Consider the following 144,179-nt stretch of genomic DNA (forward strand, 5'->3'; position numbering starts at 1 on the left):
GGACGACCTCAACCAAATGCCAGCCGCAGGAAATTCGCACGCCACTCTGAAAACATGCTAAAGTTAGCTACAGTATACCATGGACAACCCAGCTGACATCACACAAAATACCTAGATGACGACCAAATGACGACCCGGGAAGGGGCGGTGACTCGTGACACCATAGCCAGCCCGTTTATATATGCTGCTACAGCCCACTAATAGAACGAAACTCAACGAGTGGACTAACCAACCACATGCAGGCAGGAAGAATTTCATTGGACCTGCCACACTAGGATCCTGATGAGAGTGCGCAAATACGACCATATCACCCCATCCTCAAATCACTCCACTGGCTCCCTGTCTCACTCACACACAGTGTATTTATGGTCTTAAACTCACCTTTTTAGAGTTTTTGGATGATTTTTTATTTTGGTTGTTTCTTAATTGTAGCACTTTGGGTTTTTGCTTAAATATAAAGTGTGTTACAAATAAAATGTATTATTATTAATAATAATACATTATTATGTCTTGACTTTAGTTTATCATCACTGTAACAGCAGGACAAGATTGCAGAACTTCCAGTGAAATCCTGATCGTAACCCAACAACAATAAACAAGAGAGAACTGAAAAGAACAGGGAAATACAGCCTGACCTTTACATGAATTTGCCTTTCAAATGAGCTCAAAAGTAAGACTGTACAATAAGAGACTGTATTCTCTGATCACGGAAGGAGAGTATTGAGAATTTGAGTATTGAGAAGCACCCTGAATTTTATCTAAATTAAACTCAAATCACTGATGTGCTGTTTTGTTGTTGTTGTTGGTTTGACCAGAAACCACATTTCTGCTTTTACACTTAGCATAAAAGCATTAGCCAAATGATTACACACTGTAAAAACGAACTTTTTGGTATAGTAATATATATTAAATTAACCATCATAATTTTTACTTTATAAAATTAAAATTCAATGAGAACTAGAATTTTCTAAGTAAAATTTTAAATATCTACACATTTAATTCATGTAATAAATTAACTGGTTGGAAAGAGTAAATCTTATTATATATTTGCTTGTAATATTTAAACATTTTATAGTCACTTCACATAAACATAGTAATTTTAAGTAAATTTTAATCGAAAAGTATAGCGCGTTTGAATCCGCACATGCGTGTTTGGACAAGACAGTCTAACTGCCACTTTGGGTCAGACGGATTGGTGAGCTGCTGCGTGGCTGCTTTTTGTCGTGTTTGAGGTAAGTTTGTCTTTCTGTTTTACATTTAATAAAACATGGGTCTGTATGGATTTTGATTGATGATTCTTGTTTACGTGACTCAATAAACATTAATGCTCATCTTATAACATGACCTCATATTAGTGTAACGCGTCTGGGTTATCCACAGTACATTAACGTTATAACCCTTACATTTCACTTCCTAAGTTACATTAGTTAACGTATATTTAATCGGAAAAGTTTTCAATAGTTTTATAGATAAAACACTGTTTTTCGTGTAAAAATTTCAAACTGATTGGATACCGTTGTAACTGCTAGTAGCTTGCTAACATGATTAACGTTAGGCCTTAAAATTTTAACCGCTTTCCTGCTTTAGTAGGCCTAACGTTACGTTAAGTTAACGTTATAAGTTACCGTTGACTGTTGTATGGAAAAGTTAGAATTTTCTTACTGAATACGGTGAAGTGGGAGAAAAAAAGAGAGTAAACTTTATAGTTACCTACACAATGTGTGTGGTAACTATACTTAGGTGTATTTAAATGCCTGAAATGCACTATATAATCACACCGGTTTAATCGTACGCATCAAAGGGTTAACATACTAAAAAAGACCATATGGTTTCGATTATGTATGTGTTCATTCTGTTATGATAATGAAGTCACTTTATATTTTTGTTTCTCAAAATAATTATATTTTTTCTTTTTCTAAACTGTATGCAGGAGGACAGCTGCAGTGACATCACTCAGCACATCATTAAAATACTGGTTGTCCATGGTGCTGATGGAGAAGATCCAATCGATGTATCCAGCCTTCTTAAAGGACAAGTTCGGTATTTTACACTTAAAGGGTTAGTTCACCCAAAAATGAAAATTCTGTCAGTAATTTCTCTGTTCCAACCCCATAAGACCTTCGCTCATCTTCGGAACACAAATTAAGATATTTTTGATTAAATCTGAGTGCTGGATCACTCCTCCATAGGCTTCTAAGACACTATAACTTGCTGGCCCAGAAAATGTATTAAAGACATCGTTAATATAGTCCAAGTGACTACAGTGGCTCAATCTTAAGTTTATAAAGCGTCAAGAATACTTTTTTCGTCACCACGTATCACACACATGACCAGCGTCGCCCAATAGTGAGCCTACGTGTGACGTACAACACAGACGCACTGCGCTTAAACACTACGTGAAAAGACCCGAGGCCCAGAGAGAAGGAAATGAAAAGTGGAATAAAGTCGTTATTTTTGTTTGTTTTTGCGCACAAAAAGTATTCTCGTCGCTTTATAAACTTAAGATTGAGCCACTGTAGTCACTTGGACTATATTAATGATGTCTTTAATACATTTTCTGGGCCAGCAAGTTATAGTGTCTTAGAAGCCTATGGAGGAGTGATCCAGCTCTCAGATTTAATCAAAAATATCTTAATTTGTGTTCCGAAGATGAATGCATAGGTGCACTGGAACAATCCTTCCTAAAACGCATTAAACTTTTGTTTACAAAGACGTGAAACTCACCGAGTGGTCAGGGGTGTTCACTGATGTGCTCACACAAAAATTGCTGTAAAATATGCTTTCCAACAGGTTTTATCATAGTTTTTGTCTAACTCCATTGACTTGTATTGGATGTGCTGTGAGGTACGGTATTACTCCGCCAACGGAAATGTTTTTTTTTTTTTTTTTGCTACCACAGAAACCGAAAATTCTCGGGCCAGAAGCATGTGTCCAAATTTCAATCTTAACCGTTCTATTTAATCAGAAACGATCTGAAAACAGGGCTTTATGTGTAAAATACCAAACTCGTCCTTTAAACTCTCCCCAAAAGTTCAAAGATTGAAGATGAAGTTGTATTAAATGCTATGGTATGATAGAACTGTTTAAACTTTCATTTGTTGATGATTTAATACATTAAAGTTGTAATGGTATTCTTTAAAGTTCACTATTTCAGAGTGCTGTTTTGAATGTTGAATGTTTTGCATGAATTTTTAAAAAATACATTTTTATGTTTAAAACAAGGGTTACAGTATAATTCTGAAGTTTTACTGAATGCACCTGTGTCAAGAGATGACTGTGAATGTCCATTTTTGTATGAAGAATTTTTTGATGACTGAAAAATAAATAAACTGTTTAATTGTATTTTGTGTGATTTGTGAAAAATATAGAGAAAATGTTAGCAATTAGAAATTAATTGCTGTTATTTGTAAAAAAATTAATTGTAAAATGTTAGAAATTAGCAATGTTTACATAATTGTAGGGAGTATTATAATTTCATAAAACTAAGTAAATGAAAACAAAAAAACTTAAATAAAATCTACTTATTTACTTCATTAAATGGTAAGATTTACTTCATAATTTCATAAAAGCAAGCTTCCTAATTATAAAACAATAAATAAACTTTACTTAATTACTTTAAATAAATATAGCTTCTAAATGAAATGTAAATAGGTAATTTTTACTTAATTTCTTCATGAGCGTTACGTTCAATACTAAGTAGATTTTACTTGATAATGACACGTAAGTTGTACTTGATATTATGGCAGTAAAATTTACTTAAAATATACTTGTGCAAATTGTTAAGAGGATTTTATTAAGTAAATCTTACAAGTAGTTTTTTTCAGTGCATGTAAATGAAAAACATTTGGTTTTCGTAAAAAGTATAAGATTAGAAATATCCAAACAAATGACAGATGCATTATTTCATCAAAACAATTTATTGGGTCTTGATCATAATAAGATCATGCAAATACAATGAATCTATGCTCCTTGTTTCCTCTGTTTATACCTGAGAATATGTTAAACACTTCACAGTTCCTGCAAATAAAGCAATGTTTTCAAGATTAATGTTTACATAATTTAAGGCAGCAACATATTGACAGACTCACTTTGTCTTTTAACCAAAAATGTACCTTTTCAAGATCTCATTCTGTTAATAAGAATGCAGTGCATAAGGCAGGAATATAACTGTGTCTTTTACATCAGAAAACTGTAGAAACTAAATGTAACTTACAAAGTGGAAAGTTATGGCAAAGTTATGTATAGCATACTTTATACAATGGCAAGTAAAAACACTTTACTTAAAACTGATAATCATTAAGGGTACAAAATATAAATATAGTCATTAAGGCGAGAATATGTAACGTTTGGTCCTTTAGCAGTTGCAGAATAAAATACTTGTGGAGGAACATTAAGTTCTGGTAAATACAAGAGTTGCGAGTCGCTTCGCTTTTCTGCACAGATTAATCTGATGGTTTGAGGTGCAGCGCTTTTGATCAAATTTGTCCATTTTTACTTTTAATACATGTGATAATCTAAATTTTTAAGTCATAATTTCATAGTCATAATTAACATTTTATGAATTTCAACTTTTTTATCTTATATTTATGATCTACCAAAACATGATTGTTTTTTTTTTCTTATGAGCAGGAAATGTTCCTACATTGTGATCCCAAGGTTACAGGCGACATTAAACTCTCACACTCCTAAAAATAAATTAATAAATAAATAATGAAAGACAGATATTTAAGAAAAAATATCTAATGAGCAGGTACCTTATATTCTGCTGTTGTTTTGACTTGTCATGTACCAAATGCTTTATCATTATTATCAGCTATTACTGATTCATGTGTTCAACCTCATGAGTGTCTGAACTCATGTCGTGTCTGTCTGCCCTACGACTGCTTGAGTTCTTTCTTATCTGCCAAGCTACAATGAAACCTATCACTATAACTACAGATGCAATGCCAACCCAGAGCCAAGGCGATGATGTTTCCACACTGTCTGGTTCTGTTTCTCCTTGGTTTTCTCGTTCAGTCGATATGGATCTTATTGCTGTTGATTCTGCAACAAAAAGTATAACAGGAAACTTTACCTCACAGTGATAAAGATAACAGATCCAACTATAATTTATATACAGAAACATTCAGACTGAAACATCACTAATGAACATCAAAAAAGGGATCAACTTCTTGCATTAGATTTTAAAGCAAACAACTTTTATTATATTAAAAATGTTATGCACAATTCCAGTAGTTTCACACACCGTTGATGATCAGCTGTACAGTATGATGTTCAGATGAGTGTGTGATGAAGCAGGTGTATTTTCCTGCATCAGTGTGAGTGAGATCTGTGAGTTTGATGGAGAAGTTTCCTCTCTCATACTCCTCAGGAAAAGTTTTGGCTCTGTTCTTGTACTGATGATCTTGTTCTGATACTGTATCTTCACCCTTGACTATATCATACACAAACTTGCCATTGTGTCTCCAGTGTACATTAATGTCTTGAAGTTTAAGATCATGTTCAGTGGAAGAACACGGCAGGAGAACAGAACCACCAATAACAGCCTCTACTGTTTCCTGCAGAGACACTGAAACAACACAAACTGTTATTGACCATATTCACAGTTATTTCCTGGTTTTCAATAAGCCAGCTTTGGTTATTCCAGTGAACTGTTAGTTATCATTCTGTTCTTCAACACAAAACCATCAATGGTTGACTTTTTAATGTTGTTTTATATTTTTAATACAGTTATCACACTTTTGCAAACAGTTGTGTTGATTGCAATAAAGACTTGAATCTAATGGGAACATTGGAACAAGAAACACAGTGTGTGTAATTGGACACACACACGCAACATTTTTCCAGTAGTTCAAATGTTTCATTTGAAACGTTTGTTCATCCTTCTGAGATTGTCCCCATTTGTAAAACCAAATGTTGTAAGATAGAAAACACTTTTATTTAATAATAAAAAGACATTAATAACCACTATAACAGGAGATGAGGGCAGAGGAGCGTTTATTTGGTCAAATTAACCATTTCCTGTAATATTTTTTCAAGTTTCACTTTTGAATTAATATTAAACACGATAAAAATCACTAGGTTTAAAAATAAACTGTAATGGTGAAGTATGACGTACTCAGGACAAAGTCTCATAAAAACTGATGGTTGAATTGAATTCTGCTGAGGAGGAACACGTCTTTTTATGTTGTCTTGCGTTTGAATAACTAAATTAATGCTAGGCCTGACTAATTAAGTGACTATAATCTGATTATAAACTAAGTATTACACTATTGATGCTGTTAAAACTACATCAGGACATTGAAGATACCGACACACCAGCAAAAGACATTTCACAGGAAGTTTTCCAGCTGGATTATAATATTGCAGAAGTTCTTATAACATTCTGTGCAGATCGTCAATTGTAACTGTAACTTTAACAGTCAGTAGCATTAATTTATCTTTCAAATGTAGTTTGTTTAAGTGCTTACCTTTGTTTATCAGCACCGCAAACACACAGATGAAGCCACAACTGCAGAAACAGAAAACACAAGTTAATTTAACTTCCTTTGGTTCAACTTGAATAGTACGGTACAAACACTAAAGTCATGAGTTTGATTCCCACATAACACACATAATAAAGGTAAGATGGTAAGATAGGATAGGGTGTCCCTACCATACTGAGTTTCATTACTGATCACTGATGTCATCTCTAAATATGTTACAAACTGTCAGTAAATGTTTTTAAATGGGCAACTTTACTCTTCTGACCCTATTGGTAAAACCTTGAATTCACTACAAATCAAACCACTATCAACTAAAACTCCCAGCACACCAGTTCAAACAGCTAATGCTAACTGCTAACCACTGTGGTAGATTTTTCTCTATTTCTCACAAGCATTTCTCAAAGAATCTCTCCCAAGAAGAAGCAAGGCCGGAGGATCTCAAACAAATTCCATTGAGAATCCCACCCACATAGAATAATACATCAGGTTTTATAGGATAGGAGAATGGGCGAAAATGACATGAAACATTATATCATTTGATTGGTTCTTCATAGACAAACCCTTCTGTACTAGGTAAGAGCAAATTCTGTTGTTTCAAACCTAGTCATCTGTAAAGTTTCATTTCCTCTATTTGTTATTTATACACACACACACTTAAAGTGAACCAAGAGATTGGTTTGAGTACATTTTGTTCAAATGTTAGATGTTAGAGTTATGATTAGTTTGATATAGTTTATTATTTTATTAATAAAGAAAATCCATCACACCACTTAATGCACACCATGCATATAATCTTTATATTCATTGATTAACCAATTCAATGTTTTAACAACACTTAAACGATTTCCTATTTAATTTGAGTTCAAATAAAGCATTTAACAACCAAAACACAGCAGGATCAACAAGCTAACGTTACATCAGGCCTCACTGCTGAGAAGTGCATGTGTGTGCAAATATCGTTTCATTCTGCATTCAGCAAACATACCTGATCATCATGGTGGGCCAATATTATCAATATATATTAAATTTGAGTATAATGCATGAAAATACTTTTGAAATTAGGGGGAAATAGTAATGTTTACAACAGAAAGTATCGTAGCTCTTCAGCTTCCGCACTCCATGCGTTCTACGTCATGACATCAGACGTAAGTGACGTCAACAGAAATCACGTGAACTGACCAGACACACGCAGATATTCGTTGAGTTTGAGTTTCATAAAAGTAGCAATACAACATTATTACAACTTCTTTGTCAAGAATAACACAATAAAGTTGCATTAACTTATTTCCATTGTGGTCCTTGATTTTTTATTATTATTATTTTATTTTTTACGAGACATTTTCATGACAAACCATGCACACACAAAAAAACAAAAACACAAAATACACATATATCCAAATTTATAAAGCCATCCTATCTAAAAACAATCTCTTCACTCTTAAAACCAACATTATCCATTAAAACCTTAGACTACTGTCCAATGTTCACTTATTCCACTCCTGCGCACGTCAATTCAAATGTCAATACAAAGTCTTACACTTACATAGATTCAGATCCATTATACTTTGTCTAGTAAAATGTCCATGTCTTACATTAACCCGAGAGAAATAGGAGTTAAAATACACTGGGGCCCAATTATTAATTATTTTGTTGTATCATTTTTAGTTGCAGGAATGCTAACCGTCTTTCATTAGGTAACCATCCAATCTGCTGAAAGTGTCCATTATCCACATGAGTAAAATAATGATTTCCTAAAACTACTTTTGGGTACTTTAGACCCAAAGAGAATAGATTCTGTTTTACCCAGATGTAATAAAAGCTTATTTTCAGAGAGCCAGTCCTTCACCTTAACAAGCTCTTCATCTATAAATTCTCATGTATTCTATTTGTCTCCTTATCTGCAACTAAAGCATCATCATCTGCGTATAAAAACATATTACACTCACACACCTCTTGGATATCATTTACATATAACAAAAATAAAAGAGGGCCAAGTACATCTCTAATCATCTGTCTTTCTGCACTTTAATTCATCAATAAATAACATGACAAAAAGCTAGACAAAAGTTAGACAAAATATTGTGCTAGTTTCACTGAAAAATCATCAAGTTTGACGTATAATACTAAAAATAAGCTGGTCTTTTCAGCAGGATGCTGTACTCGTCCTTCTGTCTGATGTGACGTTTGATCCAGTATTAGTGAAATGAACAGCAGTAAATGAGTAAATGTTCTCAGACTTACATGAGTATCTGAGTGAAGCTTCTTTCTTAAACTCCTCTGAGAAAACACTGTGTTCTGGATCCTGATCCTCAACTGAAACATTTCTCTGAATGATGTCTCATATATTCCTGCTGTCACTGAGTCTTTAATACACACTCGTGCCTTGACTTAAGTTTATTATCTCTGTAAGAGCAGGACAAGAACGCTGAATTTCCAGCAACATCCTCATTTTGACCTACAGAGAAAAATGAAAGAGAGAATTTTAACAACAGTGTTAAATTTTGTGATAAAATTAATATTTTTAAAACAAATTAACTAATTAATCTTCTACAACAATAAATTACCTGTTTTCTTTTTCATATTTGGTCTCAGTCCAGAAAGATCTTCCTCACAGTTCTTCTCTCTTGTTTTCATCCTGACAGACTGAACAAGCTCTGAGAGACTGAGGCTGATATTCTCTGACGTCTGATGGGAGGAGAAACTCAGGACTAGATAAGCATGTGATTGGGCAAGTATGTTTTGTGGTTTTGTTTATTTTACATCCTCATTCTGGAGAGAGAGAGAGAGAGAGAGAGAGAGAGAGAGAGAGAGAGAGAGAGAGAGAGAGAGATGGAGAGAGAGAGAGAGAAAAACTTCACAGTCTAATGAATTTGCTTTTCAAACCTTGTGGTTTAACACAGCATTTGCAGGTTTGGATGCGTGTTGCTTGTTTTAATTCAGTTGAACTTTGTGAATTCATTGCGACACGTACATTTGGTTTGCTGTAGACGTATATTCTTTTACATTATTATAATGTTAATAGATTCAAGATTCAAGTGGTTTTATTTGCCTGGTAAAAAGCTTTACATTGGCAAAGCATTGCTAACATTAAATTACAGACATACATATTCACACACAATAAAAAAAAGAAAAAGATGTTCAAATTATAAGACAGAAAAGGTTTGTTTTGTTTTGTAAATGTTATTCGGTGTTGATGGTATTGTCCTCTTTTGTCATGGTCACCTGGGGCCTCTACCATGTAGCCGGTTTAGGTGGCTAGCCAGTTATGTTTCAGATTAGCTTGCGCCAACCCTGGGTTTTAGGCACCATGAAAGTGGTTTGGCTTTTAGCAGTGTTCATCGCCATAGTGACTCACGCATGGCTAACCTGTTCCGGGGCAGGTTATGTTGTGACACTGCCACAGTAAAGCCCAACACGATGCTCACTTAAGTTAAAAAAAACACACACACAAAAAAACATATTGTATACTAATATATATATATATATATATATATGTGTGTGTGTGTGTGTGTGTGTGTGTGTGTGTGTGTGTGTGTGCCATGCCAAAATGTTTATCGTTTGTTTTTTTATCTGTATGTATGTTGATTTTGAGCATTTGCCTGTGCTTTTTTTGTTGGGCTCTAAGGACTCTTATTAGGGTGAGCCGAGGGATAAAGGAAAAGGGGGGCGGCCATGTTTTTTTTTGTTTTTTTTGGCTAACCTAGCTCAGAGTAAATTGCCCAAAATGATCTCTGGGAAGAGAGTGTATTAGACGTTGGAGCCATTTCATATGTGCACGCTCTGTGGTGGACTATACTCTGGGGACTTTTTCCCAGCTGGAGGATAACCTGTGTTTTGTGGGGCCTTGAACCAGTGGATTTATACTTTTTTCTCTTTTGGGGGACATTGTTTTTTCATCAGGACTTTAATTGCCTACATACCTCAAAGCAGAAAAGGACAGAGACAAGACTGTTGAGTATTATCTTTGTTATTTATATTTTGCTTGCATGGACTCTTGAACTTTCTCTATATGGACTATTTTGTTTGAGTGTTATACAAAGAGTCAACAGATTTATGTTATGTTTGCGTGTGCTTTACAATTGTCTAAGTTGCCTTTTTATTTTCAATACAATGTTGTTTGGGGTCTTTGATGTCTTTGCAATCATGCTGTTTTTGTGTAGTACGTTTGACAAAGAGTAAAAGGGAACAATAGGCAACTCCCCTTGTGATAATGATTCAACCTTTTATGAAGAGTTGAAGTTGTTATAATGTTCCAGGTAAGAGGTTGCAAACCGAACTTGGACCAATCAGCTGTGAGCAAAGTGACACATGTCTGATGCGAAAAAGTCACTCCACCTGTTTCTACTCCAAATTAAAGGTCACTACATAGCAAATGATTTTTAAAGACAAAATCGCCTGGCTTTTAGTAATGCTTATTTAGATTAATAAATTTGTATGATTTAGATATTATTTATGTAATTATTATACCCTTAATCGATCACACATGTACAATTTAGTTCATCAATTATTATTACGCAGTTTAAATGAATAAATATATAAAGGTAATACAATGCAGTATGTAATATGTTTCCTCTGCTGCCCTCAAGAGGCTGCAATTGTTATTTTCCCACCATATAAACCCAGGGGGCCAATGTTTCGGAAAACATTGAAGCTTCCCCGTGCACTGCCATTGATTAGCAGACCATCACCTGCTGTTAGCATTCCATTGACTCACATTCATTTTGGCGTCACTCTGACAGCGAATAACTTTACATCTGAGGCGTTTAAAGACTCCATTTGTCCATTATTTATTTCTAAAGAAACACGTAAATGTATAAAAGGCTCCATTACCTTGTATCTTACGTTATGGCCCCGTAGATGCAGTTTTTGTAAAAATAGGCTAACGATTGCATTAGACGTGCCGGTATTCGGTAATGCGATAAATCGCAGTAATGAATATGCACGATATTGTTATCGCGGGCACTTCAAAATACCGTGAAAAATAATAGATCTGAATTTATATTTTTAGAACGCGCATTAGCGTATTTTCCATCAACTGCTTAAACACTGCGTATATGCTGCGCAGAACACGCGTGCGCACTCTGATGTAAACAATCCCCACATGTAGAAGCACTGTGTGCACGCAGTGTGCGCCGCCGCCGCGCTCTAATCCTCACACGAAGAAGAAGCATGGTGGAAGGAGGAACGCTGCCGACAATTTAATGCAGAGGGATTGCTGATCGAAGACGGTTTCCCTTTGTGTCAGACATGTGGACGGAAAGTGGCTGCGAAACACGGGAACACGTCTAACATGTTCGCTCATATTCGCGACAACCATCCACTGCAATAGGGCTTGGGCGTTGTGACGTCATACTTGGCGTGGCGGCCATGTTGATGGCCTCGCGAATGTAAGCATACAGCAAGTCGAACGAGGAGAAGCAGAGTTGGGAGAAAGAAAAGAAATAAAAAAGATGTTAAAATCCCGAAAAGGATGTGGAATTTACCGGGATACGTTAAATAGGGAAACCAGGGACCAGTATGTGGACAAATTTTCCTGTAAAATATCCCGTATTTTAATAACTTACTCTCATAACATTAATGTTAGCCCTTCCATCGGACCTGTCAGTCTCTGTACTGTTGTCCTGTTGCTACCCCCTTGCCCTTCCAGCGAAACAGATGTTTTCAAAGCATCGTTTTGCTTACTTGAAGGCAACCTTAGCGTGATATTGGCCTTTTTAAGATAACAGCATGGTTGTTGTGAAAGGCAAGCACGCGCAACGCGCCTACATTTGAAATAACGAAATTTTGGTCGGCAGGAAAAATGGTCCAACGAACCGTTCGGTTTGAAAATGCGTACCGAACACCGAACCGAAAGCCTCGTACCGAACGGTTCAATAGCCTACGAATACGCGTATCGTTACACCCCTAAATAATATTTTTATTTTATTTACAAATATCAACATTGTTATTATCAACATGATTAATACATATGAATACAGATTATTTATAATTATTTAAGATCATTTTCCAAAAACTCCATTTGATCGTCTCAGCATCTCTCTTGTTTTTATCCTGACAGACTGAACAAGTGCAAGTATGTTTTGTGGTTTTGTTTATTGTACATGAGAGAGAGAGAGAGAGAGAGAGAGAGAGTCTATGAATTTGCTTTTCAAACCTTGTGTATTAACATACAGTATTTGCATGTAGGTTTGGATGTGTTGCTTGTTTTAATTCAGTTGAACTTTGTGAATTCATTGCTACATTTGTTTTGCTGTAGACGTCTATTCTTTTACATTATTATAATGTTAATAGATTCAAGATTCAAGTAGCTTTATTTGCCTGGTAAAAAGCTTTACATTGCCAAAGCATTGCTAACATTAAATTACAGACATACATATTCACACACACAAAAAAAAAAAAAAAATTGTGTGTTTTTTTTACTTAAGTGAGCATGGTGCTCACTTGCCAATGTGTTATGTGCCATGCCAAAATGTTTATCGTTTATTTTTCTATCTGCATGTATGTTGATTTTGAGCATTTGCCTGTGCTTTTTTTGTTGGGCTCTAAGGACTCTTATTAGGATGAGCCGAGGGATAAAGGAAAAGGGGGGCGGCCATGTTTTTTTTTGTTTTTTTTTGGCTAACCTAGCTCAGAGTAAATTGCCCAAAATGATCTCTGGGAAGAGAGACATGGTGTATTAGACGTTAGAGCCATTTCATATGTGCACGCTCTGTGGTGGACTATACTCTGGGGACTTTTTCCCAGCTGGAGGATAACCTGTGTTTTGTGGGGCCTTGAACCAGTGGATTTATACGTTTTTCTCTTTTTGGGGACATTGTTTTTTCATCAGGACTTTAAATTGCCTACATACCTCAAAACCTCAAATGTCAGAGTCACCCCACTAGAACATGGGAACATTTAAAAGTGAAGTACAAAAATATTCTACATAATGGTAATTTTTAGTTATATTATACAGTCTCCTTTATAAAAGGCACTTTTAAATAAATGGTTGTCTGTTTATAAAAGCAACCAAGAAAAAGGCTGAAAAAAAAGAAAAGATCTTAGTAGCCTACACTGTAAAATAATTTTTGCTGCATTAAATTAAGGCTGTATAGTCATTTCAACTGTTAAGTCTTGGGTAATGATGAATTGCTTTGACTTGTGAAAGTGAAAACTGATAAACTTATGTTAATGTAAAAATATTTTGCCATGAGTTACTGATCACATTTTTCCCCAGTGTAGTTCATTGTAATGACATTGTGTTTTCCTCTTTTGTGCACTTTTACATAATACACCAACACTTGTATCTGTTCCCAAGAAAGTGGCTGAAATATGTGCAGTAAGTGGACATTTTCTGACTTTCCAAAGGAAAGAAAGTATAAGACTTTGTAATGTCCATTTGTTTCCATTGCACTGTACAGTGAATAAACCCTCTCAGATAACTGTCATATGGAGGAACTAGCCTACCTGCAAGTGCATAAATAACTTTACTTAATTTATACTTGTATGCTTTATGGCTGCAATATAAGTTGCAGGATTCCACATCTACAGAAAGGCCTACAGAAGAGTCTGCACAGACAGAGGAGACATAGGCCTACAGGTGGGCAGTGTATAGCCAACTTTTCCTTTTTATTTGTTGCATGAGGCATGTGTCTAATATCTCTTGTTGAAGGCACTAGACCACTGGCTTTTCTTTACAAAGAACAATTGAAATAAAACTCAAGGAACTAAGCATGTTTGTCTTTTATTAAACATTTAATGGAAAGGGTTTTTTTTTTTTTTTTTTTGGCAATGTTGTGTAATATGGCACATGCAACAATGTCACAGGCCCTGTCAGGTGTGCAACCCTCAGACTTATCAGACACTGAAATCTTCCCTTTAGTTAGCCAAAGTTAATTTCATTGTGTGCCCTTGTCCTGGCTAGAGCTGCATTGTAACTGGTTTGGGTCAGGGAATGGGGTCAAAAAACACCTGTCTGCAGGCAGGAACATGTCATAATCACCTATGAAAAAATGCAGTTCTGTTAGGATCAGCATAAGTGTATGTAATACAGTGAGCTTGATATTTAATTGTGGAACTTTTCTTACCACTTTCAAATAATGTGCATAAATGTGAATCTCTGAAAATTCTTAAGTCATGCACAGATCCTGGCCATTTTGCTTTCACATTTGTGATATGAAAGATTTGTCAACTGCCTTTTTTTATTTGATATAATATTATTAATCTGGAATATTAAGAATCCCAATAGTAACTGGGATGCACATTTACATTGTGAATGTGAACCCACTTTCTGTTCACATAATCCCCTTAATTGAGGCCTTGATGGCAGTCTATGGTCTAACCTATAGTCTATGGTACCAATCACGTTAGTGAAGCCTGAGTGACACATACTGTAATCGGCATGGTCATGATTGCATGATCTTGATAAAAAATTATGATAGCCTAAAAAAAAAAAAACTGCTTTACAACATTGGGTCTTCAGTGGCTTGGAAATGCCACAAAAAACTTAAACTGTTTTTTAAACCTAAAAGCGCCAGGTAAACTCCGAATGACACGACAGACAGCACTTTCCATCAAGTTCTCCGCATCTCCAATAGTGTAAAGGAAAAAGCCACTCGCAAATAATCTTAGGGCAATGCAAACAGTTTGTGCTGTAGTTAAAGCCCGACTCCGACAAGTCGAAAATAAATGTGCGTTTCCAACAATTTAATAATGTAAACGACAATCTCACGAGTCACAAGAAAAAATATACATCCCAGAAAGTGCACTATCGCGCTGCGCTGGACTTCCCGTATCAGCTCCACTTATAAAGCCACAGTCTAATCCTGTTAACATGAAATAAGCCTGCTCCCGAGCAGGTTTAAGATTGCGCACCTGTTGCTATGACAGCAAGTCCAGGATGAGCTTCGAAGAACCAAACAATCCAAGATCATGCCAAATCGTCAACAATCAAATCCAGCTAACTGAGTTAGCAACGTACGAAGAACGGGCCCCAGTGCTTATACATATTATTTACTTATGATTACCATCATAAATAATAAAGTCATTGAATTGAATTCAAATTCAAATTAATTCTATTGAATTAAAAAATAGAAAAATGGTTCCAAAAGATTTTGCTGTGGTATCAAAATTGGTACAGAGAACCGTACAATTTTAATGGTATCGGTACCGACTACTGGAATTTTGGTATCGAGACATCCCTACCTTTTCTCGTAGCATCGGCTATCTGCTGTAGCTTCTGAGATGAAGCCGGCAAGTGCTCCTCAACTCCAGCTATGTAGGCCTCGATGCAGTACTGCATCCCAGCAGATTTCCAACATGAGCTCCTCTCACCAAATTAGCATTCATCAGATACATTTTTTTTTTTTTTTCACACTTAATTTTGTTCTCAGTAGGCTCATACACTCCAGCTTGCCACCAGGACTGTGCAGTATGACGTTTGTTTTGCTCAGTGGTATTTTGTTCTTTAGACTTTCGTAGCTTTTCTCAGACATTACAGTGGCGTCTGCAATTTTGAAATTCATTATTTGTCCATCCATGAAAATGTCGACAGTCCATGGTGGAATAGGTGCATCCTCCCTTTGAACTGCGCCTAGGAACATAGCTGACACCCTACATCCTTAAGATGTCACTTCTTGCACTGTCTTAGTGTGGCAGACCACAGCAAAATGGCCAATCTTTCTGCACTTACGACATTCTGATTATGGGTTTTGTTACATCTTGTGCATTTCTTCCTGTCACTCTGTTCATTTCTATAGCCTTGTCCTTTTCTGTTTTTTGTTTTTTTCTTCCTCTGCCACGATTTTGTTGGTAGAATTTAAACTCCTCCAAATTACTTTCACTTTGCTCAGCATTTTGGTTTTTAATGAGCTTGTGGCTATGTGCCATTTCAATTGCTCTAGTGAGCGTCGGTGTTCCTTGAAGTTGCAGCTTTTCTGACAGAGATTTGTCTCTCAAACCGATCACAATCCTGTCACAGATATATTCGTCTTTTAGTTCGCCAAAATCACAATGTTCTGAGAGCTCATACAGTCCTCTTACGAACGCCTCCACTGGCTCTTCATCGCGCTGACGAAAGCGCACATATTCGTATATCACATTTCTTCGGGAAATGAAGTGCTCGTCAAACTTCTGAATCACCACTTCGTAGTTATCTCTGTCATCATCGTCGTCGAACGTGAATGATTTGAATATATTCTCTGCATCCTTCCCCATGGAGTAAATGAGAGCACTGACCTGCACATCGCCGTCCTCTAAAGATAGTTTGCTGGCTGATCTGTAGCGCATGAATCTTTGTTTCCACTCCGGCCATTCGCTCGGCCTATCAAAAGGGAAACTTTCTGACGCTGAAAATTTTAGCATGGTCCTCAACGGCAGGGGTTCTCAACCTTCTGCAACTCATGGCCCACCAATGACTGTTTAAAAACAAATGAGGACCACCTTTCCAAATATGATAGTATGAAAACAGAATAACAGAGAATTCAAAAAGTACAATGATATTCTCTGCTGTTAATCTGAAAACTGAAAATGAAAACTGTCCTTGTATAAAAAAGACTTAGCAGGTTTACTCAGTAACAATAACAGGCTAACATACCTGTAACAACAGATCAGACACACAAGAGGGGAATATTCTCTCTATTCATTAGCAGAAATGTTCAACAAAGTTCATTCACCCCGATTTACATAGCCTACTGCAAGTATAATTTATCAAATACAATTAGCGATATTAACATGACTGTTTAAAACAATATTCTTTTGGCTTCCCAACACAGCCTGGGTGTTTTGAGTTCAAATGTCTCTGCAACTTTGATGGTTTTAGCGCCTGACAAAATTTCTCTACATTCAACGAACTGCGCCTTCGGCTTAAGGGGATTGCACACCGGACAAGAAGCGCTAGTTGCTGTCTAGTCGTTAGTCTTGTGTATTTAAGCCGTCATGTTTGCCCTGTGTCTTTGTCTAGTACTGAATGTTTCTAGTTGTGAATGTTTCTTGTCCAGGTTTTTTGTTCTTGTTTTGAGTTTCCAGTTTTCAGCCTTTGTTTTATGTTTGATAATTAAAGTTGCACTTGGGTTCGCTACATCTTGCCTCCAGTGGAATCATTCGTAACAGAATACTAGACCAAACATGGACCCAGCAATTCACCTGTTCCGTCTCAGACAAGATGGCCGCCGCCAAGCCAGTGTCTCCGGAAAAGATGGCCGCCGCCACGTCGCCTGAGCTCTCAGCAGAGATGGCCGCCACGCTGTCTGTTCCTGAGTCGGTGTCTGTTCCTGTTCCTGAGCCAGTGTCTGTTCCTGTTCCTGAGCCGGTGTCTGTTCCTGAGCATAACCCCATAGCTGCCCTCAAGAAAATTTTGGGGGGAGGCAGTGGGACCCTTGATAGGACCATGGAGGCCGCGCCACCATGGTTCCCTGAACTGCCTGGTCCACCCTGGCCGCCTGCACAGCCTGCTCCGCCCTGGACATATATTGGGGAGCGCGGGGCACAACCTAACGCGGGGTTAGTTGTAACACGCTTGTTTTAAATACTTCCGCACATGCTTGGATGACGAAACTTTGTGTATTTACTAGTTGCCATATCAACACTATATAGAAAAAAAAATTCCGCCAAAATTTTTTTTTTTTTTGGAAGATATCCATAGACATTTATTAAACCATAGCAAAGTAAATTTCTTACTTGTTAATTTTTCATCTCTATTTTTTGTGTTTATTTAAAATGAGACAAATCTGACATTATTTTAATCTCCAAGATGTTATTTAACAGTTGAGATAGTTATATAATGCTTCGCTAACTAGCAGAAGACACTAGCAGGGTTTAAATCCCAGTTGTGCAGGCGGGGGCATGTTGTAACACTGCGTTACAATGTGCCCCTATTAGAAATATGCTATTATATTCTATACTTTTATTAATTTTATTGAGAAAACGTGAGAAAAAGGTGAATAAAGACTGAGAGTCAATGTTCAGAAATTACTAATTATTTATTTGTTTTGAACTATGTTGTATAGCTGTGTTTTCATGTGTTCGTAGTCAAAACTCAAAAATTAGTTTATATTTAATTATTAATAATTGCCATTATTTTATATGAAACAGTTTTTTAATTGTATTTTATTTAGAAAATATTTTAGTTTGTTTTGTATATTTTTTTTATTAGATCAGATAACATTTTAAGCTGCCATATGTTATGTTACAATGTGCCCCACACATGTTACAATGTACCCCACCGGGGCATGTTGTCACATTTCACTTCCATTCTTTCGGGGTATATCAAGAAAAAAGTATATACTGTATTAATAAAACAAAACCACATAATTGTACAAGACATGTGGGAAATTAATGTGGGAAAAAATAAATACTCTGAACCATAAGTAGATTTACACAAACTGAGAAAGTCAAAAAGCGTTACTTTGTGCCCCGCTCTCCCCTACACATACATACATATACATATATACACATATATATATACATTCACACACTTCAAAGCTTTTGCTTGCACTCCTACATCTGCTTTTCTTTTCAGAAAACGATCCATATTACAGTAACGTAATGTTACTGCATCTGATTGAACAAACGGTCAATCTGACGTTGTGACGTGATTGGTATTGTGATATTTAAACATAAATTAGCTTTTAGATAATGCATATTTACTTAAATTGAGTTTTTGATCATAGAAATACATAAGAACAATCAGATAATTAGAAAATAACAAGATTTGTCAATTAAAAAATAAATAAAAATGAATTTGGGGGTAGTCTACCACTGCCTACAAGGCCCACCAGATGGCGCTCCGAGGCCCACTAGACGTTGAGAATCACTGCGTATAGAGCTGGTAAGTCCCGCCCATCCGTAAAACCCCACTGGACCTCTAGGTTGAAAAATCGTCAATGCAAGTGAATGGGAGAAAATAATTATTTTCTGGTCCCGTTTGAATTGTGCCATGAATGTGAACATATGTTGTCTGTGAATTTTTTATATAATTTTTCATGTTACGAGTTTGACAGTATATGGTATGATTCTTCAGCTAGCAGTTGTGGAAAAGACATAACGAGAAAGACTACATGTCGCCTATGTGACGTCACCCCATAAAGTTGACTTACCCGTGGTTTTCGCCAACCTCAACGATTTTGTCCTCTCCCTGAAAGAAGGCGGTGGGACACAGCCAAGTTTAGCGGGATCCGTGAGCTAGTGTCCGTGTGCGAGTGGTGTTGACGTTTCAAACGCGTCGAAAGCAGCGAAGATTTGTAGTCCACAAAGTGCTCTCACACAAAGTCTAACAGTATCAAACTTCTACCCGCTAAATTGTAGCATTCTTTACACGAAAAATTATATAAAAAATTCACAGACAACATATGTTCACATTCATGGCACAATTCAAACGGGACCAGAAAATAATTATTTTCTCCCATTCACTTGCATTGACAATTTTTCAACCTAGAGGTCCAGTCAGTGGGGTTAGCGGAAGGGGCGGGACTTACCAGCTCTATAGCTCTTCACTTAAAGAGAAAGACAATCTTTTCAGCTTGCCACTATAAATCGCAATTTTTCTCCACTAAACTAGTGAATTTTGTCAAGATATATTCAGAGATGATAGACAAGATCTTATAGAATAATAATTTAATGAAAACCCAATTTTGACAAAAAACTGACATTCAATCTATTTTTAGACCTTACTGAAAACGTACCAGCGAGACATCTGACGTACTGACATCTTACTGTCATTTTTAACTTGATAAAGTATTGATGATTTGGGTTGGTAGGTGCTGAAAAAAAGTGTACAATGTGGTCAGAGCAAACTTGAATTCCTCTGCTGTCTGGTTCAGAGCTGCAGTAGAACTAACTTCATCAACCAGGTTTCATCAGATTCAACAGTTTCAAGCAGAAACATGAAGATCCTTCAGCTTCATTTCTGTGAGTTTATTACATATTATGAATATATTAACATGAGCTTAACCATAAATGGCTTTATGTTAAAGGTTCACTGTGATTTTAATCAGGTAATAGAAATGATGTGTAACAGGTCAAAGAATGACAAATATTTTCTATTGTTTGTGAGTTTATTTCACCAAAATACTGTATTGTTCAGTTATGTCATGGTAGCTTATAGGTATTGGGAGAGTTATTTTTTTTTTGTGTATGTGCGCCCTCTATTGGATGTGAGGTCATATACTGAATCTTCTTTGAATCGCGTTCTTTTCCAGCACACATAGGAATAAGGGGAAATGAAGAAGTGGATATATTAGCAAAACAAGCTTTACAGAAAGATATAATAGAGTTACAAGTTCCATTAAGTAAATCAGAGATGAAGGTGTTAATCTGGAGTAAACTGATAGAAGAATGGCAAGTAGAGTGGAACAATGGGACAAAGGGTAGATTCCTTTTCAGCTTATTAAACAAGGTAAATCAAAATATAAAGAGTATAGGTAAGTCAAGGAAAGAAGAGATTATTTTCAGCAGAATATTATTAGGGCACTCAAATTTAAATAGCACACTTAAAATAATAGGGAAACACCCAAACGGGTTATGTGAAATCTGTAAGGTTGAAGAAACAGTAACTCATGTATTTCTTGATTGTAGAAGATATGAGCAAGAAAGAGGAAAAATGATAGAAGAATTAAGAAAGAAGGTAAAGCAGGAAATAAATTTTAAGGTTTTAATAAAATGGGCAAGTGAAATAAATAGTAAAGTTTTCTTCGATTTTATTAGAGAAACGGGTTTGGTGAATAGATTGTAAAACTCTGTTCCACACTCCGGAGCAGAAGGTGGCGGTAATGCACCTATTTAAGTTGGTTGCAAGCCGCCGTTAAAAATCAAAAAGAAGAAGAAGAAGAATCGCGTTCTTTTCTCAGTCTGCATTCTACGTGATTGAGAGAGGTATGTGTTTGTGTCAGCGCAATGTAAAAATTGAGATATACCTGTTAAAACTTTAGTTTCAGTGCACATGGTAACTTGTATGTGTAATTTTGCTGTTTTGAGAGTTTGAGAAATTGCTAACATAGCTCCCTCGTGTTTTGTTTAGCTGTATGTTAGCGATCGTCATTCTATCCTCTTGTGTCACAGCCCACGTTTCAGTTGTCCTTTTTCTTATGTTAGGCTGATTCTGATTCGAGGATCGAATTCTGCATTTTTGCTCTCTTTGAAACTTAACAGGTATGTACTCCCAATACCAGGTTATGAATATAATGTGTTCATTTAAAAAGTTTTCTTGTATTGATTAATGTTCAATGGCACTGAAAAGCCCAGATGTAAAGCATGTACGTGTTGCTTCGCGCATATTACTGTATGTATGTATGTATTAACTATTGAAAAGATAGTTTATTTCATGTTGCATAATATTAATGTAAGAGCTAAAAGCCCAGAGTGGTGAACAGATCTAACATGCAATATGACACATACACATTATATATATGAGCCTAATGTGATGTTTAATTATTCTTTTGTATTTTATTTTCTGATTTTTGAATGTGATTAAATGTTGAGTCTGCATTCTACGTGATTGAGAGAGGCTGATTCTGATTCGAGGATCGAATTCTGCATTTTTGCTCTCTTTGAAACTTAACAGTTGAGTCGAATAAAGTGCCTTGAGGAAAGTCAGTGTCCTGTCATCAGTGCACCAGAACACAACGCAGTAGTCGGCGAAGTGCAGACCGCGCCGGCTACAGATGCATGTTTTTATCTTATAGATGTATTAATCTGTTGTCGAGCTGCAGTGTCAGATCAACTCACTGATTTGGGATCAAATGTGACCATAAACTGTGATCTTGATGAAAATGAGGTTTATTGGATTTTACTGAAAACACCAGATCCTCCAACAGTGATTCTACGGTCATTCCCAACACCAATATCACCTTTTTACTCAAATAATGCATTCAGAAAGAAATATTCTGTGATATTTAAACATTGTCTGGTTATTAATAATGTGACTGCTGATGAATTAGGAGTGTATTACTGTATGAACACACACACCTCCAAAACTCAGCAACAGCACCAGACTGCACTTCACCGGTGAGTTCATTTACTCCTCTATTGATGTACAGTGTGAATGTTTTGTTATTCATTACTTGTTAGTTACTACATCAGTTTTTTTAAATGTGTATGAAAATCATAATTATCACTCATTTGTTCATCCACACATAGATTAATATGTTACAGATATTAAAGGTTTATAAAAATTGCATTGTGTTCCAGCTGGAGACTGACATTAACAAACTCTGAACACTTTCATTACAGAATCAACTCAACTAACTGAGTGTCACAATCATACAGCGCTGGAGTTTATTAATCAGAAACAGAAACAATGGCAGATTATTATCATCATATCTGCTCTGATGAACGGGCTTCTGCTCATTGTGCTGATCGGTGAGATATTACTCTTATTGTTTTAAAAATGATCAAATTAAATACACAATAGTGCAACAAAAAAAAGCAATATAATGCTGTTCCCCATGTAGACATAAGTTTTTAATTATTTTGTTTAGCCTACATTTGACTATTTTGGATCTTTGGTGTGTGTGTGTGTGTCCATTTATTTTTTTACAATTTAAGAAATAATAATATAAACGTTAGTAAATATTGTATCTGAATTTACTGTTTCATTCTTAGTTTTTGCTGCTGGAAAAACAGAAAAGTTGGACAAACACATTCACACTGATCTGCAGACACAAGTTATATATCAGCTTCAAGACCCAAACCAGCTGTAACGTAAGTTAACTAATATATATTTATTGCTAAATGTCTTTACTCTAAGTTTTAAATACTGATTTTAATTTAAATTAATTATAATAAAAAAAAACATTTTTTGTTATCCCAACAAAATATTGTTCCTCTTTGTTTTTATTCATTTATATCAATTGCAGCTGAATGCGATCTTTTTTTTTTTCCTTGTTGCGCTTCCAGTTCACCGAAGTGGAAAATATTCAGCAAGCAAACAGCAGTTATAGTCTTTGACTATATAACATGTTCTTAAAATATCATGTGCTAAAGTCAAGAATATAATATTTGATGGAGTAATAAATGGGCACATAAATCTTGGCTACAAAAACTGTTGAAAATGTAATTCGTAAACAGTCCATTTTCTATCAAGCTTCAGTTAATATAGTCATATCGATGTGAAATTCTTCAGGATTTGCATGTTTGCGCACCTACCAATAAATTGACTGAAAACAAGTCTAGTATTTTTTTTTAAATGGCCTGGCACGAGTCACACCTCCATTATATATATTTATATCAACATGTATACTTGTATGTATATGTATACTGTATATATTTGTAAAATAATTTATATTCAGCACAAGTCCACCCAGTGTAACTACACAGGCTACACAGTGCGGTTAAACCCAACTGAAGTGTTAAAGCAAAACCAGAAATATGTTCCACGGTCACTTGAAAACCAATGACAAACAGAGTCTCTCACCTTTGTCTAGAGTGGAGGTTTAACCTTAAACCGAGTGCCAGTACCTTCATACATTTATGTGTCTCAGTTCTCACAGTCGTCTTAAACTCTTATGGAAACAGCAGAATTGCAGTATCTCTGCTTTGTCTACTGTATATCTACGCATTTATTGTCAGAGAACTTGACAAGTGTTTGAATGCATGAAAGTTTCACACAAACCAAAGTTTATATTGGTTTGAATGTCCAGAAGATAAACTGCAGCTGTCAAACCTGTTGTTAAATATTCACCTCTGATCTTCATTGAGTGTTTGTATAAAGATCAGATTTAAGTCTGCCTTGAGGTCTACAACCATAGATTTAGAAAGTATTGTCAGTGACATACATTTTGTGTTTTGCAAAGTTTGCTGCTTCAGTATTTGTAGATAATTTTTTTCATGTTTCGATGGTATATTGAAACACAACGATAAGGATTTCATAAGTTTTAAAAGCTATTTACAGTGTTGACCCTTCTTCTTCATAACCTTTGTAATTCACTCTGGCATGTATATATATATATATATATATATATATATATATATATATATTTCTTCTAAAATGAGTATTTTTATCAAGCTCGTATATTTATGTTCAGTAATTTCACTTTAATGACAATTAATAGGTAATTTGCATTGCCATTAAAGTGAAATAACTGAACATAAACATACAAGCTTGATAAAAATGATCATTCTAGAAGAAAATTTCAGATGGCATTTAGAGGCTTTTGCATCTGAAGTCTTCATACATATATATATATGTGTGTATATATATATATATATATATATATGTCTACATGAAGAAACAACAACAATTATTCTATCAAACTGTTAAACCCCACTCACTGACTGCACTGCACTTTTTCCGTTTGAGGTTAAAAAATGCCGATATGTCTAAAGCAAATGTGAACTCTGCTCAAGGGTAAACCACCTGTCAAGAACAACATGACACTATGAGTCATTTACTGTCAAGTGACCAACTCAGAGGAACTGATGATGAGATTAACACTTTATTTGAGCTAAACCACACTGCTTACACTTCTGCTAAGAAGAGCAAAAGATTTAATGCACAGATTTAATGTCTATTATCTTTTTGGAGATGCAATAAACTTCAACTTGAACAACGGTACCAACTTCAGCTACAGGCAAAACAACTCTGAAATGTCCAACATAATTATGCACAACATACACTTTAAAGATATTACATTTTTAAGCATTTGAAATGCTTAATGACTTAAAGAATTTCAAAACCCTTTTGTTGCTGTCCTTCACACAACAAACCCACACTACTTACAGGAAGTCAGACTGAACTCTGACTCTGTGAATTTTGGCCATTTTGAATGATAAGACTCAAGTAAAAAATGCTACCACCGTATTGGTTACATATATTTAAACATTATATTTCATATATAACATATATTTCAAAGTTTAAAGGGTTAGTTCACCCAAAATACAAATTCTATCATCATTTACTCACACTAATGTCATTCCAAACCAGTAAGACTTTTGTTCATCTTCAAAACAAAAATGGAGATCAGGACCAGCCGACAGCTGTGAGTGTGTGTTATTATTCAGGAATGGTGAGAGAATATTGGGTTTGGTGCGTTTTTCATCTTCAAATGAATCTTGAGTCTTCAGCCGACAAAATTTAAATCCGGTCTGGCTAGAGAGCTTCCCATAATGTTTACACTTTAGGTCAGTATGCGGACAGTAGACGGTCTTTTGTGTCTGTTCGAACGCATTCGACCACATGAGTGTTTACACTATGAAAGCAATCCGCTTGGATGTGTTTTCGACTACCTCTGGAAGTGGTTGAAACTGGACAAGCTCAAAACGTTTTAGACCCTGTTTACACCTGTATTTATTGTCACTTGTGATCTGATCGACCAAAACACATCTTAATACCAGGTGTAAACAGGGCCTAAAAACATTCACAGAAGCAAATGCCATTCTGGATCCTTTAATTGTGTTTAATAATGTTTTTCTAATTTAATAACTAATTTATCCTCATCCTCACAGAGTCAATAAAATCTGGACATCTTTCCGGGGCTTCGCCTCCACTTTCACCTTCATCAGTAGCTCTATAAATCCTGTACTTTACACTTTTGCTGGAAAGTCCTACATTAAACGTGAGGGCCTGGCCTTCATGGCACGGCTGTTTGAGAGCTCAGGGATCGAGTCCACACGAAAGATCCGGCAGAGTCAGAGCAATCGAGAACGAGAGAAGAAAGAAGAGGTCGACTATCCCAACAATAAAATCTGATTCCACCACTAGCACTAATGCTAGCTTGTACATTAAAGTAGAGAAATGGAAAGTGACCACAGCATAAACTTGGCAGGAAAGTTCTGTCTTGTTTGGGTTATTTTTGAATCTTTGTATTTACAGTGTGCTTTATGCATTTGTATAAGTTAGACTGAATGATGCTGTGCACTTGAACAAGTGCAATTAAGTAAATCTACAGTAACACAGTGTACTTGTGCTATATGTCGTTAAAATAAATGTCATCTGGTTTCATATTTTGTTATATGACATTTTAAAGCATGGCTTAAGTATCCAAATACAGCATTACTGTATAGCCTACAGCATTTCAAAGATTTAGTTCAGGTGTTTATCCAGTAGAGGGCGCCACACAACAGTGAGAAAAACACTAAACTACTCCTTCCTCTTCACTGTATTTCTATATATTTAGTTCTGAGCATAACCTGCACTGTATTCTGTTATATTTATGCTTAAAACAAAGAATGACGTCATTGAAGTAATATATTCTCAGAAAAGTCATAACAGCTTAAACAGTTTGGATTCTTAGTTGAAGTCACCATGAAATTATCTTTATCTTTTATCTTCTTGAAAACGGTACATTTGATATTCAAGGTGGCAAGGAGCACATCTGCATCTTTCCCAGAAGAATATGTACATAGAGGTGAACGTGATTTCACCAAGGAGGAAGTTTCCTGAATCAACATCCTTGTTGGTCCTGGAAAAACATCCTTATCAACCAATCACATTTTAGGGTTAGGTTTAGGGCTACTGTTAGGTTTAGGCTTTGGTTAACGTTAGAGGCTTGAACACCATCTTTATCAACCAATAATTGTCCACTGATTTGAGGGCTAATTTATGGTTTGTGTACGGTGTGGGCTTCTGGTTTGACTGGAATGTTGTTTCAGGACCAACAAAGATCTGAGCCGTGTGGAATCCACGTGTACCAGATGTGGGCCGGATCTGGGCCGACATTATGTTGCTGTCGGGAGGAACTAAACAAACAAAACAAAAAAACATTCCAGGCATTCCAGGTGTGCAGAATGCATCATACATTTGTTCCTACTGGAACTTTCTGTGGGATTTTACAATTTGTGAATAATAAAAAAAGGTCTGACTGTTGTGCAGTTGAAGACACCATTTACTCATTTTGTGGAGTGTGTCTATAGCAACTTGTATAGCAGATCTCAACTTTGAGCACCATGTTTCATCTTTATATAAGAACAAAAATTGAGTGATGTGTAATGAGTCCGACTTGGTAAATGAAATGCAGTTCTAATTCAAACATAATTATGAAATGACACATAGAGAAAACAAAATAGATTTAACACTAGTAAACACATCATGAAGAAAGAACACTTGTGGTACAGAATTGTCAAGACAGCAACACACGACCGACTCATCTGTCCTTTAGCAAACAATGTTCCTTTTTTAGTGTCTCATTCTGTTATACATTTGAAATGCGTGTTCTGTTTTATTATCATGGTGTTTTGGTTTCCTTGTTTGCCTGACTGTGATCCCTAGTTAGTTTCCCTGGTTATTAAGTAGTTCCCACACTTGTTCGATTGACATTTATTACACTCCTCGTGTATTTAAGCCCTGTGTTTCTCTAGTTCTTTGGTCTGGTATCGTCAGTGTTAAACGTGGTTGTGTTTATGGTTTCCTCCTGCGATCTCATGAGTTTTCTGTGTGGATTTAATAAAGGCTGTTTTTGTTCTCTACCCCTTTCTACCGCTTAATGCAACAACAAACCATGACAATAATAAAATGCAGTGCAAATGGCAAGAATATAACAGCACTAAATCAGATCGATATTTCAATGAGCTTCGGCAAACTTGCGGTATGTTTGATGCATGGAAATATATGAAACCAAACTTCAAGTCATTTTTCTGCAGCTCATCAGATCTATTCAAGGATTGACTTCATCTTTAAAGACAAGAGAATGTTACCATTACTCAGATTATGTGAATACACAGGTATAGTCATTTCTGACCATGTAGTGATCACTCTCTGCTTTCAAAACAACATACCATCACGGTGTGTGTGGAGATTCAACTCTAGATTACTGGCAAATTAGAAGTGTGTTGAATTCTATCTAATCAGATATATTACTTTCTTGAAACAAACCGTGCCGGGTATGACTGACTGTAACTTCTGGGAGATGTTGAAGACAAAATAATTTTATATAATGCGGGCATGACGGAAAAAAGAATGGAGTGAAGAATGGAGGAAAATCAGATTATCTCAAGGATAAACGATATAGATCAAGAGCATTCTAGATCTCCACCGCTGCCCTATATAAGGAGAGAGGAGTATTACAGTCAGAGATACCTTAACCATGGAGGCAGAGGAGAGGTCATATCTGAGATCTAAACAGCAAGAATTCAAGTATGGCGAAAAAGGCTAGCAAGTTGCTTTCACACCAACTGAGACAGAAAAATGAAACTAGTTATATAACAGAAATGTAGACGTCACATGGAATAACCACAGACCAGTTAAGCATTAAAAAGCAGTTTAGTTTTTGTTTCATGAGGAGCTGTACACACCAGAGCCATGAGACAGTGAGAACACAGCACACTGTTTTGCCACTTTATCAGTGAACAGGATAAAGTCAGTCTTCAACAATCCATATCAACAGTGGAGATCGAACAAGCTGTTTGTTACATATTCCCTGTGTGTGTTCCTGGACTTTTATATTGAAGTATATTTGAGTCAGTGTACAGAGTCAGCATTTAGGAAAATTCACTTTAACAAACATCTGTCAGTGTCAGGCATGGATTTCTGCAATTTAAGATAATCCAGGCTACACTTTTCTAGGAGTAAACTGGCAAGAATATTTCCAGAAATATGACATGTTCTAGATGTCACAGAGAAGAGGCTACTTTGGGTCATATGTTCTGGACATGTCCACAGCCGGTGTTGATGGAGGGAGGAGCCATGGAGGAATGATGAAGAGGGCCGCCATGGGGATGACAGGAGGCAATGACGGCGTGGATGGAGCCAACCACACAGTCTTGTTTATAGTCATAAAAGCATGTAGGTTTGGTTGTGTGTCTGTGTGTGTGTGTGTGCGTGTGTGTGTGCGTGTGTGTGTGTGTGTTTGCTTGTTTTACTTAAGTTGAAGTTTTTGAATTTATTGATATTTGTTTGGCTTATACATCTTTATATATTTTAATGTATTGTTATAACATTAATATTTCTCCTGATTTTGACATACTGTATATTCTTTTGTATTGCATGATTGTATTGTGTTACTATATGGACAAAATGCTTTTGATTCGTATTGTCATCATACTGTTTCTGGTTTGACCTGATGCCAGTATATGATGCGTTTCATTGACTAGTAAGGAGTGATGTTGATGTGGAAACTCTCAGCGAGTTTATACACACACAGAATTTGTCATATACACACACGAAGAGAACCATGTTGTTCTGATGCTGAGATCCGGCTGGGGCTCTTAGAGGCCATTAAAGCCTCATGGACCCTCAAAGAGCCCCAGTGCACTGCCTCAAAACACACCAACAGATTTGGCTTTAATGTCTTTACAAAGTTTTACTGAAATTTTTAATTCTTGCATGTTTGGTTTATCTTGACCATTGAAACTTGTTAATTTTCCATATATAATTAAAAAATACTACAAATAAAGGTTAAGGTCGATGTCTTCATGGCCAAACTAAAACAAGACATCATATTCTGTAAAGAATATCCAGTTTCCTCTTCTGCCTCCAATAGGCTGATAGTGATACTTCTCCACAATCTAAACCAGTTTAACAACTCTGATACTTTTCATAGTAAACCTTCAAATATACTGTATATTCAGTGTCTACAAAGTGTAGGTTGGTTATGATGAGAAGACATTTATTTGGAATTCAAACATTATTTTCAGAGAATCCTTGTGGTGTGTGTTTTTCCTAGAAACCATGTAAGGTAAGTGTATACCTTATTTTTATTTTGGTTATGAAAAAAATAGTTTTATTAAAATATCCAATATAAACACCCAAATAAATATCCAAAAACTTCTACAGATGAAAAAGAGATTGTCTGCGTACAATGAAACACAAAGCTCTGAATCTGAAAATACTGAAGATTTAAACTGTCTGTAACTTTACAACACAACTTTGTTTGAATTAAAAACTTAACACACAAATTACCCAATTTCACACATCACTGATGATCAGCTGTACAGTCTGAAGTTCAGATGAGTTCGTGTGTATGTTCCTACATCAGCGTATTGAAGATTGGTGAGTTTCCACTCAGAAAATCACCAGGGAAACTTTCAGTTCTGTTCTCATAGTCTGAATCCTGTTTCTGACTTTCTGCTGGGAATTATATCACACACAATATTCACTGACTCTGTGTCTCCAGCTCACATCAATGTCTAGTTAAAATCCCCTTATAAAGTCATTTCAATTTGGGTATTTTTTGTAATTACTAAAAAAAGCCTTGCTATAAAATCTTTTTATTTACAGTTTTTTTCGATTGCTAAAGTAACAGTGAGCACAACTGGAGCTACATGTGCAAAACTCTAACTACAGTCTGCACTACCAACAGTCAACTGAGCTAAACACGAACTAGAGTTTGGTCCACATGAACTGCTGCTGTGCAGACTGTAGTTAGAGTTTTGCACATGTGACTCCAGTTGTGCCCACTGTCGTTTAGCAATCGAAAAAAACTGTAAAACAGTAAACACACAGATGTGATATTAAAACATGCTCATAAATGGATGTATTACAGTATGTTACAAGTGAAGCGTCCACACCACCTCCTTCACACCACCAGAGGGAGAGTTCACCCGAATACTGACTCGTTCTCATCTGGACTTCATCTCTCATAGGCCCTCATTCCTGGGACTGATTACACACACACCTTCAGTTCATTATACACACACTACTTAAGCACACCACTCACACAGTATCAGTGTGAAGTCTTGTTTTGCCCCAGTGAACATTTCTGAGCGTTTATTCCTGTTTATAGTATTTTTTCCCGTATTTGACTTGGACTGTTTTTCGTACCTTGATTCTCTGCTGCCTGCCTTGAGCTTTGCCTGCTTTTTGGTCTCTGTTTGTTTGCCCTGCCCTGACCTCGGCCTGTTCCTGTTTATTCTGTCGCAATTGTACCTTTTACTGCTTGTGAATCTGATCAATAAACTGCAGATGGATTCTCACTCCGATGACGCTTCATTACACAATAAACAAATAGAAAAAAATTTAAGATACACTTAAAGCACTTTCAAGATATTATTTAAAATTTTAATAATTTACAGGGGTTTTTTCGATTGCTAAACGACAGTGGGCACAACTGGAGTCACATGTGCAAAACTCTAACTACAGTCTGCACAGCAGCAGTTCATGTGGACCAAACTCTAGTTCATTTTTCATTGCTTGAACACAGTTTTCAAAACTCTACACACTTATCCCATGACTTTAACCACAACCTGCACAACACTGTGGATTTACAGCACTTTGTTCAAATGCTAACACACTGCTGTCAAAACTGTGAACCACACATTCAAAACAGAATAGATGTCAACATGTGTGTGTGTGTGTGTGTGTGTGTGTGTGTGTGTGTGTGTGTGTGTGTGTGTGTGCAAAAGAAGAGTATTTGTATGTATTACCGCATTGTTGTATTGTGTTTTTGTGTTATATGAACACAATGCTAATTGAAGCCTGTTCTGGTCAGTCTGGTTCTTACATAGATACGTTCAGTTTGTCTTTGTCTCTTTTAGTTTGCAGAAGTGGATCACCTGATGCCATTGTTTGATGATTTATCAGAATAGTGTTGCTGTGGCTCCAGGATACTGTAGTTATAAACATTGCCACAAGTAAGAAGAGTCCAGTCCTATTTCTCCACAGATTTCTATACTGAAATACATCAAGAGCCTCATTGGGCCCTCAAAGAGCCCCAGTTACTGTAAAGAGCCCAACACCATGTCTCTGGACATTATGATCATTTGCTCGGTTCACTCTGTTCCTCTTCTGATTAAGCAGTTATCATTGTGCTTAAGAAATTACGTGTCGAAATTTTGCAATATTCAGCACACAAGAAAGCTTGGGATCAGTGACGTACAGTAAGACATGAAAAAAGTTATAATGGGATTTGGAACAAAAAAATAATTAATTTGATGTGCTGACAGGAATTACTCATTTTTTCTAAACGATGTGCAGTTTTAATCTTGAGAAATATAAAATGATAAATATAAAATGATCTTCCAGTATTAGTGTTAGAGCTGTGTATCAGTTTTTATCTTTTTTATCTTTTGCACACTGTCATACAAATTCATTGGGCCCTATTTTAACGATCTGAAACACAAGTATCAAGCACAAAATGCAAGTAACTTTGTGGGCGGGGCTTTAGACGCAAATCTAAAATGGGTTGGTCTGAAGTAGCTTCATTATTCATAGGTGTGGTTTGGGCGTAACGTGAAATAAACCAATCAGAGCGTCATCTCACATTCCCTTTAAGAGCAGACGCGCTTTTTCCATAGCGGATTGCTATTGTAACGGCGGATTTGCCAGGCGCGATCTATCTATCTATCTATCTATCTATCTATCTATCTATCTATCTATCTATCTATCTATCTATCTATCTATCTATCTATCTATCTATCGTAATAATGTATGATTTGCAAAAATGAATACCGCTGCTTCTGTGTAGATGAGAGAATCAAAGTGTATGCGCGTTGTGCACACGCTACATTGATTATGGCCAAGCATGCGCCCTTAAAATAGCATAAGAATAACATGCGCAACGCGCCACTGACTTTAAACTATTTTTTCCTGGTTAGTGGCGCAATTGTTTTCTAAACCTGCAAAATAGCATGAAGGAACGTTTGCGCCGGAACACGCCTCCTTTTTTGCGCTGAACCGCCCAGGGAGCGCAAGTGTATTTCCTAACTTACCGACGTGCATCTGTGGAGGGAAAAGTCCGCTTTGCGCGGGTGCAAAATAATGACACATGCATCGGTGTACAAAGTCAATTGCGCTGGGTGCAAAATAGGGTGAAAAGACATTCTGGACGTCATAAACAGTAGCAGTCTTTACTTCACCTGTTTCACTTCAACATTTCTCTGAATGATGTCTTATATTCCTGCTGCCATTGAGTCTTAATAAAGAACAGCCCTGCTGGATCCTGATGAGAGTGTGCAAATACGACCATATTACCCTCATCCTCAAATCACTCCACTGGCTCCCTGTCTCACTCACACAGTGTCTTTATAGTCTTAAACTCACCTTTTTAGAAGAGTTTTTGGATGATTTTTTATTTTGGTTGTTTCTAAATTGTAGCACTTTGGGTTTTTGCTTAAATATAAAGTGCGTTACAAATAAAATGTATTATTATTATTATTATTTATACATTATTATGTCTTGACTTTAGTTTATCATCACTGTAACAGCAGGACAAGATTGCAGAACTTCCAGTGACATCCTGATCGTAACCCACAGAGAACAAAGAGAGAGAATTGTAAAGAACAGGGAAATACAGCCTGACCTTTTCATGAATTTGCCTTTCAAATGAGCTCAGAAGTAAGACTGTACAATAAGAGACTGTATTCTCTGATTGGAGGAGAGATTCAGAGATTCAGGATTGTTGTCAGACTAGATGTGTGAGTGAGTGCGCAGGTACAGTGTGTCCCATATACATGTCATGTCTTGGTTTTGTTTATTATTATTCTACAGAAACTGACAGACATATTTATGCAAATATAAAAAATAAAAATAAAAGTTTGATAAAATATTGAGACAGAACAGGCAAAAAAGGTGCACAATAATTTGCTTTATTGTATAAATGTTATTCAGGGTTGATATTACTGTCATATTTCACTGTTTACTTTTATCATGACAAGAACTCACAAACCTGACTGACAGTTTTGTATTTCTCTTCTTTTTCACTTTTGTATTGTATGTATTATTGCATTTTGTAGTATATGGTTAAAATACTTTGATGCCTAATCATCATACTGTTTCTGAATAGGCATTCAGTTTGATTGTTCATCAATAGTTTGCAGAGGTTTGACCTGATGCCAGTATCTGATGCGTTACATTTACTCATAAGGAGGGTGTTGATGTGGAAACACTGGCGTTCAGTGTCATGATTCTGCCTTGTCTCTGTATTTTCTCTAGTTTTGAGGCAGGATCATGACAGACCCATGTTTTATGTCCAAGCACATGGCCTTGTGTTTGGACCATGTGCTTGTGTTGTCTTGTTACCTAGCCCCGCCCCCCTTGTTATCCTCATTTAGTCATTCAATCTGTGTCACCTGTTGTGTTATCATTAGTCTCCCTATTTAATCCCCTGGTGTTTGCTGTTCTGTGCTTGTTCATTGTGATACCTGCTGTGATATCGACCTGTGAGTACCGTGTCCAGAGAATAGTCTTGTCTAAGTTTGTATTAGCTGTTTGTGTGTAGTCTAGTCATTGTCAAAGTGTTAGTTTAGTCTTCCCTTGTTTGTCTTGCCTTTGTTTTGCCCCCTCGTGGGTTTTGTTTTCTGTTTTATAGTCATTAAGGCGAGAATATGTAACGTTTGGTCCTTTAGCAGTTGCAGAATAAAATACTAGTGGAGGAACATTAAGTTCTGGTGAATACAAGAGTTGTGAGTCGCTTCGCTTTTCTGCACAGATTAATCTGATGGTTTGAGGTGCAGCGCTTTTGATCAAATTTGTCAATTTTTACTTTTAATACATGTGATAATCTAAATTTTTAAGTCATAATTTCATAGTCATAATTGACATTTATGTCAGAATTTCAACTTTTTTATCTTATATTTATGATCTACCAAAACATGATTGTTTTTTTTTCTTATGAGCAGGAAATGTTCCTACATTGTGATCCCATGGTTACAGGTGACATTAAACTCTCACACTCCTAAAAATAAATAAATAATGAAAGACAGATATTTAAGAAAATATATCTAATGAGCAGGTACCTTATATTCTGCTGTTGTTTTGACTTGTCATGTACCAAATGCTTTATCATTATTATTATCAGCTATTACTGATTCATGTGTTCAACCTCATGAGTGTCTGAACTCATGTCGTGTCTGTCTGCCCTACGACTGCTTGAGTTCTTTCTTTTCCACCAAGCTACAATGAAACCTATCACTATAACTATAACTACAGATGCAATGCCAACCCAGAGCCAAGGCGATGATGTTTCCACACTGTCTGGTTCTGTTTCTCCTTGGTTTTCTTGTTCAGTCGATATGGATCTTATTGCTGTTGATTCTGCAACAAAAAGTATAACAGGAAACTTTACTTCACTGTGATAAAGATAACAGATCCATCTATAATTTATATACAGAAGCATTCAGACTGAAACATCACTAATGAACATCAAATAAGGGATCAACTTCTGGCAGTATTTAGATTTTAAAGCAAACAACTTTTATTAAATTAAAAACGTTATGCACAATTCCACTAGTTTCACACACCGATGATCAGCTGTACAGTCTGATGTTCAGATGAGTGTGTGATGAAGCATGTGTATTCTCCAGCATCAGCAGAAATAAGTTTGATGGAGAAGTTTCCTCTCTCATACTCCTCTGGAAAAGTTTCAGTTCTGTTTTTATACTCTGGATCCTGTATCGCTAGTGAATGACTGCCTTCAATTATATTACACACACTCTTGCTGCTGCCGTTGTGTCTCCAAAACACATTAATATCTTGAAGTTTAAGATCATGTTCAGTGGAAGAACACGGCAGGAGAACAGAACCACCAATACAGACCTGTCTAATTTATATACAGCAGCATTCAGACTGAAACATCCTTAGTGAACATTAAATATGGATCATTTCCTTGCAGCATTTAGATTTTAAAGCAAACAACTTTGTTTAAATTAAAAACTTAATGCACAAATCCACTGTTTTCACACACCTTTGATGATCAGCACTACATTCTTCTGTTCATCTGAGGGTGTGATGAGGCAGTTGAACTCTCCTGCATCAGTGTGAGTGAGATCTGTGAGTTTGATGGAGAAGTTTCCTCTCTCATACTCCAATGGGAAAGTTTCAACTCTAGTCTTGTAACGAGGGTCCTGTCCTGCCACAGAATCTTTACCCTTGACTATATCATACACAATCTTGCTGCCATTGTGTCTCCAGTGTACATCAGTGTCTTGAAGTTTCAGATCATGTTCAGTGGAAGAACACGGCAGGAGAACAGAACCACCAATAACAGCCTCTACTGTTTCCTGCAGAGACACTGAAACAACACAAACTGTTATTGACCATATTCACAGTTATTTCCTGGTTTTCAATAAGCCTTGTGTATTTCCAGTGAACTGTTAGTTGTCATTCTGTTCTTCAACACAAAACCATCAATGGTTGACTTTTTAATGTTGTATTTCTATTTTAATGCAGTTATCACACTTTTGCCAACACCAGTTTTGTTGGTTGCAATTAAGACTTGAAGCTAATGGGCACGTTGGAATAAGAAACAGTGTGTGTAATTGGACACACACACGCAACATTTTTCCAGTACTTCAAATGTTATTTTGAATGTGATAACCAAAAACATTATTTGTTCATCCTTCTGAGAATGTCCCCATTTGTAAAACCAAATGTTGTAAGATGTAGGAAATTTTTATTTAATAATAAAAAAGAAATTAATTACCACCATAACCTGAGATGAGGGCAGAGGAGCGTTTATTGGGTCCAGTTAACTATTTCCTGTAATATTTTTTCAAGTTTCACTTTTGAATTAATATTAAACATGATAAAATCACTAGGTTTAAAAATAATAATAATAATTATAAAAATAATAATTTTCTTGCGAATAAATGACACAAAGTGAGCACTGCACTCTCCCTTTATAATAACAGAAGCGGTCAGTCAGTTTAACGCAAGCTCACTGATTTCAGTGCACTTGTGAAAACTCCCATTTTGTTCAATGAATCTAAAGTTTACAATAAATCTTTAATTTACAGTGTATAGATGATTATTTTCACATGAAAGTGTGATGGTTGTGTAAACTGTAAAGTGTAAACTGATGGTTGAATTGAATTCTGCTGAGGAGGAACACGTCTTTTTATGTTGTCTTGTGTTTGAATAACTAAATTAATGCTAGGCCTGACTAATTAAGTGACTATAATCTGATTATGAACTAAGTATTACACTATTGATGCTGTTAAAACTACATCAGGATATTGAAGATACCGACACACCAGCAAAAGACATTTCACAGGAAGTTTTCCAGCTGGATTATAATATTGCAGAAGTTCTTATAACATTCTGTGCAGATCGTCAATTTTAACTAACTTTAACAGTCAGTGGCAGTAATTCATCTTTCAAATGTAATTTGTTTAAGTGCTTACCTTTGTTTATCAGCACCGCAAACACACAGATGAAGCCACAACTGCAGAAAAAGAAAAAAAACAAGTTTATTTAACTTACTTTGCTTAAACTTGAATAGTACGGTACAAACACTAAAGTCATGAGTTTGATTCTCACATAACACACATAATAAAGGTAAGATGGTAAGATAGGATATAGTGTGTCTCTCCCATACGTTTTATTACTGATCACTGATGTCACTAAATTTCTCTCTAAATGTTACAAACTGGCAGTAAATGTTCTTAAATTGGCAACTTTACCCTTCTTATCCTAAACCCTTGAATTTACTACAAATCAAACTACTATCAATTAAAACTCCCTGCACACCAGTTCAAACAGCTAATGCTAACTGCTAACCACTTAATCCAGATAATAGTTACATCAGATAAGCCATGCATATAAGCTTTATATTCATTAATTAACCAATTAAATGTTTTAACAACACTTAAATGATTTCCTTTTTTAATTTGAGTTAAAATAAAGCATTTGACAACCAAAACACAGCAGGATAAACACAAACACAAGCAACAAGCTAAACCAGGCCTTCACTGTTGAGAGGTACATGTGTGTGCACGGCAAATAGCGTTTCATTCTGCATTCAGCAAACATACCTGATTATCATGGTGGACCAATATTATCAATATATATTTAATTTGACTATATTGCTTAAAAATACTTTTGAAATTAGGGTGAAATACTACTGTTTACAACAGAAAGTATCGTAACTCTTCAGCTTCCGTACACTCAATGCGTTCTACGTCATCATGACATCACATGTAAGTGACGTCAACTGATCAGCCATAACATAAGCAGATATTCGTTGAGTTTGGGTTTCATAAAAGTAGCAATACAACATTATTACAACTTGTTTGTCAAGGATAACAGAATAAAGTTAATTAACTTATTTCCATTGTGGTCCTTGATTCTAAAACCAACATTATCCATTAAAACCTTAATGTCCAATGGCAACTTATTCCACTGCGCACCTGTATATTCAAACGTCCTATTACCATACAAAGTCTTACACTTACATAGGTCAATAGGTCAATAGGTCACCATCCAATCTGCTGAAAGTGTCCATTATCCACATGAGTAAAATAATGATTTCCTAAAACTATTCTCAATAATTTATTTTGTAACTTTGTAACTTTGTCATCCACATACTGGATAAATCAGTCATCCATTAACAACTCGCATACTCAAGTTGACTTTGTAGACCTGTAGCAAGAACCTTTAAACTTTATTATTTAAAAAAAAACTAGCATATCTATACATTTAATTCGAGCATTAACTTTTCCTAAAACTTTCCAGGCCATACTTACACCACTTAAATTATTATCCAGAACACAACCAAGATAATTGACCGATGTTCTGTTTACAAGTACACAACCATCAACTTTAATTACTAAATCATCTGCCTTCCAAATGAACAGCAGTAAATGAGTAAATGTTCTCAGACTTACATGAGTATCTGAGTGAAGCTTCTTTCTTAAAGTCCTCTGAGAAAACACTGTGTTCTGGATCCTGATCCTCAACTGACACATTTCTCTGAATGATGTCTCATATATTCCTGCTGTCACTGAGTCTTTAATACACACTCGTGCCTTGACTTTAGTTTATTATCTCTGTAAGAGCAGGACAAGAACGCTGAATTTCCAGCAACATCCTCATTCTGACCTACAGAGAAAATGAAAGAGAGAGAATTTTAACAACAGTGCATACATTTAGCAACAGTGCAGGGAATTTAGTGATAAATATCAAATTTGTAAACATTTTGATGAAAAAATTGTTTTTATTTTTATGAAATGTCTTTTTCATATCTGATCTCAGTCCAGAAAGATCTTCCTCACAGTTCCTCTCTCCTGTTTTCATCCTGACAGACTGAACAAGCTCTGAGAGACTGAGGCTGATATTCTCTGACGTCTGATGGGAGGAGAAACTCAGGATTGTTGTCAGACTAGAGGAACAGGTGATTGGGCAAGTATGTTTTGTGGTTTTGTTTATTGTACATCCTCATTCTGGAGAGAGAGAGAGTGAAACTTCACAGTCAAATAAATTTGCCTTTCAAACTTTTATTACAGTATCAGCATGTAGGTTTGGTTGCGTGTTGCTTGTTTTAATTCAGTTGAACTTTGTGAATTCATTTGTAACTTGTACATTTGTTTTGTATACGTCTATTCTTTTACATTATTATAATGTTAATAGATTCAAGATTCAAGTGGCTTCATTGGCCTGGTAAAAAGCTTTACAAATTGCCAAAGCATTGCTAACATTAAATTACAGACATACATATTTACACACAAATAATAAATAAATTATAAATAACAATGAGATAGGAAAGCCAAAAAAGTACACAATGATGTTTTGTTATTAAAGTATTATTCAGTGTTAATGTGTAAGGACCCTGTGCTTTGTCATGTCTTTTATTTAGAAAATTGTCATTTGAGTTCATGTTCCTTTTGTTGTGTTCATGGTCTTTGTAGTTCTTTTGTTCTTGCTAATTATGCTCAGGTGTCTCTTGTTATCTGATTAGTTCTGTTATTTAACCATGGGGTTTATTCTTACCTGGGCGGATTATTATTTGAATGTTAGTTTGTTCTAATGTTTGTGTTGTAACCACCTCCACGCTATACTCAGGTAAAGGGCAACACAGAATAAAGGGGTTCTACCTATGGAAAATGTCTGTTAAAATCACACCAGAATCTTCAGAATGAATGAACCATCTGACTTACTTTATATTGCTTAATAGCACAGTGAAAATGAAAACTCCCAATAGACATATGAATTAACAAAACATTTAAAACAAAACCCCAAAAGAAAACAGAATACACTGTACTTTGACAATCATAAGCCGCTTGTTTCAATCTCAGATGGACACAATAGTAGTATTCAAGTATTTCCCATTTGTTTAAAGGTATAGCGGAGGATTTTTTACTTCCGGGTGGATCACCTATATTATTGGTCCTCCTAATTGTCAATAATTCTGGTGAATCAATCAAACTTTTCAAAAAGTGGAGAGGGCGGGTCTTATCTAAAATTCGGAAAGATCCTCCGCTATACCTTTAAATACCACTCAGTTCCCTGGATACCATCACTTAGACAATCACATTAAAGCACAACTTATCTGATACGAGTCCAAAGGGGCCTGAAAGATGTGGGCCAAGTCTCTAAAAGAAATCGTGATAGAAGTCGGAGTCCAAGCAACAAAATCCAATCCACAATGATGCAAGGAAAAATCAGTATCTCCTTTCGCCCACAGTCCTTTCAGTCATTTATGTATCCACATTACTCATTCCCGCAGGCGTTTTCTACAGACTCCAAACAAAGAGCATATGTGGCCCTGGACTTTCTGGCCCACAGCAGCCCACCACATCCCACATCATAACACATTGGCTCATTAATGTGCAGAATAATATTGAATACCACTTATAGCATAAAAATATAACACAATACAAAATAAATGAACATTTATTTTAAGTAACACAACATATATTAGGTCATATTTGTAAAACAAAGGGAAACAAACAGAAAAACATTAAGACAACATTATTAATATAAAACTATCAAGACAGCAAATCAGCTAGTCAGGGGGTATCATCTTAGTGCAGTGTAAGATACACTACTCAGCAGAGTAGGCTGCACCACTCAGCTGAAACTCCTGAATCCAGATTGAAACTATTTTGCATTAACACGAATTCTCATGGCATACTATTAGGCTATCATGTGACATTAAACTGATGCTTTTTTTTAAAAAAAAGCAACTTTTCAGCTCCACCTTTTCTTTTCTTCCACCTTTTCATCCATGGACAATTATTTGTAATTATCTGCTCAGAGAAATTCGCTGTAACGGATCAATCTCTCTCTCTCTCTCTCTCTCTCCCTCTCTCTCTCTCTCTCTCTCAATGAGACGTGAAAGGGGGCGTATTTAAAGATATGCAATGGAGTTGACCAAACTAATTAACAGGGAGGGAGGACGATACACTCACATGCACACAAAACACACTCCTTGTCGCGACCCAATAAATTATTTTGATGAAATAATGCATCTCTCAAAGTTGTTTGGAAATTTATAATCTTATACTTTTTACTAAAACCTAATGTTTTGCATTTACATTTATTCATTTGGCTGATGCTTTTATCCAAAGTGTGAAAGCAGAAATGTGGTTTCTGGTTTAACAAAAAAAAAAAACATCAGTGGTAAATAAGTTTAATTTAGCTAACACATTTAGATCAAAGTCAAGGGCTGCGTCCGAAACCGCATACTTCCCTACTATATAGTAGGGAAAAAGCAGTAGGCGAGCGAATAAGTATGTCCGAATCCTTAGTATCCATAAAAGAGTAGGCGAGAATTACCAGAGTGACGTACCAATTATCGCGAGATTCGGGCGTACGTATACTTATAGTGCGTCCGAATATGCCTACTTTCCTACTATATAGTAGGGGAAAACAGTATTTGAAAGGAGTAGTATGTCCGAAACCTCAGTACTCATAAAAGAGTAGGCGAGAAGTTCCCGGATGGCTTACTGTTTCAGCCCAGATTTTCGAGTTCTCGACCGATGGCTACTCTTCTATCCCAGGAGGCCACGCGAGAGGATACGTCATTATCAAACATCGCAGAGATCAGCGACGCGGGTGCTTTCAAATGTGAGTAAACACGGTTCCTTTTGTTAAAATTGCATGTGTTGAACTACTGTAGAGTAAACTGTTGAATTGTTGAAGGTGTAAAGACGTTACACAGTATAGTATAGTTGTGATTTTGCTGTAAAAACACGTTTTATTATGTATAACGTTAGCTAACAGGGGAGCTCCAGTAAGGACACGTAAGTTATGTCTCTAAAGTGGATTTATATAAACCATATACATCTTAAAGACGCTTATTTTAAATGTCTATTTACATCTGACAGGAAAATCTTCAATAAGTATTGCAGAAGAGCACATCACAACATGAAATAGACATCTGTGATCAATGTGCGCTATTATGTAGAATAAATCTTTAAAGTAATAAACATAAGTTATCTATTTTATTTGTCCATTACTGTTGATAAATTGAGGAACATTTATGTTGGATAAAAAGTTAAAACAACCTCAAAATGTAAATGTAGTGTTGAGCTCATATATCACAGAGGTAATGTGAATCTTGTCTGGATGTTACAGGGTCAGATGAACAGATGTGTGTGTTTATCCGGTGGAGAGAGGCTCGTGAAGCTGAATGCTGCCATCAAAGGATTTGAGTGAGTATACTACAGAAATGAATAACAACAACTATTTAAATCTTAAGTTGTAGTTTATTTAATTATTGTAATTTCAAACAGAGCTATTACAGCACTTTTCTGATTCTTGATTTCTGTGCATTTGCTGCAGATCTTTTGTGGTGGAGCAGAACCTGCAAGGAAAGATGATGGCGGCATTTGTGAAAAAAAAAACGTTTTTGTCTTCTAAATAATACTGAAATCAAATGACATTGTGCGGTTAAAATGACTGCTTTTGTGTTACGTTTGTGCATTTTTGTGTGAGCACTGAGGATGAGGAGCCCAAAGCTGAATCCTGGAGATGGTGCCATGGACGAGAGCCTCCATCACTCCACCTGCCCTTATGAGACCCCCAATCACTCCACCTGCCCTTATGAGACCCTCCATCACTCCACCTGCCCTTATGAGACCCCCAATCACTCCACCTGCCCTTATGAGACGCTCCATCACTCCACCTGCCCTTATGAGACCCCCAATCACTCCACCTGCCCTTATGAGACGCTCCATCACTCCACCTGCCCTTATTGCCTCAGATTGTGAAGCACAACACATCACGCAACAACCTCAGGCACGAAGGAATGGCTCACCTCTGGTGGTCAGCTGATTCATCAGAATAAAGCTTTGTTTCATGTGTTGACTTGTATTATGCATTTGTTTATTGTGTGATGGTGACTATCATTCATTCTTTTATTAATATTTCTCATTGTTGTCAGTAAATAAAATATAATTATTTAATTAATGCTTTATTTAATTGTTTGAATGAAAATGTAGATATGTTCACTATATACACATCTAGAGAGTATTCATGCAAAGCTGTGTCATATGACATACATTACATTTTGTTTTATTCAATTATATCATTTTCAGTAAAAAGTAATATAATTAAGTATTGGTCAGCATTTATCGTTGTTGTTATTGTATGTTTTGGGGTGGGATAGCAATGCAATTCATTCTGGGGTAATATTAATTTTTAATAGTAATTATACTTAAATTTTTCGAGTATAAAATCAACAGTTTTCTCCAAAGGCGAATTTTCGCACAGCTGCCCTTTGTGCAGACATTACAAACGCTGAGGAAAACCATTCTAGGTAGGGCTGTCGAGTTACTGATGTTAGAAGGTGTGTGTGTGTGTGTATGGGTTTGTATCTATGGTTTGCATACATAATATGAGATTTTTTACACAGGAAAAAAGAACCTACAAGGTTGAATATCTTAATATATATTTTCTTAAATAATTCATTATAATACATTTAAAAAATGCATTTTTTGTTATGTATAGGCCTGAGGGATGAAACGAGAGTTAAATTCAACAGGAAAAAGAGGAAAACTGTAAAGCAGTTAGCCGCTTTTGCTTGTGGATGAAAATGTTTGGATATAAAATAAATAAATTAACAACATATTCAAGAGATGACAATTTTGGGATTCTGTAATAAAAATAAATAATATCGTTAAGGATAAGACGGTGGGTCACATTAGTAGGGTTAAATATAAGAACTTAAATCAACCCTAAATGTATTCACAAAATAAATGGACAGCAGTTTCTTCAAAAAGACCACAAAATGAGCAAGTTTAATCAATATCAAGATATTTACAGATAGATGAATTAAACGTGTCGTTCAAATCTTTTAAGTTGTTCCGCGTGTGATAACGCGTCGTAGGTCATCACATGATAACGTCAACATGGCAGATGTCCGGTTCGCATTCATACTCAACGAGATCTGGCTATAAAGTACATACTCTTTTAGCGCTCGTTAAGTAAGTACTTATTGAAATTAAGTACCTACTCATTGAGTATGCGGTTTCGGACGCAGCCAAGGTGCTTCTCAATACTCAAATTGATGTTTCCTCGTTCCTATGTCCTCCAACCTGTGACTTGAAAACCGATCGTACTCGGCCATCTTGAAGGAAATCTCTGTTCTCTTATTGTAATGAGGAGCAAGAAAACTTCCTGAGGAATCATGAGTGAGGATACACAGGTGTTCCTGAGGAATCATGAGCGAGGATACACAGGTGTTCCTGAGGAATCATGAGCGAGGACACACAGGTGTTCCTGAGGAATCATGAGCGAGGATACACAGGTGTTCCTGAGGAATCATGAGTGAGGACACACAGGTGTTCCTGAGGAATCATGAGCGAGGATACACAGGTGTTCCTGAGGAATCATGAGCCCTGAGGAATCATGAGTGAGGATACACAGGTGTTCCAGAGGAATCATGAGCGAGGACACACATGTGTTCCAGAGGAATCATGAGCGAGGACACACAGGTGTTCCAGAGGAATCATGAGCGAGGACACACAGGTGTTCCAGAGGAATCATGAGCGAGGACACACAGGTGTTCCTGAGGAATCATGAGCGAGGACACACAGGTGTTCCTGAGGAATCATGAGCGAGGATACACAGGTGTTCCTGAGGAATCATGAGCGAGGATACACAGGTGTTCCAGAGGAATCATGAGCGAGGATACACAGGTGTTCCTGAGGAATCATGAGTGAGGACACACAGGAGGAATCATGAGCAAGGACACACAGGTGTTCCTGAGGAACCATGAGCGAGGACACACAGGTTTTCCTGAGGAATCATGAGCGAGGATACACAGTTGTTCCTGAGGAATCATGAGTGAGGAAACACAGGTGTTCCTGAGGAATCATGAGCGAGGACACACAGATGTTCCTGAGGAACCATGAGCGAGGACACACAGGTGTTCCTGAGGAACCATGAGCAAGGACACACAGGTGTTCCTGAGGAATCATGAGTGAGGACACACAGGTGTTCCTGAGGAATCATGAGTGAGGATACACAGGTGTTCTTGAGGAATCATGAGTGAGGATACACAGGTGTTCCTGAGGAATCATGAGCGAGGATACACAGGTGTTCCTGAGGAATCATGAGTGAGGACACACAGGAGGAATCATGAGTGAGGACACACAGGTGTTCCTGAGGAATCATGAGTGAGGACACACAGGTGTTCCTGAGGAATCATGAGTGAGGACACACAGGTGTTCTTGAGGAATCATGAGTGAGGATACACAGGTGTTCCTGAGGAATCATGAGCGAGGATACACAGGTGTTCCTGAGGAATCATGAGTGAGGACACACAGGTGTTCCTGAGGAACCATGAGTGAGGATACACAGGTGTTCCTGAGGAATCATGAGCGAGGATACACAAGTGTTCCTGAGGAACCATGAGTGAGGATACACAGGTGTTCCTGAGGAAACATGAGTGATGAGTGAGGATACACAGGTGTTCCTGAGGAATCATGAGCGAGGATACACAAGTGTTCCTGAGGAACCATGAGTGAGGACACACAGGTGTTCCTGAGGAACCATGAGTGAGGATACACAGGTGTTCCTGAGGAATCATGAGCGAGGATACACAAGTGTTCCTGAGGAACCATGAGTGAGGATACACAGGTGTTCCTGAGGAAACATGAGTGATGAGTGAGGATACACAGGTGTTCCTGAGGAATCATGAGCGAGGATACACAAGTGTTCCTGAGGAACCATGAGTGAGGACACACAGGTGTTCCTGAGGAATTATGAGTGAGGATACACAGGTGTTCCTGAGGAATCATGAGCGAGGACACACAGGTGTTCCTGAGGAATCATGAGTGAGAACACACAAGTGTTCCTGAGGAACCATGAGTGAGGATACACAGGTGTTCCTGAGGAATCATGAGTGTTGAGTGAGGATACACAGGTGTTCCTGAGGAATCATGAGCGAGGATACACAAGTGTTCCTGAGGAACCATGAGTGAGGATACACAGGTGTTCCTGAGGAACCATGAGTGAGGATACACAAGTGTTCCTGAGGAACCATGAGTGAGAATACACAGGTGTTCCTGAGGAATCATGAGTGAGGACACACAAGTGTTCCTGAGGAACCATGAGTGAGGATACACAGGTGTTCCTGAAGAATCGATAGGCTGCTGCAGTTGCCGCAGGGCAGCCAATAGGCGCGCGAGCTGTCTCGCCTATGTCTGCGTGCTGCCGCAACGCGTTTTACATTTTACAAAAATTAAGGATAATTTTTTGGCTTCAATATCTCGCGGAAAAGAGGTTTTCCCCATAGCGTAAGATATTACGCAGTACGAGAGACCTCTCGTAAGAGAACTTGACTTCCTCTGCTGTCTGGTTCAGAGCTGCAGTAGAACTAACTTCATCAACCAGGTTCATCAGATTCAACAGTTTTAAGCAGAAACATGAAGATCCTTCAGCTTCATTTCTGTGAGTTTATTACATGTTATGAATATATTTACATGAGCTTAAAGGGATACTTCACCTCTGGAAAGATGAATGTGTATTTAAAATAGGTCATTTATGTAGAAGAAATGTGAAATTATTTTTGAGAGCTTATTTGGAGCTTTCTAGACTGAGAAAAGCCAGAAAATTTATTTTTGGCTTATGTGGATGAAAGACAACAACTCCCAGAATGCACTTGCTTCGCTGCCCTAGGAAGCCGCTCCCAAGCCACGCCTACCGGTAAGAGAGCGCAGTTGAAAACAAACAAGGCTAGGCTGCTAGTGAGTCTCCATGACGAGTCTGCCCGGGATTTCTAGATCGCCCAAAATGTCCGGGATTCAGCTTATGCGTGTGACACTGTCACACATGACACATGTTTTAACCACTCTATATATTATATTGATTTTATGTATATTAGAGTTTTAATAGGTTTACATGTTGTCTTAGTCATTTTAATCCATTGTATTCCTCTTATCTTTTGTATGTGTGTATGTCTTTAAATTATTATTGGTTTGCCTGTCATGTGAGTAATCACATGACAGGAAACAGGAACAAGTCCGTATAAAGCAGGCAGCATGCCAAACAATGGAGGTCGTTGCTCACTAGACGACCAGGTGATCACCAGCAAACTGGACTGTGGAGTTGCTTCAGTGGACTTGCCTTTCCAGCACTTTGGATTATTACTTCTGTGGACTTTGTATATACACCGGTGGACATTACTCACATTCACTTTGGGACAAGCAATACACCAAGATTCTTTGGACTGTTTTATGGTATGGTGCCACGGACTCCACGCTTTCAACAGACTTAGTTTTCTTGTATTTATTGTGTTGTTTTAAGTTCCTTGTGAATATTGTTTAATACACTTTTATTCCGGTTATATCTGTTGTTGTCTCATCTTTTAAAACACTTCACAAACTCTCACAGTTTAATCTGACCCCAATTTTAGTTAATGTAATTCAACCGAGAAGGCTGAACGTTACATGCGTTCTACAGTCGCCATTCATTATGTTTACTGTGGCGAGCAGGACGAGGCGCGAGGCCGGTGGCGTGATTACTGAGACGCACTGCTCTCGTATCTCTCACGGAGGAGCGGGAATTTTCTTAGCAATGTTAAAACGCACATCAACCGATCACTTGTTTAGCGTTCATGTAAACACTACATTCAGATTCACCAATCGGAATGAATTCAGTTAGATTGAAACAAAAGGTGTGCATGTAAACAATGAATGGTGACTGCAGAAAGCAAAAGCTGAATCCCGGAAATTTTGGACGATCTCGACGCCCGGACATGTCCGGGAAAAAGAGGATGGTAACCCCTACTAGTCAGCTTTCTCCTACTACTCAGCTTTCTCCACAGAGCATGACACTGTGTACATTCTGTAAGTGATATCCCACCCTCTATGGGCGGGTTGAAAACACGCGGGACAGCCCCTTCTACTGGCTGAAGTCTTTAGCCTCTGGCCAAAAAATCCTCCGATGATACAAAATGACGATTTTTGCGTCATCTGAGGATTTTTTCCAGACAAAAAATACATAAATCTCTCATCTCAGGGAGATATGAGGGTGGAAAGCACGGTAATTCAAAAATACTACAGGTTTTCTACTAATACAAAGCTTAATGCTAAATCCTGAAGTATCCCTTTAACCATTAATGGCTTTATGTTAAAGTTTCACAGTGATTTTAATCAGGTAATAGTAATGACGCATGTTTTTATCTTATAGATGTGTTAATCTGTTGTCGAGCTGCAGTGTCAGATCAACCATAAACTGTGATCTTGATGAAAATGAGGTTTATTGGATTTTACTGAAAACACCAGATCCTCCAACAGTGATTCTATGGTCAACCTCCACTCCAACAGCGCCTTTTTACTAAAATAAAACATTCAGAAAGAAATATTCACTGCAATTTAATCATAATCTAGTTATAAATAATGTAACCGCTGATGAATTAGGAGTTTATCACTGTATGAACACACGCACACCTCTAAAACTCAGCAACAGCACCAGACTGCACTTCACCGGTGAGTTCATTTACTCCTCTATTGATCAAAACATATTGATGTACAGTGTGAATGTTTATTTTTCATTACTTGTTATTTACTACATCAGTTTTTTTAAACGTGTATGAAAATCATAATTATCACTCTCATTGGTTGCTCCACAGAGATGAATATGTTACAGATATTAAAGGTTTATAAAATTGCAGTCATTGTGTTCCAGCTGGAGACTGACATTAACAAACTCTGAACACTTTCTTTACAGAATCAACTCAACTAACTGAGTGTCACAATCAGACAGCGCTGGAGTTTATTGATCAGAATCAGACACAATGGCAGATTATTATCATCATATCTGGACTGATGAACGGGCTTCTGCTCATTGTGCTGATCGGTGAGATATTACGCTTATTGTTTTAAAAATGATCAACAATTGGACCATCGATCAGATCCTCGAAGAGTTCCCTCGTCTGATGACCAAAGGCATGGTAGGTATAGGGAAATATGATCTTGAATATGAGGATGCATTGTTTAAAACGCTTTATTAGTGTGCTACATTGAATTGGTTTTAAAAATGTGTTTTCCATTTTATAGATTGCACAGAACTTTCTTGTGCTGCATTGGGATGCTGCATCAAAGTTGTTTGAAACTTGGCTACCCATCTATGCTGAGAAGATCCTGTACCTGGTAAGACAGGAGGGGAAGCTGACATTGCCCCTGGATGGATTAACACCAGGTAATATATTCTTGTCAGTAGATCTTGTAAATGCAGAGTTTTTAGGGGTCTTACGTGGGTGGGCAGCAGTAGCAGCTGGGGGGTTTAGCATTCCTCTTTCCAACATTTTTGAAGGTTTTTGACCAAAAACTTTTCACATCATTTTGGCCAGAATAGTGAATAGTGACTTAGTGAATAGAGAATAGTGAGTGATATCATCATAGGAATAGTTAAATAAATCCGTCAGCCTCTTTATGCTAATTGGGTACAAAAAAGGCCAAGTTTTCACAGCAGAGTCAACACAGCGGTACCGGTGTAACTAATAACATTAACCAGTCCCTCCAGAAAAACGCAGAGTTTTTTTGTGATTGTTGCGGGCAAAAATCCTTGATTATGTGGCACATTTTCTTAAAAAATGCGATGGAATATGCAGGATATTTATGCGATGATATTGCGGGAATTGTGAAATCAAAGGTATGCCATTCCACATCGTATTGACACCTATGTCTTACAGATGGTTTTGGGGAACTCGCCCTGAGGCAGCTGCCAGCCTTGCTTCCACCTACAACTTGGAGAGTTGGCCATGGCCGCGGTGCGAAAGTGGTTTGCCACACCATTCAGGAATGCAGCTTGGCCTTCATCGACCATAAGCCTGTAAGTCCTCAAGCACATCTAAAGGGGGAAACTTTATTCATTTTATCAACATATCTGAGCTCAAGACTGTGCACGCACGCATGCATATCCAGGTTTGTTTTACTATACTTTTGGGGACAGGCATCAAATATAGCCTGACAGTATTCGGAAAAAAAGCTGTTCTATAAGCTTAAGTTGGTCACTATCAAAGCATCCTGGGCTTCTAGAACACCTCAGCAGTGCCACAGGCTGGTGACCTCTGTACCACACCACACTGATGCAGTAATTTGTTCTAAAACAGGCACCAACAAAGTATTGAGTGCAGAAATTAACATATTTATCAGAAAGTTGACACTTTTGTATTTTAACCCATTTGGACCTGACTCTATGAGGTTGACTCTAAAGAAGTCTTCTAAATCTACAAAGCATTTGCGGCCCATCTATCTGACCACCTAACCCCGCTGCCCATCGGCCAGATAGGATAGTCAGATAGGTGGGCCGCACGCATTTTCTGAGCATGTTTATTGTAATGATATATCAATCAATTTATGGCTTTTTAGGTCAATTGAGGTCTGAATCATTTTTTAAATTGTTTTCTGTAATGTGAGCTATATGTTCTAAGACATAAAGGGACACTCCACCCATTTGCACTAAGCTTTGCATTGTTAGAAACCCAGTCATACTATTGAATGGTCGTGCAACACTCTCATTTTCCCCTGAGACGGGAGAAATCCGTTATTTACTTCTTACACTTCCTCCCACAATGACGCAAAAATCGTCATTTTGCGTCATTGTCGGAGGAAGTGTAAGAGGGGGGGATTTCTGTTGAGACTACAGACACTCGTTCCTCATCTTTCCCAGGGGGCGGGACCCGCTCACGCTACAGACCTATTACAGATCAGTGGGTGGGACTTTACTCTCTGAAACTGAAAGCAATATCCTCCATCTTGTTTGAAGCTAAGCTAACAGGCGCTGTGGAGACAGATGTACAGTTATGACAATAGCGGAGGAGAGTACTCAATATGATATAGAAGAAGATGATTTCGGAAGTCTGATGTTTGAATCAGGTGTTTGTGGCTACCTTTACAAGCCGCATTATAGCGAAGAGCAGCCGAGGCAGAAGACCTGCCTGCCGCGGACGAGGAGCCCAGACTGGCTCGAGTTAGGGCGGACTGGTGGCGCCGGTGATCTCACTATGCAACTCATAGACTGTAAGATGCAACTACGAACACAGAGATAGAGTCCGTCTGCGGCAAAGAACTCAACATAATCCATCACTCAGAACTAAAGATATTCCTCATGGAGTTCTAACACAAAAAAATATCACAGACGCACAGACTCACGTAGCCAATCAAGGTAGCTTAGACTTGGCCTTTTTACTCGTATCTTCATGAAAATTATATCGATCATGAAAAATGGCACATTGTTATTTACAGCAGGAGCTCACGATTAAAAAGAGCCCAAACTCAATATATTCCATCAATCAGATCTAAAGATATTTCTCATGGCGTTCTAACACAGAAAATACCACAGACGCACCTAGCCAAGTATATACTCATGAAGCACTCGCGTTTGGTTTTCGCTCATAACTTCACGAAGCATGCACAGTTCGTAGAAAACTGTACATCATTATTTTCAGCAGACTATCACTATTAAAAAGAGCCCAAACTCAGCATAATCCATCACTCAGATCTAAAGATATTCCTAATTGAGTTGTAACACACAAACCCCCACATGCGCTCACAGAGCCTTGAATATAGTTGTAGCCTAGCACTTTTGTCGCGTTTTAACTCATGACTCAATGAAGCATGCATAAATTGTGGAAAATGGCACATCATTATTTACATGAGATTGTTAAGATTAAAAAGAGCCCAAACTCACCATAATCCATCACTCAGATGTAAAGATATTCCTCATGGACTTCTAACACATGTCTCTCCCATTCACTTTCAATGGCCAATTGAAACAGTGGCCCTCAATGGCCCAGTGGAACAACACAAGTGTAACTCTGTGCTATTTTGTACAAAATAAAAGTTTTTCAAAACAAAATTCCTGGTGAAAAATTAAAGTACACTAGTGTGATCATCAGTGCCAATTTTCTTCAGATTTTATTTTATTTTTCCAAAATTATTTAAAAAATAATGGTTTTTTTTACTCAAAAATTGAGATGCCTTCTCTCAAATAAATGAGGCCTACAATTAACCAGATGCAAATAGAAATATAAAACCAGTCCTAATTGAAAGAGAACAAGTGGACAAAAAGATTGAATCCAATATTGGGTGATAATATTGCATAATGATTGATTTATAAGCTATTTATTGTAGTCCGGTCATTTTTGACCGGGAACACCACAAGAGTAACAATGTGCCATTTTGTACAAAATAAAAGTTTTTCAAAACAAAATTCCTGGTGAAATATTAAAGTAGACTAGTGTGATCAACAGTGGCAATTTTCTTCAGAATTTATTTAAAATTTCCAAAATTATTCAAAAATAATGTTTTTTTTACTCAAAAAATGAGATGCCTACTCTCAAATAAATGAGGCCTACGATTAATCAGATGCAAATAGAAATATAAAACCAGTCCTAATTGAAAGAGAACAAGTTGACAAAAAGATTGAATCCAATATTGGGTGATAATATAGCATAACAACTGATTTATAAGCTATTTTTTGTAGTCCGGTCATTTTTGACCGGGAACACCACAAGAGTGACAAGGTGACAAAACTCCCCCTAAAAAATTAAGAAAATTGTCACAAAACATTTCAGAAGTAGTTATACCATTTGTGAATAAGTCACTAAGTTTCAGTACAAAGCGATAACATTAACTAGTATTTTCGGGAAAAAGAAAATCTTCTCCGGGTCAAAATGACCCGAACACCACATGAGGGTTAATTCATCTGTTGGGTTAAAAATGACCAACCCATCTTGCTGGGTCAAATTAACTACTGTTGGTCTGGTGCAATATTGATCCAGCGGTTGGGTTATAAAACAACCCAAGTTGGGTTATTTTTAACCCATCATTTTTAAGAGTGTAGAACTCATTTGATGAGAAACCCTGCAGCATTAAATGATCCGAGCTGACCGAGCTGACCTTGCGAAACGCAATCATCTTAACGGGCACATAAGCGCTGATCCTAATCCGAAATGTTTGCTGCGCCCGACCCTGAAACGGCCTGGCTGCCAGCTTAATCTGCTATGAAAATCATTTCATGTGTCTTTGCCTGGACCAGGGTCACAGCTCTCTTGCGTGTTTATCTTTTTTATTGAACACAGCGTTCACTGTCATCCATCTGACAGGCAGCTAACGGACGGTTTGATTCCACCTGTGATCCTAGAATTACACTGTTACCAAACAATCATTTACTGAATATAAAAGATGACAGTTTTATGTGCATCCTAACATGACAGTAACTCAAATCATGAAAAAAAGAGTTTTTCTGTGCACACAATGAAAGTCAATGGGGTCCAAAGTTGCTTTGTTTGGACCCCTTTGACTTTCATTGTATGGGCAAAAACAGTTTTTTTTATTATTTTATGTTCAGCAGGTTTTGGTGAATTACCCTCAACAAGAATATTCAATGTCCAAATTGTAAAAATTCAGGTAAATAATTACATAAAAAGCCTTAATGACAAAAAGCTATAGTGTTTACTTATTTTTATGGCATAATAATGACTTTTTGTCTCATAAATTTGACTTGTCCAAATTTTGATTTTGTATTTTGATTATGATTGTCAAAATTATGATACAAAATCATACTTATGACATGTCAGAATTATGAGAAAATGTTTGACTTAATGCTTTTTTTCTGAATTTCAACTTTTTCTCAATTTTGATTTATCTCATAATTATGGCATGTTATATTTTTGACTTTTTATGTCATAATTTACAAAAGCATTTTCTTTTTTTTATTATGTGGCAGAAATGGGCTTGCATAGATCTGACATGACCAGTCAGGCATGAAATAATAACCATAAAAAAAAATCATAATCATAAATTTTCTTTTTAAAGATTAATCTCCAGTTCCATCACATGTAATATAGGCCTAGCCTAATTGTGTGGATATTTCTCTTCATCCGAGGCAAGCTGTACTGTTTTTGACAGTTAACCCATGCCATTTGAGGATATTTCTTGTCTTTGCAAAATCGCACTTGTCATTTGTCAAATTTTTGGCGTTTTGCATATGGAATATGCTCCAGGGCATAGTGAGACATTAGTTCACTGGTGAGGTCAAGGAAATCATACAGTATGATGCATTCCTGTGCTTTTAAATGCATTTCAGAACTGACCAGTGTATAGGAGTTACTCTTCAACTACAGGCACTTATGTCCCAGGGGTTGAATTTTTAAGAGATTTCCAAGTCTTTTTGTTATATGAAGGTCATTTCAAAAACAATATTTCTCATGCCTTTTTTGCTATTTGTAAAAAATACAAAAAAATCATATACTTAATAAAATAAATAAATACCTTTATGCTCACTAAGGCTGTACTTAATTGATAAAAAAATAGTAAAAACAGTAATATTGTGAAATACGCTTTTAAATAACTGTTCTATTGTAATATATTTTAAAATGTAATTTATTCCTAATCAAAGCGTAATTTTCAGCATCTTTAGTCCAGTCTTCAGTGTCTTTGATCCTTCAGAAATCATTATATTATGCTGATTTGCTGCTCAAGAAATATTTATTATAAACATGATTTCCATCATGACCAACCATTTTGCCCTTAATAATTTTTTATTATTATTATTTAGTGAACAGTTTCAGTGAATAGCATGAGATGTTGTTGAGATGAAATATGAGACCTAATATGTGAATAAAATAGATAAAATCAAAGTAAATATTGCATGTGAATAGAACATTTTTAGTCACACACATACATATATATATATATATATATATATATATATATATATATATATATATATATATATATATATAATATATATGGCCAAAGTCGAAGAAACACATGCTAATCCAGGGATTACTTTCAGTTCTTCCACATGATAAGCGGCTGAAATCAAATCTGCTGTACACAATGTTGATGTGGTATTTGGAACAAACTCTCTAAGCTCTTGGCTTAACATGCATCAGGGGCCAAATCCCGAGTGGCTGCAGTAAAGGACCTCTAAAATATAAAACTAAGCCATAGCCGGTGAAGAGTGTCCTCATATTTCATCAATTTTAGATTTATAAAGTCGAAAATTGACGTCCCCCCTGGCACCCAGCAGTCTCAGAGCAAGTCTGTGGGCTGTGTGGAGTTTCATCATCCTGACAGAACCTGACACCTCGGCTGTGCACTAGACCACTAGTCTCTTTGCTTCCTCCCTGGGTGAGCAATTACACGTGAATTCTAGCCCTGGTGTCATTTCTTATGGCTTTCATATCCTTCCCCTCATCACAAGGAATGGCTAGAGTCAGACCTTCTTCAGTCTAATTAACAAGCTCATTCCTGTCATTCAGGACATGTTCAGGTCCTCATCAAACTCATCCTCATCATACAGTTTCTAAAGATCATAATCATGTTACTTAAAGTTATATATATATATATATATATATATATATATACACACTCACCTAAAGGATTATTAGGAACACCATACTAATACTGTGTTTGACCCCCTTTCGCCTTCAGAACTGCCTTAATTCTACGTGGCATTGATTCAACAAGGTGCTGAAAGCATTCTTTAGAAATGTTGGCCCATATTGATAGGATAGCATCTTGCAGTTGATGGAGATTTGTGGGATGCACATCCAGGGCACGAAGCTCCCGTTCCACCACATCCCAAAGATGCTCTATTGGGTTGAGATCTGGGGCCCTATCTTGCACCCAGCGCAATTGACTTTGTACACCGACGCATGTATCATTCCTATTTTGCACCCGCGCAAAGCGGACTTTTCCCTCCACAGAAGCACGTCGCTAAACTAGGGAATGAACTTGCGCTCCCTGGGCGGTTCAGCGCAAAAAAGTAGGCGTGTTCCGGCGCAAACGTTCCTTCATGCTATTTTGCAGGTTTAGAAAACAATTGCGCCACTAACCAGGAAAAAATAGTTTAAAGTCAGTGGCGGGTTGCGCATGTTATTCATATGCTATTTTAAGGGCGCATGCTTGGCCATAATCAATGTAGCGTGTGCACAACGCGCATACACTTTGATTCTCACATCTACACAGAAGCAGCAGTTTTCATTTTTGCAAATCATACATTATTACGATAGATAGATAGATAGATAGATAGATAGATAGATAGATAATTTATTATAAAAGCATACATCTAGCTTACACATTTACCCAAATTATAATACGCCTTTTTAACCGAAGTTAATTTGGGTGGGTTTCTCCATCCCCAACGTCCCTGACGAGAGCGTTGCTCTCCTCGGCTGTGAACCGCTCCTGGCGCGCCCCTGGCAAATCCGCCGTTATAATAGGAATCCACTTTAGAACAAGCGCGTCTGCTCTTATAGGGAATGTGAGATGACGCTCTGATTGGTTTATTTCACGTTACGCCCAAACCACACCTATGAATAATGAAGCTACTTCAGACCAACCCATTTTAGATTTGCGCCTGGCGGAAGAGTCATTTATCCCGCCGGGAAAATAGCAACAGCGCCAAGACCCGCCCACAAAGTTACTTGCGCTTTGACACTTGCGTTTCAGATCGTTAAAATAGGGCCCCTGGTGACTGTGGAGGCCATTTTAGTACAGTGAACTCATTTCCTGCGTTCCAAACCGCATACTTCCCTACTATTTAGTATGGGAAAAAGAGTAGGCGAGCGAAAAAGTATGTACGAATCCAAAAGAGTAGGCGAGAATTACCTGGGTGACGTACTAATTATCGCGAGATTCGGACTTAAGTGCGTTCGAATATGCCTACTTTCCTACTATATAGTAGGCGAAAACAGTACGTGAAGGAAGCAGTACGTTCGAAACATCAGTATTCATAAAAGAGTAGGCGAGAAGTTCCCGGATGGCTTACTGCTTCCGGCCAGATTTTCGAGTGCTCGACCGATGGATACTCTTCTATCCCAGGAGGCCACGCGAGAGGATACGTCATTATCAAACATCGCAGAGATCAGCGACGCGGGTGCTTTCAAATGTGAGTAAACACGGTTCCTTTTGTTAAAATTGCATGTGTTGAACTACTGTAGAGTAAACTGTTGAATTGTTGAAGGTGTAAAGACGTTACACAGTATAGTATAGTTGTGATTTTGCTGTAAAAACACGTTTTATTATGTATAACGTTAGCTAACAGGGGAGCTCCAGTAAAGACACGTAAGTTACGTGTCTAAAGTAGATTTACATAAGCCATATACATCTTAAAGACGCTTATTTTAAATGTCTATTTACATCTGACAGGAAAATCTTGAAATATCACAACATGAAATAGACATCTGAGTGATGAATGTGTGCTATTATGTAGAACAAATCTATAAAGTAACTAACGTTAAACATAAGTTATCTATTTTATTTGTCCATTAGTAGTTGATAAATTGAGGAACATTTATGTTGGATAAAAAGTTAAAACAACCTCAACATGTAAATGTAGTGTTGAGTTCATAAATCACAGAGGTAACGTGGATCTTGTCTGGATGTTACAGGGTCAGATGAACAGATGTGTGTTTATCTGGTGGAGAGTGGCTCATGAAGGCTTTGAGTGAGTATACTACAGAAATGAATAACAACTATTTAAATCTTAAGTTGTAGTTTATTTTAATTATTGTAATTTCAAACAGAGCTATTACAGCACCTTTCTGATTCTTGATTTCTGTGCATTTGCTGCAGATCTTTTGTGGTGGAGCAGAACCTGCAAGGAAAGATGATGGCGGCATTTGTGGAAAAAAACCGTTTTTGTCTTCTAAATAATACTGAAATCAAATGACATTGTGCGGTTAAAATGACTGCTTTTGTGTTATGTTTGTGCATTTTGTAGGATCTGAAATGTCAGCAGGCTGGTGTGAGCACTGAGGATGAGGAGCCCAGAGCTGAATCCTGGAAACGGTGCCATGGATGAGACCCTCCATCACTCCACCTGCCCTTACGAGACCCTCCATCACTCCACCTGCTCTTATTGCCTCAGATTGTGAAGCACAACACATCACGCAACAACCTCCGACACGAGGGAACGGCTCACCTCGGGCGGTCAGCTGAGTCATCAGAATAAAGCCGCAGAATGGGAGCCGCTGTGTTGAGATGGCAGAAGGATGTGGGGTTCAGCGCCTGTAGCCTACATACATGATTGTAGTTTGAATAAAGCTTTGTTTCATGTGTTGACTTATGCATTTGTTTATTGTGTGATGGTGACTTTCATTCATTCTTTTACTAATTTATTAATATTTCTCGTTGTCAGTAAATAAAATATAATTATTTAATTAATGTTTTATTTAATTGTTTGAAAGAAAATGTAGATATGTTCATTATATACACATCTAGAGTGTATTAAATCATGCATAGCTATGTCATATGATATACATTACATTTTGTTTGTTTTATTGAAATTAAGTATTGGTCAGCATTTATCTTTTTTATTATTTTATGTTTTGGGGTGGGATAGCAATGCAATTCATTCTGGGGTAATATTAATTTTTAATATTAATGATACTTACATTTTTCAAGTACAAAATCAACAGTTTTCTCCAAAGGCGAATCTTCGCACAGCTGCCCTTTGTGCAGACATTACAAACGCTGAGGAAAACCATTCTAGGTAGGGCTGTCGAGTTACTGATGTTATGAGGTATATATATATATATATATATATATATATATATTATGGGTTTGCATACATATATGAGATTTTTTACACAGGATAAAGAACCTACAAGGTTGCATATCTTAATATATATTCTTAAATAATTCATTATAATACATTTAAAAAAAAAGCTTTTTTTGTTTTGTTATTTATAGGCCTGAGGGATGAAACGAGAGTTAAATTCAACAAGAAAAAGAGGAATACATAAAGCAGTGAGCCACTTTGGCTTGTGGATGAAAATGTTTGGATATTAAATAAAATAAAATTAACAACATATTCAAGAGATGACAATTTTGGGATTTCGTAATAAAAATAAATAATATCGTTAAGGATAAGACGGTGGGTCACATTAGTAGGGTTAAATATAAGAACTTAAATCAACCCTAAATGTATTCACAAAATAAATGGGCAGCAGTTTCTTCAAAAAGACCACAAAATGAGCAAGTTTAATCAATATCAAGATATTTACAGATAGATGAATTAAACGTGTCCGTTCGAATCTTTTAAGTTGTTGCGCGTGTGATAACGCGTCGTAGGTCACATGATAACGTAAACATGGCAGATGTCCGGTTCGCATTCATACTCAACGAGATCTGGCTATAAAGTACCTACTCTTTTAGGGCTCGTTAAGTAAGTACTTGAAATTAAGTACCTACTCATTGAGTATGCGGTTTGGAACGCAGCCATTGTCATGTTCAAGAAACCAATTTGAAATGATTCAAGATTTGTGACATGGTGCATTATCCTGCTGGAAGTAGCCATCAGAGGATGGGTACATGGTGGTCATAAAGGGATGGACATGGTCAGAAACAATGCTCAGGTAGGCCGTGGCATTTAAACGATGCCCAATTGGCACTAAGGGGCCTAAAGTGTGCCAAGAAAACATCCCCCACACCATTACACCACCAGCCTGCACAGTGGTAACAAGGCATGATGGATCTCATTCTGTTTACGCCAAATTCTGACTCTACCATCTGAATGTCTCAACAGAAATCGAGACTCATCAGACCAGGCAACATTTTTCCAGTCTTCAACTGTCCAATTTTGGTGAGCTCGTGCAAATTGTAGTCTCTTTTTCCTATTTGTAGTGGAGATGAGTGGTACCCGGTGGGGTCTTCTGCTGTTGTAGCCCATCCGCCTCAAGGTTGTGCGTGTTGTGGCTTCACAAATGCTTTGCTGCAAACCTCGGTTGTAACGAGTGGTTATTTCAGTCAAAGTTGCTCTTCTATCAGCTTGAATCAGTCGGCCCATTCTCCTCTGACCTCTAGCATCAACAAGGCATTTTCGCCCACAGGACTGCTGCATACTGGATGTTTTTCCCTTTTCACACCATTCTTTGTAAACCCTAGAAATGGTTGTGCGTGAAAATCCCAGTAACTGAGCAGATTGTGAAATACTCAGACCGGCCCGTCTGGCACCAACAACCATGCCACGCTCAAAATTGCTTAAATCACCTTTCTTTCCCATTCTGACATTCAGTTTGGAGTTCAGGAGATTGTCTTGACCAGGACCACACCCCTAAATGCATTGAAGCAACTGCCATGTGATTGGTTGATTAGATAATTGCATTAATGAGAAATTGAACAGGTGTTCCTAATAATCCTTTAGGTGAGTGTATATATATGTACATGTTACTTAATACTTGATATACATATAAACGTACAATATCAAACAGTTGAACCAAATTGGAAAATTCTGTAATTTACTCACCTTCATGTCGTTTCAAATCTTCTTTAAATGAACATAGAGGTGAATTTTAAATATTTAATATAATCTTTATCTTAAATATAATATTTAATATAATATATAGGCCTATTTAGCTTATAATATAGCCATGTGATTATAAGTGTACTAACTGAAAATTGCAATTTAAGTCATAGAAACATTAACTACAAAATGAAAGAACAATGTAAAACAGAGCTATTCAAATACATTTGCAGGGGGGCCAAACTAGGAAATTCCAAAATTTGTGAGGGCCGGACGGACAAATTGATATCAGCTAAAGGAAATTAAAATATCTATATACTAAGGTACATAATATATGAAATAAAATAAGGTACATTATTCTTTTGGTTTCCTTTATTATTTCAACACATTCAACTTGTATTGATTAGGCCTACAACAGTGCAAAACTGCAAACTTAGACATATATACACAGCTTTTACCCTTAAAACAGTAAACATAAGTAATAGCTTTTATATATATATATATATATATATATATATATATATATATATATATATATCAAACAATCAAAATAAAGCTGTCATAAGTGCAAAACTGCAACTGCAGTTTCAAGTATCAAATCTTATTTGGGGAAATAACAACATTCAAATATCCCTGAAGTATATCTTTCAGACAGTGAGTACACAAACATTTCAAGTGTACAGTAAGTACAAATCTGCTAACTATGTGCTGTAAACATACTCTTGATGAAAAAACACACTCTTTTCCTCATTTAGTTTACCTTATTTATCAGTGAGAGTATGTGACTCAGTGGGAGAAGTGACAACGCTTTTTTTCCCCATTTTAACATAATCTGGCTCATATGTGGTAAGTGCAATTCTCAGGCACTGGGATAACTTCTCATTGCTCAGGCAGCAACGTGCTTTTGTTTTGATTGCATTCATATGAGAAAAGCTAGACTCGCATGTGTAGGTGGATCCAAACATCGTCAGTATCAGCACAGACACTTTCTTAATTGTGGGGTATTTAGCCTGGCTAATATGGTTACACCAAAAGTTGATTGGACCTTCAGACTGCAAGTGCAGTTTCAAAGCAAGTGAAGACTGGATATCAATCATTTCTAGCTGAAGAGCACTCTCATCAATGTTAGGCATGAGCTCTTTAACTTTTGCAATGAAGTTTGAGTCATGGTTTATTGAGAATGGATCGCGAGTAAACTGCATAACCTCCACCATTGGGAGACTAAAGCCCTGAAATCTGTCACTGAAGTTTTCAGTCAGCTTTGTCATGAATTCAATCATAGTTGGCATGACTTGTGCCCCTGACGTACTGCTCAAAAATGTACGAAGGTGTGTAAAGTGCATCAACTTGTTTGTGGTTAGGTCAGACACAGATACATTCATCTTTGTTTTGAAAGCACACAATCTCTCAAACAAATCCGCAATACATTTCTCTCGCCCCTGTAACTCTGAATTTAGTGAGTTTAAGTGTCCAAAAATGTCACAGAGGAAATTAACTTGTGTCATGAACTGTTCATCAAGCATGTGCTCCAAGAAATGAGCCGCTCGTTTGTGTTTACATGTGCGAAGGAAAGAAATAATCTCACTGCGGAGATCACAAAAACGATCCAAAACTTTTCCTTTACTGAGCCACCTGACATCGCAATGAGCCAGTAAGTCAGCGTGCTCAGCAGAAGTCTCATCAAGCAACAGACGAAAAAGACGATGCTGAAGGCTTGAAGTTGAGCGGATGAAGTTGACAATGCTTGTGACCTGGTCCATAGTGTTTTTTAATTCACCGCTGAGCTTCGCGCACAAGACAGACTCGTGAATAATGCAGTGTAAAAACTGCATTTGAGGTGCCACAGCTGACAGTCTGGCTGCTAGTCCTTGCACTCTTCCGAGCATAGCTGGTGCTCCATCCGTTACTAGCAAGCAAACCTTTTGTAAATCCAGTTTATGTTCACTGAAAAACGCGACAACATTTTGAAACAGCACCTCACCTGTCGTATGTCCCTCCAGTGGAATGAGTCCCAGAAGCTCCTCACGAAAGCGAACTCCATCGTAAAATCTCACATAAACGCATAGATATATGTATATATCTATGACATAAACGCACATCTGGGCCACATCAGTTGTGTCTGTCGATTCGTCAATAGCAATAGACATCAGCTCCGTTTTTTGGATGTTTTCCAGTAGTTTATCAAATACATCCTTTGCTAGTAGATCCACTCGACGAAGAGCTGAGGTGTCTGACAGTGGTACTTTTTTAATAGATGAGGACACGTGGTCTTTCATTTTTTGGTCAACAATCATTTCGTCAACAACCGCCAGCATGCAGTCTTTAATAGTCTCTGACTCAGTGAAGGGCCTCTTTTTTCTCGTGAGTATCCACGCCACTCGTAGAGAGGCAATGAAAGCTCTCTCTTGTTCGGTACAAAACCCGCCAATTGCACGCTGACTTTGTTCAAAAGAAGTTACCAGTCTGTCTATTTTACGTTGTCTCTTCACTGAGCCCTCTTGGTATTGCGCAGAAAAAGACAAATGTTTTGTAGTAAAATGTCTCTTCACATCATATTCTTTGGCCACAGCCACTGATTCGTTGCACAGTAAACACACAGGTCTATTGGTCCCTCGCTTGCTTGCCGCAGTTGGCACAGTAAATAAGTACTTCTCCGTCCATTCACTCTGAAACTTACGATTTTCTCTGTCAACTGCGGTTTGGCTTGGACAACGCCATGTTAGATGCATGTGTCATAGGCAGCGTGAGAACATCGAATCAGCGAGAATGAGTGTTTGTCACCATGGAGACGACCTGCTCCGCTCTAGAATCGCCTGCAGGGTTGCCAGGTGCCATCAAGGTTTTCCAGCCCAAAACCTCGTCAAAAACCGCGAGAATGCACAAAAAACCACCCAATTTTTTTTTGTCTTGTTTCTCATTTAAACACAAGCTTTAAAATTACCCATTTTTCAACTTAGCCTATACGATTTTAGAAACAATATTTAATCAAATGAACGTAAAAGTAGGCTACACTGACATATCAATGAGTCTGTTTATTGCATAGACAGTATGGTTTATTGTCACTAAAATTCGCTTGGAACAAAAGCATTCAGTAGGCTATAAAAACATAGATATATGGACATAAAAATAACCCACTTTAACATTTCAATTATTTCAAATAGCAACATAAAACATGCATATTCATTAAGGCTGGGAGAAATCGATTCACCTAGTGTCGCGATTTTTTTATATAATATTTTACGATTTTAAAATCGATTTTTTTTTTTATTACAGAATATTACCGATATTAATTCAAATTAAACTGCTTTATTTTTGCCCTTGCTTATAGATAAGGTTGACAGAAGTTAGCCACTTTCGTTTTTCAACAGAGGATGAAATGTTTCGTTACAGAGCTGCACGATGTATCTATAAAAGAATGATCTCGATTCAAACACTCACGCGATCTTCTTCCATTTTGCCTGTCTATTAAACCTTTGACAAAATCATATTGCAACAATCAAATCTGTGTTGGCGCAGCTGCTGACCCGGAGAGAGTAATCATGAGACTGCAGTGATAGTCAGCTAGATAACTTTGAAAACCCCGCGATCTAGTGTTAGCTGAGGCCTGAGGGGCGAACGTCAGTTTAGGGGGCACGTCAGCCAGAGCTGTAGTGTGTGTGTGTGTGTGTGTGTGTGTGAGTGAGTGAGTGAGAGAGACTGCTGTCTGCTGAACATTGGGTCACAGGAAGAAGGATCTGAAGTGCCGGTGTTTCGGCAACAAAAACTAGCCAAACTGATCTGAAACCAGCCCAATTTCTATCCACCCGCCCAAACCCATTTTTGCCCGCAAAACAGATTGCAAAACCGCCCAACTGGGCGGTAACCCACCCAATCTGGCAACCCTGATCGCCTGTACTCTAGTCTGTGCGCCGCAGCAGATTCGTAGATTTATTTTTTTTTTTATCTGCTGCGGGCCAGAATAAATTTCAATCGGGCCAAACTTGCCCCCGGGCCGCTATTTGAATAGGCCTGGTCTAGGATTTAAACCTGAGCATGCACATTCTTTATGTACTATTTTGTGAATGATTTGGCCGTATTAAAGAACTATTAAATGCTAACTCTAATCGTATCTTATTATCGGTTACCATGGTAATTTTAGTTAAAATCTATTGGCTAATGTTTTATTGTACTTAAGACACAGAATAGATGAAGTTATTGTTTTAAAAACGAACGCTTGGTGACAGCACCTCAGTGTACTTCAGGCTAATAGAGCAGTTTTACATTGGCGCGTCATTCATTGGCTTTTTCATATTTCCATTAGGATCGGTGGATCCGCTCAAACTCTGAATTTTACGCAAATTATGACAATCATTTACTGTATTAAAGGAAGACATCGGACAAACCTGAATGCAAGCAGCTGATTTTCAATTTTAAAGCACGACCGTTTGTTTGTTATTGATTTTTTTAAAATTTGTTCTCCAATGCTTGCATTTTTTGGCACAAAGTGCAAATAAAATGTTTAATGGCAAACTAATTTTCCTTGTTGTTTACCTGTTAATAAAATTTGAGGGCCAGCCAGGGCCTATGGTTCTGAATAGGCCTATGTTATAGTTTTTAAAGGTTCCTGTTTTCTAATAGGCTGTCAGCCGGTTAACATTTAGGCCTATGACTATCTGTGACTGACATCAGGTATTAAAAATCAAATTATTTATTTATCCACCCCAGCATTGCGTGTTCATGTTATAATCTGCGTGTATGGGATAAAAATAGTTTCAAATATTAATATAGCCATAGCCTAACTATAAAAAAAAAATCACTGCTGTAAATCTGTGCAATATAGCCTTCTTCAAAAATGTATTAAAATACCCAGCAGAGAAGTGATATGAACATTTATTACTTAAATACGCTATTGAGCACATAAATAATAATATTTGCTATAGATCGATAGCCTGGCTAACGTCAGACCAAGTCTCATTCGAGACTTGGTCTGGGAACCACGCGTTCATTTTCTCGTATTTGAGGCGTGGTTTACGAATGCCCAGAGCCGTTTATTGGGCGCTATGAATGTCTATCAAATGCGCCTGTACGTAGCTCATAGCCAATCGCTTCAATTATACCAGATGACGTATGTAGAGCGACAGAAATTCGACGAGGAAGAAGATGTTGGGTCAGAGATTTATTTGTACACGATGCCGTTCAACGAATATTGCCGTTTGTGCAAGATAAACATGAGGGTAGAAGGTAACTTCGCGTCTGATGCCATGTTGAATCCATAGATATAAACAAACTGCTTCGGTGTCATCATCGTCTTGCTGCTCCCTCCCCGTTCTGTGATTGGTTCCCTTTTTCAGGGGAAAATATGGTCCATGGTGTCCAGACTGCCTAGTAGCGTGAATAAAATCGTGCTGCGAGCAAGGCAGCATGGGGAAACCCAGGCTAATAGATCGACATAATATCTGTTTTAATTAATATATATATATATTATTATTATTTTATTTTTTTACTCTTCAGCACTGCAGGGTTTTTAATTGTACGGAAAAAAAAGAAAAAAAACAATGACCAGGGGTCTCATTTATAAAGCGTGCGTACGCACAAAACGGGGCTGGAAACATACGTACGCCAGTTCCCACGCAAAGGTTGTGATCTATAAAAAACAAACTTGACGGGAGAATGTGCGCACCTTTAAGCAAACTTTGAGCCGTGCGTACGCACATTCTGGAGACAAAGGGAATTGGCGACACCGATGGTGAGCTGGAGTTAAGTGTCTTTTTGGTCACTTTTAGACAGAAAATCTAAAGAAAATTTAACATATACAGAAAGATAATACAAATATAATTTCACTCACCAAGCCTGTCACTTGAAGCAAATATCCATCCCTTCTTAAATGTCCGCGCCAGCGAGCGCGTTGGGCCGTTTAGTGAAACTGACGCAAATAACAGTTTAAATAAATAAAATAATGATTTAAACTATGTTTTACTTCTGATATAAACATTTAGATTAAATATGCCATTCAAATTAATGGAGTTAAGCACTTAAACATGAAATCATTACTGAGAAGTTACAACATTTTTATATTCAAATTCAGTCAATAGAGATATTTGTTGTGGATGCGATGTTTTTGAACACTTTTCCTCTGGCATGCTGTGTTTTAATGTTTTAACCACAGAGATAACTGCTTATCATGATAACACCAGATTGTCTGAGAAAATAGTTTCGTGCAAATAATGCCCAAGGCCTATCTATCTTGTGGTGGAATTTTTGCCTTAAGCCTAACTACCTGGGTCTCGTCTACTGGCGACGTCCCCACTCGGATAGCTTATTCCCTAAACTAGCTACCTGGGTCTCGTCTACTGGCGACGTCCCCACTCGGATAGCTGATATCTGAGTCTCGTCTCCTGGCGACGTCCTCACTTGGATATCTTACCTAGTCTAACTTGTTTTCTCTAAACTAACTTCCTTCCTAAACTAGCTTCCTGCGCAGGAATAAATCGACAAACAGACCTGCAAATGTCCTTTAAATGCTTTAATCACGGCCAGGAGATCTTCCCGAGCAGTTCTCAGGGAATCTCTCCCAAGAAGCAAGGCCGGAGGATCTCAGACAAATTCCATTGAGAATCCCACCGTAAAACACATATACCACAGTTTTTATAGTATGAGGTATGGCATAAATTTCAGGCTGCATTACATAATTTCCCCACTATTTGATTGGTTCTTTATATGCAAACCCCTCTGTTACTAGGTAAAGCAAACTCTGATCTTGTGATTACTTATCATAAGGTTTTAATGATGACTTCATTTGTTCTAACAGACTGTCTAGTTTAACTTCCCATAACTATGTTATTTTTACCCATAGACACATACTCAAAGTCACAAGTTTTTCCCCAAAGAGTTTTGACACATTAAAAGCGAATGTTATTCCTGCAAGAAAAACAAATGTTAGTTGATTAATTAACGTTGATTAATTAAAATCCACCACAATCTGTTTCCATTAAAAATATAAATCAATTAAAAATACAATTCGGCCAGTGGAAAAGATTGAGAAAAACTTTCTCTGAAATGTATTTTACACTATTTGATTTATGTATTCAAAAACAAGGCAACGATAGGCAACTACTTGATTTTTATTAATGTAATGTGTCTTGTACCGTTAAACGTTATCACGTGGATGCATAATCATATGCAAATGATATGCAGATAAGGATCTGCATAGTAAAACTAGGCGTTGTCAGCTCCATATATGGTTATTTCGGGGAGGAGACGCATGTGCGCACAATCTTCCACTGACTGGGATTTATAAAGTGAATTCTGCGCAGGTTCTGGCGTACGAATGGTTTTATAAATCTGAATATTTTTTTGCGTACGCCATTTTTGGCTTTCGGGCGCACGTACACTTTTAGTAAGGTTCCTATGCACAGTTTTATAAATGAGACCCCAGGGCTTGTATTATTTGGTAGCCTATTATTGTCTTATTTGCCACGCATAGTTTAAAATAAAATAAAACACTTTCGGAACTATGTCTTACCCGAGTTAAAATCCAGAGTTTGTTTTTATTCACCGATCCTAATGGAAAAATGAAGAAGCATAAATGAATGATGTAAAATTACGGAGCCCTACATGACATTCAGAAAATAGTGTCTACTATCAGCCTAGGCTATCTCTCCTTGCAATGCTAGTAGGCTAATTTAATGCAGTCTTGCTCATTGCTCACTTAAAGTGGCACTGACTTATCTGCTGGGTAAATTAATAAATATAATATAGCTAAATCTCAAACATTGTACAATTTATATCAGCAACATATTTATTTATTTATATCTCCCAGCCCTGAACTGCTCAATATTAAAGCTTCTATAGGCCTATATGACTTTTTGTAAAGCTGCTTTAAAACAATGTGAATTGAGCATATGAATAATTTTGACTTGACTTCACTTAATATAGACCTGATTCGTCTGATTTGGACTCAAATTGGTATGGCAATATTGCTTGCGAGCAAAAAACGCTCGCGAGCACCCTTCTGAGGCCTAAAATGACAAATGGGGCACCCTACGGTCTCACGGACTTAGCGGACACGCGCACGTCGCAGTCATTGTAAGTCCACAAGACCGAAAGTGCATATGAAGTGTGCCATTTGGGACAGGGCCATCATGACATTTCTAAACACACACACCCATGCAGAGTCAGCTGGCGTTGGTGTTGACGCTTTTAGCCAATCAGCGATCAGCAAGCAGGCGAGATAAGTTGTAGCTGTATATTCAAGTGATCGCTAATGCCAAAGTGACATACTATACAGTAAGTTGTATCTACAGTAAAGAGTGAGATAGTGAGCAACTCTAAAAACGTACACATGTGGTGGGTGATGACTTGATGGTGACTATAACTCTGAGAGGAGAGCACAGTTGAGTGACTTGAACTGAAATCGAATATGGGACGACTCCTGTCCATGGTCATGTGCACACTAGCCTAACCAGACATCTGCAACTTTTACTTGGGTTGTGTACTTCCGAGGGTTAAAGTCATCGGTTAATTTCTTGATTGCCGTTTTGACAGTGTCCACCTGGACATTTTAGTCATATTTGCTAATTCTCCTTAATTATTGCCCTGTTTTGATCTGTTTTCCTGGAAAAATTGCTTTATTAGCCCTGAAAGGCTAAAGCCCTGAAAGGGCGAAGGCCCTATTGCTTCCGTAAGGATTTTTATTTTATTTTATTTTTTTATTTTTATTTTTCTGCCTTTTTGCCACTTTTGGGGCCCTTAACATGCTCAAAAACTCTTGCAAATTTTGCACACACTTCAGAACCTGCGGCCATCAGGGCCGGACTGAAGCTGGTACCCGGGCGTGGCAGGGGGGCTCGACAGCGCCCCCTGGAATGGTGTCCGAAAACTTGGTCCATAAATCAACCACGCTTGCATGTAATAATATGAAACTCAGTACACATATAGATCTCATCGGGCCGAACAATTTTCGTGCTCTAAGTTTTACACCAGCCCAACAGGAAGTCGGTTATTATATGTTGTTTGGAAAACGCATACAATGGAATGTGAAATACTCCTTCTAGGGAATTCATCCGATCGCCACCAAACTCGGTGCGCATCAAACTTTAATATTCTTTTTTGATGCTTTTGAGACTCTTAGCATGCTTGAAATTGGATGAAACTCGACAGACACATCACATTTATTAGCCAGTAGACATGTGCAAAGTTTCAGAAACGGGCGTGGTGGAATGGCTCAGTAGCGCCACCTTTAGTCAAAAATGGGGGCTTAGTTTTTCCTAGAATCACAAAACTTGGTACGTATATTGTTCTCATCAAGCCGGACAACTTTCTAATTTATAGTCGTTAGCTCCAACCAACAGGAAGTCAGATATTTTGGTTTGAATGAGGATTTTCTGGAGAATTTTCTCTCTCTCTCTGTGTGTCTGTGTGTGTGGGTGGGGGGGGGGGGGTTGTCTATTCCATTTAATCTTTGTTTTTCAAGGTTTCAGTGGCTTTTGGGGCCCTTGACATGCTCAAAAACTCTTGAAACTTTGCACACAGGTCAGAACCCGCGGCCATCAGGGCCGGGCTGAAACTAGTACCCGGGCGTGGCAGGGGGGCTCAACAGCGCCCCCTTGAACACGGTCTGAAAACTTGGTCCATATATCAAACACGCTTGCATGAATTAATATGAAACTCGGTACACATATAGATCTCATCGGGCCGAACAACTTCCGCACTCTAAGTTATTAGCTCCGCCCAACAGGAAGTCGGCTATTATGGGTAGTTTGAAAAACGCATGCTCTGGAATTTGATGTACTCCTCCTAGAGAATTCATCCACTCGCCTCCAAACTCGGTCAGCATGAAGTCAAGACATTGAGGATGCTAAATTGCGGACGGATTTTTGATATCTCGAACGGTTTGGCCGTGGCGAGGAAACGAATTTATGGCGAGAAAAGATAAAAACGAAGTGTTAACTTCTGCATACATTAACTTCTGCATACATTAACTGATCTTGATGAAACTTCAGCAGTGTGTTCGTGGTAAGAGGCTGATCACATGTATGTAACTATTGGGAGTCAAAGTTATAGCGCCACCAGCTGGCAGCAGGAAGTGTGTCACTTTCTAAATGCTTTTGACAAAAGTGAAGGGGTTAATTTTTATGTACAGTCACAAAAATCAGTACACATAGTGGTCTCATCGAGCCGGACAATTTTCTAATTTACAGTAATTAGCTCCGAGTAACAGGAAGTCAGATATTTTGGTTTGAATGTGGATTTCTTTGCAAAATCAGCCTCTGTATTTTTACCCACTCCTCTTAAGTGGTTTATTTTATTCCCACCAAACTTTTTCAACATGATGAAAATACATTAAATATGCTAAATTGCTATGGCGAGGGATAAAATTAATGTCAAAAAAGGAAACACTAAAAACCTCCTATCTTCTAAAAATGTAATTATACACCATTTATTTCTATATAAAATTATATATATATATATATATATATATATATATATATATATATTTTTTTTTTTTTTATTTTTTTGTTACATATATATATATATATATATATATACAGTGAGGAAAATAAGTATTTGAACACCCTGCTATTTTGCAAGTTCTCCCACTTAGAAATCATGGAGGGGTCTGAAATTGTCATCGTAGGTGCATGTCCACTGTGAGAGACATAATCTAAAAAAAAAATCCAGAAATCACAATGTATGATTTTTTAACTATTTATTTGTATGATACAGCTGCAAATAAGTATTTGAACACCTGAGAAAATCAATGTTAATATTTGGTACAGTAGCCTTTGTTTGCAATTACAGAGGTCAAACGTTTCCTGTAGTTTTTCACCAGGTTTGCACACACTGCAGGAGGGATTTTGGCCCACTCCTCCACACAGATCTTCTCTAGATCAGTCAGGTTTCTGGGCTGTCGCTGAGAAACAAGAGTTTGAGCTCCCTCCAAAGATTCTCTATTGGGTTTAGGTCTGGAGACTGGCTAGGCCACGCCAGAACCTTGATATGCTTCTTACAGAGCCACTCCTTGGTTATCCTGGCTGTGTGCTTCGAATCATTGTCATGTTGGAAGACCCAGCCTCGACCCATCTTCAATGCTCTAACTGAGGGAAGGAGGTTGTTTCCCAAAATCTCGCAATACATGGCCCCGGTCATCCTCTCCTTAATACAGTGCAGTCGCCCTGTCCCATGTGCAGAAAAACACCCCCAAAGCATGATGCTACCACCCCCATGCTTCACAGTAGGGATGGTGTTCTTGGGATGGTACTCATCATTCTTCTTCCTCCAAACACGTTTAGTGGAATTATGACCAAAAAGTTCTATTTTGGTCTCATCTGACCACATGACTTTCTCCCATGACTCCTCTGGATCATCCAAATGGTCATTGGCAAACTTAAGACGGGCCTTGACATGTGCTGGTTTAAGCAGGGGAACCTTCCGTGCCATGCATGATTTCAAACCATGACGTCTTAGTGTATTACCAACAGTAACCTTGGAAACGGTGGTCCCAGCTCTTTTCAGGTCATTGACCAGCTCCTCCCGTGTAGTTCTGGGCTGATTTCTCACCTTTCTTAGGATCATTGAGACCCCACGAGGTGAGATCTTGCATGGAGCCCCAGTCCGAGGGAGATTGACAGTCATGTTTAGCTTCTTCCATTTTCTAATGATTGCTCCAACAGTGGACCTTTTTTCACCAAGCTGCTTGGCAATTTCCCCGTAGCCCTTTCCAGCCTTGTGGAGGTGTATAATTTTGTCTCTAGTGTCTTTGGACAGCTCTTTGGTCTTGGCCATGTTAGTAGTTGGATTCTTACTGATTGTATGGGGTGGACAGGTGTCTTTATGCAGCTAACGACCTCAAACAGGTGCATCTAATTTAGGATAATAAATGGAGTGGAGGTGGACATTTTAAAGGCAGACTAACAGGTCTTTGAGGGTCAGAATTCTAGCTGATAGACAGGTGTTCAAATACTTATTTGCAGCTGTATCATACAAATAAATAGTTAAAAAATCATATATTGTGATTTCTGGATTTTCTTTATTTAGATTATGTCTCTCACAGTGGACATGCACCTACGATGACAATTTCAGACCCCTCCATGATTTCCAAGTGGGAGAACTTGCAAAATAGCAGGGTGTTCAAATACTTATTTTCCTCACTGTATATATATATATATAATGTGTGTATATATATATATATATATATATATATATATATATATATATATAGCTGCAAGCAGCGATGGAGGGCCCAGGCCGGTGTAACTAAAGGCACCAGGGTGGCGGTGCCACCGGCTTGGGCCCGCAATCGCTGCTCGCAGCTATATTTTCTTATTTCATTTTATCAGCGTTATTTTGTTTTAAGGAGATAAAAAATGGTGCTTATCAACCTTGAATGACATGGTAATAAAATTATATCACATTATTTTGGCAGTAAAATTTTGGGGGGTTTTTTTCTTGGTGTGGGCGGGTTTTGGTGAGCTTATTGGCTGGAAATCACCATCCCAATCTGGCAACACTGTGCACCATTACAATACTTATAGGCAACTAGTCATCATATCTTCCACTCCATGAAACACATGTTAATGCTCAGTAATACACATATGCCTTTTATTTCTAAATTATTACAAAAAATTATCTTAAAAACATACTAACATTATAAGGGCACCCCAGGAAACATTATAAAATAATAAAATAATCCATGTCATGGGACCTTTAAAGAATCATATTAACGCTCTGTTTGAAGGGGCGTGTCTGCTGTGAGACTTCAGTGTAATCACCCACTGCTGTGATTGGCTGACATGCTTGCATATGAAATATCTAGCATTACATGTGGAACTCTCTCGAATACTTTTACAGCTATTAGGCCTATACGTTTTTACTATTACAGCTATCGAGATTAATGAATCGTGAGAAGTTTTTTAAGTATTTAGATCTATTCCCATCACATAAAAGGTTGAAGTGATGAGAATTGAGCAGATGACAGTCTGTTGATCGCGTGAATGAAGATCTTATCATTGCAACGCAGTTTCTGCACTCTCATTAATGATTTCACCAATGGAAACATGAGGTAAGTACAGTAAGAGCTTTGTTGTGCTGCATAACAGCGTCATTGATTTCATAACGAGTTTTGGCAAGTGTCCAGATAAACTCGCGCTGTTTGATTGACAGCTTGGGCGATTGGAAAGGGATTGTTCTTTGATCGCTTTCTGTATATATTTTAATCACAGTTTAAATAAGATTATTTTCATCCTACCAAAAGAAACGATGTGAAGGTGATATTTTAGTCACTGGTTTGATTTACTGATGCATAAACCGTATTGAACGATTTTGAGAGAAAGATTATGTAACGACTATGGCTCGATGGGTAAAAATGGACTTCTAATTTATATACTAATTAAAAGTGAAAACACTTTCTAATTCCCACAGACTTGGCAAAGTCTGTAACTGAATCCCTTTTACGACGCACTTCCCCCTCTCCACAGTGTGAGCTTCAAAGACATTACTGACATTCCGATCTCAACAGAAAACCCGCTCTGAATCACACACACACCAAACCACTCTGAAACTCCTAAAACACAAGTTACACACACGCATGAATCATTATCAAAATGTTTTAATGTAGTTTTCTTGTCTATGGATGTGATGGGATAAATTGAGATATTTATGCCCTTCTGCAGATGTAATGGACACGTGTGTTGATACATTTGAGATGTATCTGTTTCATTAACTGATATTAATGTCGGGTGTAATATCCTACGGATCGTAATGAGCTTCTTTATACAGAGATAGAAACTATATTCCGCACAAATGTTTATTCCTAGACATAATGTGGTATTAAAGTTTTAATGCATTTTTTTCTGTGCACGATCAGAAGAGACCTTCACAAACAATGAAACGCTCCCGCCTCAGAACCGAAAGATTCCATTGGGTCCCGTCATCAAACAGGGCGTTACCCCGCGCTGCTTTAAAACCACAACACAAGCAGACGCCTCGCTCTCTCTGCTCTCATACACTCTCACCCTCGTGACTCCGAACTCTGAACTCTGCACTCTCACCCCTCCCTGCACCAGCAGCGGAGCGGGAGAAGGCACAGGGCCTTCATCCAAACGAACCGCGGATGTAAAAATCCAGCTTCGTCCTGTAACTAAGTTTTCTCGCCTTTCCCGTACAGGGAAAAGAAGTCTTCACTCGGTAATGTTACTTTCAAGTAAGCTTTTAAGAACTTCACGCGAAACGCAAGCCTACAAATCGATGAGACACGGTCCAGCCAAGATACGCACGTGGTCCCGAAGCCCAGCTTCACACAGACAAAGGAACAGAATCGCAAGTAACGTATAAAATGATCTCTCTCGAAGCTGCTTTCACAGTTGTCTCTTAAAAGGTTCTGTTTGTAAATTACCATACTTTCTCCCTCACTTTCTTCCTAGTTTCATTTTGATCAAGTCATGTTTTATGTTTGTTTGTCTAAACGTTCGTGGGTCTTGTGTAATTTTACGTACGTAGATTAGCCTATATTACTTCCTATATGCATATAATCCTTTGTGTGTCATTTTTGATTAAATAAATCTTTTATACTTTGACTGACTCTGTGTTACAATCCCACGTAATTGTCAATGAAATTGCGATAAGATCTAGCTACTAGCTCTTTATTTTAATTCATAAACCCAGCAATTTGCATCCACGGCCAGGAGAGAATTTGTCTTAGGTTTGATAATATAAATATTCCTTCTTAACTGGTATAATCAAAGCATTCGCTGGTCGAATGACTGATGAGAGACCAGTTATAGAACGAAATATTTTTGATAGTTAGCAGGTAATGTAATAGCATATGTGAAATTTATGAATTATGACTATGAGTTATGATTTTAATATTTCCCCAAATTTCAACTGCCATGCTTCGCTCGTTTGCAAGCCATGATGTCTCTCGAGGAAAAACCAATATCGCGCTCGCGCAGCTCATTTTCTCATGGGCGGGCCTAATTCTCTTTGCGTGCAAAGAAGAGAAAGGGGAGGTAACCTTTCCCCTTATGACGACATAAAGGGAAGATTCTAGATTCGCCCATCTGAGCTTTCATTTTCTCAAAATACCAGGGCTTGGTTTACACCCATCAGAACGTCTAGCCACTGGGGGACCATAGGCAGGCTAAGGGAACTCATATTAATGTTAAAAAAAACTCATAAAGTGACATTTTCATGTCATGGGACCTTTTGTTACGATGAGGCAAGGACGAAGCAGAGAGAGAATCCATATGCAAGCGTTATTTTAATAAAACAAACAAGAAATCCATGGCAAACAATGGAACACAGAACTCAGGACAGAAACAAGGAAACAGCTACAACGACCGACAAACAACAACTGAAGCACAGAGGTTTAAATACACAGGCAAACAAGCTAAACAAGATAACAAGGGGTAGGGCTAATTAGAAACACCTGGAAGACTAATAAACGAGAAAAAACTACAAAGGACTACAAAACATGGCACAGGACAGGAAATAATAAAAATCCACACAAGACAAGGGGAACACAAGACAGGAATCATGACACCTTTAATGTATTTGCATTGTACTAAAATGCTTTTATTTTCAATGGGCATGTATGCGGCTGAAACAGAAGCCTAGTGCGTCCCAAATTTTTCGACATTAACATTTTAATATAACATTATAGTCATAATGGCCTTTAGAAAAATGTTTTTTTGAGGAGGTGGGGTAGTGCACTATAGGCCACTGTGGTGCGGCCTAAGCTTTTGTCCTTACGGGCATTTTTTTCCTTACATTATTTTTACTTTTATACTTTAAGTAGTTTTGAAACCAGTACTTTTACACTTTTACTTGAGTATAAAGCTTGAGTTGATGCTTCATCATCCACAGAAGTCTTTTTAAACCCTAGTATCTATACTTCTACTTGAGTAATGAATGTGAATACTTTTGACACCTCTGTGATTCAGTAGCATTCAAATATTCATCCAGTTCCTTTTGCTTGAAGATCGGATTTATTGCACTGGTATGGAGCCAAAGCTGGCCATAGGATCTGTTTGGGGATCTGTCTGGTTCTTGTGGTCTCTGCTAAAGATCTGTGCCGATTGCTTTCTTGTCGACGAGGCCTTCACAGGGGATTGACTAGTAAACACAGTCTCTGCTAGGGTGGCCATACATCCGGATTTTAAGCCCCCTGTCCGGCGTCTGGCGCAGCCTCAAGCCGGACACTCATTTGCACTTTTCAAGACAGGTTCATTTCAGTGGTCAGTTTTTGAAACATACATCACAATGTCTTGAATAAACACAAATACTGTGAACAAACACTTTTTTGTCTCTTCTGTTACACATAGGTCTACAATGTAGTGGTTCTCAACCTTTTTTGGGCCAGCGCCCCCTATCCAATATCCAAATCCCTGAACGCCCCCCACCCCCAAACTAATGAGCGACCAGGAACGAGTGAGAGTTAACATATGAAATAAGTGCAAAATGGTCTTTTATTAATACAATTGAACTATACTCCACAGTGATTAATCCAAAAAAAAAAAAACAAGCTATAAACTGCATTGGCATAGCAATACCAGTGTTTCTCACAGGATTTTTGGTAAATCTGTGGTGAGTGGACCTCTGGCCTTCTAGGGGGGTTCGGGGGCATGCCCCCCGTAAGAAAATTTTGTGCATTTTAACGTTAAATTCATCAACCTGGTGCACTTTGTGAGTTCAAAATTAAAAGTGCCAACCCATATTCAGTGTGCAAATTAAACAAAGAAAAACTCAATCCTCTTTTATTTGTGTCTGTCTACATTACACTACTACATAATAATAGTTATAATATTAGTCCCATGACAGTAATAGCCATATATTGTAAAACAAATACACTGAAAAATAAAGGGCGGTCATTAAAGCGGTAATGTTTGCACTTAGGTTTTATTACGCATTTAGGAGAGTATTGCAAGAAGCTGCTCACATTAACCTTACTTTCGTTAGAATTGTGGGCCTAAAATACCTTGGTATCAGCTTGTTTTCATCAATGGTATAATTAATACAATTACAATTAATTTGGTTTGTTGTGATTAATTTGTGTTAATAATCAGTAAAAAAAAAAACTAACAAGATTAAACACATATGAACAATTAAATTATGATTGTATACTAAACTATACCCAAGCAGCGTTTCACACTCAGATGTGATGGCCGAATTAATACATTACCAAAATGTGATTGCAGAATATATTTAAATTATCCATCAAATTGTCATTTTCTTCTTACTGTCTTGCGAGTTAACAATAATGCCTGACCAGTAAACTACTTGGTGAACAAACAAAACACTTTGGCATTAGGGATTGGAATTAGTTAATGCCTAAAAATGTAAAAGTTTTACCTTATAAATAGAATAAAGTTTAATTCATTTTAAAATTCGTCGCCAGAGTGAATGGGAACATGATTTATTGAAAATATTTGAAATAAAATTAAGTGTTTCTTAAGTCAATACTTTTAAATGGCTTGTCAACTTTCCATTCCTCCGCTGCATGATTCTAGGCACCACCGGATTGTTGTCAGCGCGAAACGCATTTTTGAGCATGTGAATGCTGATTCTTGTCGGCGCTGGATTCTAGTCAGTCAGTGCTTGAGCGCTGGTCTATGAGTGGAAAAATAATATAATATAGTCGTTGCAAAAGTAACGATAGGCTACATGTCGCATTTAACTGGAAGATTTTAGAATGTTAGGCATTCTAAACTTTTGAATAAGAAATAATATCAAGTCGTCAAAAAAATAGGCTACAACTCGTCAAAACTCCGCGAATCACAAGCGCGCGCGGTGAGAACACTCACAGCAAACACCTGAACTTGACTGCACATCATATTTTTGACATTATTGATACTGCTTTCAATCGTAATGCAATAGAAATGAACACAAAAAACCTGCCAAGTGCCTACCTACAACACTGACGGTGGACTTGATGTCAGGAGTAAAGCGGCTGCGGACGAATGTTTTTTTTTTTTTTTTTTTTTTTTTTTTGAGCGCTGCTGAGGTATTCTTTCACGCGCACCATAGATGCGCGTGCACACACAATATGATATCACACTCTGCGCATATGTTTTACAACATAATTTAACAAAAACATAGTCCTAACACTTTTTAAATAGCCCACTTAAAGTGTTTATTACAACTAAATTACTAAATGCTTAAAATGAATAAAAGTAAATGAACAAAAATTTGCGTTACATAGCCTATTTACTCGTGAATGCCCCCCATTAACACCTGAATGCCCCCCTTTCAAACATCTTGCTTCCAACGCCCCCCGTTGTTCTCTGAACGCCCCCTGGGGGGCGGTACCGCCCCCGTTGAGAACCACTAGGCTAGAAAGTTGCTTTCGAAACTAGTTATATGAAATGAAACTAGTTATATATGAAATAAATGAAACTAGTTATATAACAGAAATGTAGACGTCACATGGAATAACCACAGACCAGTTAAGCATTAACAAGCAGTTTATTTATTTTTCAAGAGGAGCTATACACACCAGAGTCATGTGACAGTGAGAACACAGCACACTGTTTTGCCACTTTATCAGTGAACAGGATAAAGTCAGTCTTCAACAATCCATATCAACAGTGGAGATCGAACAAGCTGTTTGTTACATATTCCATGTGTATCATATTTCTTGATAACAGACCGCTGCAAAGTATAATACACCGTTGCCATGAAAAACAGAGCGTTGCTATGGACGCGGAACGGACTATTTTCTTTAGCGGAAGCAATATAATAGTTTTTTAAATCAATAAACTCCTTTTTAAAACAATATTTCGTGTCAAATTATTTATTTATTTTGTAGGTAGCCATGTAATAAGTGGGATAATGTATAGCGAGGCGGTTGTTATAGCGAATAGCCCATTCAGCCTGTCGGGGTTGTTATTCGCTATAACAACTGCCTCGGTAATACATTATCCCTTACTTATGCTGCGTTCTACTATTTATCCGTGTCGGAGTTCCGACTAGGAAGACAGACGTTGCCTAGCAACACGCACCAACACGCCCCCTTTCCTCGGATTTTGCCGCTCGGAAGTTTGGACAACCGTGAGGACACCGAGCAAGAATTCCGATACGGAATCCAAGATGGCTGCGCCCTGTGTGACATCTTTTCATTGTTTTTGTACAGCTTTGGTTGTTTAAATGACGTTGTTTAAATTTTAATCACTCGTCGTATTACTGCAATACCTTACTGCGTCCGTATCACTGCCTGTGGGTATGGGAATCGGTCTTGTTGTGAGTGCAATATTGAATGAAGCCTTGTTTCAAACGGGTGTTTCTAACGTGGCTAGCGTTGCTAACAGAAGGTAAACTAGTTACTAGGTGAAGCACATATATTTGGAGCGCCTGGTACTCGGCCAGTGCTACCATAGCAACAGCTTTCCGGATGGCGTCCATGTTTTTCTCCGACTCGGACGCGCAAAACATACCAGAACGCTTGAAGTGTGGAAGTGACGTCATATCCGAGGTCCGAGTCGGTTCGTTGACAATAATAGAACGCACCATTAAGATAATCCATAGGCTACACTTTTCTAGCAGTAAACTGGCAAGAATATTTCCAGAAATATGACATGTTAGATGTCACAGAGAAGAGGCCACTTTGGGTCATATGTTCTGGACATGTCCACAGCCGGTGTTGATGGAGGGAGGAGCCATGGAGGAATGATGAAGAGGGCCGCCATGGGGATGACAGGAGGCAATGACGGCGTGGATGGAGCCAACCGCACAGTCTTGTTTATAGTCATATAAGCGTGTAGGTTTGGTTGTGTGTGTGTGTGTTTGCTTGTTTTACTTCAGTTGAACTTTTTGAATTTATTGACATTTGTTTTGCTTTATACATCTTTATATATTTTGCATTGTTATAACATTAATATTTCTCCTGATTTTGACATATTGTACATTCTTTTGTATTGTATAATTCCTATTGTCATCATACTGTTTCTGGCTTGACCTGATGCCATTATTTGATGTGTTTCATTGACTAGTACGGAGTGGTGTTTATGTGGAAACTCTGGGCACAATGTTTGTCATATACACACAAAGAGATCCATGTGTTTATGATGTTCTGGTGCTGAGATCCGGCTCGGGCTCTTAGAGAACATTAAAGCCCTCATGGACCCTCAAAGAGCCGCATTGCACTGCCTCAAAACACACCAACAGATTTGGCTTTAATGTCTTTACACAGTTTTACTGAAATTTGAAATTTTTGCAAGTTTGGTTTGTCTTGACCATTGAAACTTGTTAATTTTCCATATATAATTAAAAAATACTACAAAATAAAGGTTAAGGTCGATGTCTTCATGGCCAAACTAAAGCAAGACATCATATTCTGAAGAGAATACACTGCAGTTTCCTCTTCTGCCTCCAATAGGCTGATAGTGATAGTTCTCCACCAACTAAACCAGTTTAACAACTCTGATACTTTTCATTATAAACCTTTAAATAGACTGTATATTCAGTGTCTACAAAGTGTTGGTTGGATATGATGAGAAGACTTATTATTTTCAGAGATTTCTTGTGGTGTGTGTTTTTCTTTTTTTCCAAGTAGAAACAATGTAAGGGAAGTGTATATCTAATGGGATTTTTTTATTTTGGTTATGAGAAAACATTTAGTTTTATTAAAATATCCAATATAAACACCCAAATAAATATCCAAAAACTTCTACAGATGAAAAAGAGATTGTCTGCACACAATGAAACACAAACACTCCTGCTCTGAATATAGCCTACCTGAATATACTGAAGATTTAACTGTCTGTAACTTTACAACACAACTTTTTAAAATTAAAAACTTAACACATAAATTACCCAATTTCACACATCATTGATGATCAGCTGTACAGTCTGAAGTTCAGATGAGTTTGTGATTTTAGGTGTATTTTCCTACATCAGTGTATTGAAGATTGCTGAGTTTGATGAAGTTTCCACACAGAAAATCACCAGGGAAACTTTCAGTTCTGTTCTCATAGTCTGAATCCTGTTTCTGACTTTCTGCTGGGAATTAATATCACACACAATATTCACTGACTCTGTGTCTCCAGCTCACATCAATGTCTAGTTAAAATCCCCTTATAAAGTCATTTCAATTTGAATTTGTGTGTGTGTGTGTGTGTGTGTGTTACCGCATTGTTGTATTGTGTTTTTGTGTTATATGAACAATGCTAACTGAAGCCTGTTCTCATAGTGATCAGTCTGGTTCAAAGATACGTTTAGTTTGCTTTGTCTCTTTTAGTTTGCAGAAGTGGATCACCTGATGCCATTGTTTGATGATTTATCAGAATAGTGTTGCTGTGGCTCCAGGATACTGTAGTTATAAACATCGCCACAAGTAAGAAGAGTCCAGTCCTATTTCTCCTCAGATTTCTCTTTACTGAAATACACCAAGAGCCTCATTGGGCCCTCAAAGAGCCCCAGTTACTGTAAAGAGCCCAACACCATGTCTCTGGACATTATGATCATTTGCTCGGTTCACTCTGTTCCTCTTCTGATTAAGCAGTTATCATTGTGCATGAAAAGTTATATGTGCCAAAAATCTGCAATATTCAGCACTTAAGATATCCTGGAGTGAGTGATGTACAGTAAGACATGAACTAAGTTATAATGGGATTTGGGACAAAGAATAATTAATTTGATGTGCTGTCAGGAATTAATATTTTTTGTCTAAATGATGTGCAGTTTTAATCTAAAGAAATATAAATGATAAATCTAAAATGATCTTCCAGTATTAGTGTTAGAGCTGTGTTTCAGTTTTTATCTGTTTTATCTTCCGCACACTGTGTATACAAATACATTGTTTTAATTGACATCAGGAATTAACAAACATGTTTGGTAAATGATGTGCAGTACTAACATGAAATTATACAAAATACATTTAATACTGTCAAACGCAGCGTGAGAAAGAACATTGTGGTAAAGATGGAAACTTACTGACAAACTCATTTCCTTCAGATACAGCAAAATCATGTTCCTTATTCAGTGTTTGAAGATCTTATATCACAATAAAAAACAATTCAATGCATTTGGCAAGAATATGACGGCACAAAACAATGTCTTTTACACCAGAGAGAACAAATGAAAGGTATAACAAATCTAAAATAAAATCTAAAACAATCAGAAAAAGCATATACCTGTTTGTCATATCACTGAGACAGAACAGAATGAGTCATCTATTTTTTTTCTGAAGAGAAATATGATGAAAAAAAAAAACATAAGCAATGTGGATAATACAGCTGATGCCAGGCAAATATTAAGTAGATTGTAGAACCATTGCCATCAATGATCTCCAATTATTTGAGAAACACAGCCCTTGTCAATTTACAGCAAATGTGATGCTATAAGCAAACAAAGCATTTCTGAAAAGCGAAACAAATGTTAATTGCCTTTAAACAACTTCCACTGCATGCTAGCCTGACCTTCTGTCCTATATTTACAGATATGACACAAGCATGCACGGATGAATGACAAAAGTATTCGGTTTCCCACAAAATCCATCCTAACAGCTGTCAAACTTTTAGGCTTAATTAAGACATTAATGTGGTCAGCAGGAAATACAAACACACTCACTCAATCTACATGATTATATTCTGTTCTCTGTTATTCAACCAAATCCTTTACACACTTTTATGATTATTTCTAACTTTTTCAGTTACTTTAATCTAAAGTTGTGGCAGCAAAACTGGATGCATCAACCTCCTTCACTGACTCTGTGTTTAGTGATAAAGCTCATGCAGTTTCTGCTGTTACAGTTATACAGCTACAGCTACTGATTCATAATGTCTTCAACCTCATGAGTGTCTGAACCCATGTTGTGTCTGCCTGCCCTACGGCTGCTTGAGGACATTTTCTGAAGTAAAACATGAAACCTATAACTATAAATGCAGATAATACAACTAATATAATGCCACCCAGAGCCAATGCAATAATGGCCACACACTGCCTGCATGGTTTTCACTGCCTTTTTCTGCTGTTGATTCTGCAAAAAGTTTTACAGAAAACACCTCACAGTGATAAAGATAACAGTAGGCTACTCCATGCGTTCTACGTATGACATCAGACGTAAGTGACGTCATCAGTTATCATGTGAACTGATCAGACATACGCAGATATTCGTTAATCTTTCTCAAATTTACTTTAGTATATTCAAGACTCCAGATCTTCAGCTGAATTTTCACAATTATTAATATCATAATGTTTCTGATTTCAGTCATTGTATCTCCAATCATCTGTCTGTCATGTCTGGACTTTAATTAATCAGTAAAAGACATGACAAAAGCATACTTTTATTTATCATCTTCATTGGTTAGACTAGACTGTAAAGAAATATCTCGTTAAATTTACAGTAAAATAAAATGGCAGCTGTGGTTGCCAGAAATTTACGTAAAAAATACAGTGACAATGTTCCAGTTTAACAGGATGCCAACCTTATATTTCATTAAGTGATATAATGTTAACATACCTACTTTAACTTTAAAAATGTGCCTTTACTTTAAACTGTACAAATAACCATCATAATAAAACAGGAGGCACAATAGAAATGGCCTATTATTAAAACATGATTAATACTCATATAGATGGTGCACAGGGTCAAACACTAATACAAAACACCATCAGGGTAACACAACACTAAAATAATGCAATAAACATTAACTAAATTACACCAAATGTCAAAAAACACACTAATGTGCATTACTGATAACAAAAATAAGAATTATTTATAAAACCAAAAATTAATCATATGTGATGTGACATGACTTCTGGAAATGTCCTTTTACTGTTTTTACTGCCTAAATTATCTGGTAAGTCATAATTTTTACTTGCCAAAACTTTTCAGTATGTTACAGTGAAAAATACATTTTATATGATGTATTAAAATAAAATAAAAGACATGTGCATTTTTTCACTGTATGGTAAGGTAACTTACCGTTAAGCAATTAACATGTTTTAACATTTTTACAGTGTACAAAATATTGTGCTAGTTTCACTAAAAAATAATAGCGGATCTTTTCAGCAGGATGCTATACTCGTCCTTCTGTCTGATGTGACGTTTGATCCAGTATTAGTGAAATGAACAGTAAATGTTCTCAGACTTACATGAGTATCTGAGTGAAGCTTCTTTCTTAAACTCCTCTGAGAAAACACTGTGTTCTGGATCCTGATCCTCAGCTGAAACATTTCTCTGACTGACATCTCATTTATTCCTACTGTCAATGTGTCTGTCATTAGTTAACTGTCTATTATTTTCACAGGTGTGTCTTGTTTAGTGACTCCAGTTGTGTATTTAAGCCCTCATGTTTGCCATGTGTCTTTGTCAAGTGTTTCCCTGTAACCTCTATGTGGTGAGTTTTAGTTTGTCAAGTTATGCTTAGTCAAGTCTTTGTTTTGTATTTTGATCACGTTTGGATGTAAATAAACTGCATTTGGGTTCATCAAGCTCGCCTCCAGTGGATCCTTTACAAGCACATATGACATATTTTTATAAAAAATAAATAAAGCTGTCATTATCAGTTCTTTCACATGTAACTTCCACATTGTAATAGAATTGTTGAAAATCTTTATATATATATATACACTTTTTTTTTTATTTAGGAAAAACAAAAAATGGCATGTGCATAATAATGTCAACCTGATGCCATTATATGATGTTTTCCATTTAAGGAGCTTGCTTGATGTGGAAACTCTCAGCACCCGACTGTTTTTCAGAAACGGCCACAAGTGAGAAGAGCTCAGCCCCATGTGTGACTCTAGTGCCTAGATACATATGGGGCCCTTGGAGGCCATTATTGCTCTCAATGGGCCCTCAAAGAGCCCCAGTGCACTGCCTAAAGAACCAAACTCCAGCTTTTGCTTTCTTGTTTTTACAGTCCTGAAATTTGTAATTCTTGCAAGCTTGGTTTGTTTAGACCACTGCAGGGAGATACTGCAGTTTCCTCTGCTGCAAGTGTTATTCACCATCTAAACCCAATGGAAACCTCAGATAATATTCAAAATAAAGTTGTAAACTTTATATTCAGCATCTACAAGATAGGGGTTGGTTATGATGATGGGACATTTTTTATTTATTTATGATTCAACGCCATATCCATAGCAATGTCTATTTTAGTGGCAATCAACAGTATGTAATTTTATTTATTTTTTGTATCATTACAATATCACTTCAATACATTGTTTACAATAATTGAACAATTTTGTCTTCAAAAACAATCAATATACAAAACATAAATATATACCAATAGCAACAACAGTAATAATCACAAATGATAGAATCTTTCAATTTAATGTATGATAGAAATTCTAAAATTATTCCAGGAGAAACCTTTTTAAAAATGTCAATATATTTTCTGAATAAAAACGGTGTCTAATATAATTTAAAAACTGACATTCCATTAAAATATGTTTTACATTCAAGAAATTCTTACAAAAATTGATGAGGACTGATTTATGTGCACACCAAATAAATCTCATACTACCACAGATCTGCTGTTTCATTACTATTATTTTGATTTACCAGAAACCATGTATTTGTGTGGCTGAGACATTTATGAGAAAATTTGTTTTGCATGTAAAATGAATAAATGTAAATGATTTTAGTAAATCAAAATCAAAATTTAGTAAATCAAAACCACCCCGAAAAAAAAGAAAGAAAAAATACTCTGAGAGATGCTATTTCATCGACAAAATTTATTGAGCCTTGAACATAAAGGGATCATCCACATACAATAAAACACAATGGTCCTTCCTCATTTCTTTCCTCAGTAAATACCTGAGAATATTGAATTACATTTTAAAAATAACAGTTCATGCAAAATAAAACATTTTCAATATGAATGTTTACTAACATTTGGTCCAATGCAATGTGTATCTAATTAAATGCACAAACACTTGAACTGTTGAGGCAGCAATATATCAACAGGATAATTTTTCCTTTAACTTTAGCCAAAAATTTCATGTTTGATGATCTCATTATGTTATACAGTACAAGAATGCAGTGCATATAAGGCAAGGATATAACGGCACAAAACAGTGTCTTAGGCACCAGAAAGCTGTAAAAAATCAGCTAAAAGCAACTTTTTAACTTACAAAGTGGAGAGGCAAGGCAAATGTATTATAGTACATTTCATATACATTAATTAAAAGAAATTTACACAAAAGTGATAGAAAGTAATCAAATGGTACAAAATATAAAAATAGTATATAAAAATACAAAAAGTAACTTTTGACCCTTTAGCGGTTGCAGGGTAATTATGCATGTTGTGCTTCGTCTCCGTTATTCTGCACAGATGAATCTGATGGTTTAAGCTGCATCACTGAAAGATGGAAACCCATTTATGCCACAAAAGAAAGAAAAAAACATGCTTTGGGTAAATCATGTCACAATTATGGCAATTTAAATTATAAAATAAAAGGTCAAAAGTATGATATGCCAAGTCATAATTATGAGAAGTCAAAATTGACAAATTTTTTTTTATCTTTTCATGTGTTCATCTCTATTTTATGTACCTCAAAATTTCAACTTTTTAATCTAATAATTATGATTTTTTTTTTTTTTCTAATGTGGCTTTTCATGGTAACTTATCAGGGCAAATGTCACTAATGACATCAAAACATCGAACACTCCTAAAATAAATAAATAAATAAATAAATAATGTATGAAATAAATGCCTCTGTTGTTTTGACTGTAAGCAGATCAAAGTATTATAGTGAACCTTGTCAATGAGCAGCAAATGTGATGTTTTGCAAATTTCTGGAGAAAAAAAAACAGCCGATACAGATTCGTGTTTTACTACGGGTACTGTGTCGCTTTTTCTTTTTGCTTGGAAACTCTTTTTGGTTCAAGGTTCATTTGTTGTGGCTTTAAGCTACTATAACTGCATATAGTGGTAGCCTGATCTTCTTTCCTTTATTTATGAATATGACACACAGACAAGTAACGGAAGTATGCAGTTTCCCAACAAAATCCATCCCAACAGCTGTAAAGCATTAAAAAAGCTGAATTTGGAGAATTAATTCGAATTTGTCTGCCATTTCCAAATAATGCATGACGTCACTCCAGACTGCTAGGTAGCCGTGCACATAAAGATAATACAGTAACACATGCACTCGCTCAAGCTATTTTTAACCAAATCCTTTGCACACTTGTCTTTTTTTTCTTACTTTTTCAATCTGAAGCTGTGGCAGCAACAATGACAGCTGTAACTTCCTCCCCTGACTCTATGGTTAACACAAAAGTTCATGCAATTGCTGTACGCCAAAATGTACAGTTTCATTTATCAACTGATTCGTCATGATTATCAGCAATTACTGATTCAATATGTGTGCAAGGGTTCATAACCTCTTGAGCGTCCGAACCCACGCTGTGTGCGCTTGACATTAGGCACCTTGAAATATTTTTTCTCAAGCAAATTATAATGAAAAATATAACCCCTATTACAATTAATGGAATGCAAACCAGGACCCAAAGCGATAATGGCTCCACAATGTCTGGTCTGGATTCTTCTCCTTGGTTTTCTTGATCAGTGGTTGCGTTTCCTTTTTCTGCTGTTGATTCTACAACAAAAAGTTTTAGAGAAAACATTACTGCACTGTGATAAAAACAACAGATCTGTCAAAATTTATATGCAGCAGCATTAAGACTGAAACATCACTAGTGAACATCAAATATTGGATCAATCATTTAGTATATTTAGATTTTATTTAAAGTATACAACTATTTCAATTGAAAACGTCATGCAAGAATCCAGTAGTTTCACACACCGTTGATGATCAGCTGTACAGTCTTCTGTTCATCTGAGGGTGTGATGTAGCAGGTGTATTTTCCTGCATCAGTGTGAGTGAGATCTGTGAGTTTGATGGAGAAGTTTCCTTTCTCATACTCCAATGGGAATGTTTCAATTCTGTTCCGGTATTGTGGGCCCTGTGTCTCTAGTAAATTACTATAAGGAGTTAAATCACATACAATTTTGCTGCCATTGTGTCTCCAGCTCACATCAGTGTCTTCAAGTTTCAGATCATGTTCAGTGGAAGAACACGGCAGGAGAACAGAACCACCAATAACAGCCTCCACTGTTTCCTGCAGAGACACTGAAACAACACAAACTTTAAGTTCAAATACACAGTCTGTGGAATGAATTTATCTTTTAAAGGTGCAGTAAGCAATATCTGAAAAACACCATTGATAAATGAAATCAACACGCAAACAAACAATTTTGTAAATACTTGCTAGCTGTCTGTTCCGTGTGCTGAATTTTTTATACATACTACTGGTAGTATAAATATGGGAAGAGCAAAGTGTTTTGGACCAAACAGACAGAGCGCTTCAACACACTTGTTCAGCAGTAGGGGGCGTGTCCACTCATGATGGGGGAGGAGACAGAAGGCGTTTCTCAATGTCAAGGAAGGATCCTCGGAAGCCAGAATTTCGAGGATGCTACGTCATTGACATCCGTCGAAGGACTGTTCCAATGCCGAGGATCCTCGGAATTTGAACCAAGTCCTTCGTTCGAAAAATATCCCATATACAGGAAAGGATGCATATGTGTAGCCTTCGCGCTCTCAAATCACCCACAATCCTATGCGCGCAGCTTTGCTATCTTGTTAAAAAAATTCAAAATGTCGGACGTTAATGGAGTCGGAGCGTTAACGGGGCAATATGCTTTCAAATGTAAGTATATTTACGTTACCAAACATTTGTTTTAAAAAATAATTACATCCATTATGTTATGGGTCAAATTGACCCGCACTGTTTAAACACACTTGACAGTCAAATAATCAATATGATTAAAAAGGAGTTTATTGATTTAAAAACGAGTATATTGCCTGAGTGAACAGAACTGCGTCCATAGCAACGCTCTGTTTTTCATTTTCACTGACGTAATGACGCACTGACGTGCACTTGCTAGCCTGTTCCATTTACGTGTTCTCCGAATGCTAAAGAGGAGCCTCGCCTAGCCTCTGAAGGAAGTGACTTGGAAGGACCAGTCCTGCCAAGGAAGTATCCTTGACATTGAGAAACACCTAGTGTGAGTGAGAGGGAGATTTGAAGAAAGACTAAGTGAGATGGCTGAGAGACACTACCAAAGGGGAAAAAGGTCAGAGGAATATCACTGAAAGAGGAGGGTTATGATCAGGCAAGAGCTGGACCAATGTTAATATGGGAAAAGCTTTCCAGCACTGGAGAGACGTTAGAGAGCAGGAAAGCCTGAAAGCGGATTTGTTTCTTCTTAACACGTGTGTAATATTGGTTTTTGCTTTGTTTCACAGAACCAAGATATGCTGTTGTTGTAATGTTAGCTGTAGTAACAGCACAGATTTGAGTGTCATTCTTTGTCTGGAGCTGCTGGCGACTAACAACAAACTCTTGCATGTATACTCTTGTGTCATCTCTTTTTCTTTTTTTTTGGTTCCTCTTTTTGTGATCACTGTAATTATGAAAACTGTTTGTGTTGCCTAGTTTGTTTGTGAATTTAGGGAAGGTGAAATAAAGGGAGGGGTGTCTTTGGGTATTGATTATAAATATCAACAATGTTTCCCAGAAATCGCTAACTGATTTTTTAAATGTGTTGTTCAGATGTTCACCTTTATTTATCAGCACTGCAAACACACAGATGAAGCAGCAACTGTAGGAACAGAAAGAAACAAGATCCTATTAGTTACTGTAACTCAACTTTAATAGCATGATGCAAACCATAACAAAGTCATGAGTTTTATTCCCACATAACACAAACAATGAGACAATACAAAGATAGCACACAAGACGAGCGCGTTCAACGTGCAGACATGTGACATTGTAAATGCGAGTAATGATAGTTAGTAGACATAAATAGGAGTATATACATTTTCACAAACGATTTCACCAACAGAGATGAAAAGGAAACATGGGAGATGATAGACGGTGTAGGGAGTAGAGGCACTTCATTTATTTTATTATAAATATATGGCTAAATTGCAGCGCTCCCTTAGTGCTTCTCTTTTTCATGGTTTGTGTTGTGTGTGTTCACTTCTCACTAATGTGTGTGTGCACTAACTTGGATGGATTAAATGCAGAGGACAAATACCGTCTATGGGTTACCACAATGCTAATTAGCTACTAAATTATAATTGCAGCTATTTGCCTGCACATAAACATACTAATTATGAATTAATAATAAATTAATAATGTATTAATGATGCTTACAATATCTCCCACTTATTTCTAGTTTAAATAAAGCATTTGGAAACCTAAACACATCAGGCCAAACAAAGATACAAGCATTCAAACTAACGTTACACCAGGCCTTTGTTGATAACTTACATGTGTTTGTCCAAACAGCATTTAATTTAATCAAACATACCTCATCACCATGGTGCCCCAATAATATCAATATGTTGTATTTAAATAAATTGCATATGAATATGTCTGAAATTAAGAACTTTTTTTTTTTTTTTTTTAACTTTTCCGCTTCCCTATCATGCTATGCGCTCTTTTTCTTCTTCTGCCTGTTTCCGGCGGTTGGCATCTTGGTGCTTTTCCGCCACCTTCTGCTCCGGAGTGTGAATCACAAAATAGGTTTAAATCACCCACTCTCCAGAAGGGTTAGCAATAAAGTAATGTTCAGGTCGTGTCAAAAAAGTTGTTGGTTTAGATAAAAAGCTGTTTTCTATACGTTTGACTTGTGTACGATGATTTGTTTTTTCCAAATACGATACGGTTCGGTTCGGTTCTGATTCGGAGTAGGCTATAGATAAAAGCCCGCCCGCACTTACAATTGATTGGTTGGGTCCTTACATGCGCTTCGTGAGGCACACTAGCACACACACGCAAGGTCTCTCGCTCCCTCTCTCTACACGTTCATCCCCCGGTAGACGTAGAATCCACAGCTAGATCAATGAGAAGTCCTATTACAACGACCATCATTTGAAGTGTCACACAGTTCTGAAATTATCGTACATTATAGGATTTTTTCCATTATTGATCGTACATCGTACAGAGGTCAAAATTATCGTACAAATACGATAATTATCGTACATCTGGCAACACTGGCTCGTGCACAGTGCTGATAATAAACTGGATGTAATTTAAGTTCTGTTGCTTTTATATGAAAACGTGTAGCCTATACGTATACGTATACATATACACACATACACATACGTATATATATATATATACGTATGTGTGTGTGTGTATATATATGTGTGTGTGTGTGTGTGTGTGTGTATATATATATATATATATATATATATATACGTATGTGTGTGTGTGTATATATGTGTGTGTGTGTGTGTGTGTGTGTGTGTGTATATATATATATATACGTATGTGTGTGTGTATATATATGTGTGTGTGTGTGTGTGTGTGTATATATATATATATATATATATAATAAAAATGACATTACATAACCCATATCGTCCATACCATATATTTATATAGCCTACACATAAAACATATCAGAGTTTTAAAATCAAACATTTTAAAAGAGAACAATACATCACGGTTGTTTCAACCAATGAGATCAAGCTGTGTCGTCAGCAAGTCGTTTCCCATCATGCTTTTGATCAGCGCAGTCTGTGGAGAGCAACTGCGCTCGACTGCAGAATCCAACACGTCCACTTTGTCTCACCTGTCTTGCTTTCTTTCTAAGTTTCTATTGATAATTTTTGCATGAACTGAAATAGGCATGAATTGTTCACTGATTTTAACTATTAAGTATATATTGTTCACTAGTCTTGTTTTAAAACAGATTTTATTGTAGGCTATTATATATTATTTAATATTTAATATATAATATATATTATTATATATTAAAGGAAACAAGGTTGCACAAATTAGAAATGAGAAGCACCCACAGTTTATCCTTTATTCTAACTTCTTGCCTCACATAACTAACGGTAAAAATAAGTTTCCATTAATTAATCATGAATAACATAGGCTAAGTGTTTTTTTTATAAATAACATTCAGAAACTGTTTTTGAAGCGAAATTAATAAGGATAAATACTAAGTTAAGATACAAAAAAATAAGAAATGACATTTATTTATTATGACTGATTTTATTGGACATTGCACAACACTGCAACTTCACTTCACTGATGGGACAGATGCACACACAGCTACTTTACTTTTAAATCTTAAATACATATAGGTCTACTGTAAAATACATATAGCCTACAAAACACACATTATGTATAGGACTTAGGCCTATATGTTTATTACTAGGGGTGTGACGAGATTAAAACGCGACGAGATTTCTCGTCGAGGTGAAACTTTGTCTCGTGAGTAAAAAAAAAAAAACTTTGTCTCGTGAGTTGTTGTGATGTCAGCGTGATGGAGCGTGAGGGTGAAATTTGTATTGAAGATGCCCCTGCCACTTTTAAATCATTTGTGTGCCGGGCCAATCACACACACACTCCGCACACACACACACTCACTGTCCCTCGCTCACTCACTCACTCGCGCGCACACACACACACGCTCACTCGCGCGCGCACACACGCACACTCACTGTAACCGCACTCTCACTCACTCTCGCTCACACTCAACCCGTCGTGGAGGACCGTTAAAATTAAACATGCTAGTCTTTCTGTCGTGATGTCGTGAAGCATCACAGACGCGTTGTCGCCCACTATGACACACTATACGAAATGATACGATCGAATCTTGCGTCCCGACGCCCGTTGTCCTTTACGAGTCTCCACGAAACGGATCGTGCCAAAATCGCGCTAAAATAGTGTAATCTGAACCAGGCAGGTAATAAACATTTGACCTATCACGCAAAGAACCTATTAAAGCACTAATACATGGGAACAGTATAGCTTAAAGTCATATCGACATCGCAATATTAAACAATGTTATCGCACATCGCAGCTTTTCCTCATATCGTGCAGCCCTGCCCAAAGGTCTCAACTGCTGCCAGAAATCGTCGACATGCTTATATTCTTGAACATATAAAAAGAACATGACCATATCTTAGGCTTATCTTAGTTAATTTATCTCTTTTTCATGCTTGAAGAAAAAAATTGTTTCTGTTTGAACTTGTAGTTTTGAGAGAGCAGTACTTTGATTATGGATACACACTTACTGTTTGCACTTAAAGTGTTATTTCAGTTATTTATATTTATTTTATTTATACTGTTTTATTTTTTTATGTTCGATTTGTGGAAAGGAGTTAGATTTCTCATGTGAAATCGTACAGGGAGAAGTAGAGTTTATAGCAAAACATTTTGCAGTGTTTGCATGTCCTTTACTGAATAGAATTCATTAAAATATAAGTAAAATAACATTCATTACAAGTTGATTTCAAAATGCACATAAATTGTTTTGCATTTTGTGATTTTCAGTTGAATAAAAGACTATTTTCCATTCATACATTTCATCATTGAGGATTTCTTAAAAATTGTGTAAAAATCTCGTCTTGACTCGTTCTCGTGAACCCAATCTCGTGTCTCGTCTCGTCTCGTGGAGTAAGCGTCTCGTCACACCCCTATTTATTACTGCAGCTAATTGACTATTAGCCTAATAGATTTGAAGTTACAGGCTACAACTGTCATGCAATATGAAAATAAATTATGATTTGGTTAATTACCGGTATGTGCATATGTGTTCTTAATCAATGGTCTTAATAATTGTAGTGGTCTCGTCCCCTATCCTTTCTTTCCCACGCACAGCTGCATAGTAAACATTTCTGAGGTAAATAAAGTCAAATAAAAAATTATAGCGCTGCTTCTTGCAACTTTTACTTTGTACCTATTCATATAGAATATGCAAATGTAACATTCATCGCCATAACCTTTCATAAATATTTTCGTTTGTATAACAGTTTTTTTATATAGTTTGTAATAATAACAAAATGTCGGCTATGAAAGCATAGGCTAAACTCCTCCATCGCAGATCCGTTTAAAAACTGCTCTGCTCTAGTAGCCTATTTGTTAAATTATTAGTTATTGGTGACTATTTCAATGACAGTTGAACGATTTTCCCTCTCCACTTACTGTAAAATGATGTATCAATGTTCCCTTATTCCTTCGCAGTGTCCTTCGAACGGAACATAATTGCTCCCTTCGCATTGGATTCTCATTTAAGATGGCGGAATAGGCTACATGTGAAGTCCACTCAGTCCACATACGGTCGAATGGAAACGTACCTCAGATATTTGTTAATCTTTCTCAAAATTATTTCATTATAGGCCTATGCAAGACTCAAGTGTTTTTTAAATATATTCTGACTCTTGAAATTCTAATATCGAACATGTCTGCAACCAGTCAGTGATGACTGTCATGACATCCATCAGGCCCGGCGCCACGGGTGGGCAAAAATACAAATTTGTTATAAATACACACTGATGTTTATGGAAAGCGATCATAGCTTTCTTCATTAAAATTTGACAACAACGATATCTGGTCTTTTCAGCAGGATGCTGTAAAATCCTTCTGTCTGATGTGACGTTTGATCCAGTAGGCCTATTAGTGAAATGAACAGCAGTAAATGAGTAAATGTTCTCAGACTTACATGAGTATCTGAGTGAAGCTTCTTTCTTAAACTCCTCTGAGAAAACACTGTGTTCTGGATCCTGATCCTCAACTGAAACATTTCTCTGAATGATGTCTCATATATTCCTGCTGTCACTGAGTCTTAAAACAAGTTTTTCAGTTTCAGTGTCACTGGACAAGAATGCGGACCTTCCAGCATACATATTCATGACCTGAGGAAATTAAAAGAGAGAATTGAAAATAGGGAAATACAGCGTGGTTAATTCAAATTTATTAACAAAAAGTTCACAGTTTTTTTGTTGTTGTTTGCTTGTTTTTCCTTATCTGGGCTTAAGAAAGATCTTCCTCATAGTTCCTCCTTTCATCCTAACAGACTGAACAAGCTCTGAGAGACTAGAGAGTATATTCTTTGATAGACTATGGGAGGAGAGACTTGTCTTGGTTACAGATTCAGTTATATTCTCATTCTGACCTAGAAAAACCTAAAGAGAGAGAAAGCAAAAGAAATGTCCTTCCACACTTTGCTTGTTTATATCAGCATATTTGTGTGTGTTGCTTGTTTAAATTCAGTTTAATTCATTGGCACACATATATTTGTTTTGCTTTACATTTGTTCTTTTGCACTGTTATAATTTTATAAAACAATCTTCATTTTGACATATTCTTTTGTAGCCTGTTGAATGTAAAGCATTTTTTTACATTGTTTTTGTAATATATGGACCAAATTCTTTTGATGTCTGTTCTGATCAACTGGTGTTTAAATACATAGATGTTTGATTTTTGAGTTTGCAGAGGTGTGACAACTCGGCTGTTTTTCAGAAACGGCCACAAGTGAGAAGAGCTCAGCCCCATGTGTGACTCTGGTGCCAAGATACATATGGGGCCCTTGGAGGCCATTATTGCTCTCATTGGGCCCTCAAAGAGCCCCAGTGCACTGCCTAAAGAACCAAACTCCAGCTTTTGCTTGCTTGTTTTTACACAGTTTGAGATTCTTGCAAGATTGGTTTACAAGATACCATTGCAACTTTAATTTTCCATATTTAAAAAATATGGTACATTTTTAAAATAAATTAATATAGAATAATCGAATAATAAATTGAAATGGTAATATAGACAGAGTATTGTGGTGTGAAAGAAACAATAAAAGATGTTATGTAAAAGGTAGTGAGGAGAGAAAGGAATCAATAGCAAATCTAAATAAAAAGGGTAAGGAGAATAAAGATGTGGAATATTATGGTTATGAATTTTAATAGAGAGTAAATAGAGAGTAAATATGTAGTGGGCTAATCATTTTATTTAAATAAGGTTAAGTTGCATTGCCCCGCTCTGGATCTTAAGGATTTCTGTGCGTTCAACTGATCAACAAAAAAACAAAGTATACCTTGGCCTTTAAACTAGTGGCCACGAGAAAAAAATATATCTCGTGGCCATGACATATTCTCCCATTCAAATGAGTTACTATATCGTGGCCATGACAAAACTAAGAAATTTGTCAAATTAATGCTAGTTTAAGTGGTGTTTCTATATTAAATGAAAAGCAATGCATCCAATAATTATTAAATGTAATCAGTAACTTACTGTATGAAAGTGAAGCTTTCTTTTGTCGACTCATCTGTGAAAATACTGTATTCTGGATTCTCTATAGTGAATCATTTCTCTGAATGGTGTTTTATATATTCCTGCCATCACTGAGTCTTAATACACTGTCATATCTTGACTTTAATATAATTATTGTCACTGTGAGAGAATGACAAGATTGCTGATCTTCCAGTTACATCCTCATACAATGACCTGGAGAGAAACCACAAAGAGAGAACTGAAAACAACTGAATACAGCCTGGATTTTTCATAGCCTTTCAAATTTTGCTTGACATTAATAACTCCAACAGATGTAGCTGAACAAACAGAAAAACAAGTACTCTCTTCTGAAGAGAATATAGATATAGATACCTGCAGTTGATTGTTTTGTTTTTTTTCTGCCTCATAGTTCCTCTCTCTCTCTCGTCTTCATCCTGACAGACAATGTTGCAATCTGATGGGTCGATAGACTAGTTGTCAGACCTGATGAGCGGGTGAATGGGCAGATCAAGTGTTTGAGAAACAAACAATAGCAGCTTCTTTTGAGGTTGAGTGTGTCTGAACTGTCTCTGACAATGAACAAAATATTAATCATATTACACATGGTCTAGACTAACTGATCATCCATAAGACTACTGTTTAAAAAAAAGTTATGGATATGTCCTTAAACTCTAAAACTTTTTTTTTTTTTTCGCTTTCAATAACCACCGACATAATTAAAAAAGGAAACATGAGCAGGCACCTCTTGTAGCCTACAATATTGGTGTTGTACCAAATAGCTCACAAAATTAAACTTCTTAAACTGTAGAAGTCAAGATTTAAAACATTTTCAAATGCAATAAAAATACAACACAAAAAAAAAAAAAAAATAAATAAATAAATGTAATACAAAGACTGACTGAACTTTTAAATTTGACTCCTGAACTTCAGTGAGCAAATTTGTCTCTTCATGGGTTCAAACTGTTACCCAACATAGGCTATATTTTTTATAATTTATTAATATTTGTTAATATTATTTATATTTATATTATTTAAATACTTTAATTTATCCCAGAGATATATTTGGGAGCAAATCAAAGTAAAACATCATGAACTTTAAATGTAGTTGTCCTCTGCTGCCCTCAAGAGGTTGTACATGTATGTAAATGTTTTATTTGATGAGAATTAATAATTCGTACAACAGCCCTAACTCTACCTGAACATGGCAAGGGGACAGATGTACCAAAAGTGCTCCTCGTCTTATATAAAAATATGTTGGTCTGGTAAAAACAAACAAACAAAAAACACACCAAGCCTTTGAGACCAAGCATTTTGGACACATTTTGCAAGTTTTTAATCTCTGACCTCTTTATCATTATTGGTAGTCTTTTTCACCAAAACACTGAATGTCCAGTAATGTCTCAACCATTATAACCTACATTTTTTGTTTATTCTCTTCTGCTTATTCTGAAAATTCATACGTTGCAACATTTTGGTTACAATAATGTACTATAATAAAAATGCTTGATTGATGTTTCTGAAACATTCTTGTAATTCTTTCGAATAATGATATCACATATTATCTCATATTCTACATTTTTTAAAACGGTTGTATTATGCTTGTTTATATTTATAGTCATGTTTTATTGTATTGTTTAATGTACTAAAGGTCATGTTGGTGATTTTACACCTTGCCTCTTGAAGTAGCAAAATGGTGGCGCTATAGCGTCTACCGATAAGTTAACCATGTTTACCAACCAAACCTTTGTCATTTGGCAGAACCTTTTAACCCTTCTCTGTGTTTCACTGTGTTTCTGACATATCAACCCAGTCTCATCATTTGTAACAATTTGTACAATTTGTTTAGTTGATGAGATTAAACTGTACAAATTCAATCTTAAACTTGACCATGATTGTAAAAGGGGGAAAAAACTATAAAAGCTTTTGTTCAATCTTAATTATATAAAATCATACAACTTTAGCATTGTGTACGAATTATTCATTGTAATATTGGCTTTCCTGTAGCTCAAACAGTAGAGCGTTGGGGCTAGCAACACCAAGGTCATGGGTTCGATTGCCAGGGAAAGCAAGAACTGACAAAAAATGTAAAATGTGTACCTTGAATGCAATGCAAGTCGCTTTGGATAAAAGCGTCTGCCAAATGCATAAATGTATGTAAATGTAATAGTTGTCTTAAGAGTTTGTTTTATGTGACAAATGTGTTTGCTAATGTTGCAATTATCTTGCAATTTACTATCATATTTAACTAAGTAATGATGATGGTGTGAGGTGTTAGATGTTGAAAAAAAAAAGTGTGTACAATGTGGTCAGAGCAAACTTGACTTCCTCTGCTGTCTGGTTCAGAGCTGCAGTAGAACTAACTTCATCATACAACTGTTGAGTAAACGCAACCAGGTTAATTCAGTTGTTTTAATCAAGCAGTAACATGAAGATCATACAGCTTCATCTCTGTGAGTTCATTACTGTTCATAATATTATGAATATATTTTGCATGCACTTCATCATAAATTCTTTTGTCAGTGGTTCACAGTGGTTTTAAGTGGCTAATCTGAATTATGCTGCATATTTTTTATCTTATAGATGTGTTAATCTGTTGTCGAGCTGCAGTCTCAGATCAACTCACTGATTTGGGATCAAATGTGACCATAAACTGTGATCTTGATGAAGATGAGGTTTATTGGATTTTACTGAAAACACCAGATCCTCCAACAGTGATTCTACGGTCATTCTCAAAACCAAAGTCACCTTTTTACCATAATACAACATTCAGAAAGAAATATTCAGTGCAGTTTAAACACCGTCTGGTTATTAATAATGTGACCGCTGATGAGTTAGGAGTTTATTACTGTATGAACACAGGCTCACCTCTAAAACTCAGCAACAGCACCAGACTGCACTTCACCGGTGAGTTCATTTACTAATCTATATTGATAATCACTATATGAATATTTTCTCTTAGTTATTTATACATTTATAATTCACTACTTCAGTTTTTGGAGCACCTATATAAACATAGGGAGTTAATGGTAACTCCACAAAAAGTTGAATACATGTTTGATATTTACCTACAAAATTACATTGATTGTGCTCCAGATTATCAGCTGTTGTTACTGTAACATATTATGAATACTTTCTTTACAGAACCAACTCAAATAACTGAGGGTCACAATCATAAGGCGGTGGAGTATATTAATCAGAATCAGACACAATGGCAGATTATTATCATAATATCTGCTCTGATGAACGGGTTTCTGCTCATTGTGGTGATCGGTGAGATATTAGACAGCTAAAGTTAATAGTGTAAATTCTTTATGTAGGCTTTTGACTAATTTCGGCATTTTACTTGACTAAAATTTCTTTATATTTATATTTATGGATTTCATACAGCTTATATAATTTAAGAAGAAATAATACAACCTTTAGTTAATATTGAATCTGAATTCATTGTTTTGTTTTTAGGACTGGTAAAGGTTTTTGTTGTTGGAAACAGAAGGTCAGCAGAACAATCACAACTCAACACTGATCTACAGCAGACGCGAGTTGTAGAGGAGCATCAGGACCAGTTACAGGTAGGAATTAATTAATGAAGCTCTTGATAATAATGTAGGATTCCTGATGACCCTTTACTCCATCCTATCATTTGTTTGATGAAACAATAACTTTGATCCATGGAGAGCTACAGTTTCTATTGTTTTCTTCATTGCTCTTTCAGTATGCTGAGGTGGATTTTTCCAAGCTGCGTAGAAACTTTCGGTCCAGTCAAGTCAACAGCACCTATGCTGCAATAAAGCCGGCGAAATCATGAACGTATGAGTATGATGAACTGCTTATTTTGTTCACTGTTTCTTGAACCTTTAACCACAAACTGTTTGGCAGATCTCATAATAGATATCACCCACATTTACCACCATAACATTCTTTAGATCAGGGGTTTTGAAATGCAAAGCCTGCCAAGGATCCACTGGAAAGTTTAGAGAGAAAAAAAAGTCAAAAGAAAATATGTTAAAATTGTCTAAATTTGATGTGCTTTGATTTATCAATGCATCATTTATTTTGTATAAAAAAGCAAACAGCATCAGTTAAATGACCAAAAGGTTTAACTGCTGGGGTTTATATAGGCCTACATAAAAAAAAATAGTGTGCTAGCAAATAAATAGTATAAATATGTTCTGTATGCAAAAGCAATGTCCTTGTTTTTTAAATTTACTCCATTATTTTAAACTGACACTCCAAAAAAAAAAAAAAAAAAAATATATATATATATATATATATATATATATATATGAATATCTTTAATACATTCCATTTTTAGATATCATTATATTCACCATTAGGTTTACATTTGTTTTGAATATATAAATAGTATATTAATAGTATAAAATGACAGTATCTAAAATGTGAATTTGCCCAGACGTTTATGAAAACATTCTTATGCTGACAACACAAAACAGTCTTCTTATAAAATTGCTGCTTTATATTAAATAAATAAAAATATATTTTTATGTATAAGCTTTTGTGCATTTTTTTTACATGTCAGAAAATAATGAATAACCCGAAAAATCTGCAATACTTAAAGTTGTTTCTCTGGTAATGATATTATAATTCCTCATGGAAACAGCATTTTATTCAATAATAAATCAAATTTAAACATGACATTAAATAATGTCACTATTGATAAATTACGATGTTATGATCGTATGAACACAGACACTCTTAAAACATCATTGTCAGATTCATTAGTAAAATTAATAATACATAAAGAAAAAAAAAAACAAGAAAAACAAAGTCTTAAGTTCTTCGGAAATGTCACACCTCAAATCTGGATCACTTCTGTTGTAATGTTATTGATGTCATATTTGTATATTAGATATATTTATTCTATGTATATACGCACGCACAATGCGAATCTGTCAATTTGCTAAACAACTGACTTCATTTTCAACTGAACTCAACAGAAGTGCTAAACCAAAACCAGAAGTCTGTTCCACTGGTTTGGTCACCAGACAACCAATGACAAACAGGGCCTCTTTGTCTAGAGTGGGGTTTAACCTTAAACGGAGTGCAGTGTTGTTGTTTTTTCCAGTACTATTAATATATCTCAGTTCTCACAGTTGTCTAAACCTCAAATGGAAAAAAACACCATTATGTGAGATTATATTTGAAGAGTTCAGATGCAAAAGCCTCTAAATGCCATCTGAAATTTTCTTCTAGAATGATCATTTTTATCAAGCTTGTATATTAAAGTTCAGTAATTTCACCTAAATGGCAATGAAAATTACCGATTAATTGTAATTACTGAACTTAAATATACAAGCTTGATAAAAATGATCATTCTAGAAGAAAATTTCAGATGGCACTTAGAGGCTTGCATCTGATCTCTTGCATCTGAACTCTCGTTTACTAGGTCTACACAGTGAACATTTCGTGCTTGTCAAGTGTGTTATGAAGTTTATATTGCTATGTACATCCAAAATTAATACTGCATCTGTGAAAGCAGCTTGTACAGTCATTCTCAGAGGTTTCAACCAATGAAAAAAAAAAGTTGTACTAGGAGTGTTGAAACTAGGCCCTTGTCATAAAACACAATCAGCTACTGCCACATAAAAGCATGTCGTCAGATATAACAGACGTGACACTCTGCACGCACTCCTGAATTAGCTTGCAAGTGTGGACGTTTTTTTTGTTTGTTTTTTGATTCCCCGAAAATGACTCGTTAATCACCCCAGTCTGCAGGGCTTTCCAATCAACAGTGAGCGCAAAAGGGGGCAATAACAGCAACCTCTTCATCCACCTCCGACTCCGTTATCTTGTATAGAGAACTATAGTCCTGAAATGGGATATATTACATTAACCTGTCTTAAAGTTTACTTAAAATATCTTTAGAGAGCAGTATTTTTTTCCTATTTTTACCCAAAATAGGTCAATGTTAGCATTATGGAACGGTAAACTCTCTCAACAATTTTTTTTTCATTCATTCTCTATGCCGGAGAAAGTTTCATGCAGAAAGTTTACAATGAGACTCGTAGGAGTAATAAAACTCATGACATATGAGCAAATACATCCAGTACCACTGTAGCTGAGTAATATGCAGATGGAGACATTTTGACTGATTAAACCTGAAAAAAATGAACACACTATTGCAACAGTGTATGGTTTATCTGTGATCTTCAAGCCATCTTGGGTATTTTCATAAGGATAACTTTTTTCTTTTTTTTTTATTAATAAAGTTTGGGAAGAGAAGGTTTAAATGATCTACCCAATCAGCATGAGAGGAGGCCTGTAAATACGTAGCTGACTCACCTTTACTCATCGACAGTTTGCCACGTTCCTAGCTCAGAGCCCTGCCCCAGACAGCGCGCCAAATACACATACGCTTTTACACTATCTAATCAGCATTTGTGTGAACTTGTGACCGTATTGTTATAATGCAGTTATAAAATAATATAATTTCTGCCTCATTCTGTGATAAGAAGCTACATCAGTTCACAGAAGGATGTTATTTCAAATTGGTTGCCATTAAGTGTAATTTAGTCTTTTGTATGAAATGGTGTGATTCTTCGAAATAAATAAATAAATCAAGTTAAGATGAATTTGACTGATTGCATTTTTTTTTTCAACATTTCTATAGATATCGTGATATATCATTATCGTGAATTCTTTTGGCCATGATAATCATAACCCATCATAATCTTGTCTTAGGTAGGGTTGACAAGTTTTTTCATAAACACTTTTTGTTATTCTGGTTGAAACTATCTCCACATCCTGATATCAATCAATAATAGAAGTGGTCTAAATATTAAAATATACGTACATGCACGTAAAAACTAAATTTTGTGTATAAATTGCACGATACATACAATGCATGCTATAGAGACGCTTTTCATGAGATCAGGTTGGTATTTTCGTTCCTCCGCGCACCTGCTCGTACAGACACACGTCATCAGTGCACTCTTTATAAGGCTATGCAGAGTTGGAGACAAACAGTCACCAAGTGCTGCAAACACACAGCAGCCTCTTTTTACAGTTCCTCCTGAGCCAAAATAACCAGCTTATGCTGCGTTCAGGCCATGATTTAGAGACGGCAACCCTTGACTTCCTACTCAAAGTGGTTCACGTCTTAAGACTTAAATTTATACATTTCTATGTCAAAACCATCAATGCTGAAATGAATCTCCAGCAGTCAGGTGGTACAAATAAGAGCTCTGTAAGTTGTTTATGTTCATTATTATTGTAATGTTATGTGCTTTGAGACATGAGGTATCTTGACGGTGTCTCTCGTGCCGCTTTGCTGAACCTGCTCTAGCTGTGTGCGTTCATGTGTTTTGGAGGAGGTGTGGCTGGAGGTGGGGGGGGGATCTCATGCTTTCAAAGCTAGCTCGCTATTGCTAGCTGCTCTGAAATGGCCTAGCATACCTTTAACATCTCATGTTCATGTTGAGTGAAAAAAAAAAACAGCCCCAAGTGTCTTCCACCAGAAGTCCTGGTTCACTTAACAGTGTCAGTTTATTAACTGTATCAAGTACAAATCAAATGACATTTAGTAACATATATGCAGTGTTTCATATAAGTGTTTCTCTGAAGATTATCTTACTGTTCTTTGACCTCATCATGTTACTGGCTGTAGAAGAGAGAAACTGTTAAGACATAGCCTATAATCAAAGAAACCTCAACTGATGACTGAACCAATCAAATATTTTTAAATATGTTGTGAGAGACTCACAGATCTGAGACTTTAAGATCATTCTGTAACCCAGATTTATTTCCTCTTTATGCATTGCCCAGCAAACATCTCTTTCTGACTGGAAACAGCACAGAGCTGTAAACGACACCTTAACCACACAGAGAACAAGCTCAACTCACACTCACAGCAGTGTGATTCATTCATTCTTTTATTAGATTAGATGAACATTGTAGATATTGATATAAAAGTAGAAGAAGTAGAACAACTTCTAGAAGTAGAAGAATAACTAAGCTGCTCCTTTTCATTACACAGATCGTATGGCTTCTGTTATGACAGTTAACGTTATACTTGTCTAAGTGTTTCAGAGCTCCTCTGCTGCCCTCTGCAGGTCATTCATAATAGCTCCAAGTAGGCCTATGTCATACAGGTGAGGATTGAAGTGAATGTTTGTGGATTTTTATTTTTATTGTTTTAAGGATTTGATGATTTTGGTGGTAAACGTTTTATCAAAAGGCATACAAGAGAGACCAAATAAAGAGATAAAAACAAAACATCAGCAAAATGTCTTATGAAGAGCATGTAGCTCGAAATGTCATCTTTTTTTTAGCAATACAAAAGTTACTTATTAATCTAAACATTTGATTAGAAAATCAACATTTATCAGGTTATCCATGTGAACAGTTTTGAGGTTAAATAATTATTTTAAATTAGATCTGGTTCCCTTTCAAGGGAACTCCCGTTGCGTCGAGAATGACGCTATGGGGAACGCTTTGCGTGATGACGTCTTGAAGCACATGTAAAATCAGTCCAATGGTGTGGCGGAACGTCAGAGGCGGGTGACGTCACGTACCAGGAAGCTATAAAAGCCGGCCCGAAACAGAAAACGAAAGCTTTCTGAGTCTTCAGTTGCGCTCTGTGTTGATCTGTCCGTGTTATTTGGTGTTGTCTGTTATTATTCAGTATGGCGAGCAAGCAGCAGTTTAGAGTGTGTGTCCATCCCTGCCCGCGTTATTTAACGGGAGGTGACACACACACTCTTTGTGTTGTTTGTTTGGGAGAGGAGCATGCCCAGTCAGCACTCGAGGGTGGTGACTGTGTGCATTGCTGTGCGCTTCCATTGCGTACGCTCCGATCCCGGTTGGCACGGTTCAATCCCGATCACGTTCCCCAGGGCTCTGGTCCCGCTGCTGCCGAGGCACAGCGTCGATCTCAGACCTGGGGTTCGCAAATGGATCTATCAGTGGATGTTGAGACGGGCTCTGCCTTATCTCAGCAACCTTCTGATAGATCCAGTGCCTCTCATCAGGGTGTGGAAGCACGCGCTGCGGTTTCTTCCCCCCCGATGGAGGCACCAATACTGCAATTGTCCAGCTCTGAGGAGTTGGACGTTGTTAGTGTTGAAGCTGAGTCTGAGGATTCGCCACCTCAGTCTCACGCTTTTGAGGAATTGCTCGATGTTGTCACGAGAGCAGTTCACAGACTATCTATTGAGTGGCCAGAGGATAGGCAGGACGTTCGCTCGAAAAGTAAGCTCGACGAACGCTTCCTGCCATCTCGTGCACAGCCTCAGAGAAAAAGCCTTCCGTTTTTCCCCGATCTCCACACCGAGGTGTCGAGATCGTGGGGGAAACCTATGTCTTACAGAGTTTACACAACACAAACTTCTCACTACTCTTCCATTCACAATTATAAAGAGTATGGTTATGGGGAGATGCCGAAGGTGGAAGAGACGCTCGCGAGCTATCTCTCTCCAGCAACGGCATCTTCTCTGAAGGCTCCCTCTCTTCCCTCTAAACCAGTAAAATTTACTTCATCGCTGGTTCATAAATCATATGCAGCCGCTGGTCAAGCTGCAGCGTGTCTGCATACGATGTCTATTATGCAGGCCTATCAGGCTGAATTATTGGGGGATTTAGAGGAGGGCGGGGGTATTGGTCCAGACACAGTGGCTGAACTACGCAGAGCCACGGATCTGTCTCTCAGGGCCACCAAGGAGACCGCTAAATCAATCGGGCGGTCTATGGCAGCCCTGGTGGCCACTGAGAGGCATCTGTGGCTCAATCTGAGCGACATAAAAGAAAAAGAAAAACATGTTCTCTTAGATGCTCCGGTCTCCACTGATGGTCTATTTGGTGATGTTGTGAACAGTGCGATAGCTAAATCACAAGAGGCCTCTAAACAGGCAGTTGCACTCCAAAGACTTCTCCCCCGCCGTTCATTCTATGAGGCTGCTGAGCAGGAGCAGCCTCACTCCTCTAAAAAGAGCGCTAGCCATCGTGCCACTCAAAAACAGAGTGTGTCCTCTCGTGCTCCCCCACAAAAATCTCGGGGACACGGAGGGCGCTCTCAAACCCAGCAGCCCTCGAGGGGTAGAACGGATCTGCGGACCGTTATTACCGCCAAGAAGGCTGCTGGGAAAAAGTCCTGACGTCCGAGGGCTCAGGACAAATGAGGGTAGTCCCCCCCGAAGCAGAGCGGTTAACACCTCTTTTTACGGTGCCCGTCTCTCTTCGGTACCCTCAGGGGACCGTTCTGCCAACCCTGCCGCCTCAGGTGTTACAGGGCGCAGCGGTCTCCGGCGAGCACATATCTCAAGGACCACCCGGAAACGTAGTGGCCTCGGGATGCCCGCCCCCTCCGAGGAGGGTGTTAGAGCAGTCTGTTCGGTCGTTCCCTGCCGGTGCGCCGTTACAGGGCGACGAATTGACTACTCAACAACAACGAAATCCAGAAACCAGTCTCGAGAGGCTGGTACCTCTAGTAGAATCTTTGACAGCGTGGAAGCTACTGTCGAATGTTTCTCGTTGGGTCCTGCAGACCGTGGAAAAAGGGTATCAGATACAATTCAAAAAACGCCCACCTCGGTTTATGGGGGTCCTGCCCACAGTGGTGGGCCCCGAGCAGGTTCTGGTTATGGAACAGGAAGTAAACACTCTGTTAGAGAAAGGGGCCATAGAATATGTACCTCCCTCCAACAGGGAAACCGGGTTTTACAGCCGGTATTTCATAGTTCCGAAAAAGGACGGGGGATTGCGTCCCATTTTAGATCTTCGAGTTCTGAACGAGTCAGTCATGCAGCTCAAGTTCAAAATGTTAGCATTGAGACAGATCGTGCCACAGATCAGGTCCGAGGACTGGTTTGTCACGATAGACCTCAAGGACGCATATTTCCATGTTTCCATCCGTCCGTGTCATTGGAAGTTCCTGAGGTTTGCTTTCGGGGGCAAAGCATACCAATATCGTGTTCTTCCATTCGGCCTAGCTTTATCACCCCGCACTTTCACCAAATGCATGGATGCAGCTCTGGCGCCGCTGTGCCTCCAGGGTATTCGCATCATGAACTACATCGACGATTGGTTGATTTTAGCTCAGTCGCATCAGTTGGCGGTTCAACATCGAGATGTTGTTCTCGCCCACATGAAAGAGCTGGGGTTACGGCTGAACGCCAAGAAGAGTGTGCTTTCTCCACTCCAGAGGACCACTTTTTTAGGCGTGGTTTGGGACTCAGTGTCGATGCAGGCGCGCCTGTCACCGCCACGTATAGAGTCCATCCTTGCAGCTGTGAAAAGTGTAAAGCTAGGCCAGCTACTCACTGTCAAACAGTTCCAGAGACTGTTGGGTCTCATGGCAGCAGCTTCCAACGTGATACCTTTTGGACTGCTGCACATGAGGCCCCTGCAGTGGTGGCTCAGGACCAGGGGGTTTTCCCCGAGGGGCAACCCATTTCGCACAATCAGGGTCACGCGGCGATGCTTACGTGCCCTGGTTATGTGGAAGAAACCTTGGTTCCTGTCCCAGGGCCCAGTGTTGGGAGCTCCTTGTCGTCGCAAACTGCTAACGACGGATGCTTCCCTCACGGGTTGGGGAGCGATCCTGGAGGGTCGCTCATCTCAAGGTCTGTGGGAAGACCATCATCGTTCCTGGCATATCAATCGCCTAGAGATGTTAGCTGTCTTCCGGGCTCTGAGGAGCTTTATCACAGATCTCAGGGGACACCATGTGTTAGTACACACGGACAACACGTCGGTAGTCGCCTATATCAACCACCAAGGGGGTTTGCGCTCGCGCCCGTTATCCAACTTGGCACGCCATATCCTCTTGTGGTCCCAGGGGAAGTTACTGTCACTCAGGGCAGCTTACATCCCCGGGGTCCAGAATATAGGAGCAGACACTCTGTCGAGGCAGGGGCCGAGGCCCGGGGAATGGAGGCTCCACCCCGAGGTGGTGGAGCTGATATGGAGGGAGTTCGGCCAAGCACAAGTGGATCTGTTTGCGTCTCGAGAGACGTCTCACTGTCCACTTTGGTTCTCCCTCACGCATCCAGCTCCTCTTGGACTGGATGCTATGGTTCAGACGTGGCCGAGGCTACGTCTGTACGCCTTTCCCCCAGTTGCTCTGCTCCCGGGAGTTCTGGAGAGAGTTCGCAGGGACCGGGTTTGCCTGCTTCTTATAGCCCCGCGCTGGCCGGGCAGAGTATGGTTTCCCGATCTGGTCTCCCTCCTCGACGGGCATCCTCTGGAGTTACCCGTCAGGAGAGACCTTCTGTCCCAGGCAGGGGGCTCAATATTTCACCCCCGCCCAGAACTGTGGAACCTGTGGGCTTGGCCTCTGAGGGGGCCCAGCTCATAGAGTCAGGTCTCTCAACTGAGGTTGTTGAGACCATTCTACAGTCCAGAGCTCCCTCCACGAGGAAACTTTATGCCCTGAAGTGGAGAGTCTTCACTTCTTGGTGTAGTGACCGTCGGTTGGACCCAGTTAACTGCCCAATTGGTACAGTGCTGGAGTTCCTGCAGGACCGGTTCACAGCAGGTCTAACCCCGTCCACTTTAAAGGTTTATGTGGCGGCCATAGGTGCTTACCACATTCCTTTGGGTGGAATGTCTGTGGGGAAAGACCCTTTGATATCTCGTTTCCTTCGTGGCACTTGGAGGCTGAGGCCTGCAGTTCGCTCTAGGGTGCCACCATGGGACTTGTCCATTGCGTTACAAGGCTTGTCCCTGGCCCCCTTTGAGCCTATTGAGGAGGTTCCTGAGAAGTTTTTAACGCTGAAAGCTCTTTTCCTTCTTGCTATTTCCTCTCTCAAGAGAATAGGGGATCTCCAAGCGTTGTCGGTTGCTCCGTCATGCTTGGAGTTTGCTCCGGGTATGATCAAAGCATTTCTTCATCCGAGACCGGGCTATATCCCCAAGGTCCCCACTAATGTGGTCAGACCTATTGTTCTGCAGGCCTTCTGTCCTCCTCCCTTTCAAAATGCGGACCAGGAGGCTAATAATTTGCTTTGCCCTGTGCGGGCGTTAGACGCATATGTCCACAGAGCTGCCCTGTGGCGAAAAAGTGATCAATTATTTGTGTGCTTTGGGTCCCCTAACAGAGGAGGTCCAGTGTCTAAGCAAAGGATGAGTAAGTGGGTGGTCGAGGCTATCTCACTTGCTTATGAGGCGGCTGGGCAGCCTTCTCCTTTGGCTGTCCGGTCGCACTCGACGAGGAGTATGGCGGCCTCTAAGGCCCTTATTTCAGGAGTTTCTTTACAGGACGTCTGTGATGCGGCAGGCTGGTCCTCACCGCACACTTTCGTCAGGTTTTACTCTCTGGATCTAGACTCTGCTCCAGGGTCTCATGTTTTATCTTCCTAGTGCTGCTCTCCAGATTACACACAGGACAGACATTCGTAGCTATGGAGGCGTTGGTATAGACGTTCCCCATAGCGTCATTCTCGACGCAACGGGAGTTCCCTTGAAAGGGAACGCCTCGGTTACGACTGTAACCTCGGTTCCCTGAAGAGGGAACGAGCGTTGCGTCGCCTTGCCATATCTCCTTCATGCCTGTCAGCTCGACTTCAGACTTTTACGAAGCTTTCGTTTTCTGTTTCGGGCCGGCTTTTATAGCTTCCTGGTACGTGACGTCACCCGCCTCTGACGTTCCGCCACACCATTGGACTGATTTTACATGTGCTTCAAGACGTCATCACGCAAAGCGTTCCCCATAGCGTCATTCTCGACGCAACGCTCGTTCCCTCTTCAGGGAACCGAGGTTACAGTCGTAACCGAGGCGTTTTCTCTGAGCCAGAGTTTAGTTGGGCACGTGTCAGTGAGAAAACATGCAGTGAATGAAGAATCTAGTTGACCGTTACCCTTCTGCTAAAACATTGAATTCACAGTAAACCTACACAATTTACTACTATTAACTAAAGCTACCAAGAAGACAATGCAAAATGCTAACAACTAAATCAAAATTATAGTTACAGCAGATAAACCATGCAGAAAAAAAAAAAAAAAACTTATAATAATTAATGAACCAATTCATGTTTAATGTATTAACAACACTTAAAATATTTCCCTTTTAATTACAGTTGATATAAAGCATTTGACAACCAAAACACATGCAGGCCAAACACGAACACGAGCAACAAGCTAAACCATGCGTTCATTGTTGAGAAGCAGACTCGTGTTTGTCCAAACAGCATTTCATTCACATACCTGATCATCATGGTAGCCTAATATTATCAATATATGTTTTATTTGACTATATTGCATAGAAATATTTCCTAAATTTAAGTTAAATGCTACTTTTTGTACAGAATGTATTGTAGCTCGTCAGCTTCCGTATAGGCCATGTGTTCTAGACGTAAGTGACGTCGACAGAAATCACGTGAACTGAGCAGACATGCGCAGATATTCATTAATCTTTCTTAAATTTTGAGAATTAATATCTCCCAAATGTTGTCATCATTTACTTACCCTCAAGTTGTTCTAAACCTGTATGAGTTTCTTTCTTCTGTTGATCACATAGGAAGATATGTTGAAGAATGTTGTTAGTCAGACAGTTGACGGTAGCCATTGACTTTGAAAGCCATTGAAAAATATTGCTTTTTTAAGCTTCCAGTAACATCCTCATTCTGACCTACAAGGAAAAAAGAAAGAGAGATAATTGAAAACAACAGGGAAATACAGCATGTATTTTTTAAATGGGTTTCAAAAATGAATAAACAAACAGTTTATTTACAACAATAAATTACCTGTTTTCTTTTTCATATCTGGGCTCAATCCAGAACGATCTTCCTCACAGTTCCTCTCTCTTGTTTTGAGAGAGGAACTGTCTTTAAGTGCTGAGAGACTCTAGGCTGATATTGCCTGACGTCTGATGGGAGGAGAAAAGTGTTAGACTAGATGAGCTGGTGATCGGAACAAGTACAGTGTGGTTTGTGTGTGTGTGTGTTTTTTTAACACTGGTAACATCTTTATTTTGACCAACAGAGAAACTAAAAGAGAGAGAAAGCATCCCAAAGTCCCAAACTCACAGCCTTTTTCGACCTTTGTCTGTGTTGCTTGTTTCAGTTCTGTTGAACTTTTTTAATTCATTGGCACACCTACCTACACACACACACACACACACTACTGTTATAGATTCAAGTGGCTTTATTAGCCTGGTAAAAAGCTTTACATCGCCAAAGCATTGCTAACATTAAATTACAGGCGTACATGTTTACACACAATTTAAAAACAAAAAAGTTTGATAAAGTAATATTCCAACCAGAGGGTTGAGTGAAATCAGCTGGCCGAGTTCATGGGTGGAATAAACATATGGCAGGACTTTTACTTTCTGACCCCTGGACCCCTACACCTGTGATTCCAACCAGAAGAAGGAAAAAGGGGGAAAAGTACACAATGATTTGTTTTATTTAAATGTGACTCGGTGTTGATGTACCTGCTGATTGTGCAGTTTGTGGTCCCGTTGAACTGGTTAAACGATTGTCATGACAGGACGTCACAAACCTGAATGCCAGGTTTGCATTTCTCTTCTTTTTGACATATTCTTTTGCATTATATTACAGAATTTTGTATTATGTTTTTGTAGTATATGGAAAAAAAATGCTTTTGAATGCTGTTGTCATCATACAGTTTCTGAAACACACACAGGCATTCAGTTTAATTTTAATGCAGTAGTTTGCAGAGAGTTGACCTGATGCCAGTATGACACGTTTCATAAGGAGTGGTGTTGATGTGGAAACTCTGAGGACCAGGATGTTTGTCATACACACACAAGTGAGAAGAGTGTTTAAGATATCCTGGTGTATCAACAGTCTGAACAGCAAGGTGTTGTCACATTTAGAACATTTTTTGCAGCTTTGGCTTTTTGCAGCAGACCCACTTAAAAACTCAGATCAAGTCAGAATTCGCCAGAAATGGATTGGACAAGTATTTCATTCAAATATTTTGAGCAAATCTAGAGGTGTGGAAATCATAATCAACTGGTGCGTTCAGTTTTCTTCACAAACTTTAGTTTTAGATATGTACTAATAGTTTTTGGCCTGCTATAGCCAGACACATGAATGCAGTGAAGATGAACGTGTTACCTAGATTTTGTTTACAATTTTCATACTTAAATCCTTTTTAAGAATCTAAATCAACATCTTTTATTTGGAACAAAGGGCCTATCAGAATTCACAGGGAAATCTTTCAGAAACCAAAGCTTTTGGGTGGACTTTCCCTTCCTAATTTTTTATTTCACTTCTGAAAATTTGTCTCGTTTCCCTAGACAAAAAGGGTGTATCCCTACATCTTCTAATCTGTGCACAACACAGCCTCATTTAATTAAAATGTATTCACTGTGTTTTCTTTCTTTGTGTTTGGGGTTATGGGTAGGACGGGATGGGAATAATATATTTCACTGTTTTCTTGTACATGTATCATGTTGTAAAAGTTTCATAAACAGATTAAGCAGAATAAAGAAATAAAGAAATAGCCACATCAACTGAAAGGGCTTGATTTATAATAGTATCCTCACAGGGTGATCACTTCCTGATCAAAGCAGATGTGGGACACTGAGAACATCTCAGATAATGGGCTGAAACTGTTTTACAAACTACACAAAATGTTTGAGTTAAGAATGGTTTGGTGTCAGTTCAACATTGACCCCAATGTGCTTTATATGTACTGTGTGTCACAGCAACCCTGCAAACTTTTCACTTACAACCCCATCCTTTTTCTTACATTGACACACCACTCAGCTAGGAAAAGCTTGGAAGGTTAAGAAACATAGTGGAAATAAAGTTTAAGCCTAATAATTCGTCACAATTCTGTGAGGATTCTAAAGGAACTGAATCAGGCAGTGTCGGCAAATGTGTTGTTTCTGTAACTGAAACAAAGTGCTTACGTTGTAAGTTTCTAACGGAACTGAAACTGGCTGTGGAGTTGTAAAAATGCTGCAAAGATTTTTAAGTAACCAAATTAACTTAAAGCAGTTTGGTGTGAGAACTATATTGATAAAAGCAGTCTATTGATCCAGACTATCAATCCGCAGTCGATAAAAGCATTACAAGAGAAGGAGAATTGGCACCTGTGGGTCACTCTTTTCTCCATTTTTTTATTTTATTTTGGAAGACCTACAGTTATGCAAATCATAAAAATATAAAACAAAACATGTTTTCACTCAAAAGAAAAGTTAGCACAAAAAAAAAGGTAGCTTGCGTCTCTTGCATCTGGTGTCATCCAAGGACGCACATGCTTTGTTGACATATGGAAGATATGTTTGCGATAATTTCTGTTGTTTGGAAAATGTAGTACTTAAAATTTAAAGAGATGGAAATTGAGGGATGTAGACAGGGAAGGTTTAAGCTGTATAGTGAGAAATTGAAATGACAAGACCAGGAAGATTTAAAGAATATAATTCAAAAATAAGTAGTATTGTATATAAAACAGTGATAGAGATATTCAGCTAAAGTCAGTTTAGTGTTGATTCAGATCCGTTGTGAAGATCATATATTATTATTTTTTCATAATCTATAAAATACTTTTTTGTACTATGTACTGCAATGTATCAAAAACATGATACATCTCATGAAACATTCAAAAATCGTTGAAAATGGCACTTCATTTTTTACAGCATATTAATACAATTAAAATGAGCCCAAAATTAACTTAATCTATTGCTTTTATGACAAAATATTCTTCATGGTGAAACAATTTTAAAAATGCCCATGAGGGGGCGTCAAGGTCTCAACAAAAAGGCTATCTTGGTTCCAAATGCTGTAACTTTTGATTGTTTTATCCAATCACCACAAAATTTTATCCAGATGCAGCTCATATGAAGAGGGAATTTTTCCCCTACCGTATTTCCTTCCCAAGTTATTGCATGTCAAACAAGAGAGATATGCAAAATCATAATAAATATTATATATATTTTTTTGTATTTATCAGCAGTTTCTCGGCAGGAGAATGTCCAAATGTAATGTAATTTATATTTTCAAAAAATTTGAAAAAAGTTCTATCAAACAATACCTACCTTTTGACTCTCCTTGTTATAGTTTTGGAGTTATGAGTCTTTAGTGTGTGTGTCACTCAGACAAAACAACTCTAAAAATGCCCTCAGTGCTTAAGGGGTTAAAGGTACACGCCGACTTTTTGGGACTTTAACTTATTCATCGTATCCCCCAGGGTTAGATAAGTCCATACATACCCTTCTCATCTCTGTGCGTGCCGTAACTCTGTCTGACACACCCACCGCTAGCCTAGCTTAGCACAAAGACTGGAGGTAAACGGCTCCAGCTAGCATACTGCTCCCAATAAGTGACAAAATAACTAATCTTAAAGAGATGGTAATCAAGGGATGTAGACAGGAGAAGGAGAAGGAGAAGGAGAAGGAGGTAGTGATGTGACATTTGAACCGAGGTGTCGGAGCTTGTGTCGAGAAAAACTGGGCGTGCCAGGTGAAGCCGCGATTCGAGGCTTGTGTTGTTAACGTGAAAATCACGTGACTAATGACAAACGAGGCCTCGGTTTGTGTGGAGACGTCATCAGTTCGGTCTGAGTGTCGCTTCCGGATAAAGGGGGTTCGAAACTCACGCCACCTTGTGGGTGTTGCAGGAGTAGTAGAAGCAGTTGTAGAAGTGTCAGAGAGTTAGAGAACTCCCATTGTCATTGTCGTTATTGTGTCATATATGTGTTAGGGCTGTATATTATTACATTATATCAGGTTAGAATAGTTACAGTATATTGTTATTATTAATTATAGTAGGCCTAGCTATATAGTCATGTTATATTAATTAGATAAGATTATTTGGATTGCTTTGGATTTTTGGATCTGGACTGGACTGCTTTTTGATTTGGATTGCCATTTTTGATTTGTTTGCTTTTTGTGACCTCTTCCTTTTTCCTGATAATGGAACCAGCAAGAAAGAGGAAATCCTCCCCTGTCTGGACTCAACAGAAGCATCAGTGTCCTCATTTATACCAGCTGGCACTGGCATTTTTATGTTCCCCTGCATCCTCTGTGGCTGGAGAGGTTTTGTCCAAGAAGAGGAGTCGTCTAAACCCCAACACACTTGAAAAAGTCCCCAGTCCCATAAGCACAAAACTGCACTAAAACTAACAGTTCACTGCACAACCACCCGACCATTCTTAACTTTTCCCACCCCAGACTATTCTGTTGCAGTTTACTTACAGTGTCACTTTTGCTGTTCATACTGTCACTATCCAAACAATTTATGAATAATTCATTAATTGTGTGTGTGACAGACAGTTGTCTCTGCACAAGTAAATTCAGACAAAGAAAGATACATATTTTATTTTATACCCAGGCAATGGACAAATGTCTGCTCAGGTCATTGGTTCAAAATTAATTCATTTGTCTGCTATTTCTTTGCACAGTAGCTTTCTTTAACTAGTTTCTTTAACTAGTGAGCAATGCTGAATGAAGCTTCAAGTAATGAACCTTTGGGTGAAGCAATGGGCTGCGAGGTCTCAGTGGTTCAGGAAGCCTCATTTTGCCATCAGAAGGAGGAGGAGATGGAGAAGGAGAAGGATAAGGAGTCTTCAATAATCTACATGTAATCCAGATAGTGACTGGCAGGAAAACACAAATGATACCCCGACAAACAGAGAATGAAACACAAGAACATATATCTGGTGATGAGGTGATTGAAGACCAGGAAGTAGTATTGCACATAAAACAGCGATAGAGATACAGTATTAGGAAGACAGTTCAAGCAAGTCAAGTCACCTTTATTTATATATTGCTCAAAGCAGCTGTACAGTGATAACAGGAAAATGATGCATTTCGACTGTTTGTTCAGCTAAAGTCAGTTCAGTGTTGATTCAGATCTGTTGTGAAGAACTGAAGATCATCTATTATTTCATTAGTTAAATTATTAAATTACTTAATTTCATCTATAAAGCAGGTTTGCAAAATTTGATGTCATTGTCCAGCTCAGTTCAGTTCTCATACAACAGTGTCAGTACAGTCAGATCAATAATATTGTTGAATATCAATATTAAATGTCCCCAACTAAGCAAGCCATAGGCGACAGTGGCAAGGAATCCAAACTCCATCAGGAGACAGAATTGAGGAAAAACCTTGGGAGAAACCAGGCTCAGTCGGAGGACCAGTTCTCCTCTGGCCAATGAACGAACACGGTGTGATTATTATGATTTAGGCTGCATTCAGACTTAGAAGTCAAATTCACAAGTCAGAATTCAGATCCGGATCAGTAACATTCAAATATTTCATCCTGTTCTTTTTGCTTGAGGATCAGATTCATCATGCTGGTATGGAGCCAAATAGCCTGGGAAAACCCAGACAACTTCCGGCAAATTTAGATTTGCTCTGCAAGTCTGGCAAAGAGCTCATTCAAGCCCATTTCTAATCCGTCGAAATCATGGCACCAATCAAAAATGTTGAGGCGGGCTTTACATGATGACGTTTGCTCTGATTGGTTTTAGGTCTATCCAATTGCGCCCAGAGGCATTTGAGCGACGTCCGTTGGTGAAGCGCAACTTTTAAATGCATTATTATATTCAAATTGCAAACACACGAGGACAGTTTTCATGAAAGACCCACTGGCAGATGAATGTGCTACTACATTTCTCTCCGAAACGGTAGGAAATTAAATTATATTTAATAGAGGATTTTAACTGTGACAAGATGATTGACAGGGCAGTTTAAATGACAGGATGCACGCGACAGATCCGTCTGATAAAGATGATGAAGTAGTATGTCCCAAAGCTTGCCTACTTTTTTGCTACACATTCAAAAGTAAATACCTTTTCTTCACAAAAAGAGTAGGCCTACATACTTTTATGGCGAAGTGTAACTTAGGCGAATTGGGACGCAGCATATGGCTTTACACGATGACGATCGCTCTGATTGGTTTTAGGTCTATCCAACTGCGCCCAGAGGCATTTGAGTGACGTCCGTTGGTGACGCCCCTTTGGAAATGAGTTATTAATGAAGCTTTGCCAGACCATAACTCAGTTACTACTGAGAATGGTCTGGTTTTAACCAGGCTAGGAGCCAAAGCCAATCACCATCGTCCATTCCCACATCACACCTGTCACTCAGCCCAACCCAGAGCCCAGCCAGCCATCACCCCGCACCACGGACACGATACCAGAGCCAACCACGGATGGGAAGCTTCCGCCCGCCGTGACAGAGGAGCATGTTAGGATTACAGCGCCAACCATCGGCCCAGAGCCGAAGCACCGGCAGCTGATCCCATCACTCCACCTCGGCCTGTCAACATGTCGGCTCCATCAGAGACCCTCGATCTTGCTGCTCCACCAGGCTCCCTCGTCCCTCCGGCTCCACCTTGTTCAGCCGTCACCCTGCCTGCGCTGCGAACTTACGAGCCATCCACTGCGCTCAGTCTCTCCACCCCTTCGACTACAACGGCTCCGCCTTGGTCCTCGGTCGGTACCTGTTCACTTCGATTGGCATTGCGAACATCATAGGAAATAAGGAAGCATTGATAATTCACTTTACAGGAAGTGGAGAGGGAAATGTACCCAGCTGTCAGTGAGTATAGCCCTTCTGCACAGGACTGCAAGAGGATTGACTAAATGAAATGCAGTAAAAAGGAGTTCAGGCCCCAGCATTATTATTGAGTTTAATTAGTCCCATGTGTGGTTTACGTGCGGAAGACACAGCAGTTACATTGTAAATTATCATGATTATGGTTAAATAAGATAAAATACACATATAATATAACCAAATTACATTTATTTTCATATTAAACATTTATCACTCTGTTCAGCACTTTCAAATATGAAGAGTCATATTCATTAAATTAATAATACATTTATATATAAATACACATGGATGTATTTACACATGTATATTAAATAAAAATATGGTAATTTAAATTGTATTTATTTACAGAAGCTTTTATTGTCATCATATTTACTATATGCATATCTGCATACAAGCCTATTCTACATTTTAACAGGTTAAAAATGACGAGGTGCAAAATGTCAAATGTCAAAAAATAAAACACATGGATGAAAGAATCGTTAATAATAAGATCAATAAGATGCATTTCTAAAATAGTTGAATTTCTGATGAATGCACAACAGTAAAGTAGACATTTCAGTTCTCTACTGTCCTCTAGAGGCTGAAAACTGTAACTCTCCACTCGATCCACACACTGGAGATCTCTGCTCTCACCACTGGATGGCAGCTGTTACTCTCTTGGTTTCATGTGTTTGGTTGTTCGCTGTTGCAGCCACAGATCTAGAATCAGGTGTTTTAGTGAATGTTTCTCTGCAGCCAGTCGTTTCACTGACTCTTGTGTACTTTAGTTACTGAGACCACGATTGTATTAAACACAGCACCGGGTCAGCATGCTCGTCTCTGAGTTTTATCTGAACTACACTGATACTAGTGAGTTTAAAGAACATTCTACACAATAATTATGACCGCCGCTAGCGTAGCTAGCGAAAGCGGTCATATAGGGATTGTCAAAGTTTTTTTTTTTTTTTTTTTTCGTCACCTTACTGAATTTTCCGTCAACGATACCAGGGACACCGAAACACCGGGGAACATGAAATTTGGTGGGCATGTAGCCCCACTAGACTTGTACGGAAAAATTTCGTTTGGTCCCCGGGGGCCACTCCCCCCCCGCGCTGGGCCCCCCCAAACCCAAAAAAATGCAGTTTTTCCTAAATAACTACCTGAACCGTGGCACCGAGGATGAAGAATTTTTTATGGTATGTTGGTCTACTAGACTTTTACGGAAAAATTTCGTTTGGTCCCCGGGGGCCACTTCCCCCCCCGCGCTGGGGCCCCCGTGAATTTTTCGTCAACGATACCAGGGACACCGAAACACCGGGGAACATGAAATTTGGTGGGCATGTATCCCCACTAGACTTGTACGGAAAAATTTCATTTGGTCCCCGGGGGCCACTCCCCCCCCCGCGCTGGGCCCCCCCAAACCCCAAAAAATGCAGTTTTTCCTAAATAACTACCTGAACCGTGGCACCGAGGATGAAGAATTTTTTATGGTATGTTGGTCTACTAGACTTTTACGGAAAAATTTCGTTTGGTCCCCGGGGGCCACTTCCCCCCCCGCGCTGGGGCCCCCGTGAATTTTTCGTCAACGATACCAGGGACACCGAAACACCGGGGAACATGAAATTTGGTGGGCATGTATCCCCACTAGACTTGTACGGAAAAATTTCGTTTGGTCCCCGGGGGCCACTCCCCCCCCGCGCTGGGCCCCCCCAAACCCAAAAAAATGCAGTTTTTCCTAAATAACTACCTGAACCGTGGCACCGAGGATGAAGAAATTTTTATGGTATGTTGGTCTTAAGGGCCCACATCAACCTAGCCCATAATCGATTGTCAAAGTTTTTTTTTTTTTTTTTTTTTTTCGTCATCTACTGAATTTTTTCGTCAACGATACCAGGGACACCGAAACACCGGGGAACATGAAATTTGGTGGGCATGTAGCCCCACTAGACTTTTACGGAAAAATTTCGTTTGGTCCCCGGGGGCCACTCCCCCCCCCCGCACTGGGCCCCCCCAAACCCAAAAAATGCAGTTTTTCCTAAATAACTACCTGAACCGTGGCACCGAGGATGAAGAAATTTTTATGGTATGTTGCTCTTAAGGGCCCACATCAACCTAGCCCATAATCACTCATTTGTGATTTGCGCCCCTCCCATAAAAAATGAAAATGCAATATTATTCTGCTATAATCGCCCCTATCTTCAGTTGAGATGTTCAGAACTGCACCATATTTCATGTGTATGATTAACTTGACATCCTCTGGGGGTATGCGAAGTTTCGTAGAATTTCATCCATGGGGGGGTATAAAATAAATTCATTTATGTGCACATTTAGTGACTGTACACTCATCGGCCTGTAGATGGTGGTGTTGAGCGAAGGGTTGCTGGTTTAGGATGATACTGTCACACACACACATGCAGGAATACAAACAAACGCAAGCATGCACACACACTGACATCCACACGCACAGACACACACCCATACACACACATACAAATCCACATGCACAGACACACACACACACGCACACACATGTACGCACGCATACATACACGCACAGACACACACAGACAGAGACACACACATACACAAACACACACACATACACACACACACAGACACACACACACAGACAGACATGCACATACTACTACTTTTTTTAGGTATATACATAAACACGCAATACAGCCAAATTGCTCCACGTCATTTATTTTTGTGGAAAGCCAGTGCAGGCCTGAGCGGCGGTCATATTTTGTACTGCCATGCGGTACATCTAGTTAGTTTCCTTGTAAGAAGTAATTTGGGCTTCACATCACCCAACAACAATACTAAGGTATCTACAGAGGCGGCAACCAATAAAGTGTTGCAGAGATTACATATTTTTGTAATCCTGATGTTGATGTTAAAATGTATAGCTTAACTTTAGATATTTAGTATTCGCTTCTGGTGATTTTATTTACCAAGGTTTCAAAATTCATAAAAGGTGTGTTCATTTCTGAAGATTATCATGATAATCATAAACTTTAATTGGTCACAGAGCTTATTTTTCTGCAATAAGACAATGGGAAAATCCTATTGGCTTTTTGTCGAGGGAACCAGAGTGATGCGAACTTCTGGGTTGACCTACAAAAATATGTCATCAATTCAGCACTTTATAAGCGTGAGGATCTCTCTGATGAATAGTAAAACACAGCGGTTCACATCATTTTAACACACTTTTTTATAGAAAACTATGTTTACAGTCTTCATCTTATGTCAGACTCTTCACAATTTATTTTGATTTACATTAGAACAAAACCTACTAAATGCACCTTTAATGAAACACACGTCAAGTTAATGTGTTCAAGATCAAACAAGCTCAAATACCTCATGAAAACAGTGGTTATAAAAGCACAAAATATTTTTGTATTAATAAAGCGGGGATGGTAATAAGGGCATTAGATGTTGTGGTCAGAGTTTTAGACTTCCTCTGCTTGATGTGGAAGGTTTTTGTCTTCCTGTGTTTTCTTCAGAGCTGCAGTAGATTCATCTTAATGTTGTGTGGAGGGAAACAGAATCATTCTGAAGTGTTTTAATCTCGACAAGAACAACATGAAGATCATTCAGCTTCAGCTCTGTGAGTTTATATAACAATATATTTACATGCACTCTACAAACTTAAACTAAATTGTTTTATCATAAATCATACATTGTTTTATATTTCACGGTTTTAATTGGGTAATACTGAATTGAAATGCATGTTTATTTATTTATTTATATCTTATAGATGTATTCATCTGTTGTCGAGCTGCAGTCTCAGATCAACTCACTGATTTGGGATCAAATGTGACCATAAACTGTGATCTTGATGAAGATGAGGTTTATTGGATTTTACTGAAAACACCAGATCCTCCAACAGTGATTCTACGGTCATTCTCAAAACCAAAGTCACCTTTTTACCATAATACAACATTCAGAAAGAAATATTCAGTGCAGTTTAAACACCGTCTGGTTATTAATAATGTGACTGCTGATGAATTAGGAGTTTATTACTGTATGAACACACGCACACCTCCAAAACTCAGCAACATCACCAGACTGCACTTCACCGGTGAGTTCATTTACTCCTCTATTGATCAAAACATATTGATGATTAGTGTGAATAATTACATTTGTTATGCACTACTTCAGGATTTTTTACACACTCATGAACAACATAATTTTGCACACACAGAGATGAATATATTAAAACAGATTTAAATATTAAAGTCAGTCAGTTATTATTGTAACTCTGAACACTTTCTTTACAGAATCAACTCAACTAACTGAGTGTCACAATCATACAGTGGTGGAGTTTATTGATCAGAATCAGACACAATGGCAGATTATTATTATCATCATATCTGGACTGATGAATGGGCTTCTGCTCATTTTGCTGATCGGTGAGAGATTCTTTAATTAAATACATAATAAGCAAATTAAATATTCTGTAGTCTTAAAATATCAATATGACGCTCTTCTCAGGCATGTGAAGGGTTTCATTATTTTATTTTTTTTGGACTATTTTGGTTTTTAGGTGTCTTCAGTATATATTGACCATTTAAAACAGAATGATCTACCCTTGAGTAAATATTAAATCTGAATGCCTTGTCTCATTTTTAGTTTTTGCTGTTGGAAAAACAGAACGGTTGGAAAAATATGATCCTGATCTACTTCAGACACGAGTTATATATCAGCCTCATGACCCAGACCGACTAACATCACAATAAAGTCAAATATGTGAAACCATCATTAATAGTTTTAGTAAAATTCATTACTGTTAGTTTCAATAATTGTTTAGAATTCTTGCTGAGCTGTTATTCGAAGAAATCATAGAGCCTTTTGTTTAGATTAATGTTAATATTAATAAAAAGCTGAATGTTAATATTGTTTTCTTTGTTGCTCTTTCAGTTCACTGACGTGGATGATATTAAGCAAGCGTCAGAATCTGTGTTTGATTATATAACATGTTCTTAAAATATCATGTGCTTAATATACTCAGTGTCAAGAATAAATATTTTTACATTGTAGATCAGATGCTGGAGACTGGTGCTAATCACATTTTTTACTAAAATAAAAATGATTTAGAAATATATTACATTCCTTTTTGACTCCAAAAAAGCTTTTGAACATTTCTACCATTATTGGTTTGGAAAAAGACTCATTAAACATGGTCCTTTAGTTATTAATACATATTAAAGTGTAGTTATTGCGCTAGTTCAGATTGCATTTGCATTTAGCTTGTAAAAAGTTTTTGTATTTAACCATAATTTAGTGTGTTTTTTGGCCAGATGCATTTCCACTTGAGCTTGACAAAGTACAATTACAAACCTTTTCTGTCCTGGGTTTCTCAGCATGGCTAACTAGTAGTAGATTACTAAGACTAAAGCCCAATTATTATTATTATTATTATTATTATTATTATGCATTTTGTCAAAAGTGTAATATTTTCTTAGAATATTTATTTTTTTGTAATCTAAAAATAATCTCATGAATTAGAAAATTTAAGAATCTGATATATAACATGTAATATATACATTTTATTTTACACTTATATGTTATATAGTATATGTATATATGTATATATGTTATATTGATATATTTGTTTTATATATATATATCATTGTATTCAGCGCACAAAAAAGGCCCGCCGGCTGCAGTGGAAAAACTCGCTGAGGTTCTAAACCAAAACCAGAAATATGTTCCACTGGTTGTTTCTCTCACCTTTGTCTAGAGTGGATGTTTAACTGAACCAAGTGTCAATACCTTTATATGTTTATCTCAATTCTCACAGTTTTCTTAACCTCAAATGGAAACAGCAGCATTGCCGTACACGTACATTGTATCGCTTCTGTACTTCATACTATCTAGATCTACACATTTCACATCAGAGCATTAGACATCATGTAAAGCACCTTCACACTTGATAAGTTTATATTGCTGTGAATGTTCAACAGTTAAAGCAGCTTCACATGAATCTAGGGTCATTCTCAGAGGCTTCAGTTCACACAGAGGAAGAGCTCGTGACTGAGCTTTTCCTTTTCAGTTTAAAAGAAAGCTTATGATTTGCATTAAGTGCCTGAATGGCTTTGATGAAAAAAGGACCAACACCAAATTTAATATAAAATATAAATTTCAACATCATATTCTGTAGATGAGATAATAGATTTGAGACTTCATTGAGTCAGACATATTATAACTAGATCCCACCCTATTCGCTTCAATTATTGCAGATATGATCTTGTGCACACTGTATGAGTGCACAAACGATTAATTTGACTGATGTGTAATTAGGAGGGCTTGAGGGGGAGTAAATCATGTACTAATTTTCATTTTTGGGTAAACTATCCCTTTAAGATTAGGTAGTGAACTATTGTTTAAATCGCTTTAAAACTCACTATCAGTATAATTTACATAAAACTCAATAATGCTGATTCACACTGATAGCCTGCAGTGCAGCGTCAAACACAATTGTTGTAATGGTACTTAAAGAAAAGCGACACTAACTAAAGAACCACTGAATGCACCTTCAATCTATTAATAACATTAAAAAAAATTCCCTGTTGTTTAAATAAAGTAAAATAAACAAACCAGGCCAAATGCAAAAATGAGCACGGAAACAACAGCAGGCCTTCAGGCCCACGTGTTTGTCTGAAGACTGTTTCATTCAGAAATCATTTAACATACCTGTTCATCACGATGCCTTATATTATTAATATATAACACATTAATATGGAATTAGGGAGAAATACTGCTTTTTTAAACAGAAATTATTGTAAACATTTCCGCACGGATGTGTTCTATAGATGTCATCAGATGCACAGTAAGTGACGTCAACAGTAACTAGGTGAAATAATCAGACATGCGCAGCCGGTGTATTTATTAATCTCAAATTTACTTCAACATATTCAAGACTCCGGTGTCAAAAGTTGACTTTTGTCATCTGAGAATGCTGAAGTAGACTTTAAAGGAACACGCCGACTTTTTGGGACTTTAGCTTATTCACCGTATCTCCCAGGGTTAGATAAGTCCATACATACCCTTCTCATCTCTGTGCGTGCCGTAACTCTGTCTGACGCACTCACCGCTAGCCTAGCTTAGCACAAAGACTGGAGGTAAACGGCTCCAGCTAGCATTCTGCTCCCAATAAGTGACAAAATAACTAATCTTAAAGAGATGGTAATCAAGGGATGTAGACAGGAGAAGGAGAAGGAGAAGGAGAAGGAGGTAGTGATGTGACATTTGAACCGAGGTGTCGGAGCTTGTGTCGAGAAAAATTGGGCGTGCCAGATGAAGCCGCGATTCGAGGCTTGTGTTGTTAACGTGAAAATCACGTGACTAATGACAAACGAGGCCTCGGTTTGTGTGGAGACGTCATCGGTTCGGTCTGAGTGTCGCTTCCGGATAAAGGGGGTTCGAAACTCACGTACCTTGTGGGTGTTGTCAGGAGTAGTAGAAGCAGTGTCAGAGAGTCAGAGAGTTAGAGAACTCCCATTGTCATTGTCGTTATTGTGTCATATATGTGTTAGGGCTGTATATTATTACATTATATCAGGTTAGAATAGTTTCAGTATATTGTTATTGTTAATTATAGTAGGCCTAGCTATATTATAGTCTTGTTATATTAATTAGATAAGATTATTTGGATTGCTTTGGATTTTTGGATCTGGACTGGACTGCTTTTTGATTTGGATTGCCCTTTTTGATTTGTTTGCTTTTTGTGACCTCTTCCTTTTTCCTGATAATGGAGCCAGCAAGAAAGAGGAAATACTCCCCTGTCTGGGCTCAACAGAAGCATCAGTGTCCTCATTTATACCAGCTGGCACTGGCATATGTTCCCCTGCATCCTCTGTGGCTGGAGAGGTTTTGTCCAAGAAGAGGAATCGTCTAAACCCCAACACACTTGAAAAAAGTCCCCAGTCCCATAAGCACAACACTGCACTAAAACTAGTAACAGTTCACTGCACAAAACCCCCCAGAAACAATTCTTAACTTTTCCCACCCCAGACTATTCTGTTGCAGTTTACTTTATTACACTCCCTCCACCATAATCACTGCACTCAACACAGTGTCACTTTTGCTGTTCATACTGTCATTTTATGAATAATTCATTAATTGTGTGTGTGACAGACAGTTGTCTCTGCACAAGTAAATTCAGACAGAGAAAGATACATATTTTATTTTATACCCAGGCAATGGACAAATGTCTGCTCAGGTCATTGGTTCAAAATTAATTCATTTGTCTGCTATTTCTTTGCACAGTAGCTAGGTGTCACTAGTGAGCAATGCTGAATGAAGCTTCGAGTAACGAACCCAGGGCTCTTAAGTGTCACGCATTGACAGTCACTCATTTCGGTCTTTTGTCACGCACTCAAGCCACACATTGTATTTCTCACGCAGAAAAACTATTTATAATATATTTAATATGTCGCAGCGCCCAAAATTTCTCTGGCCGCGCCGCTCTCACTATGAAACCAGCAGGAATCAAGCGCATCTGCCTTGAAATTCTTAGTCGAGCCTGCCACTTATCAGCCAATCAAAAAAAGAAAGGGGCTACACAATAGCCAATCAGAAAATAGCACTATTGTATCTGGGTAAGATTTAACGCAACAACCAATGAAAAAAAGCATATCCTGGAATTGTTCAAGTGATTCTGCTACAACGTCTTCCGAAGTTTCGTTCACAGAGGAAACCATTTCGAGCTCCGAGCATCACTTTGAGCACAGAGTAAGTCATGACCTCCTGTTTTAATGTTACAACAAATACACAACTTGTTTGACACAAACAATGACAACTTGACTGCTGTTAGAGAATGTTTCCCAGATAATCAGCATCAGTTTTTCATGAGTGTCTGTAACTTAGCCAACAGTTTTACAGCCTGTTCACTGACAACACCTGCTCAGAACAAGTAGTCTAGGCCTAGTCATATTTTCGTTATCACACGATGACTGACATATTGTCACATTATAAACATCTCTCTCTCCAAATAGGCTTAATCATTTTATTAGCACTAAATAAATTAAAGTGTATTGCATAGTTGATGTTATAGGTCACTTTTAAAATCATGTCATATTTTATAATTATATCCTGGCCATGGATGCATTAATCATTGCATCAGTCTTTCAAAGATGTCAGGTAAAAAGTAATTAAGCATCCTCTCATTTGCCCTGAGAGGAAAGTCCCCTAAAAAGGGCAGGTTAGAGGATGCTGACACAGAGAAGGGTAGGCCCAATAGAGGAGACAGAGGAATAGACAGTGCAGGTGGAAGGCAACAAGTCCAAAAAGGCAACAAACACTTACAATAAACAACACCAGTCAAAATCTCTCGAAGAAGGAGTTTTTAATAATCTACATATAATCCAGATAGTGACTGGCAGAAAAACACAAATGATACATCAACAATACCCCGACAAACAGAGAATGAAACACAAGAACATATATCTGGTGCTGAGGTGATGAGGTGATTGAAGACAGCTGTCTGTGACTGAAGATGTGTGCAGGTGGTGGACCAGGAAGGATTCTGGGTAATGTAGTCCTGAAGGTGACCAAGTCAAGTCATGTTTATTTATATAGCGCTCAAAGCAGCTGTACAGTGATAACAGGAAAATGATGCATTTCGACTGTTGTTCAGTTAAAGTCAGATCAGTGTTGATTCAGATCCGTTGTGAAGATCATCTATTATTTCATTAGTTAAATGATTAAATTAGTTAATTTCATCTATAAAGCAGTTTTGCAAAAATCAATAAATCACTTTACAGGAAGTGGAGAGGTAAATGTACCCAGCTGTCAGTGAGCATAGCCCTTCTGCACAGGACTGCGAGGGGACTGACTAAATGAAATGCAGTAAAAATGAGTTGAGGCCCCAGCATTATTATTGAGTTTAATTAGTCTCATGTGTGGTTTACGTGCGGAAGACACAGCAGTTATATTGCAAATTATCATGATTATGGTTAAATAAGATAAAATACACATATAATATAACCTAATTACATTTATTTTCATATTAAACATTTATCACTCTCAGCACTTCCAAACATGAAGAGTTGTATTCATTAAATTAATAATACATTTATATATAAATACACATGGATGTATTTACACATGTATATTAAATGAAAATATGGTAATTTAAATTGTATTTATTTACAGAAGCTTTTATTATGTCATCATATTTACTATATGCATATCTGCATACAAGCCTATTCTACATTTTAACAGGTTAAAAATGACGAGGTGCAAAATGTCAAATGTCAAAAAATAAAACACATGGATGAAAGAATCGTTAATAATAAGATCAATAAGATACATTTTTAAAATAGTTTAATTTCTATTGAATGCACAACAGTAAAGTAGACATTTCAGTTCTCTACTGTCCTCTAGAGGCTGAAAACTGTAACTCTCCACTCGATCCACACACTGGAGATCTCTGCTCTCACCACTGGATGGCAGCTGTTACTGACTGACTCTCTCTGTGTTTCATGTGTTTGTTTGCTGTAAACGACGTCAAGATAATTTTTCATGAACAATTGAGTTCATTACTAAAAACAAGCCAGAGTTGACAGAGAACATTTATAGATAGTGAGCATTATGAGACTGAAACTGATCTAAGACATGTAGCGTTTGCAAAGCAACTCTGTAACTGTGAGTTTGTTCAACAGACTTTATGAGACAGGCCTCCTGAGTCACTCCACAGAATCAACCTTGAAGATGTTTGTTTGCAGCCACAGATCTAGAATCAGGTGTTTTAGTGAATGTTTCTCTGCAGCCAGTCGTTTCACTGACTCTTGTGTACTTTAGCAGGTCCGTAGCCAGCCTATTGAAAGAGGGGGTTCTTTTTTTCAAAAAGTGGACCTTTTTGCAGTTTTTCTTTTTGTATTTAATTATGAGGTTCAAATACTTCATTTTGGTGACCTTTTATGCACTAATTTGTGCTGGATTAGCTTGTCTGCTGGTATCTTAACGAGCACGCTTTTTGATGCACCTAAAATATTTACTGCATTGTTGTCAAATTGCTTCCTCATGTAACACCTTTGTCAGTCCATACACAGTTCATAAGTTTAAAGACCACACTAACAACAGAATAGATTTAATGAACTTTACTGAAATATTAATAATAATTCTTCTCATCATCATTTCTTGACTCTCTGTCAATGCCTCTTTGCTTGTTGCTGTATTTGTCTTGACACAGTTTATGGATTTAGTACACTGGTCAGTTCCAATCATATTGCACAGCCAATATCACTGAATATCCCACTATGTTTTATTATTATAATTACGCTACGTTTATATGGCTATTATATTGTAGACTATTGAGTGGATAAAATATAGAAATCCTTTTAATAAAAATAAAAAAAATATAAAAAAATAATAATAATATATATATATATATATATATATATATATATATATATATTATTATTATTATTTTATTATTATTTTTTTTTAATTATTATTATATATATATATATATATATATATATATATATATATATATATATATATATATATATATAACCCCAGGGGCGGAGCCAGACGATGTAAACATTCGGGGCTCTGCCCAAACCTAGGGGGGACCGGGGGCATACTCCCCCGGGGAGATTTTTTTCCCATTTACAACAGCTAAATGCACTATTTTTCAGGCTGTTTAAGATAATAGAATGCCTAAAAATCTATACACTATCTGGGAAAATGATGATAGTTACTCAGTAAAAAAAATTAAAATTAAAAATTAAAAAAAATAACCCAGTAGAGCCTACAACCTATTTTGTATTTAATTGTTCTCCAGCTGTAGTGAATCCAAAACACCAAAAATGTTAAGGATGACTCATTTTCACCCCTGGCAATTAAAAAGAGGCAACCATTATCTGACTATTTTTAAGTTAGCCTACATAGGTAAAATTGGAATTTAATGTAAACATCATTACATCATATCATTACATTGTCCGCGGTTCGTCTGACGCTGCTTCTGAATCTCTCTCCGGCCGGTGAGGTTTACTGTTAGTGTTCCGTATAAAAAACTTTGATATGTCCATATTAACTTCAGCCGGTTAGCCAGTGGCTCGCTACGACGCCGGTGAAACACACAACAGCCCGCCAGCCCCTGATGATAACGACGTTCGTTAGTTTTTATGGCAGTTGGCAAACAAGCTGAGTGATGCGCGATGCACCGTCCGCCACCACGCACGGTAATGGAGCTTGTGTTTCATTTTTTGCCGCTCCAGTCAGAAAGACTGAGAGGAAATTAAACAAAGTTGAAGTTATTTTAAAAAACCTAAAAGATTCGGGGCTTTTGACAAAACATTCGGGGCTTAAGCCCAATTAGCGAGAATTCCCCCCGCCCTCATTCAGAGGCGATGCTTCTTCACCGTTGCTTTGAAAAGTGCATTGCTTACTCTCTCTGAACTGCACGCGCGGCACACACACACGTTCAGCTACAATAATCATATTAATTTGAAATAGCAACCCAGAATATTTGTCACAAGCATTGATTAAAACAATGATGAAAATAATCACATGAAAAAAAAGAAAAGAAAAAAAAACGACTTAAATTCTGGACCTTTGGCAGTGAGGGGGGGTTCGTTCGAACCACCCGAACCCCCCCTGCCTACGGGCTTGTTTAGTTACTGAGACCACGATTGTGTTAAACACTGCACTGGATCAGCTCGTCTCTTGAGTTTTATCTGAACTACACTGAAATAGTGTGTTTTAAAGAACAGTCTACACAAGAATTAATTTCCTTATTTGTAAGAAGTAATTTGGGCTTCACATCACCCAACAACAATACTAAGGTATACAGAGGCGGCAACCAATAAAGTGTTGCAGAGATTACATATTTTTGTAATCCTGATGTTGGTGATGTTAAAGTTTATAGCTTAACTTTAGCTATTTAGTATTCACTTCTGGTGATTTTATTTACCAAGGTTTCAAAATTCATGAAAGGTGTGTTCATTTCTGAAGATTATCATGATAAACATAAACTTTTATTGGTCGCAGAGCTTATTTTTCTGCAATAAGACAATGGGAAAATCCTATTGGCTTTTTGTCGAGGGAACCAGAGTGATGCGAACTTCTGGTTTGACCTACAAAAATATGTCATCAATTCAGCACTTTATGAGTGTGAGGATCTCTCTGATGAATAGTAAAACACAGCGGTTCACATCATTTCAAAACACTTTTTTTTTATAGAAAACTATGTTTACAGTCTTCATCTTATGTCAGACTCTTCACAATTTATTTTGATTTAAATTAGAATCAAACTACTGAATACACTTTAAAGGTACTGTGGGTAGGATTGTTATAAAAAACTTTTTTCCAAATTTGTTTAAACTTTTTATATACATCAATGCATAATTAAAATGTAAGTACTCTGATAAAAAGAGTATAAAAATCGAGTGACTCTAGACCGTTTAATCTGTATTAAACACAGCTCATTATTTCCATTCGGGACGAAACAAAGGATTGGCTTAGGCGACTGTCACTCTCTCGCAACCATGGCAACCACCCTTTTGCCACACAGGATCTGCCCATATGCGCGCGCACCCGTTTGATTTGAGGAATTCAAGAGGCACGGAACCTAGGAATAGCAAAACAATGGCAGAGAAAGAGCAATCAAAAATTCACATTACCGGCATATGCAGTTAGCGAAGGCAAACAAGGCAAAAAAGGAAGACAGTACTAGAAAAGGTAATGAACAAAAAGTCTTTGAATAAAACGCGTGTCAATATCCTCGGACCCTAGTTGCACGGCCTCTTGCACGACCTCCTCTGCTTCGCCCTCGACCCCGGACCTGTCCTCGAGCTGACGATGCGGTACTTGTCTCTGGAGTGTAGTCCTCATCAGAGTCAACAATGCTTTCATCATGGAAACTCTTACATGCAGAACACCATATATGTTATGAATCTTACACGAAATTTATCTTCATCACAGTGTAAATGATGGTAATGGAAAAACGTGTATCATGCAACCTGTTTTTATCTTTGCCTTATAGATAACTAGCTCGTTAGCGAATCAAAATATATATATTTTAAACTTTACCAATATCAATATGCTAGCTTGATAGTGAGTACTAAAATACATCTTATTTGTTTATCTTCATAATGATAAAGTTAGATTTTTTTATTACATGTGATTCTGACATGATGTCACTGCATGCACTGTGCTCCTTCCTCTCCGCTCGTCTCAGGTAAATAATGCGTCTTCAGCTCAGCGGTCGGAGTCGCGCGTTCATGTGTTTTGGGGGCGTGGCTTTGGAAGGAGCCCAGAAGGGAGGGGGTGGAGTGAATGGAAATAATGAGCTGTCTTTAAAACAGTCGTGAGAGGTCTACAGACACTCGATTTTTATACTTTCTTTTTCAGAGTACTTACATTTTAATTATGTTTTGATATATAAATAAAGTTTAAACAAATTTGGAAAATAAGTTTTTTATAAAAATCCTACCTACAATACCTTTAATGAAACGCACATCAAGTGTGTTCAAGATTAAACAAGCTCAAATACCTCATGAAAACAGTGGTTATAAAAGCACAAAATGTTTTTTTTTATTAATAAAGTGGTGATGGTAATAAGGGCATTAGATGTTGTGGTCAGAGTTTTAGACTTCCTCTGCTTGATGTGGAAGGTTTTTGTCTTCCTGTGTTTTCTTCAGAGTTGCAGTAGATTCATCTTAATGTTGTGTGGAGAGAAACAGAATCATTCTGAAGTGTTTTAATCAAGACAAGAACAACATGAAGATCATTCAGCTTCAGCTCTGTGAGTTTTACATATCAGTATATTTACATGCACTTTACAAACTTAAACTTAAACTAAACAAAGGTTTGAATTTTGATGCATGTTTATTTATTTAATTTTCTATCTTATAGATGTGTTAATCTGTTGTCGAGCTGCAGTCTCAGATCAACTCACTGATTTGGGATCAAATGTGACCATAAACTGTGATCTTGATGAAAATGAGGTTTATTGGATTTTACTGAAAACACCAGATCCTCCAACAGTGATTCTATGGTCATTCTCACCATTAACATCTCCTTTTTACACAAATAAAACATTCAGAAAGAAATATTCACTGCAATTTAAACACCGTCTGGTTATTAATAATGTGACCGCTGATGAATTAGGAGTTTATTACTGTATGAACACACACACACCTCCAAAACTCAGCAACAGCACCAGACTGCACTTCACCGGTGAGTTCATTTACTCCTCTATTGATCAAGTCATATTGATGATTAGTGTGAATAATTACATTGGTTATGCACTACTTCAGGATTTTTACACACTCATGAACAACATCATTTTGCACACACAGAGATGAAAATGATATAAATATTAAAGTCAGTCGGTTATTATTGTAACTCTGTACACTTTCATTACAGAATCAACTCAACTAACTGAGTGTCACAATCATACAGTGGTGGAGTTTATTGATCAGAATCAGACACAATGGAAGATTATCATTATATCTGGACTGATGAATGGGCTTCTGCTCATTGTGCTGATCGGTGAGAGATTCTTTAATTAAATACATAATGAGCAAATGAGATATACCGTAGTCTTTAAATATCAATATCACACTCTTCTCAGGCATGTGAAGGTTTTCATTATTTATTTATTTTTTGACTATTTTGGTTTTTAGGTGTCTTCAGTATATATTGACCATTTAAAACAGAATAATCTACCCTTGAGTAAATATTAAATCTGAATTCCTTGTCTCATTTTTAGTTTTTGCTGTTGGAAAAACAGAACGGTTGGAAAAATATGATCCTGATCTTCAGACACGAGTTATATATCAGCCTCATGACCCAAACCGACTAACATCACAATAAAGTCAAATATGTGAACCATCCTTAATAGTTTTAGTAAAATTCATTATAAGTTTCGATAATTGTTAAGAATTCTTGCTGAACTGTTATTCGAAGAAACCATAGAGCCTTTTGTTTGGATTATTGTTAATATTAATAAAAAGCTGAATGTTAATATTGTTTTCTTTGTTGCTCCTTCAGTTCACTGACGTGATGATATTAAGCAAGCGACAGCATCTGTGTTTGATTATATAACATTTTTACTAAAATAAAAATTATTTAGAAATATATTACATGCCTTTTTGACTACAAAAAAGCTTTTGAACATTTCTACCATTATTGGTTTGGAAAAAGACTCATTAAACATGGTCCTTTAGTTATTAATACATATTAAAATGTAGTTATTGCGCTGGTGCAGTTTGCATTTGCATTTAGCCTGTAAAAAGTGTTTGTATTTAACAATAATTTAAGTCTTTGTGTGTTTTTTGGCAAGATGCATTTTTACTTGAGCTTGACAAAGTACAATTACAAACCTTTTCTGTCCTGAGTTTCTCAGCATGGTTAACTACTAGTAGATTACTAAGGCTAATGCCCAATTATTATTATTATTATTATTATTATTCATGCTTTTTGTCAAAAGTGTAATATTTTCTTAGAATATTTTTTTTTTTGTTATCTAAAAATAATCTCATGAATTAAAAAATTTAAGAATCTGATTTAAAACATGTAATATGTACATTTTATTTTACATATATATGTTATATAGAAACAAATTTGATATATTTGTTAAATATATATCATTGTATTCAGCGCAAAAAAAGGCCCGCCGGCTGCAGAGTGGAAAAACTCGCTGAGGTTCTAAACCAAAACCAGAAATATGTTCCACTGGTTGTTTCTCTCACCTTTGTCTAGAGTGGATGTTTAACTGAACCAAGTGTCAATACCTTTATATGTTTATCTCAATTCTCACAGTTTTCTTAACCTCAAGTTGAAACAGCAGCATGGCCGTACCCGTACATTGTAACGCTTCTGTACTTCATACTATCTAGATCTACACATTTCACATCAGAGCATTAGACATCATGTAAAACACCTTCACACTTGATAAGTTTATATTGCTGTGAATGTTCAACAGTATTTAAAGCAGCTTCACATGAATCTAGGGTCATTCTCAGAGGCTTCAGTTCACACAGAGGAAGAGCTTGTGACTGAGCTTTTCCTTTTCAGTTTAAAAGAAAGGTTATTAGCATTAAGTGTCTGAAAGGCTTTGATGAAAAAAGGACCAACACCAAATTTAATGTAAAATATAAATTTCAACATCATATTCTGTAGATGAGATAATAGATTTGAGACTTCATTGAGTCATATTATAACTATACCACCCTATTCGCTTCAATTATTGCAGATATGATATCTTGTGCACACTGTATGAACACACAAAAGATTCATTTGACTGTTGTGTAATTAGGAATGAATAAATATTTTTTTTGTAAATGATATTGTCATGAAACACCTGGGGAACTAATCAACATGAAGAACTACAAAGCAAAACACATGACAGCAAATAACATAAAGTCCACAAACACACAGGGAATATATGATGTGCATTTTTAATCTTAAGAAAGATCAAATAATCCATAAAGATCTCAAAATAGATTTAACAACAGTGAACACAACATGATGAAAGAACACTTGTGGTAAAGACTCATTTGTCCTTTAGCAAACAATGTTCCTCAGAGTGTCCAGATCTAATTCTGTTATACATTACATTCTGTTATAAGTATAATGCAGTGCAAATGGCAAGAATATGACAGTACAAAACTTGTCAAAGCTTTGACAATATATAAATATAAATATAAATATAAAATAAATATAAAATTCAGCTAAATATAAAAAAAAATGCCAGAAAAGTTAGAGAAAGTGAAAAGTCAAACTTGTATGTCATTCGTTTCCTTCAGTCATGAAAGAAGGGAATAAGGCAGCTTTAATTATTTTTCTAAAGAGAAATATGATCAAAGTATTACAGGTAACACAATGCAAACCCAGAGCAAAAGCAATGATGTCTCCACACTCTCTGCTGATTCTACAAGAAAAGCTAGAGAAAACGTACTCGGTTACTAACGTAACCTCGGTTCTCTCTAGAAGAGGGAACGAGTACTGCGTTGAAAACGCTAGGGGAAAAACTCTTTTTCACGAAATACTGAAGCAAAAAATTATCCTTTAATTTTTGAAATAATGTAAAGCGCATTGCAGCAGCACACAGCCATGGGCGAGACGGCTCGCTCGCTCATTGGCTGCTCTGCGGCAACTGCATAAGCCTATCGAGCGAGGCCTGCGGTGACGTCAGGCCAATGAGGGCGCTTTGCGCCCTCCTCGCCACTTCCCGCCGAAACGGGCGTGGCTTAGCCCTATAAAGGAAGCTCGAAAAGGCTGATTCACTGATTTTATTCATCGCCAAAGCGAACCAGAGTGAACCGTACGCACGGCCAGAAAACGCAGTACTCGTTCCCTCTTCTAGAGAGAACCGAGGTTACGTTAGTAACCGAGTACGTTCTCTTATGAGAGGTCTCTCGTACTGCGTTGAAAACGCTAGGGGAACCAGTGCAAAACGCCGTGCGTACTGTGATTAATCACCCATAAACCTGGATACCCAGGATTTATCAAGCATAAATCACTAGAGGGACTCACAGAGAGTCCTGGAACAGGAAGGGAACCCTTCTGCCCCTATATGGTGACGTCCACTGACGCAATAACATGACATCACATAGACAAGGCGGGGAGCCTGAACTAATGTGGGAATTTGTGGGTCTTACGCAATACTGCCCATATGATAGCCGGCAGCGCACTGCGCTCGCGGCCTCAGAGTCCTAATCAGACCACTGATTCGATTATACCGACAATAGCTTAGCATGTAGAGCGGGAACCTCTAGGTTATAAAACCTAATAAATGTAGACGGCGAGGCCCAGCCTGCCGCCATACATATGTCCTGTAAGGAAATCCCACTAGACCAAGCCCACGATGAGGCAACGCCTCTCGTGGAATGCGCTCTGACACCCAACGGGCACTGAAGACCCTTGGCAGTGTAAGCTAGCGCTATAGCATCGACTATCCATCTGGATAGGCTTTGTTTCGAAACAGCCATTCCCTTGGAACGTCCACTGAACGAGACAAATAGCTGCTCAGTCTGTCTAAAGACAGAAGAGCGAGACACATAAGCTCTCAGGGCCCTTACAGGGCAGAGAAAACTTGAGTCCCCTTCCTCGCCTGACACCGGCAGGGCAGACAGGGAGATAACCTGAGCCCGAAACGGTGTGTTGAGGGATTTTGGCACATAACCATGCCTAGGTTTGAGTATGACTCTTGAGTCACCTGGCCCAAACTCTAAGCACGCTGCGCTCACCGAGAGTGCGTGCAGGTCACCTACGCGCTTCACTGAAGCGAGAGCCAACAAAAACACTGTTTTGAATGACAGATGTTTGAGGCTAACCGTTTGGATGGGCTCGAAAGGGGGATCTTTCACGGCCTCCAAAACTGTAGAGAGGTCCCACATAGGGACTGAAGGAGGTCTGGGAGGATTCAGCCTCCTAGCTCCCCTGAGGAAGCGGATGACTAGATCGTTCCTTCCTAATGACTGACCGAGCGTTGTTTCAGAGAACGCTGCGATAGCCGCCACATAGACTTTGAGCATGGAAGGGGCTCTGCCCTTATCCAACAGCTCCTGTAGGAAGGAGAGAACCTCCGTCACCTCACAATCGAGGGGTGAATGACCCCGAGCCGTGCACCAGCTGGAGAATACTGACCACTTTGAGGCGTAAAGCCGTCTAGTTGACGGTGCTCTAGCCTGAGTGATAGTGTTTAGCACCCCCACTGAGAGATCAGCGGGTACCCGTTGAGCGCCCACACGTGGAGGGACCACAATTCCGGGTGAGGATGCCAAATCGAACCCCTGGCCTGCGAGAGGAGGTCCTTCCTCAATGGCACTGGCCACGGGGCAGTGTCTGCTAGCTGCATCAGAACTGGGAACCACGGCTGGTTCATCCAGAGCGGCGCTACGAGCAGCACTGAGCAGCACTGAGCATTTCGTTTCCCTGATCCATTCTAACACCTGAGGCAGGAGGGAGACGGGGGGAAAAGCGTAGAGCGGACAGCGCAGCCACGTTCGGGACAGCGTGCTCTCGCTCTTGGAAAAGAACGCGGGGCAGTGAGCGTTTTCGCGGGACGCGAACAGGTCCACCTCCGCTCTGCCGAATCTCTCCCACAACAGCTGGACTGTTTGCGGGTGTAGAGACCATTCGCTCGTAGGAACGTTGTTCCTGGACAGTCTGTCTGGACCCAGATTCTGGATCTCTGGCACATGCACTGCTCTCAGCGAGCGCAAGTTGCGCTGAGCCCATATCAGGAGGCGTTCCGCCAGCCTGTACAGGTTTAGGGATGTGAGACCGCCCTGGCGATTTATATAGGACACCACAGACATGTTGTCCGAACGGACTAAGACGTGTTGGTCCTTGATTTGGGGACGAAAACGCGTCAGCGCGTTGTCCACTGCCAACATTTCCAGGCAGTTGATATGTTGGAGCTTTTCGCGTTCTGACCACAGGCCGAAAAACGCTCTGCCCTCGAGCAGCGCTCCCCATCCCGATGTGGAGGCGTCTGTCGACACAACTATCACTCTCGAGGAAGTCCCCAGGCTTACACCTGATTGGTACCAGTCGCTCGTCTTCCAAGGTTTTAGAGCTTCCACACAGCTCTGATTGACCCTGAGACGCAGCCAACCGGATGCCCACGCTCTGCGCGGTACTCGCGCTTTCAACCAGAACTGCAGAGGGCGCATGCGGAGCAAGCCCAGCTGGAGAACTGATGATGCTGAGGCCATAAGACCTAGCATCCTCTGAAATTTCCTGAGCGTGACGGTCGCGCCACAGCGGAAAAGTTTCGCCGCGCGCTGAATGTCTAGCACGCGCTGTGGTGACAGCCGCGCTATCATAGACTGTGAGTCCAGAACTGTGCCCAGAAACGAAATCGTTTGACTGGGGTTCAGCGAACTCTTCGTCCAGTTGACTCTGAGACCAAGATTCTCAAGGTGATCGAGTAAAATGGCCCTGTGCTCCACGAGCTCTGATCGTGATTGAGCTAGAATCAGCCAGTCGTCCAAATAGTTCAGCACTCGCATGCCTCTGAGTCTGAGAGGTGCGAGCGCTGCGTCCATGCACCTCGTAAATGTACGAGGTGCCAGGGATAAGCCGAACGGCAGGACTGTATACTGGTATGCCTGGCCCTCGAAGGCGAATCTCAAGTATCGCCTGTGACGTGACGCTATCTGTATTTGAAAATACGCGTCCTTCAGATCTATCGACATGAACCAGTCTCCTCTGCGAATCTGCGTGAGGATTTTCCTGGTCGTGAGCATTCTGAAACTGCGTTTCACTAATGCTTTGTTCAGCTGTCTTAGATCCAGTATGGGTCTGAAACCCCCGTCTTTCTTGGGAACCAGAAAATATCTGCTGTACAGCCCCCCTTCGCTTTGAGCTTGAGACACAGGCTCTATAGCCCCTTTGCTCATCAGTTTTGATATTTCGTCACGAAGTAGGTGTGCTACTTCTGAATTCACCGTAGTCTCGACGCGCGCTGTGGAGCGTCGAAGACGTCGACAAAACTGTAGCGAGTAGCCTCTCTTTATAATGTCTAGCACCCATTCCGAAACCCCTGGAAGCGCTGCCCATGCGTTCGCATGGATGGCTAAAGGTTGGATGCGAAGCGCGCTCTGTTCGTCGGGCGACAGAGGTGCTTCGGTGTGCTGCAACATAGGCGCAATGCCTGTGACATTCGAGGCGGGGAGCGCGCTGATCACAGCGGGCAGAACGCTCGTCCTCAACCCGACTACGGTGCTTAACCGAGTGAGGGAGGGCTGAGCGAGTCCCATAGGACTCATGGTGTCTGTGAGTAAGTGTGGGCGCGGGGAAGCGGGCACATTTACTGCTTTGGACGCGCTGTCTGCCTGGGCAGAGCGAGCGCGCACAGGTTTCGTTTTTACAGAAACCATGTGACATGTGTGACATAGTGTTTGTGGGCACTGGGAAGTGGGCACATTTACTATGTCGTTTGCGCGATCGACCTGAGTCGATTTTATGGGCGCGCGCCCTGTGTGAAGGGCTGTGCTTGTGTGTAAGGATGGGCACTGGGCAGTGGGCATCAGCACTACATTTATAGCACCATCAGCCGTGGCCGGGATACCAGAAAATACACTCTTTACAGGATTTATCTGGGTAGCCGTAAAAACGGCTTTTGTGTGCAGGCAAGCGGGCAACTGTACGGGCTTGCGCGTTGCAGAAGACGCTGAGACAGTCGCAATTCCTGGAACTGAAACAGCGGCGCGCTTGGGTGAGAGTCCAGCCGCAGCGGGACTCACACACCGGCGCTTTCCTAGGCGTGCTAGGATGTTTTCGGGGCTTCCGGTTTCACCGCAATCCTCGGCCGCGGCCCACGCGGAGCGGGGCGTCGGTTGGTAGAGCGAGAGCGGGGCCTCGAGCTGCGTTGCTGTCGGTGTTGCGATGAAGCAGCAGGATGAGGAGGCTGTGGCTGAGAGCTCCGTGGGGCCGGTTTAGCACGACTCGCTGAAGAGCTAGAGCGCTTCGGAAGGAAGTGCTTGAAGGCTTGAGACGCTTTCTGGACCTCGGCGAATCTCTCTACGAACTCGTTGACAGAGGATCCGAAGAGGCCAGCAGAAGACAGCGGGGCGTCGAGGAACGCGGTGCGCTCAGACTCAGCCATCTCCGAGAGCGTCAGCCACAGATGTCTCTCAGCTACAGTGGCGGAAGCCATGCACCGTCCCATGGCCTGTGCAGCAGACTTAGTAGCGCGGAGAGAGAGATCCGAAGCGCTTCTTAAGTCCGAGAGGCAGATTGCATCAGGTCCCATCTCCTCCAGCTTGCGGAGGAGATCTCCCTGGAAGATCTGCAGCGTAGCCATGGTGTGTAGTGCAGACGCAGCCTGCCCAGCGGCGGAAAAGATTCGCGTGAGCAGCGTTGACGTCATGCGGCAGGCTTTGGATGGCAACACCGGTTTCGTCCGCCGTCCAGCAGAGGGCGGGCAAAGATGGGTCGCTATTGCCTGTTCCACCGGCGGAAGAGAATGGTAGCCTCTGTTTTTAGCATCGTCTAAAGTAGCGAATGCTGGTGATACAGACGAACGTGTTCGTGCTGAAAAGGGAGCGCTCCAAGCCTTCGCAACTTCTTCATGAAGCTCAGGAAGAAAGGGAGCGGGCTTGGATTCCGGAGAAGTGCGCTCACCAGGGAGAAAGCTACCATCCAGCCGAGTCCGAGAAGGGGGCTCCGGTGCGGACCACTCGAGGCCGAGGCTTGCCCTTTTGATATTTCGTCACGAAATAGGTGTGCTACTTCTGAATTCACCGTAGTCTCGACGCGCGCTGTGGAGCGGCGAAGACGTCGACAAAACTGTAGCGAGTAGCCTCTCTTTATAATGTCTAGCACCCATTCCGAAACCCCTGGAAGCGCTGCCCATGCGTTCGCATGGATGGCTAAAGGTTGGATGCGAAGCGCGCTCTGTTCGTCGGGCGACAGAGGTGCTTCGGTGTGCTGCAACATAGGCGCAATGCCTGTGACATTCGAGGCGGGGAGCGCGCTGATCACAGCGGGCAGAACGCTCGTCCTCAACCCGACTACGGTGCTTAACCAAGTGAGGGAGGGCTGAGCGAGTCCCATAGGACTCATGGTGTCTGTGAGTAAGTGTGGGCGCGGGGAAGCGGGCACATTTACTGCTTTGGACGCGCTGTCTGCCTGGGCAGAGCGAGCGCGCACAGGTTTCGTTTTTACAGAAACCATGTGACATGTGTGACATAGTGTTTGTGGGCACTGGGAAGTGGGCACATTTACTATGTCGTTTGCGCGATCGACCTGAGTCGATTTTATGGGCGCGCTCCCTGTGTGAAGGGCTGTGCTTGTGTGTAAGGATGGGCACTGGGCAGTGGGCATCAGCACTACATTTATAGCACCATCGGCCGTGGCCGGGATACCAGAAAATACACTCTTTACAGGATTTATCTGGGTAGCCGTAAAAACGGCTTTTGTGTGCAGGCAAGCGGGCAACTGTACAGGCTTGCGCGTTGCAGAAGACGCTGAGACAGTCGCAATTCCTGGAACTGAAACAGCGGCGCGCTTGGGTGAGAGTCCGGCCGCAGCGGGACTCACACACCGGCGCTTTCCTAGGCGTGCTAGGATGTTTTCGGGGCTTCCGGTTTCACTGCAATCCTCGGCCGCGGCCCACGCGGAGCGGGGCGTCGGTTGGTAGAGCGAGAGTGGGGCCTCGAGCTGCGTTGCTGTCGGTGTTGCGATGAAGCAGCAGGAGGAGGAGGCTGTGGCTGAGAGCTCCGTGGGGCCGGTTTAGCACGACTCGCTGAAGAGCTAGAACGCTTCGGAAGGAAGTGCTTGAAGGCTTGAGGCGCTTTCTGGACCTCGGCGAATCTCTCTACGAACTCGTTGACAGAGGATCCGAAGAGGCCAGCAGAAGACAGCGGGGCGTCGAGGAACGCGGTGCGCTCAGACTCAGCCATCTCCGAGAGCGTCAGCCACAGATGTCTCTCAGCTACAGTGGCGGAAGCCATGCACGGTCCCATGGCCTGTGCAGCAGACTTAGTAGCGCGGAGAGAGAGATCCGAAGCGCTTCTTAAGTCCGAGAGGCAGATTGCATCAGGTCCCATCTCGTCCAGCTTGCGGAGGAGATCTCCCTGGAAGATCTGCAGCGTAGCCATGGTGTGTAGTGCAGACGCAGCCTGCCCAGCGGCGGAAAAGATTCGCGCGAGCAGCGTTGACGTCATGCGGCAGGCTTTGGATGGCAACACCGGTTTCGTCCGCCGTCCAGCAGAGGGCGGGCAAAGATGGGTCGCTACCGCCTGTTCCACCGGCGGAAGAGAATGGTAGCCTCTGTTTTTAGCATCGTCTAAAGTAGCGAATGCTGGTGATACAGACGAACGTGTTCGTGCTGAAAAGGGAGCGCTCCAAGCCTTCGCAACTTCTTCATGAAGCTCAGGAAGAAAGGGAGTGGGCTTGGATTCCGGAGAAGTGCGCTCACCAGGGAGAAAGCTACCATCCAGCCGAGTCCGAGAAGGGGGCTCCGGTGCGGACCACTCGAGGCCGAGGCTTGCCGCAGCCAGCGAGAGTACGCGCATCAGCTCCTTCTCGATGTTAGCTCTTCTGTTAGGTGTACGAGCAGGAAGCGCGAGATCCACAGAGCTCGCCCAGTCTTCGCTGCCCGAGGCTAACAGAGAGCACGTGTCATCCTCCCCCGACGCGGCTTTAGAATCAACTTCCTCTAATGAGGCGGCGGCAGACAGCGGTCGCTGAGCATCAGGAAGTGATCCAGGCGAAGCAGGCGGGCGAACCGGCGAGCTTAGTCGGGCTGGAGAAGGTTCCGGGATCCGCTGAGAGCGGCGCTTTTTACGGCGCGGCAGTGCAGCGGGAAATGCAGGCTCGGAGAATACTGCCAGGCGAGTCCTCAGAGTCACCATAGGCATAAGCTCGCAGTGAGGGCAGCCGCCGTCAGCGAGCGCGAGCGCTGCATGGTCTTCACCCAGGCAGGAGACGCAGATGACATGGCGGTCTCCCTCGCTGAGTGGGGCTCGGCACGAGCCGCATTTTGAAGGCATCTTGAAAAAGACGCGAGCTCTTTTACGAGTGTGTGTCGCAGGGCGAACACACACACACACAGAAGGATAAACAGAAAGGATATAGGCGCCGGATAGCGCAGCAGGAACGGCAGTCGAAGGCGGCGTCGGCCAGCAGCTTCTGGTAAGTGACTCGTCCCGCTGAAGTGCTTCTCAGACGACGCGTTGCTTCTTCTCGTGATCCAACGATGCGTGAGCTTCGCTGAAGAGATGAAAAATCAGTGAATCAGCCTTTTCGAGCTTCCTTTATAGGGCTAAGCCACGCCCGTTTCGGCGGGAAGTGGCGAGGAGGGTGCGAAGCGCCCTCATTGGCCTGACGTCACCGCAGGCCTCGCTCGATAGGCTTATGCAGTTGCCGCAGAGCAGCCAATGAGCGAGCGAGCCGTCTCGCCCATGGCTGTGTGCTGCTGCAATGCGCTTTACATTATTTCAAAAATTAAAGGATAATTTTTTGCTTCAG

General features: G+C 38.5%; 2 protein-coding genes and 5 long non-coding RNA genes across 18 annotated transcripts; 5 read left to right on the forward strand and 2 right to left on the reverse strand.

The window, feature by feature from the left end:
- Positions 1-2,609: 2,609 nt before the first annotated feature.
- LOC311085483 (uncharacterized protein) lies at positions 2,610-19,731 on the reverse strand. Of its 3 annotated transcripts, XM_084117992.1 has the most exons (6): positions 19,559-19,731; positions 9,050-9,254; positions 7,471-8,940; positions 6,471-6,511; positions 5,246-5,569; positions 2,610-5,043 (listed from the first exon to the last, which is right to left on the reverse strand). In XM_084117992.1, the coding sequence occupies exons 3-6, from the start codon at positions 7,479-7,481 to the stop codon at positions 4,817-4,819; spliced, it is 603 nt and encodes a 200-aa protein (XP_083974118.1). In that variant the 5' UTR covers positions 7,482-8,940; positions 9,050-9,254; positions 19,559-19,731; the 3' UTR covers positions 2,610-4,816. The 3 variants fall into 3 exon arrangements, 1 of the variants encoding a protein (XP_083974118.1); XR_014606833.1 differs by lacking the exon at positions 19,559-19,731 and having other exon boundaries at positions 8,727-8,940; positions 9,050-9,229; XR_014606834.1 differs by lacking the exon at positions 19,559-19,731 and having other exon boundaries at positions 5,246-6,511; positions 8,727-8,940; positions 9,050-9,229.
- Positions 19,732-21,265: 1,534 nt separating this feature from the next.
- LOC311085377 lies at positions 21,266-22,048 on the forward strand. The gene is made up of 2 exons (XR_014606794.1): positions 21,266-21,332; positions 21,552-22,048. It is a non-coding gene; the product is annotated as an uncharacterized lncRNA (long non-coding RNA).
- Positions 22,049-22,583: 535 nt separating this feature from the next.
- Positions 22,584-23,624, forward strand: LOC311085378. Its single transcript, XR_014606795.1, has 3 exons — positions 22,584-22,817; positions 23,061-23,159; positions 23,355-23,624. It is a non-coding gene; the product is annotated as an uncharacterized lncRNA (long non-coding RNA).
- Positions 23,625-33,893: 10,269 nt separating this feature from the next.
- LOC311084428 (CD276 antigen homolog) lies at positions 33,894-111,638 on the reverse strand. Of its 9 annotated transcripts, none has more exons than XR_014606529.1 (10): positions 111,463-111,586; positions 111,185-111,347; positions 104,487-104,595; positions 104,358-104,384; positions 97,139-97,249; positions 96,767-96,979; positions 95,208-95,400; positions 90,301-90,341; positions 88,480-88,806; positions 87,275-88,272 (listed from the first exon to the last, which is right to left on the reverse strand). XR_014606529.1 is itself a non-coding variant. In XM_084116433.1 (5 exons), the coding sequence occupies exons 1-5, from the start codon at positions 91,064-91,066 to the stop codon at positions 87,030-87,032; spliced, it is 498 nt and encodes a 165-aa protein (XP_083972559.1). In that variant the 5' UTR covers positions 91,067-91,221; the 3' UTR covers positions 86,387-87,029. The 9 variants fall into 9 exon arrangements, 3 of the variants coding, with proteins under 3 accessions (XP_083972558.1, XP_083972559.1, XP_083972557.1); XR_014606530.1 differs by having other exon boundaries at positions 97,139-97,335; XR_014606528.1 differs by lacking the exons at positions 104,358-104,384; positions 104,487-104,595 and adding an exon at positions 91,468-91,581 and having other exon boundaries at positions 97,139-97,335.
- Positions 42,526-43,451, forward strand: LOC311085504. The gene is made up of 2 exons (XR_014606853.1): positions 42,526-42,698; positions 42,829-43,451. It is a non-coding gene; the product is annotated as an uncharacterized lncRNA (long non-coding RNA).
- On the forward strand, positions 56,999-58,363 carry LOC311085439. 2 transcript variants are annotated; one of them, XR_014606827.1, is made up of 3 exons: positions 56,999-57,396; positions 57,899-57,954; positions 58,231-58,363. It is a non-coding gene; the product is annotated as an uncharacterized lncRNA (long non-coding RNA). The 2 variants fall into 2 exon arrangements; XR_014606828.1 differs by lacking the exon at positions 58,231-58,363 and adding an exon at positions 58,083-58,218.
- Positions 111,639-121,717: 10,079 nt separating the features above from the next.
- On the forward strand, positions 121,718-123,430 carry LOC311085278. The gene is made up of 4 exons (XR_014606772.1): positions 121,718-121,842; positions 121,993-122,316; positions 122,516-122,647; positions 122,868-123,430. It is a non-coding gene; the product is annotated as an uncharacterized lncRNA (long non-coding RNA).
- The last annotated feature ends 20,749 nt before the right edge of the window (positions 123,431-144,179 follow it).

The sequence above is a fragment of the Abramis brama genome (genome assembly GCF_963993115.1).
Source record: "Abramis brama genome assembly, chromosome: 6".
Classification (NCBI taxonomy): domain Eukaryota; kingdom Metazoa; phylum Chordata; class Actinopteri; order Cypriniformes; family Leuciscidae; genus Abramis; species Abramis brama.

Bases quoted from the DNA above. Each gene is read 5' to 3' on its own strand.
- LOC311085483 (XM_084117992.1), bottom strand. The intron at 5,570-6,470 runs GTAAGCACTTAA...GTGTTGTTTCAG, and splicing joins TGCGGTGCTGATAAACAAAG to TGTCTCTGCAGGAAACAGTA. The intron at 5,044-5,245 runs GTGTGTGAAACT...TTTTTGTTGCAG, and splicing joins TGTACAGCTGATCATCAACG to AATCAACAGCAATAAGATCC.
- LOC311084428 (XM_084116431.1), bottom strand. The intron at 88,807-90,300 runs GTGAACATCTGA...GTGTTGTTTCAG, and splicing joins TGCAGTGCTGATAAATAAAG to TGTCTCTGCAGGAAACAGTG. The intron at 88,273-88,479 runs GTGTGTGAAACT...TTTTTGTTGTAG, and splicing joins TGTACAGCTGATCATCAACG to AATCAACAGCAGAAAAAGGA.